We start from the raw sequence: 132,216 nt of genomic DNA on the forward strand, positions 1-132,216 counted from the left end.
GAGCACCCTCTTCCTCCAGGGTCAGAGGAGGGCAGCAGCTGAGCAGATACCATCTCCACACAGAGCTACCATCAGTTTGGGCTGATTCTTCTGGGTGCCTGGGGCACAGTAGCCACTGCAAGCCCGTTTCACCCACCTGAGTCCTCCAGTACCCCAGACTTACACCTTCTTGTCCCCAGAGGCAGGGAGGCAAAATATTTGTGCCTTCTCTGCCAGGAGATGCAGGTTATGTCTTCATCCATCCCATCTTTATCCAGAGGTGCCTTCCAGAGCATCCCCCCATGCTGTGCCTCAAAGCCTGAGGTCCATCTCAGGCAGCTCTGCTTCCTGCTTGGTCTCCATAGTGTCTGGCCATGCAGCTCCATTCCTCCATGACATTCCCTTGTCTGATCTCCCCCATGGTTGGTGGCTGCAGGTCTGTGCAGATGGAGGCACCCAACAGGAGCAGCACAGACACTGGGATAAGAGGCAATAAAGGCTGTGAATCGGCCTGGGGCTGTCAGCCAGGGCCTCTTCTGGCAACTGGCAAGATGCCTTCATCTCACAGATGGGTCCTACAGCACCAGCCTATTCACTGACTGGTACTACTAGCCTGGAAGAGGGATGGGGATGAAGCACAGCATGAGTGTTTTCCCTGATGGAGGATGCATGCTGGGATGGATGGAGAAGGAGCAGAGGAATGGGGAAGCAGAAGCAAGTGATGAGCATCCAAGGGGATCTCCTCTCCCTCGAAGATGTCTGCTCCTGAACTACTTCGAGCCAGGGGCTTAATTTGCAACCGATTTAGCAGTACAGAAGCATCTGCACTGATGGGGGGCCGGAGGCACTCAGCATCCCAGGCAGCTAGGAGAATTCCCAGTGCCTGGCAGGCAGGGAAACAATGGGGATGGAGCAGAAGAGCTTGGAGGGCCACCAGCTCCTGACCACTCTGTGCTTATGTGCTCCCACAGCAGCGGGGAAGAGGAGTCAGGAGGGAGGAAGGCTGGGAGGGGGGGAGGTGGAGCTGGAGGAGAGGGACTAGGGGAGAGTGGGAGAGGACGCGCCTGATGAAGAACACGGGAATGTGAGGCAGACAGCAAAACTAATCGAGGGTGATTGAGGGAGGGAAGAGGCTGGGTGAGAGATGGAGACAGAGTGATAAAGAATATGTCAGACGGACAGGAAAATTAATAAAGAATAATAACCGCCCCTGGCCGAATGCAGCACACGTGTGTGAGCACAGGCAGCATGTGCCCCCCTGCCCATGTGCAGGGCAGACACACAGGGATGTGCTCTGTGTATGGCACCCCCTTGGACACACGGAGCGTCTCTGCTTGCACAGAGCCCTGTTGGTACCCCATGGAATGGTCCCAGTGGTGTGAGGATGGGAATACCACCAGCAAAACCCAGCCAGCAGCCACTGCTCGCAAACAGTGCTAGGTACTGACCCTCCAGTGTGTGCTGTATGCCATGTACCCCCACAGTACCCATGCTGCTGTGGGCATCCCTTCAACCCAGGATGTGGAAGGATGAGGTGCTAGGAGCAAGGTTTGCCCTCATAGCTTTTGTCTTCCTTGGGTTAGTGGCAAGACCCATCTTCACGGGCCAGGACACCACAAAGCCTGTCCTACCCCCTTCAATCCTGTCTTTCCCTCAATGAACCCCTGTTCAGACCCCTTCCTGCCCCAGGGAGGCTATGGACAAGGGGAAGAGGGCAGCTCTGGCTACCCCTCCTTATGCACAGCGCCAGGGTACGGAAAGCTGTCCCCAAAAGGGCTGTATGCCACGTTTGCTGGTGGGGCAGGCTCAGCCTCCCACTCCTTTGCTATCTCTGCTGAGCCTTGCAGGCTGCTGGGTTAAACTAGAGCTGACAGGGTAAGCGGAGGATTGCTCCCAGAGCAATGTCTCGCCTGCATCACCCCCTCATTGCCATCACTGACCTCTGGCCCTGGGAAGAGAGTGTCCAGCTCCAGACGAGGCAGGAGCTGATTAAGTGAGTCCAGCTCCAGAGCACGTGGGAGCTCTGCTGTCTCTCATTTGGGCTCGGGGAGGTGAGATGCTGACTTCAGACTGGCTGAGGAAAGTCTGGTGCCACGGGAGAGGAATGGGGCAGGGCAGACCTTGGGCTCTGGCGGTGACTCATTCTGGGTCACCAGGATGGGGACATGGTGCCAAGGTGACCAGGACCGCTCTGCAGGCACAAGGCAGGGTCCTCAGGGGCTGGTGCTGATGGGAGGACAAACAGGGATGACGGAAGCCAGGAGGGAGCAAGCTGGACCAGACAGCCCTCAGTTTCAGCGTGAGAACTGTGGGATTTGGTGTTTCCTGGTAGCTCCCAGGCAGGGCGAGGATCTCACGGAGCGAGTGCTCGGCTTTGCCAGGAGTCGGGAAAACCGGCTCCCAGGAGGCTGAGCTGTGACCTGCTCTATTTCACGTATATGACCCATTTGGGCTGTCAGCATGCCCTGAAGGCTGTTTGACCAGCAGCAGCTGTGAGGGTCTGCACATTGCTTCCAGTGTGCTGCTGCTGGTGGCTGCGCTGTGGGAGCATTCGCCAGCACCGCATTGGGCTGAAGGCGGAGCCCTAGAACAGCGAGCAGGATTTTATCATCTCCCCATCTCCTGCAAATTTGAGTCATGAGCATAATTCAGCAGGTTTCAGGCTACAGAGAGCGACTCAAGGCAGGAGAAAACAGCCTCGCTTTCTGCTCCCTGGAACTGGCAGTTCCTTCCTCACACACCTTACTCCCAGCAAAACATTTTGGGGCGCAGCATCTCGAATGAGCTCCCTCCACGTGGTGAGGGAGCTGTGCCATTGCAGACCTACTTTGGCAGCTAGAAATGCCCTGGGAAAGATGCCATCCTTTCCAGCAGTCTTGGAAAAGGCTGGGACGAGCACAGCTTATCCCGGGAAAGGAATGCCGTGCTTGGAGGAGGCTGCTAGGTTGGGCTATAAATAACACAGGGGGGGGGATGATGCTGCTGGGCTTCCCACACGTGAGTGATGGGGCTGGGTGCAGTGAGCAAGCACTGCACGTGGGAGCTGCTCCATCCATGTGTGCGTGGAGGAGTCTGACCTGCCAGGGACGGAGGAGGAGGTTCCTGCAGGAACACTGGTCAGAACCAGGAGCAGGCAGTGAGTGGGATGAGAGAGCATGGGGCAGGGCTTTAGATCGAGGTAAGATAAGGTAGAGAAAGATCAGATCCATGTATTCACAGGGAAACTGAGGCCTGACCTGCTTCAGCACACTCTGGAGATGATGCCCAAAATGTGCCTACACAAAGCCCTGGGATAACCCTTCATCTGCTGGACCAGCAATGAAATAACGCCCTAGGTCTGTGTTGTCTTTGGAAAAACCATTTAAGTTGCTCACTTCTTGCTACCTTTCTGAGTCTGGGAAGCAGCCTGTGCAGCCTTTCCTCAGATCTGGAATGATTTCATAGGGCACGAGGAGAAGTGAAGGGACAAGTCTGGGAGGCAAAACACCCATGAATTCCCCTGCTGCCTGTGAAGAGGCTCAAAGCTCCTCTCTTGTGGGTGCAGAGATGCTGCTGCAGCTCACCCCAATGATCTTATCACACAGCTGCCGGCAGACACCTCCTGCATGGCGAGAGCCCCAGGGGCAGTTATCTCAGCAGCATCTCTCCATCCTTTCCAAGCTGGAGCAGCCAGGACAGGGTGGCTGGCACCAGGACACCATCCTATCCATGATGGCCTTGTGTGACATGATCAACTTTGCCTCATTACAGCTCCCCTCAGCTGACAGCCACCTTTGTGCTACCTCCAAGGGCTCCTCCAGGCTGCAGTTATAAGCTGTGGTGCCCAGGTTCAGTGTGCACTCAACAGGTATCTGAGCTTCCCAGGCAGGGTGGCTGGTGGGGAAGGTGTCTGTTGGGGTTGTGGTTCCATGGGTTGGTAATCTCCCCACACACCAACACAAACATGTTGTAAATCACATTGTGTGGCAACACCAGAGAAGCTGTGGCTGCCCCATCCCTGGCAGTGTTCAAGGCCAGGTTGGATGGGGTTTGGAGCAAGCTGCTCTAGTGGAAGGAGTCCCTGCCCGTGGCAGCGGTTGGAACTGGATGAGCTTTAAGGTCCCTTCCAAGCCAAACCAGTCTGGGTTCTGTGATTCTGTGGTTACACACTCAGTGCTATTGCAACACTAACTGATCAACACTCGGTGCTGGTCCTTCCCACACTGCCCAGAATGACAAGCAGAGCACTGTGGGACTCCGGTGCACCCTAGCTCCCTGCAGCACGGAGCTGTGACAAGGCTGCTGCAAAGAGAGCACTGAGGAAGGGTCTGGTGTCCACCCTGATGTCGCAAACCCCCAGTTTAAAGCCTTTTGAGAAGACTCTCCAGGGTCAGACCTGGTAACATCACAATTTAGGGCTGTTCCGCAAGTGAAAGTGGAACTCAGCTGGGTTCTGCAGCAGAAGCTGGCTGTCCATAATGAGATCAGGGTGGAAAGACAGGCTCAGGCAGCTCAGAGACCTGCTGCATCACATCTGTTAGTTTGGAGGATCCCGGGACAGGGGAGTTCAGAGCTGCATTTCCTGAGGAGCATGGTGCTGAGATAGCTGGTGATTGGCACCCTGCTCGCAGGTGATGGACAGGCGGGGAGGAAAAGGGATGCTGAGGGAGGGAGGACCGGCATACTGCTGGAACAGAGCGTGGCTCCCATTTGCACTAATCCCATTAGGTCTGTTTGCACTAAGCCCCCGTGAGAGCTCCCTTATCGAGAGAGGCTGCTTTTGTGCAGGCCAGGCTTAGCTCCATCACCACCACCGGGAGCAGATGGGGAAGAAGGGCACGGTCCAGCCAACTGTGCCTCCTTGTGTGATCAGAATGTGGTGCCAGGCCAACCTGGTGTGGTTACTTGGAGGTTCGTGGCAGGCTAAAGGGTGCTCTCAGCACTGAAGAGGGATTGGGGCTGCGATAAGCACAAGGAAGGGATGGGATAAGCAATGTGGGGTGAACGCTGTTGCAGGCTGGTCATCTGGCTGTGGAAGAGCCTCATAGATTCTCCCTGGGTTAGAAGATGCCATTTCCCTCCTAGCAGAGGCGGGGAAGCTCCTGCTCTTAGATTAGCTGCTGTTAGCAGCACCCCAGCCTTCTATCAGTCTGCCTATGGGAATTCACTGAGCTATGCATTCTGCTGGGGCTTCAGTTGGAGAGCCCCCCGGAGAGGGGCTGGACTTGCTCTAAATCTCCTAATCCCTTCATCATGCTGCCAGACAACCAAAGGCGTGGAAGCAAACTGCCTGGGGCTGGGCCCCCCTGCCTCCCCCGAGCTGCTGCAAATCCCAGTCATCCTGTGGGTGATTACAGGGGCTTCTCCTGTAGTACAATATCCAATCTCCCCCAGAGGCCACTGCAACATATGCAGGGCCAGTTGCCATGAGCAGAGGCAACCCTGATCATCCTATTAATGGTGATACAAGGGAGGGATAAGCAGGGCAGGGCAAGCTCCCTACAACCTAGATCCAGGCAGGGAGGGAGGGCTTTGCAGCTTCCCCCTACCATGGTCCCTCTCCTCCTGCATCGTGGGCTCTGTTCCTCACAGAATCTCCCTGTGGGGTTTGGTTATTGAAGTCCATCAGTGCCCTCTCCATGGCCAACCCTGCTCTCCACAGCTGTCCACAGCTGCCTGTGGGCATCGTGGCATAAAACACATCCCCTGCCAGAAGAGATGGTGTTGGCTCTTAAACTGTTTCCAGCTCTTTTTGAACCTCTATCCCAAGCATCAGGCTGGCACAGCAGTGGCCCAGAGCCCTGCTCCCATGTCAGGAGTACATCTGAGGCCACTGTCACAGCACAGGTAGGCAGCAAAGGCTGTGCTGAATGGGCAAGAAAGATGTCCTGGTTGGAATTCATTGCCTGGGCAGTTCAGCCAGCTCTGTGCGCAGCTCTGCTGGCTCACTTTGTCCTCCCATCACATCTGCTTGGCCCAGGAACCATTTCAGGATCATTTTGTTTCATTCAGTGAAATAGATCAGGCAGTTCTGATCCCTGTTCCCTGCATGCAGAAATGCCCATTGCTCTGCAAGTGGGGGACTGAGACCAGGAACCAAGTAAGCACAGATTTCTGCTGTTCCTGACAACTCTGCTTTGAACCTCACCGTGCTTTTTACTGAGCAAAGCCTCAGGAGAGGCAGCCTCCATGAGGAAGGTGGTGCCACTGCACCTGATCTCTCCTGGTTGAAGCCAGGAGATCCCAAACCTCATCCCACATCACTGTGCAAGCAAAGGAATCTGCCAGATCAGTGCAGGCAGCTGGAGCCACTTTTCCATCAAAATGAGTGCCCTGGCCTGGCACATTCCCAGTTGCTGCTGTAAGCCCAGGACCCTATTGAACCAGATGTGCTTCAGAAACCCAGGTCAGAACAAAGCTTATGCAGCAAGTTCACCCCAACACACATCACACACTGTACCCATCTGGCAGCCAGTCAGACCATCGCCCTCCTTGCAGATACCTCCACCACAGGGAAAGCCATCAAGGAGCAGGCAGTAGGAGCAGCTTCTCCACTTCAGATGATTCCTGTGGAGACCCAGGCTGTGCAAACTTCCAAGGACTTGACAGGCACACCAAGGCCAGCTCACTCAACTCCATTTCAGTTGTTGATGAGGCTCAGCCTGGTGGGACCATGCCAGGCAGGAGGATACCCCTTCCACCTCCATGTGCAGGGCTCACTGGGTACCAAAACCCATCCCATGAGCAGCACCGTGCCCATGCCCCGAGCCGTGCAGCTGCAGCATCCTCACCAGCAGCGTGCGCGAGGTCCCTTCCCACCCTGGCAATCGATGTGCGCTGCCATGGAAACCAAACAGTTTCCAGACCAGCACAGAGCCGGCTGGTTGTGATGCTCAGGGCATGGATGTGATGCTTAGGGCTGTGCTGGAGCACCCAAAGGCTTGCTGCATTGTGGTGGGGCAGAGAGGCAAGGAGAGAACAGAGGTGAGGGAGTGGGTGAGCAGGGACATGCTGGTGGGGTAGAGAAGGGTAGAGCAGAGGAGCAGAAGGAAGCACAAATGGGGGCACAGGGGGTCTGAACTGGGCTGTCTGGGGAAGAAGAGGGGTCATGAGGAAGAGCTATAGGGCATGGCACAAGGCCAGGCATGTTCAGGACGGGCAGGGAGGTCCTGGGACTGTGCCTCTCCTTAGGAAGACATGCTCTGGTGATCCCAGTTATCGTGGGGCAGCTGGGTGCTGGCAGCTCTATGTTTGGTGTCCCCTTGGTGCCAGATGTGGAAGTCTGGCACCATCTTCAGCAACTGGATCCTCTTTCCCTGGGATGGAGCATCAACAGGCAGCAAGGCCACTTGGTTCCCCAGGATCCCTGGAGACACATCTGTGCTGCCCAGGGCCACAGAGGGGCAGCTGAGATCCCCCGATCCCTCAACCATGAGGATATGATTCCTCAGGAGTGGAGGGCATTGCTCACAGGAGAGCCCAGTGGGAAGGGGATGGTAGCAAAGGAGTATCTACAGAACCCCGCTTAGGGGACAATGTTCTATAGCTTCACTTGGAAACTCTTCTTTCCTGGGAATACTTGCTGATGCCTTCCAGGCTGGGGATGAATCTTGCCTTTGCCTGGTTCTAAAACCATGTCAAGTCCAATGCAGCTCAGCAGAGAGGCACGATGCTGTGTGTGAGCCCAACACAGCCGAGACACATCGCACCCATATATAACCCCACTAATGAGGAAGCATCTCTACTCCAAGCTAAGAAACTACCTTGTGTGGTTATTGATCTTGCCTAGCGCAGTGCTGTGCAAAGGCAAGCAGGAGAACACAGCAGCCAGGGCTGAGCAAGCTCCCTGCAGCTGCAGCAGGAAGCAGCCACAACCATGCCCTGGTTTGAAGTGGCCCAGCTGTTTCTAAAGGGTCTGAACTACCTTAAAAACATCAACCAGGCTTGGGGAAGGAGATGGTGAAACGGTGGGAAATGGCACCAAGCCTCCAAGGAGCAGTGATGGAGGCGGGACTGTGGAGCTGGTTGGTGGGACTTGCCCTGGTCCCCACCTGAGCTGGTGACAGGCACAAGCATAGGAAGCCTTGTTTCATGTTTTCCCTGAAACCTTTTGGGTGTAAATAAAGGAGACTTTGTCTGTGGCAAACCGCTCTGTGGGCTTATCCTGCTCGTACCTGGACAGAAACATCCTTAATCCGGAGAACAGGAGCAAGGAGACAAGAGCAGCCCCACCAGGGCTCCTTGTACCCGAAGGAGGGCAGCAGGAGCAGGTATCTCCCCACAGCCACCTCTGCTCACTGCCTCCATGCGCCTTCTTCCCTGAGTATGCCCCAAGCCACCTCGAAGGATGTGACATGTGGTAAGAATCCATCAGGCACAAGCAGCCGGGTTTTCAACACTTTTATTGTAAAGCTTTAGGAAGGGCTAATTACAATGGAATTGGTCATCTGACAGCTCAGCAAACAAACAGAACAGGAGAACGGAAAGGGGATCACGACGGTGTCATGCTCACTGCTCTGAACAGAAAGAATTACAAGGGAATCAATTGTGCTCACAGCGCCCGGGGAAAACCAAGCCCAAGGCCCAAAGCCTTCCCCGCACAGGGAAATGCATCACACATTGAGAGCAATACAACCTTAGCAAGAGGCATTGCCTTAGACATAGGTCACCATCTGAAAAATAGTTGGGTACTTTACTCTGCCATAGGATTTCTCCTTTAGAAAAGCTACACCTGCATGTACATAAAACTGTACAAAAAACAAGGCATCACAAGCAAGGAAATGAAATCTCGTATAAATAGAACCAACACTGAAGAGCTACAAAGGGGTCGCTTAGATCCTTCCCACGCAGCCCGCCTGCTCCCTGGCTCCCACCTTTGGTTTTACCCCTGGCTTGTCCTAGTGCAGTGTGAGATGCAGTGAACCCCCCTGCAGAGGCGTCAACCCCCTTCCTCTTCCCTGTGCTTGTCTAGACTGGAGCCCGTGGGGAGCGTCATCCCCCCACGTGCACAGAGGCTTTATCCTTCTGGCTTATAATTGTGCAAATGAGCTTCTTTCCCACAGCACCTCTTCCGTGCCCTCCCCCAGTGACACTGACAGCTTCACCCCGGGACAAACCCCTAACACCCCTCTCCCAGCACCTCCATCATCCCAGGGACCCACCCCTGCTGCACCCCACAGAGCTTCCCAACCCCTTGAAACCCAATGAAGACCCATTCCCTGTTTTTTCCCACCCTCACCCCCTCCATGCTCCCCATAGAACCCATCCCCTCTCCACCCCTCAGATACCCACCACCCTGCTGATACCCACACCCTTTTCTCACTGTGCTCCCCACCAAAGACCCAAACCCAGCATCCCACTGTGCATCCCCCCTTCCCACCCTCCCCATGGCACAGACCCCCAGCACCCACCTCTCCTGCTCCTCGGGGACCCCCCTCTGCACTCACCCCCCCTTGCACTGAGAACATCGCCAGGCGCTCCAGGAGACAAGACAGCAACTCCAGCCATGGGGCTTGGAGCTTCAGAGTCCCTCTGTGACCCCGAGCAGAAGGCAGGGAGCCCACCCGCAGGTGAGGGGCTGGGGCAAAAGCTGGTCTTGCTCTCTCAGGGGGTCCCCAAGAGGGGCACTGGACACTGCTGCTGCCTGAGCCGAGGGGAAGCGTGAGCAGTCGAGTTGGCAGTGGAGTCAGAGATCCTGGCCAGCGCGGCCAAATTGCACATTCTGCCCAGTTTGGCCCTGAAACTACAGAGCTACAATAAAAACAAGTTCAGGAGCGTGACCTGCTCAGGCAGGCAGACCAGGGGAACACGGACCCTGCCGGCTGGCCACCGTGGGCAAGGGCACAGCAGGGATGCCTGGCCGGACATCACCGAAGCATCGCGCCCGCCTCGAGGGAGCAGCAGCAGGAGGCCGGGAGGAGGGTCCTGCCCCCTCCGGTGACACCCCGAGGTGCCAGGGCTGCGGGCGATGCGGTGCTGCCCGGAGATGGCAAGGAAGCAGGGCTGGGGCACAGGGGTGCGGGTGCGAGCAGGCGCCTTCTGCCGCCCTTCTCTTGTCACCCGCTGCATCCCCTCAGGCCAACCGGAGCCACACTGGGGAGCTGCCCCCATCTTGCCGCCGGGAGAGGAGCTGCTCAGAGACAGGGATGCTGGAGGGGAGGAGGCTGAGAAGAGGGGGCCCCCGGTGCTCTGCACCCCAACAGGCACTACGGCTATGGCAGGGCAGTCTCTGACCCGCAGCAGCCGGGTGCCAGCTCCCTGCAGTGTCCCCCGTGCCGGTCGAGCCCAGCAGAGCCCCACGGTGCTGGACTGCACGAACCGGAGATGAGCCACGGGGGCAACCGTCCTGCAGTTACCGCTGGCCTCGCTCCCTAAGGAAGATGCCAGAGATGAAGACGATCAATGTGAATACGGGAAGAACAACGGTGCAGCACAGCCCCTCCCCGCATCCTGGCAGGGGAGGACCAGGAAGGGCTACCCAGGAATGAGGTGTGAGGTCCCTGGACCCCTCCAGCCCATGGAGCCCCCCCAAAACAGGAAGCCCTTGCTCCCAAGGGAGCAGAGAGGCTCGGGAAAGTGCCCAGGCATCCCCCTCTGGAGAGTCCCTTGAGGGGCAAGGGGGTCCTCTCCATTGCCCCGGTTGGGTGCCCTGCGAGGGAGCCGAGGATGCCGGGGCAGTGGGGACCCGCCGGGGACACCGGTGGACCTTTGACAATGGAAGAGAAAGCTGGACCCCGTGAGAGTGGCCCTGTGGCCTAAGGGCAGCAGGAGTCCAGCGGGCAGGGGCTCGGCGGCCCCCGGAGTGACCCTGAGACAAAGCTCCTCCTCACAAAGGCAATGGTGGCTTACAGGCGGATGGGATGGAGGTCGAAGGCATGGCACAGCCGGCCCCATGGGCATCCCCTGCCCCGGAGGAGGCACAAGGTGATGGGCTGAGACGCCACAGCCGATGACGACCTCCCTGCCAGCAGAGCGGGACTGAGGGCTTCTCCGGACCCAGCCGGTCCCTTCACTGGGGGCTTCCCCATCCCTCCTCCACCCGCCGGGCGCAGGGCCACCACCAGGGAACCCCCCCAAAGCAGACCCCACCTATGGCACCGGGCAGTCCCTAGGGACCCTGCAGCTTGTGGGCACAGTGACAACGCTCAGGAAGAGGTCCAGGCTGAGAAACAGCAAAGTCCCTGCAGTCCGGCTAGGACGCTGCCCCTCTCCTCCAGCTCCCCAGCTGCTGTCTCAGGGACTGGTCACATCTCTATTTACAATATAGAACATGAGTGTGGGCCGGACGCTGCGCTCCCGCGGGCTTTTCCACACAGCAAACCATTCAAAGCTGGAACTTGCTCCCTGTTTGTTTCTGGTTTCTTTTTCTTTCTTTCTTTTTTTTTTTCCTTTTTTTTTCTGTATTTTTTGTTTTTGTTTAAATGTCTTTTGTTTCAAGGACAATAAAAAGTTTCGATCAGGCAGGACTTGAATGTCATTCCTAAGCTTCGTATTTACAGGAGTCTACAGCAAAGAGACAGGCAGCTCGCTCCCCGTGCGCAGGGACACCCCTCATCCTATGCCCCAGGAACTCACCAGCTCTGCGTGGACCTTTGGTACATAAGCCCTTCTCCCCAGCCATGCCCCCTGCACCAGGAGCCTGCCCAGCCCTCCCCGGTGACGCAGCAGTTCGGAGACATTCACCCACAAGTGCTCGGAAATGGGCTTTCGGATGCTTCCATCCTTCCCACCCACCCCTGGCCCCGGGAAAGGACAGGTTTAAAAGGCGCTGCTCCCATCCCTGCCTCGCCCTGCCCTGCTGTCCACGGAGCCCCCTGCCTGGAGAACCGGAGCGATAAAGCATTGAAGGTTAAAGTGTTCCTCGGGACACTGGCCTCAGAAGCACGTCTGCTCCCTGCCCCTCACGCCCAGCCTCACAGGTAGATCTCCCTCTTGGTGGTCTGGGAAGAGGGGGTGCTGGCTGGCTGGAAGTCCGAGGTCTGGGTGAGAGGAATTTCCTCCATGGGAGAGTCCTTGCAGGGCTCATGGCTACTATTGGAGAAGGCACTGTACGTGGGGAGCAGGCGGAGGTTGGCCATTTTGGTGCTGCGCTCTTCTGAGAGTCTGGGGCTGCCATTCCCGACTTGCTCTTGACTCCCTCTGTCTTGGTAAGGCACAAAAGTGGAGAGTTTGAGGGCGTTCTTGGGCCTGCGGCTGGGGGAGGACTGGCCGGGCATCCAGCAGGTATCGGAGTGGCCGAACTCTGTGCACTCCCGGGTACAGGTCCCAGTCATGGCTACATCGGGCAGAGGCCGGAGATCTGCGGAGAAGCAAGTGAGAGCATCGTTACACACACCTGGGTACCACCAGCTCGGGACGTGAGGATGCTACTGAATGTGTGTTACTGCAAGAGGGATGTGGATCTGCTTGAGTGAATCCAGAGGAGGCCACAGAGATGCTGCGAGGGCTGGAGCAGCTCTGCTCTGGAGCCAGGCTGAGAGAGCTGGGCTGGGTCAGCCTGGACAAGAGAAGGCTCCTGAAGGGGAGACCTCAGAGCAGCTCCAGTGCCTGAAGGGGCTGTAGGAAACCTGGAGAGGGGCTTTGGACAAGGGCCTGTAGGGCCAGGCCAAGGGGAATGGCTTTAACCTGCCAGAGGGGAGACTGAGATGAGCTCTCGGGCAGAAGCTCTTCCCTGTGAGGGTGCTGAGGCGCTGGCACAGGGTGCCCAGAGAAGCTGTGGCTGCCCCATCCCTGGCAGTGTTCAAGGCCAGGTTGGACACAGGGGCTTGGAGCAAGCTGCTCTAGTGGAAGGTGTCCCTGCCTATGGCAGGGGTTGGAGCTGGGTGAGCTTTAAGGTCACTTCCAAAACAAACACGGCTGGGGTTCTATGATGGAGCACAGGGATGAAACAGCAGAGCCTGGGAGGGGACCCCAAGGCTCCTAGCAGCCAGTGCCTCCAGTCCGAGCTTACAGCTACAGCTCCCTCTGGACAAGCACCCTCCCTGCAGCAGATGTGTGCAGAGAAATGGAGGCAGAGCACAGGGCAGAGCTCATCCCCTTTGCAGATGTGCATCGTACAGGAGGAGCTCCACAGGCTGGGCTTGCACAGCAGGAGACAGGCTGGCACCGGACTTGCCACCCCACAAGCTGTGGGCACCACCAGGCTCCAGGAACCCCTTTGGTCCAGCATCTTTGGGCACCACTGACCCAGAGACAGGGAACTGCCCTAAACACAGGCAGGCTCCTCACTGCCCTGAGGGGCATATTTCCTGAGCACAATCCTTGGCCAGCCCTGCCCTGCTCTCCATCAGGCTCTCCATCAGGCATGCCAGGCCACCTGCAAACATCCCAGGCACCCGTCAGCAGGAGCCCCAAGCCCAGCCAGAACTCCTCAGACATCGTCTGGTCTCCCACAGAGCCTGAAATCCCTGAGCACAGCGAAGCACACATGGGCAAACCCACATCTACCCCCAGAGAGGCTGCACATACCTGATACTCATGAGTCCTGGCCCAGGAGTGCCCAAGCACGTGCCCCTGAGAGAGCCAGGTATCTATCTGAGGGCATCAATAGCTCCCTGCTCCTGGCATACCAGAGAAACTGACCACCAAGGTCTGGTGTCCTCACATACCAGCCACTCTCTGCCCCAGACACTGCAAGACCTTGAGCCTTGGCCATGCATCTTTTATACAGGGAGTACCTGTCACAAGTCTTCAGGGGCTGAAACTTGGTGTTCCCATGCAGAGGTGAGCATCCCTCCAAGAGCCATTCCAGACACAAGCCATTCCTTGCCACCTACCCCAACCTGAGACACAACACAGCCCCCTGCCACTGCCTGGGACACATCACTGCCCATAAGCACCTACTGGCAGATCAAGGCTGGTGCTGATGAAAGGGTGAGCTGCTCATGAGCCTGAGCCTGCTCTGACTTGCAGACATCTCTTCTGGTTCACAGAAATCCTCTCCATCTCCACCCAGGAGCTCACTGCACTGTATTGCTGACAAACAAACAAGCAGCCCCACTGGCACCCCTCACCCCTGGGAAGAAGCAAACCAGAGCCATCCACTGCATGCTGGGGGCTCTGCCCTCATCAGCACATCCCTCCTGCACCAGTCTGGGGCTCATGGACACAGATGTCCTCCAATCACCCTGGCACAGCTTTCACACACAGGCAACCCTGGGGTGAGAGGAATGTCCCTGAAGGAGAAGGCTCAACACAATGCCAGGAACAGTTGTCAAGGGTCGTAAGTGAGAACTAAAGAGATGGACATGGGAGAAGGGGCAACGTTAGCAACAAACCAGTGCATGAGCATATCTTGCCCTAATACAGCCTCCAGTGACTGTATCCCCTGGTCTCAGCTCCTTAGGGGGCTGAGGCTCCCCAGTTTGTGCCCCTGGTTCCTGTGGAGGCTCTGGCACCCACAGTGCTCCTACTGCTGGGAGCCACCCCCTGTTTCCGTCCCCGGGCACACATGTAAGCTGTGATATCCTGGCAGCAGCCATAAGGACATACCTCAGCGCAGACCCCCTTCACAGCCTGCTCCGCTCAGGGGACTCTAATGAGGATCAGAAAAAGGACGAGAGGGTCACATCATTGCACAGCCCCAGCCTCCACACCCGCCCTCAGGATCCTCCTGCACCCTTCAGCCTCTGCCAGCCCTCCCCATAGCCCTGCACTGATCCCACAGCATCCCTCTGGTACCCACTGAGTCCTTTGGCCCTGCTCCAGCACCCCTGAGGCTGCTTGGCCACCACTGCTGACCCTTCACTACCTTCTCCAGTCTTAACACTATCCTCCCTGGAGCCCACCGGCCCTTGCAGGACTCACATGGGGACCTGAAGCAAAGCTTGAAGCCACCCGGCTTGTGGCACCTTAAGCAGAGGGGCTGTGCATCAAACAGCAACGTGCACACACACACACACACACACACAGATACAGCCCAGCTGGTGCCACCAACGCGCTCATGCAACACAAACGGGCACACTCAGATGAGCGCATGTGCAAGGGACAGCAAAAGCAGCATGAGCATCACAGGGGACAAGATGCCCACACAGGGCACTGTGAGAGCAGAGCTCGCCAGGGCATACCTTGGGGTCATTCTCAGGGCTGGCCACAGACCAACTGTCCTATTTCCTGTTAAAGTTGCCTCATTTCTTTCTCCTTGCTACAGATAGAAAGCAAGAGACAAACCCAGAGGAGAGACAGCTCAGTTTTCATCTCTGTGTGAATCAAAGCAGAGACCAGAGCTCACATCCCAGATGATCCACCAAGTCTTCCCCTTAGGACACCAGGATGCCTTGGTGGCCACTGATGTGGTCAGTTTGAGGTCGTTATGCTGTCTTTCATTTCTGTTAAAGAGGCAATACTGCTGTCTCTGTCTTATCTGCTTTCCTACCAGACAAATGACACGGCTCATCATCATTTCCACTTCCAGACATGCCTCGGTGCTGTGCACTCCCAGGGTGGGGAGCAGATGAGTGCTGTCACTTCTTGCTCTGACAGAAGGTGCTTTGCTGAGTCCATGGAGGGTAATTGCAGGATGGAAATAAAAGCTACCTCTCCAGGGAACAAAGCTATGGTGATTTCCTTGTGCCAACAGCCGCTTAGAAAGCACAGGATCAAGCAGAACGCTGTGTTCAGGGTCTTTTATTCTGGTTTTCCCATTGTCTGTTTCTGGCACTAATATCCTTTTCCAGTGCAGTCCCTTCGCTTGCAGTGAGATGCTGGCATCAGAGCTCTGCTGCTAAAGGAGCATATTATGTGCCATGAACACAACCAGCTCTGCTTCAAGAGCCCGGGAACAGGGCAGGGTGTCATTCCTGAATAGCTGTGATTTAGAGCAAGCAGCAAGCACGACCCTGTGGCCTAATTCTCAGCACACGCTGGTGGTGCTTCAGAGACTTGCTGTGCCCCTGCAGGCAAGCAGAAATCCTTTGGGGGTGGGAGTTTTGACCACAAAGTGCTGATCCTGGGTGCCCTGCAGTGTGGTGAGGAGGCAGACCCTAAACCTCCCTTGGGATCAAGGTGCCCACTTCACCTTACAAAGTGTACTTGGGATTCTGGATCCTTCCTCCACCCCAGGAATGCAGTTTTGTGACTCTGAACCCCAGGTGATGAAGAGGATGGCCATGGCCTCTCCAGCACCTCATTCCTCCACAGCATCCTGGCCATGCAAAATAAAAGCTATGTCTGTGCCCCCTCCTTCAGAGGGCTGGCCCATCCTGCTATTGCCATTTCCATGCCAGAAGGCTCTACTTCACAGTGGAGAGGGTTGTGTGGTTGTTTGGGCATTCACAGTCTTCTAGCTCCCCACTTCCTACAGCTTTGCATTCCTATGGTAGCCTCATTAGCCCCCTCCGGGCTGCTCTGCCTCAGCACATTGCATAGGAATGAATCTGGGGCAGTAAAAGTCGCCTCCTTTTGAGTTTTCCAGATGAAAGGGGGGCACAGTTTGGGGCTCACACCATGGGGCATTCAAAGATGCACCCTGTGCCCCCGTTCTGGCTGAAGGAGGGGAAGCTCTCTCAAGCCGTGGCTCTGTTCTCATCTCCAGACATCCAGGGAACCTCTGCAGTCTGCGAAGGAGACGGTGCCAGGCTGTCTCCTCCGGGAAGAGGCACAAATTGGTGCCACTGCTAATTATTTCTCTCTCTATCCCCACGCAGGGCAGGGACACATCCTGTTGCAGCCACTTTTAAGGGCTCCTCTAATAGTAGCAGCTCTTAGTGGGGGATTTCAACAGAGCACTGTGAGATAGGAGACAAAAGCAGGCAGCCTCATTCAGCAGGCACTTCCATCTCCTGCAGCGGATGTGCTGAGGTTCACTCACCCACTGCAAGCCAGGTAGCTTCAAACGGAGGCTGAGAGCCAACCTCAACTGCTTATTTTGCCACCATCTGCAGCACCCGCAGCCTGGTTTGGTCCTCACTGTCTTCCCTCTGTGTCAGACATCAGCACTGCATGTGTGGTGTGCAGGGATGATGCAGCACAGGAGGCCAGACCCTGCAGGTGAGGGGATGTGGTGGAGCAGCTCTGGGAGGGAAGACAGTGGGACTGCAAAGATGTGACACAGCAAAGCACGGCAGAGGGTGCAGGAAGTCCAGAAGGGAGGAAGAGGGAAGCAGAGCATGCTAGGAGCGACCGGAGAGGTTCAGTGGTACAGAGAAATGGGAAACATGACAGTGTAGGAGGCTAAGCAGGGTGCTTTCCTGAAGCATTAGATCAGAAAGAGTCATCTTCCCTACCTGGTGGCACTGAGAACATTGGCCACTGATTCCAACCCTGTCCAGAGCCCAAAAGCAGTGTAGCCCTGGTTGGGGGTAAAGGGGTGAGCATTGCCCCAGCTGCAAACTGAGGGCTGTGGTGCAAGGTACTTCCTTTAACATGGCTGTCTTTCAGCCAGGGAAGGATGCAATCTCCAGTACAGGCAGCTTTACCACCTCCATTGCCCTGGTGTGGACACCTGTAAACACCCCTCACCCAGACCACTCCTGGGACATCCCTTACCTGGTGAACTCCCATGACATCCCATCCCAGCAGCACTGCCCTCCCTGCCCGCCCCTACTGCCTCTATGCAACAGGAACAGCCTCTGAGATGCCGCTCTTTCCAAAGGTTACTCCCACCACACAGCTCTTGAAAGCAGGCACCGTTCCCCTACTCCACCATCACTTACTGGTGCCATTCTCCCGCACTATCACTCCCTCCAGGTACCACTGCCTACAGTGCTGTTCCCCACAGGCACCATTCCCCTACCGCGGTACTGCTGACAGGCACCATTCTCCCACGCGACTGTTCTCTATAGGTACCACTTCCCTACAGCGCGACTACCAACAGGTAGCATTCCCCTGCAGCGCTGTTCCCTGCACGCACTGTCCCCCATGGCGCGGTTACCGAAGGTGCCACTCTCCCATGGCGCTGCTCTCTACAGGTGCCATTCCCCGCAGCGCCATCCCCAGGAAGCACCATTGCCCCACGGCGCTGCTGCCTCCAGGTAGTGGTCCCCCACGGTGCCACGTCCTCCAGGTGCCATGTTCTGTGCTGCTGCTCCCTCCAGGTACTGCCTCCTCCCCGCTGCTGTCTTCCCTCCAGGCACTGCTGTTCTAATGGTGCCATTTCCTCCAGGTTCCATGTTTTACAGCGCTGTTCCCTCCAGATACCACCCTCCTGCAGTGCTGCTTCCTCCAGGCACCAGAGCTTTGTGGTCTGCTCCCTTTTCGCTACACCCCAGCACTACAGCAGTATGGATAGTGTGCTCCAACATCCCGGTTTCTTATCCCAGCAGCCCCACTGCTATTCTATTCCATTCTACCCTATCCTAGTCCATTCTATTATAACCTCTTCTCTTCTAGGCTATTCGATTCCATTCTAGTCTATCCTATCATATTGTTTCATCATACTCTGTTCTATTCTTCATGTCTTCACTTCCCAGTACTGCCTTGCACGATCCCACCTCTTGACTTATTCCTCTCCATGTTGTTCCCTCCCAGCAGCAGCATGCCTGACCTAATAGCCTGGAGAAGTCCCCCCATGTTGGCAGCAGGAGATGCTCAACAACCCATCCCCACTGGGCCAGCTCAGAGTGAGCTTCCCTTGGGGTACAGGAGCTTGGTGGCCCCTTCCCAACACGGCTTCCCCTTCAAGGCCTTTTGGGAGAGGGAAGCTGTGCTGTAGGTAGCTGCGGAGCTATGATCTCCTTGGGAAAGCCCAGACACAAGGTTTCCCCTTTCCCAGATGAAGTGGACACGGCCAGTGTGTTATCCCAGCAGGGAATGCCCACCCTCCGGACACAGGGGACTGGAGCAGCAAGCTGTACTGCAGCTCCTCAGTCTGTCTGCTTTCTGGCCCCTGATTCCCACATCCCATGTGGACGTGACCAGAGCTCTCTACCTCCGGAGCAGCACAAGCACAACACCAACTGCACTTTCCAGGCCTTGGGGAAGGCTGCTGGACTGCTGCCTGTTTCCACAGCAATGCTCCAGAGATCAATGAGTACAGCAATATCGGAAGCTGAAAGCACAAGCAGAGAGCTCCCTGCAGTCCACGTCAGTCCCTATTTTTCCTCGACTGAGCTAACACCATCCCTACAACACCCAGGCAGACGGTTTGCAGGACCATTCCTAGCACTACAACACCCAGACAGACGGCTTTGGGGACCAATTCTAGCACTACAACACCCAGACAGATGGCTTTCCAAACTTAACACCATCCACTACAGCATGCAGACAGATGGCTTCTGGTATCTGAAACCGACCCGACACTGCCCATAGAGGTGGTTACTGCAGTTCAATGCCACTCCTACAGCTCTAGGGGCAATAACAAGCAACACCCGCTCTTACAATAAATACTGAGAAAGATCCTCAGACTGATGCCAGCACACAGATGGGTTTCTCCTAGGCACCAAAGTCAAGAGATGCAGTGTGCACAGCTGTCTCCCTCAGACCCTACTGCACTGAGCATCTCTCCCCTCATGCTAAACAGCAGTATCCAAACACCAGTACCAATAGCTTGCTCCTAAGTTAATGGCCTGTCAGCCCCGAGATGCACACATGAATCAAACCATGGCCCCTGGAGTATGTTACAACAGCACACACTAACTGCAGCACCAGAGCAAACGACTTCCCACATCCTGCCAAAGGGATCACAGCAGAACCAGCGTGTAATGCATGTGGACAGATCACCCAACAGCCTCAGCGTCACCAGCACAGGTAGCACTAAGCCACTGTCAGAGAGAACCTGAGCCCTGGCTCCCAGAGGACATGTTCTTCCCTTGTCTGGCACAGCTGGAGCTGGAGGGACCACCTGTTGCTCCCATTATCTCTGCAACCTGCAGGCAGCTGGGTAGGATGCATATCCCACAGCCACATCACAACAGCAATAGGAGGTAATCCTAGCACCCAAACGGATGTTTCTGGACACTCACCGTGTTCCTGCAGGGACCAGGCAGGGCTCACAAGGCCAAGTGATAGGCTTCTCCTCAGCCTATGTGATACCCAGAGACAAATTCAATCCCCCTATAATAGACTTTGTGCTGTGTGGTGCCACTGACATGATCTCCTACCCTGGCACAGTGGGGATGCAACCTTTGCTGAGCTATAAAAAGCAGAATTACTACATTAAATGACTGAATAATTCTGTTCAGAACTACCTTAATAGGATTAGAGAGTTCAAAGGTTAGGAAATGCCAAAATTAGGATGGTCCATGCAGTCTTAATTCACTTCATGACGGTCTGCTGCGTGTTGTGGAACTGAATTGTGCTCCCCAGGGTCTTTCTGTGCCTCTGAGGGACAGAACAGAACCACCTGGGAGATATCCCAGGGTCTGGGGGAAGAAAAGGCTTTGCTCTACCCCCCAGGCTGCAGGAATTGGGGAAGGTACAATAAAAGGGTCAAAAGATCACAGAAAATTGCTTCTCTGAAGCACTGGGCTGGAGGATATGGGGATTGCTTTACTCTCGAGGAAAACCACAACCATTTCCTTCCCTACCTCCTTTGGAAATGAAATCTCTGGGCAGATTTCATTGCCACATTTCAAAATATTTGGTAAGTGGCACATGTCCACGGAGAAATTGTGGCCTTGCAGTTCAGGTTTGCCAGAACTTCAAGCAACTGAGAACCAAGTCAGGTAATGAGCATCACTGGGCAATGAAACCTGCCAGAGGGGAGACTGAGATGAGCTCTTAGGCAGAAGCTCTTCCCTGTGAGGGTGCTGAGGCGCTGGCACAGGGTGCCCAGAGAAGCTGTGGCTGCCCCATCCCTGGCAGTGTTCAAGGCCAGGTTGGACACAGGGGCTTGGGGCAAGCTGCTCTAGGGGAAGGTGTCCCTGCCCACAGAAGGGATTGAAACTGGGTGAGCTTTAAGGTCCCTTCCAACCCAATCCAGGCTGGGATTCTATGATTCTATGATCTTCTTCACCCACGTTGTATAAAACACAGTAACAAGCCTAGCTCCAAAATGAAATCCTGGTTCCTATAATATCCAAACACTGTCCTCTGGCCAAGGAAGAACTTCTCAAGACACCGACAGACAACAGCGGTTCAACAAATAACCACCAGGCAGGTCAAGGAGTCAGGCAATAACCAAACTCTCTTCCCAGTCTCATTACCTGCTCCTGCAATATCCAGCCCAGGCGAGTAACAACTCCTGTAGTAGCTTCAGGAGTGCACAAAGGTCTTGACAAGAAGCAGTGGTCAGCAGAGCAGCCTCCCTTCTTCCCCCCCTGCCCAAAGAGGAGGGGCAGGGGAGCACAGGGCTCCTCTGGCTTTTGAGTGCTCTCTGAAGGCTGATGATGGTTATGTAAATGGGCAGAGGAACACCAGCTGCCATCCCCTGGGGCTGTCAGCTCATGCATGCCTTGTATGCGCATTCCTGCTACCCAAATACCGACACAATTGCTCCTTCCACATTCCCACCTTGTCTCCTGTGCACAGGAATGCTCTCAGACCCTCCCAGTGGGGGTCCCAGACTGGGTCTGTGGGGCTGACCCATCCCCTTGTCCAGCCAGGCGCTCCCTGAGGACACAGGGGTGCATGGCCCAGAGGCTCCTGGTGCTGCTGGATGATGGAAGGGGGGAAACCACAAGGGGCCAGGCCACCAGGGCCAGGAGCAGTGATCCCCATGCCAGTGAGAGCTCTGCCTACTCACTGACCCATGGCTGTAGTGCCTTTGCCCAGCCCTCTGATGCAATGCACTCTCCAGCCAGGATCTGCTGTGTCTGGGTGAACAGCAGCAATATGGCCCTTGTGGCACCAGGTCCTGGGGAGCTCCTTGACCATATTATAATGGGTTGCTGAAATAGAGTGGTTCTCTTACCCCTCTTCCCCTCTCAGAGCATCACTGAGACATATAGTGGCTTCTGAAGGGGACTGGAGATCTGTCCATGGCTCCTGCAGGATTGTGCCTTGTGTTCCTGCCATGGTTCCAGAGGCTGGGGACACTCCAGATGTTGGGGACACTCTACCTGCTTGCACTGAAAGCTTTGGGGCAGCAACCTAACCACCCCAAGATGCCAGGCATAAGACATGTTATAGCAGCAAATGCTCTTACAGGAGGAACCAGTGCTAATCCTTGCTCTCTATCTTCTGCCTGTGTAAGGCAGGGGTCTCATCCTCTCTTTCTCAGCCCCTCTATGCAGGCATAGGGCTCTGGGGGAGCACATGAAGGGGTCCCCTCCAGCCCTCACCCCACAGTGTGAGTCACAGCCCCCACGTGTGGGGCTGGGCTCAGCACTGTGGCTCTGCTGCAGCCCATGGCTCCAGCCAGCCTCGCTCCAAGGGTTAATCTTGCTCTCCCGAGCTCCTCAAAGCTAATTAGAAAGAGGCTGGGTAAGTGTGGCAGCACACAGCCACCCTGCACTTATCTCCCCACTTCCGGGGCTCTGCCCTTATCATTTAATTAAAGCTGCAGTGCGCTTCCCTGCCTGGCAGCACCTCATCAGGGAGCTCACTGGAGCTTGAGGCGGTGCCTTTGCCAGTTTGCGGCGGAAGAAGCAGGACAAAGGCAGGGAACATACCCCAGGAAAGACAATAAAAGGGAGAAGAAGGTAAAGAGAGTCCCTTTGTGCTGGCAGCCAGGCGGGATGGGGCTTGGAGCAAGCTGCTCTAGGGGAAGGTGTCCCTGCCTGTGGAAGGGGGCTGGAACTGGATGAGCTTTAAGGTCCCTTCCAACACAAACCAGTCTGGGATTCTACGACAAGGTGTGCAGGGAGAGACCAAGCCCCATCCCCAGTGCCAGCCATGATGTTCTTAATGGGGATGCAGGGTCCTCTCGGCTCTGCATGGACCTCTGCGATGTCATCCTGGAGGTCTCACAGTGAGCTGCCTCCACCACAGGCAGGGTGGGGGACCCTACAGCCCAGCTCCATCGCCCAGCAGCAGCAGGACCCTGGATCCCCTACCCCAGCCCAAAGCAGCTCTCCCAGCACAGCACGCTTGAATGTACCCTGACACCAGAGCCCATGCATGCTGTGTGCCTCTGCAGCAGAGCAAGCCACGCTCAGCCCTCCCATTGGCAAGGAACAACCATGCAGCACCCAGCGCCCCAAAGAGAATTGGGGACCTCCAGTGTACTGGGGAAAGAGAGATGCCATCAAACAGCAGCAGCTGCAGCACCAGGTCTGTGAGGGAGGGCTGGGATGCATAAACCCTGAGAGCTGCTGCTGTTTGAAGGCCACACAGCAGTGCGTGGGAGCAGGTACCAGGGCTGCGTGCTGGGACTCAGGCATTTCGGGGCATGCAACCCCCAACTGATGCTGACAGCTTCTGTGCCAAATTCCACACGTCTCTTCCAAAGCATGGTTAAGCTAATGGGTCTTGAAAAGAACTTCTTATAATCAGTTTGTTAGCAGGGCTGAGCCAGCACGTCTTGTTCTCAAGAAACAGCTGGAACACCTCTGCTAAACCTCCAGAAAAGAAGAAAAAGGCATCGACCCAAGGGAAACCCAGCATGGAAAATTCAAGCCTTAGTGTTGGAAATCTGAAGTGATAAGCAATCAAACCCAAGGCTGTATAACACGAAATGCCAAGCAGCCCGAGGCTGTACAGTCTATATAATGATCCTCATTGCAGATTCCTAAAGCTGCTGGGAAGCTGCCGCCTGGTTGGGAGATGCATGCGTGTGCTTGGCGTGTTCCAAGCAGGAGGAATGGAGCGATTCAGCCTTATACCAACACCGTGCAGTCCTTCCACTGCTCCTGAAAGGGGTGGTCCTCTCCCACCATTGTTAGTTCCTCAATCCTAATCACGAGCAAGAATTAACGCATGATATTTTAATTTATTCTTTAAACTCATTTCCATCAAGCCCAGTTTTGTCGCCTCCAGGCTTGTGGCCACATGTGCAACCTTGGAGCACATTGCAAGGTGCCCCAGTTCATGTGCAAGGGGGACTTAGGAGCACTGCTCTGGTTTTACGAGCACTCTATGTTTGCTCCTTGGTGTCTGCCTCATTGTAAGCTTGTATTAAAGCTCTTGTGTCAGGGAGTACGCATGTCTGCCTTTGAACAAAACCATTGTTAACTCTCCATCAACAATTTAATAATCTTTCTGCAGCAGGACAATGAAGCAGGGGAAATTATTCTTGCAGGGGAGCCGGTAGCCACACAGCAAAGTGCTGCTCGAGGCCTTTGAAGTCACATAGGTGTTTAACTGACAAAAGAAATCACAACTTTATGAAAAGGGCTTGCCTCCAACAAGCAGAGCTGGAAACAAAGGAAACCAAGACCACTCCGAGGGAAGCAGAGCAGGGGAGAAGGAAGAGCCTTTGTAAGAGAGTCAAGCCAAACCCCAAGGAGAGAGGAAATGACAGCATGGATTTGCATGCATACGCTTTGTTTTCTTTCCACAGGTCTTTCCTGGGCTGCTTAAGAGTAAAGTGAGCACATTCACTTGTCGCTTCAGCTTTCTTGCAGCCTGTCCTGATTCTGGAAACACGCTGGCTGGCTCAGCCATGATGGAGAGCAGGAAGAGGCCAGATCCTTGCCAGGATTTGTGGTGGATATTTGAAGGAACAGGGAATGGGCATTAAATCCAGATCTGATGCTCTTGGGCTTGAGAAGGAAATGTGTGTGTTGATGGAGGGTGCACGCATAGACCTGGATACCACACCCAGCCATAGAGAACCAAACCCAGGTGAAATCCAACATACAGCAGCTTTGTGAGCATCAAACCAGGGGTATGGTCATGAAAATGACCCAACAGCAAATGAGGGTGTCTGACTGCGTAAAAAGCCCACACAGAAGAGCCTGAACCTCTGAACTACCCAGCCCATTTCTCTGCAGTGAGGAGACGTGCCATAAACCGAGCTGAACAGGCACATTACTGATGCCTCCAACACCCACAGCCTCAGAGGTTGAAAATCTGCAGTGGAAGCTAAATGGGGAGGGATTTGTGTCTGTGACGTGGCAGGAACAGCCTATGCACTGGTCACATCCTCCTGTGGTGCAGCCACAACATGTGCCAAGGATCAGCCCAGGTAGTCAAAGATTCTGAATTGGAGCACTTGCCATAATCCCCCACGGGGGCTTTGAAAGGATCTGCAGTGGTGATGGTCACAGCAGGGCAGAAGTCACCTCCTCATGTAAAAATAGGATGTATCAACGCCAATGCAGATTGCTAAAGGCGCAGCTCTGAGCAGGCAGGAGGATATCAGTGGTCTGATGCAAATGGGGAGGTTTAGGAATGAGGCAGACTGGTTAAGGTTTGTTTGGGAAAATCTAGGGAAAAAGCCCAGCTTCTGATGAATCCTGCTCTGCCCTATGTTTGTTATTAGGATGGCAGAAAGGTGCACTTGTGGGAGAGTGGGAAAAAGGAGGATAATCGCTTCCAATAGGGAATATCAACCTCCAGCTACTCCTGAGTGCTGCAGTTTACAGACTGCTAGAGGTGAGATGCAATAAAGTTTGCACCACTCGAGAGAGAGCTGCCAGAGGCAGTCCTAAAGGCGCAGGATGAATAAAACATGCTTTAAGGAATGAGCGAGGATCAAACCTGCTGCCTAGCATCCTGGCAGGACAAGGGGGATACATCATTGCCTTGCGTTGGGAAAGGGGATTCGCCAGCTCTGTCACCCCCAAAGCACAGCACAAAGGAACAGCAGGATGATCAAGAGAAGGTTCTGATTTCACGGTCCAGCAGAGATGTCTGAAAACTTCCACAATCAGTCCAAGGGCATAATTTTTATGGATTATTTGTCAAAAGGGAGAAGATGGTAATAGCAGGTTTGCTCCTTATGCACAGTCCACAGAAATAGATGTGTGTAGCACTGAGCAAAGCAGAGGTGTACCTGTTTGAAAAAGCAGCTCGGAACTGGACAGGTAGAGCGCTCAAAAGGATCTGTGATTTGAGAGGTCTAGGATCAGCAATTGACCCTTTGAAGGAAGCCATTAATCATCATTAAGGAGGTTTATGTCCCGAGGGCCCAAAGGCAAAGCAACATGAGTCTTGTGTCTTCTGATGTGAGTTAGCAAAGAGAAAACAGGGCTTGGAGATGAAAAATAGAATATGCGTGGCCAACGGGGTTTACCTGCAGCACGGAACTGCCTGAGCACAGGAAGGGTTCAGGATATGGCTGCTGATAGGGGGAACAATAGCATGAAAGCAGCACGGGTTTCAGGAAAGGCAAGATATTTGCCTTCTCTCCCTGATTTATCTGCATCCCAGTGGGTGCCCCTTCCTCTGTGGCTAATAAGCAGCAAGATGCTAGACACAGAATATACAATTCCTTTTGCTTTTATTCATTTTCTTTCGAGATATAATAAGTCTTGCTTTTGTCAAGATCCCTGTTGTCTGGGTAATTTCATCTAGAGATCCTCAAGGAACAGAGATCTCCATATCACTCCAAGTTTAATATCTTGGTTTTAGCTGGCATATTCTCAAGCAATAACTTACACAGCCAAAGAAGAAGAAAAAAGATTACTTATGTCTAATTGGCATTATACTAATTAGCAGCAAAATACATCAGGCAAATAGCACATCTATTCACTCCCTGTCATTTTGCATTCCCTACTCCATCTTCTCCTTCCTCTGCAGCTATAAACCAACACAACATGCTGTTCTGACACATCCCTGAACAAAGATCATATCCTAACCCTTTCCTCCTTTCTTTTGCTGCCTCCTTGGTTTTTCCCTTCCAAGCAAGGTTGATTGAAAACAGACACAGACATACAATGGATTGAGAACTGTTGGGTTTATGAATTTGTGCCCATCCTGCTTTTCTCTGCCAGATCCCCTCCCCAGCCTCTCCCAGTGTTTCATGTACAGATGGTTTATGGACATCCATGTAAAAATGTTTTTTTATACCTGAATGAGTATATGAAAACAGATAGACTAAACCAGAGGTACACATCCTCTCACACATGGGCCACCACAGCTGATTTATTCCTGACTCATGGCATTTTTGGCAGCTCACCCTAAATGCTTTTAAAAGTGAAACAAGTTAAACTTGATAATGCCAGTCTTCTGCTGGAGCAAGGGTCCTGAGTGTAAGTCTAAGCATCCCAAAAACCACCATGAGCACTGTCCTCATCATTCAGCTAATTTCAAGTTAGAGCAGCTCTCTACCAGACAAGAGCCCTGGTGCAGTTTGGAGATGAGCACTTTGTGTGGAGCAACCCTTCCCAATGGACAGGATGGATGAAGCAATACTGACTGAAAGAGTTTAGCCAGGCAGACATGAGATATGCTGGGGTGTTTGTCCTCAAACCCCTGGAATAAGATCTGCCTTGTTTTTAGTGATATGGCAGCGGAAGAAGCACCTATGTAGGACTCGGTATCCATCAGACTCTAGGCAGCCCTATTCTCCCATCAGGGAGGTGCAGCCCTCCTTTCCTTACGGATTGAGGCTGAAGCCCACTGCAGAGACTATCTGGGTCCAAACACAGTGCCCAGGGAAGAAGGAGCTCACCACCATGTGGCTTCCCTACACTGCTATTGTATCAGCACTGGCTCTGCATGATTGCATCAGCTCACAAGAAATGAGCCCTGGTTCCTGCAGGGGAACCTCAGCTCTCCGAAAGGCAAAGACAGGGGCTGATATGGTTAGATAAGCTCTGAGTCAAAGCAGCCTATCCTTGGTATCTCTCGCCAGATGCCATGACTAATGTTAGATTTATGGAGTGTCCTCTCCGCAAGTAAAGCGAAGAGCTAGCGTTACAACACTTACTGGAGGCGACTTCAAATCAGGATGGATGAGAGCTTGTGGGAAGGAGACGGAGGGAGAAATTCATTAATAGTGAGAGCACAAAGGATGAAATCCTGGGGAAGAGTGAACAACTGAGATTGACATTTGACCTCACATTGATTTTGCCGAGGACAGGAATGAATCCCTTATCCACTCTCTCATGCCTATGAGAGGGATTTTCCACCTGAGGGATCTACACCTGACCAATCCTTCAAACTCAGCCACATGCTATTTCTATGAGAAAGAAAATGCAGTGTGAAGTCTTCAAGAAGCTCAAATGGGTGACTTCATAAGCTTCTCTAGCATTAAGTTTAAATCCCACACTAATGCAGGTCCCTTTACATAGGAAGAGGTATTGCCAAGCAGGAAGGTTTATAGAGACATTCAGGAGCGCTCAGAAGCAGATAAAGGGGAAATAACTGACTTAGATCACACACGAGCTGGAAATGGCATGTCAAATTACTTCAAAAGGGGATTTCTAAGGAAGCAGGTCTTTGAAAACAACAAATAGTCTGGGGCTGCTGAGGGATCCTAGCTGTCTGTTGCTTTTACACTTAGTCACTGTCTCTGGTTTAGATGTATTCTAAACCTCACGTGGCTGTTCGGTGCTCTTCTGCCAAGGCCCTACGCTCTGCAAGTTCAGCTCTTTGTGGAGCCACAGAGTAGTCAGGTTAGGAAAATTGGTCTGACTTCAGAGTAATATGGCCAAAAAAAATAAGTGATCCAGCAAAACTTCAGCCTGATCAGCTCCCCAGTCCAGTTCGCCATGCAGCCAAACTGCTGTGCTGGCACAAGAGGGCACATGGCACAGGGACAGGGATGAGCAAACCAGGACACAGAGGAGGGGAGCTGCCTATTCTGGCACTCTTGCTAAGAAAATACACAGGGTGCTGGCTGTGGTTAACAGGTTCATCAACAGAAATGCTCATAACTCAGCTGCTGGCTCTCCCCCATGGATGTCCTGTTCCAGTGAGACACACCGGTTGCCCAAGGAAGCTGTGAATGCTCCATCCCTGGCAGTGTTCAAGGCCAGGTTGGACACAGGGGCTTGGAGCAAGCTGCTCTAGTGGAAGGTGTCCCTGTCCATGGCAGGGGGGTGGAACTGGATGAGCTTTAAGGTCCCTTCCAAGCAAACCATTCCATGATTCCATGATTCAAGGTCACACCTGCAGTTGCTCCAGAGAACCTGTCCAAGGGCAGAGCACTGGGTTCAAAGCCTTGTTCAAATGCAGATTTTAAAAAGATACAGAAAACATTTCTGTACAAAACCAAACACAACAGAAGTGTCTGAAGGAGCTTCATCCAACCCCTTGTTCTGATGAAACATCCTCCCTAGAGAGCAACATGGGACAAATGGAAAGGGGACCCACCCTCTTGTTCCTGGTGCAGACCCAATTCTGAATGCTTCTTCCTGTAACACAGTTTAGCAAACTTGTAGTTGAACCCATGAATAGTTTGAGGATGACATAAACCACTCTTTGGAAAATAGACTTTGTACCAAGGAAGGGGTGTTTAGATTTGGTCTGGATAAGAAGGAAGATTTGCATGGGCATTTGCAACCACTGCCAGGCAAAGAAGAAAACCCTCATCGTGTGGCACTAAAACTGTACCTCACCTTGCAGCCACCTTGTGAAGGTGAAGAGTTCCCTGTTTCAATGTCACCAGGGCTGCAGGAGTGCGTGTCCTGCCAGGTGAGAGTGAATAGGGAAGCGTGGTTCCAAAAAGCAAGGTGAGTTTTGGGCTGGCTTTCAGCACATTCACCAAGCCTCGGTTCTCTGCAGTATCATGCAGTAAATCAGCAAGTTTAGAGCAGGGTCATCTCACTGGGATGTGCACTCATGATAGCGCATGGAGAGGATCGTGGTGGGTAGTGCTTCCTAATGGAAGAAAGAGTAAAGATGTGGAATAATGACAGGATTGTCTCCATCCAGTAGGTTCACAGCAGGGAGAATGTGAAGGACATAAAAGAAGGGAGATGACATTCACTCATTTCCATCGTCTTGCCAAAGACAGCAAGAGGGAATGGAAGATGTCACAGCCCAGCCCAGGACCACAAGGAATAGCAGAAAACTCAAAAAATCCCATCTCAAATGCAGGAGGCACACATACAGCCATAGGGATCTACGTATTCTACAAGAGAAGGCACCTTCCTACTGAAATGTGAAGCTTTTTGTCCCTCAGGCACTGACTGAGAACTGTTGTCCTGCCCAGATTTTCCATAATCACATAATGCAGCTATAGTTCAGGGACAGAAAGGGTGAAAAACGTAATCAGAATTCAACAAGGAAACTTGGGTCCTTCAAAGAGCTCCTCTAGAGATGTCCAGGATCCGCCAATGCTCTTTGGAGAACCTGAGGACAATCTTACATGCACACTACCACATAATCCTATGAGACAAGAAAGACACTGTCAAATAAATTATGAAAGCTATTTTGGACAATGTCTGAAGCAAGTAGCATCCTTCTTAGAAGGTATTGAGAGGATTAAAGGCATTCTCTGTAGCTAGTAGCAATGGAGTTGTTACTCAGTCTGGGGAGGAGAAACCAGCTGTGCCCTGTTTACCCTGGGCTTGGTGCAAGTAAGGTGAGGAAGGTGACCTGGCTGACGTGGCATCCCAGAACTGCTCTGACTGAACGGCTCTGTCGTAACAGAGTTTACCCAGGCATGAATGCTGGAAAACACGGAGAAGAAAAACATGAGGGTGAGAACAAGTTTGCAGTTACAGCTCAGACAGAAACGGCGTGTTGAAATAGCGATGGTGTAATCCATGACCATTTGCAATCTGTCGGATGTTGCCTCTCCCAGAGAAAATCTTTCCCTACATCTCTCTCCAGCGGTGATTAGAAGAATCAGAAGCTGTCTTTGGGGATGAACCAACATTAACTGAAGAAAGACGACAAGCTCACGATTTCTTATGAAGAAATGCAGATGCCTGCAGAGCTGAAGATCACTGAGGAACCCAGATGTAATTTGTAGAAGTAGATGAGATGCAGAAGATGGTCCCAGACAGGATGTGTACCCTAAACAAGAGCAGGACTCAGAAGCTACTAGTAATGACAAAACATCTACAGTAAGTAAATCCAGCCCCGATGTCAATAACCAGTGTAAAGAAGGATCAGTTATAAAAAATCCCAAAGTTTCATCTAGAGAGGAATCCAAGCACTGGTCAGAGCCAAGCCAACAGCCCTTAGATGTGTGACCTGCTGGTTCTCAGTTGGAAAGGGGACACAGTGCCAGCCAGAGACCATCTTTCTTTATTCCACAGACAGCACCATTTATCTTACCCTCTGCCACACTCTCAGTGTTCTCTTAAAAGGTGTGAGATCTTTCAGTAAGTGCCGTGTACCAGACAACCTATGTGAGCTCACAGCATTTGACCAGGACATGGCATAGAGCTTGCTTGAATCCTACAGCCCAGACAGAAACCCAGTCAAAAGCATTCCTCAGTGCTCTGCAACAAAACAAAAGTGCTGCAGGGTATGTTTGAAAACAAATCTGCAGACTGAACATGTGCTTGGAACACTTTCTGCAAGACAAAAGGGACATTTACAGATAATGCAGAAAAAAGAATAGGCTTTAAGATCCAGAGACTTCACTCTGCCAGAGGAGGAGAGAGACAGTCATTTTTTTTTGGTCCCATCTGCTGGCTGTAAGGAACTGAACAAGAACAGCATCGAGAACCTTAAAAAGAAGCTCATGACTGGACTGACACGAAGCAGAAGACAGGAGGTAGTGGCTGCCCAGTGCTGCAAATCCAACCCATCACCATGAGCAGTAAGAAGAGATTGTTGTCTTGGGACTGCTCGCGTGGGCCAGCCGCCTTCCCAAGGTGCTGTGATATTGCAGGGGGCACACACAGCTCTGCCTGTTGTGAGGCTATGAAGATGAACACCAGCAGTCACATTATCTCTGTGCCTGGTGCCGCTATGGATGCCACTGAGTGCTGCTGAGAGCTGTGGGCTATCATCTGGACACATCCATGCCGCTAAAAGGTTGTTGGCAAATTGGCCATCACACAGAGAAAAAATGATATGAAGGAAGGGAAGATCTGAACTATAATCAGAAGCGTAGCAAAGGGGAGCAGGAGGAAAATATCTCCCCAGGCTGCCATTGCAAGGGTTGCCAAAAAGCAGCGCACACATCCAAGATGTGCCAGATGTTGCTGCTGCTGCCCAGGAATGGGGCTGCAGGTCTGTGGTGGCATTATGAGCAGATGGCAATGGCTGGGAGGAGTGCAGGGAAAGGTGGGAGGGAAGGAAGAGACCCAGCTGCCAAAATATCCTGCCTTGGCTCTGCTCACAGTGAGGGACTTGACTCAGTTTTTGAGCATATCAAAGGGAACTTTAAATGTTGACTTGCTCGCATGTGATCTACAAGTATGCATCAAGTGAGGTGTCTCCTACTGTTGTAAGATTCAATGGAATTAAATGGCAGCTAGCTCAGCTCAAGCAGAATTCAAGTTGCAGGCATGTGAAACCAGGGGCAGAGAGGATGTGGCACTGGAAGGGATCACCAGCACACTTGCCACCATTTGCCATCAAAACGGGACCTTTCCAAAGGAGTGCTCCGGCTCAGCCACGATGAGATGAAGAAATCACAGGGTGGAATTTTATCCTTTGTGTCATGCAGGGGTTAGACAAGCTGCTCCTTCTGGCTTACATCAACCTACCAGTCTTTCTTGAAACTAACAATAATCTGGACTGAAAGGGTTTAGTTAAGTCCAGCAGTCAAACCCTGGCAATGCTCTCTCAATTCCTACGCTCAACCTGTGCTGAGGCGCACAAAGGAGGTAGGAGACCATCAGAAAAAGACTGGTGTTGACAGAAAAGCCTATGGCTATGAACCAGGTGAGAGGGCTTTACATCTAGCTCTGCCACAGAGTCCCAAAGCCACGCTGCTCACACCTCGCATGCAGCCTTTGCTTTGCCATCCAAGTTGGAGACGTGCCCCATGGCTCGGAGCACTGGGGTGCTGCAGCAGCTCACTGGGGGGTCACCCAATGCTAACAGCCATCTCAGAATGCAGATCATGATTTTCTGTTTCATTCCCCATCTAGGGTGGAATCTCTTTCCTGGAAGGAGAGCTGCGAGGATAAACTCATTAACATCTGTGAAGTACAGACACTACTGCACTAAGTGCATTGCGAAAGCTCAGATGATTGTTAATTACATATTCAGTGCGGGGTTGTGATGGCACGCATTAAAAATGGCATGGGGTGCCCACTTTAAATAATGGGGATAAAGCAATTTAAACATTTGTCCCTGTTCTGTGGCTTGAATTCAGAACTACTTCATGCAATACATCATCAGGTACCTCTGTACCACACAGGGACAGAGCGAAACAGCCTTGATGTAACAGTTCCTAAATTGCACATACTTGGTCCTGTAATCTTACTAAATTGTCTCCATCGTCAATGGAGAGAGACTGGCACTTTCATCATCCAAGCTCTGCATGCATTATGGCAGGGCAGATCCTCTGCAGAGCAGAATCACTCCCAGGCTCCTTCCAACTAAAGCAAATCTGTGATGCAGGGGGAGCAGATGTCTTTAGCAAAAGCAACGGGTGGCCAAGTGGGAGACTAAGCTCAGTTCCCAGCTCAGTGTACCCCACAGAAGCGGATAACAGCATGGCAAAATGTTGGGGAGGAAACAGTGGGCAGCTAGGTAAAATACCAGGGATGACAAATGCCTGGGATGAGTGAGGAGCTGGCACATCAGCGCCAAGATACTGGAGAAGTCTTCATCAGAAGCATCATAATTCCTCCTGAAAAGGACCTGGCTCAGCCCCTGCAATACAGCATTTTACTGCAGTCTGCACAGCCAAAAGTGTCCAAAAAAGGAGGACACTGATATGTGTGTTAATCAAGTGAAGAACCATCTACAAAGAAAAGGCATGGATCTGTCTTCCAGTTGAAGAGCTATAAATAGCCTTGCATACTTGCTTATCAGATTGGTTCGGCAGCAGGGATAATCTCCTGGAGAAAGCAATGGAAGCCCTGTTATGTTGGATATTTATAACTAGATGAAAGCCTAGAAAATGCACAGTCGTGTCAGTCTTGCGCTCGTGCCGCGAGATAGGGTGTGTGGGATCCAACTCATCTCTTCAGTTTAATATAAGGTCAAGGATGGCTTAGTCTTCCCAGATTCACAAAGAACAATATCTGATCTCTTTGAGGAGCTGATGCTGCTTCAGAAGCTGAGACAAGGGCATGGTGAGACAGTCCCCTAAAAGGTCATGATGGTCCCATATCATTGAAGACTCTTTGCAGGAAGGAAGATACGACCCTTCTCTGGTCAAACAAGGCAGAGACATCTTGTTTGCACCAGGGAGGTGTCTGATGTGCCACATCTTGGGCAGGATAACCACAGGAAACCCTATTCTAATGAACAGATCTAACATGATCAGTATCTCCTAATCTCCAAATCGCCTGACCTGGTGCCTGCTTAATGGATCACGATGCTGACCCCAGCCCCTAAGGTTCATTGAACTGTCTTCGCCAGATTACCTGCAGAGCACCAGGACCAACTAGGGTTAATTCTGGTGGATTCCCCAGAGCATTGGCCTGCCACAGCCTCTGCACTGATCCTGGTTTATACAGGTCAGGACGGCTGCTGGAGGCACTGGAGCCTGACTTCCCAGCACTGCCATGTGAGGGGAGCCAAGACAGGACAGGCTGGGGGATGGAGAGCAGAACAGGGTTACAGTCATCCCCTGGGAGCCTCTGCACACACTGTATCATAAGTGGGTATTTGTGGATGTGTGCGTGGTGCTGTGAACACACACAGAGTGTCATGTGCAAAGTGAGCTGCCTAATTTATAGGGCAGGCTGGGTTTAGTGATGCTGTGGGCACCATGCCTGAATGCTCTGTCCCTGAGAGTCACTGCTCTAGGCAGTATTGCCTAGCCTTCCTTGGGTCTGCTTACCCCCATTGGGCAGACAATGAACATCTCAAGCAATACAGGCAGACTTTTCTGCCCTCCATCTCCTGCTGCAGATCATCCAGGTCCTGTTCTCTTTCACAGAATCATGGAACGGTTTGTGTTGGAAGGGACCTTAAAGCTCATCCAGTTCCAAACCCCTGCCACAGGCAGGGACCCCTTCCACCAGAGCAGGTTGCTCCGAGCCCCTTCCACCTGGCTTTTCCTCTTTCTGTTTTTAGCCCTGCTCCTCCCTCATCACCTCTGGGTTGTCTGTCACCTTCAGGGGCTCAAACTTTCCTCTTCCAGGCCCATCATCACCACTGCCCTTTTATATCCTTCAGCACAGCCATGTAGGATCTCCTTGCCCACATGCCCTTCAAGCCTCTCCTGTAGGTACAGGCTTATACTCAAAGGGAATTTAGGAATTCCAGTACTGTTGTCCTGTGCCAGGACTCCAGGAGCCTCTTCACACTTCCCAGTTGACTGGCTAGCACTTTTGGGAAGAAAGTGATCTGCATGACACTCCTAGACAGGAGGATACCTCATATTACAAGAGCAATATGGATTTAGGAACCCTGCCAGACCTGGCATCACCATGCCTTACTTCAATGGTTATGGCATACCAAACTCCAGTGTTACTCCAGGAACTAACCTGGGAAGAAGGAAGAGATGTTCCAAGAGACCTTCAAGACCAGAGGCTACCCTGGGCCCCATGTGTTCCTTGATAGGGAGACCCAGCAGGTTTGCAGCTCCCTGGACCAGCTGAACACACTCAGCCCTTTTCACACCACATACAGACCTGTCCCAGAGTCAAGGATGCTCCAGAAGTAGCAGACTTCAGCAGAACGCTCTGCACGTCCTCTTTGTCCCTCCCAGAGGTTTTTGTGAACTTGCCAGCCCCACTGCAACCTCCCCTCAGTACAAGAGCACAGAAGGCAGCAGGTACAGGAATGTTATGTGCACAGCCAGAGCCAAATCCAAGGAAGCAACTTAAGCTGGCCGGAGAAGATAGCTTGGGGAGTGGGCTTGTTGGGGGTAGTCAGGCAGGCAGCACAGAGGCAGCACAAGGAGCAGAACTGGGGTTGAAGCTGTGCCAGGGCAGGGGGAAGCCAGCTCTCCCGCGGTGAGACTGCAGACACCCCGGTGGGGATCTCAGGTAAAGGTGGCCCTGAGCAGGAGGTCGCGCTCGGGTTTGCCACGACCACGCTCCCTGATCCTCCACCTATCTCCTCACCCCAGCCTGTGCCACTGAGCTCTGCCCCTCTGCTCCCTGGGAAACTCCCACAGCTCCAACGCCCACCGCGGCACAGAGAGCTGCATCACACCCCGGCCACCCCTACATCCCTGCCCTGCCATGGGGCACCCGTGGGACCACTTGACTGTGGCACACAAGCTCACCATCGGCTGGGCTACAACCCCCTCCACTGCTGCTGTGCTGCCACCTCGGACCATCCTGTTGAGCCCCCTGTCTACATCATTCCAAACCCCTCTGCCTCTTGCCAAACCCATCTTCCTCCTTGACTCTTCCTATTCCCACATCCTGCTTCACCCAGACCTCCTCTCCCTCACCCACCTCTCCCGTCCCCACCATGTCCTTGTTGTTCTCTTGCTTTGAGCCTCACCTCTTCTCCAGCCTCCCAGCCCTACGTGGCAAGCCTGTCCCATCCGAGCTCCTCGGCCCATCCCACCCACACCAGGGGAGGTGCAGCACTGGGGATGGAGAGCCCTGGCACAGGGTCCCTGGGATGGGGCAGGCACACGTGCGGCGCGCACATACCGTTCTCGGGGTGCTCCATCTCCCCGATGCTGCCATCGGGCGTGGTGCGCTCATAGTGGTCCTCAGGCAGGGCCAGCGGCCCAATGCGGGGCCCTGACGATGATTTGCTGCTCGGGGTCTCTGACTCCTCCAGCCCGCTGTCGTAGTAGCTGTGCTGGGAGGGATCCTGCAGGTCCTGAGCCTGGCTGGCTGCAGAGAACGTCACTCGGCGATGAGGTAACTGGGAGAGAAGAGAAAGGCTGTTGCATCACCCACCCAGCAGATGAAGGCAAAGAGGGGGTCAGGCAGAGTGCTTCCAACACTATCAGTGTCCATCACCAGCCCCACACAGCCGCATCTGTGGGGCTCCACCCCAGGCAGGAACACCCCATCAGACACCAGCACATGCAGGGAGCACACCTTGCACCTCTGACCCAGCAGCTCCCTCCATGGCTTGTGCCCCAGCTTCCTCTTCCACTCAGAGACAAACCTGGGCAGATGTCCTCTTCCATCACAGGCAAGGTCCCCCATTAGCGCAGCATCCTGAATCACTGGCACTCACCCCATCCTACATCTTGGCACTCGGACTCTGCATGCACCCTGGGTGCTCTGAGAGACCCACCTGGCTGAGCCCACCCAAAAGCCTCTTTTACGGGTTCACTTCCCAGCACAGAGCCAGGTTTACTACAGTCTGCACCTTCCAGCCTCTGACCTGACACCATCTCTCATCCTAAGAGATTCAAGGGTCATCACCGCATCCTTTGTCTGCTTGTTAAACGTTTCAATGACCCTGCTTTACACTTTCTCTCCCCAGCATTGCCTCATGCTTGGGAGGAGCTCCCAGCAAGCAACCATTAAGCTACATCATTATCCTCCTCCAAACCCTTCCATAAAATCCTTCTTTGTGGTGATTACTGAGGAGTGGAAGGGGTAGCAGGAGTTCATAGGGCAAGAGCAGGATGAGGCGTGCAGAGAATGAAAAACAAACACCAAGAGAGAGAGAAAAGACACAAAATCACCCATAAACGTAGGAGGGAGCCCAAAACAGGAGCTATTCGATGGGGATCTGAAGGCGATCAGGATAGAGGCAAACCAACACACACACCATTTAGGCTGATGTCTTTACTACAACTGAGTGGCAATCAGGCATCCCGCACAGGTACCACCAACAAGGAAGGGGAAGGAATTGAGCCTAACAGAGGGAAGGAACACACAGGGAGCATTTAGATGAGCTAAGCTGCTTTTTAGGTTGGTTGGACCTGATTAAATTCACCCCAGATGCTTAGAGACCTGATTTAAGTCACTTCAGAGGTGTTATGGCTTTTTTTGGTGCTTCTTTTTTTTTTTTTTCCTTTCATACTTTTTAAAAAGAATTTGTAGAGAATCAGGGAGCTTCCAGAAGCCTGGAAGTGATCTAAAATAGCACCTGTCTTTAAAGAGAAGAAAAAAGAAGAGCTGGAGAATTATAAAGCAGTTAGCTTAATTTCAGTTCCTGGAAAAATACTGAAACAGATAAAAGAACTCTTTGTAAGTACCTACAAGATAACAAGAAAATGAGTAACAGCCACTGTAGGTTTGTCACAAACAAACATGTCAAGCCATTGAACTCCTTCCTTTGAAAAGACATCAGGCCTCGTGGATGGAGGAGGAGCAGTAAATGTTATGTCTTGACTTGAGGAAGTTTTTGACACTGTTTTAGACGATGTTCTCCCCAAATAATGCAGGAAAAACAGTGTAGGTGCAGCATAGTACTTCTGTGCTTGGGTAATATAGTGCAATTCACTGCAGGGTGGATGGGAGGCATTCAGAAAGTTGGAGTCAGAAGGTAATTACTGCAGACAGGCCTTTCAGCTGGGACGATGCATCAAATGAAACTCTTCGGGTTGTGTCCCGAGTCCCTCCAGCCTGTATTTCCATTAACTGCTTGGCTGGCAGATGTGGAATAGATCTGTCACATTTGCACACCGTGCAAGCAGCGGGCTGGCTGAGGGACTGGGGGTTACCACAGACCTTGGGCTGATGATCCGTCAATGTGTCAATCTCATACCAACAAATGCATCTATATCAGGATGTGCAAACAGGAGCTTAGTCCTGGAGTCATGCAGGGATGTGTTTGCTCTGCGGGGCTCAAGCAGGGCTGCAGAGGCAGAGCTGTGTCCAGGCTGGGCACTGCTTTTGAGAACATGTGCACCAGGCGAATAGGAACAAGTAATAAGTAATAGTAATAAGACTGAGGAACCTGGTCTGGGGAGGAGAGGGCTAAGGGTGGAAAAGACGCAGAACTCCTGAAGCTCATAAAAACCTTCTGCAAAGGCTTTGTCCGTGGCCAAAAGCAGCCATAAGACAGGAAGGAATGGCCTTCACTTGCAGCAGCAAAGACCAAGGTTAGCCACTACAGAAGAAAATGCAGTGGTAGGTTTAGCTTAGATTGCCAACAGATTGCCAAAGCAGAAGCGCAACCTTCATGAAGGGATAGGCAAGAACCTCCCAGGAGGTCCTGTGGAGCAGCTGAGGTCAGGGCAGTCCTGCCAACTGCACATTTGCGTGCAGATGACCCTCCAGAGGACATCCTTCCTCTGCAGGCTCTGCAGCTGTGTAGAGCCTTGCAAAAGCCTTCACTGCACAGACCTCACTGCCCAACATAGAACATAGAATGGTTTGGGTTGGAAGGGACCTTCAAAGCTCATCCAGTCCAACCCCCCTGCAACCAGCAGGGACATCTTCAACTAGATCAGGTTGCCCAGAACCACATCCAGCCTGGCCTGGAATGTCTCCAGGGATGGTGCATCCATCACCACAGGTAAAACCTGTGTTTTACCACACTTGTTGTAAAAAATTTGTTCGTCATGTCACCACACCAGGCAATGCTGTCCCACCACTGCTTCCTCCTGCACTCCGAGTGCCTGGCTGAGCCTGCTTCCTCCATCACTGGGGCTCATTGAATCACAGAATCATTTAGATTGGAAAAGACCTTTAAGATCCTCAAGTCCAACTCCAAACCCAACCCTGCCAAGTCCACCACTAAACCATGTCCTTGTAAATGCCACATCTACACATCTCAATGCTTTTGCTTTCTCTCTGTGCTTGTAAAACCCCAGACAAGCAGCCAGGGCTCCTTGGGGTGCCTGCAATAATACAAACAAACAGCCTCAGAAACCCAGCCTGTGACAGCTACTATCCCTCCCCTGAGGGGCCCACTTCCAAATAGCATCACTTTTACCTAAAAACCACCTCTTTTAAATGTCAGATCCTGCCTGGCAGCCCTCAGATGGGCTCTTCTCACTGCATGGCAAGGCAGTCCATACTCAACCCCACTCCCCTCCAACCCTGCATGGCATTGATGGGGGTTATTTCCACCCTTGTGCTCCGCACAGTCCTGGCAGCTTGTGCCTGGCTGAAGCTCCCCACCCAGAGAGCCTTGCTCTGGAGTCACAGAAAGACACTGAATCAATTTGTCTGGCACTGACTTACAGCAATTGGGTTTTGATTGACCTTTCCCTGCGAGGTTAAAGAGCCTTTCAGCACGCAGCATTTCCTACACAAGAAGTTGCTTGTACAGTGTGATCAAGGCACGCCTCAATCTTCTTTTTGAGGAGTTAAACAACCCAGGTTCCTTACGTCTCAACCTGCAAGCCAGCAAATCAGTTTTGTGGCCCTCATCTTTACTTGCCCCCAGTTCTTCCCCATTCCTCCTCAGTGGCAATCCCTGCAGAGCTGCTGGTGCCATCTCACCAGGGCTGTCTCCAGAGCCCTGCTTCTCCTTCCTCTCAGGGTTTTGCATCCTAGGACTGTAATAACCCTTTAGTGTGAGCACTCGCAGTGCTCACACTGAGCTACTCATGCAGTGTGACCCTTAAATCCATTTTAAAGTCAGTGCTTTCCAGGATATAAACCAGCATTGCCTATTTCACAACATCCAAGCTTTGCATTTGGCTGTGTTAAAATGCACTTTGTTTAAATGGGCCCAGTTTACCAAGCAATCTGGATTGCTCTGCATGACTGCTCTATCCTCATCATGATCTCCACTCCACCAATCTCCATGTCAGCTGCAAATTTTATCAGTGGTGATTTTATATTTACTTCCAGATCGTTGATTACAACATTGAATGGCAGCGGGCACAGTGCTGCTGCCGAAGAGCTCCTCCAGGAGAACCTCATTCCATGAGGATTCCCAACCAACAACTGCTTTTCTTCACTAAGCTGTTGATAAACCAGATCTTCATCTAGCTAACAACGCTTTGCTTCTAATGAGGAGCGCTGATGCAAAGTAATAATAATAATAACATAATGTAACATAATGCATTATCAACTCGGCATCTTCACCCAGCTCCAAGTTGATCAGCTGCACACTGTAATCTTCCACCGACATTAAACCAGATCTGCTGCTTCAGACCCACAGGTATGCCTAGAGCAGCTCCTGTTCCTCACTGTGGGCAGGAGCAGATGCCTAAGGAAACGTTTAAGAACTGGACCTGTCACATAACACCACTGCCCAATATCCCTTCCCATCAAACTGCGCTGACTGACGTCAATGCTATTTCCATCACTGAGTTTCCTGCCTCAGCTATTAGTCCAGTTGTTCCCTGGGGCTGGTGAGGACAGCATGCGCTGCACGCAGCGACCCATCACTGTTCCAGCTGGCCCATCCTGGGGTCCCTAGCTCCATTAACACCCCCAGATCAGACAGCTCCTACTCTAGACCTTTCAAAACTCTTTGGCACAAATTATTTGACCTATTTCAAAAAACCACTCTTCCAATGAGCTATGTTTAATGTTGAACCAAACCTGGTTCTCAGCGCACTGGCAGGTACTGCATCCTACATTGTTATGTCTCAGTCCAAATTACCACAACTATTTATTGAATGAGTTTGCATTTTTCCTACATAATTAACCATTTTGCAATCTCCGTTTGGGAATGACAGTTCCTGGATTCCACCTCTTGCTAGCACATTTTTTAAAGCACTCCTTACTGCGTTCAGCTTGTCAGAATTGATTTTCCCCCAATGTCTTTGGCTTTCCTTGTCAATTCTCTACACTCCATAACCACTCATTTCTACTAATTGCCATACACTCCCTCCCTTTTCCTCCCTCCTTTCCCTATCTATTGTTTTGCTGTTTCTAACTGCTGTCTCCACTTTGCCACGGCACGAGAACAGGGATTTGGGGCAAAGCTGCCTATTTGCTTAGCTGAGAAATTGTGGCTCAGAGAAAACCTCCTGTCAAGGGCTCCCCAGTGCCTGCTTTTATATCCCCAACAGGGAGACCTGCCTGCACCAGCCTCTACAAATGAGCCCCTATTGCCCCCACTTTCTGCAGGGAGCACCAGCACCAGTGGCTGCCTCCAGCAGCAGTGGATGCTCTGATGAAGACATTCATCACCTGCTAAATCCTGTGGGTTTTTGTTGTGCTGCAGCTCAGGGTTTTTCCCTGAGCAAGGCACTGTTTGCAGCTCATAGATTTAATGCCCCCCATTCTCTGTGAAGTGCATTCACCCCTTTTTGACTCCACGCCTGCTTTTGGCCTCGGCGGCACCCTGCAGCAGTGAACTGTGCCCTTGTGCTAAGCAAGAAAAGCACTTCCCTTCGGTTTTACATCTGCTGCCTGGTAATTTTTCCTTGAAATCCTCCTGCCTGCAGGGCTCCTCGCTCTACCCCTTTCCAATTTCACACATCCGCGCTGCATCCCGCTCCGCCGTGTCCTCTGCGAGCTGCAGCGCGCGGCTGCGTGCAGCCTTTCCTGCAGACACCAGCGAGGTCGGGCCACCCTTGCTGCCCTCCCCTGTGTGTGGCCTAGCTCTGCATCAGGCTTTCTGCAATGAGGAGGACAGGATCACATCCTCAGTTCCGGTTTTGAGGCTTATCTGACAGTAGCAGGGGCTTGTTTTGATAAGACATTTTCTCCCTAAAAGCACACCCCAGCCTGGTAGCACCCTCCACCCACCCCCATAGAATCATGGAACAGTTTGGGTTGGAAAGGACCTTAAGATCATCCAGTTCCAACCCCCTGCCGTGGGCAGGGACACCTCACACTAGACCAAGGCTCCTCTGTCCTGATGCTCTCCACCTTAAGGGTCCCCACCCATGGATGCTACAGGGCAACTAAGAGTCCCCATCCCTCCTCAGCCCCACTCTGCTCCCTCCTGCCTCATCCCTTCATTACAAACGTCTCATGGAGACCTGCACCAAGATGATTCTCCTTGCTAAACCCAGGGAAAACAAACAGCCTAAATGACAGCAGTGCTATGAAGTATCAGGGCTGCGGGTGTTGCACCAGCTCCCCACAAACACACGGCATCACCCCTTGTGCAGACAACATGGGTCGAGCAGCAGGAGATGCTGGTCCCCATCTGACAGGCCTGAAATTGTGCTGTTCACAAAGGAAACCTTAAAATCCACCCCAGGCACACTTTTCCTGCCATCAGGAATGGTGCAGAACAACAGACCCCATGGAGATGAGCTGCTCTGCTCCCCTCCTGAGCATCGATGAACGCGGGAGTGGTGGAAATATCAACATTGATAACTACAATGTTGATATTTCAATGCCATTAACTGCTGATCCAAAAGCAGGATCCACAGCTAATGGGCTCATCTGGCAGCTTCCAATTGCTCCTGCGCCTCCCCACATGCCAGAAGCCTCAACGGCCTTTCAGCCAGCTGCCAAAGGAGCTTGCTTCCCCAACAGCCGCCACAATGCAGCAACTCACAGGGCTGCAAGTGAAAGGCAATGTCGGACCAAATGCCCAGAATATAAAAATAAGTGACAAGGGAACCATTGTAGCCCATGAGTTAGTCAACTCCAGATTCATTCATGAGCCCCTCTCTTTTACAAACCAACCTGGAGCTACGCAACATCCCTGCTTACTGCAAAAGAACCCGAAAGATAAGCCCAGAGATCGTGCCCGCAGGCTACACTTCTCACGCAGGGAGGCTTTGCTGCATGTGGGAATGATTTTATTTGCTAGTGTCATGTCTGGAGAGGAGCACAGCTCCAGCGCAATGCAACACAGGCTTCAGAGCAGGAGGCGGACGGGAATATTATGCCCATGGAAACCAGGGCAAGCCGCAAGGAAAGCTGGACATGAATTGCCAAAAGCCATCCAGGGCAACGCTCTGGCTCTAGGAAACCGGACACAAGTTTGTGCCCATAGCAGTCGACCATTTTACAGCTCATCAGAGCAACAGCTTCTGCTGGTGTTTGGGGGTGAAGGACTCAGAGCAGATTGCTCTTCCAATGATTCCCTGTGCTACCCCAGCAGGACACCAACCAGCCATGCACTGACATTTGGAGAAGAAATCTCCCCAAAAACATCCCTCATTTCTCCTGCACTCACCCTCATACCTGGGGCTGCCAGACCAGCATCACCTGCACGTGATGTAAAGAGCTCACAGTGATACGTGGCACCAGGCAGAGCAGCGCGATGAGGGAGAGCAGTGAGCAGCAAAAGACAAATCCCACCCCGGCTTGGCATCATCCTCCTGGCACCTACTGTAACCCTCTGCTCCTTAAGGGCTGTGCTTCTCCCTCTGGTCCTCTTCATGGTCTGGGAATCCTGTCTGCCTCACAGGTACCTCCCTGCCTTTCCAGGTCCAGATGTTCAGAGGTGTAAGGGTTAACTATTCTTAAAGTGGACCAAACCACGGCAGAGCTGCAGCTCCCAGCAGTACTTGCTCCTTTTTAGCACAACATGAAGGAATTGAGGAAAGAGCTTATGTAGAGCAAGGGAATGGGTACCAGGGACTCTGCTTTGGACAAAGGAAGGATGGAGCAACCAGGCAGGACAACTCCCTTCCTGGAGCTCCAGCCAGCACTAACAATGGAGGGTGATAGAACCAGCCCTAAGCAAAGGTGTGCTCTATGCACCTCCTGCATTCAAAAGAACCATTCAGACGTTCCCAAAATTCCCTCACTGAAGGTGGTGTCTCCAAACAAGCACTGCCAGCTCTGGACATGACCAATAGCAGACCTAAAGGCCCAGCTTTCTGATCTGCCAGTCTGGTGATGTGCTGGGGTCACCTCCTGACAGCTCCTGTGGTTGCAGAAGGCACATTAGCAACAGGGATGACTGTTCCGGTCCATCTGATGTTTGAGTAACCTGGTCTAGTGAAAGGTGTCTCTGTTCACGGCAGGGGGTTGGAACTGGACGAGCATTAAGGTCCATCCCAACCCAAGTGATTCTATGTTAATGAGGGCTTCTTTAATGGCTGTTCTCTGCCCACGAATCCTTGTGTCCATCCCTATCCCAGTGTCTGAAGCGAGGGTTGCTCCCAACAACCCTTTAGATGTTTCACTGCTCACAAACGAAGCTACAAAAGGAATCCATAACTGGAGGAAAGACGCAGAGGACTCCATGGGAATCACACCTCCCAAGCCAGGTATTATGTGAAAAGCAATTGCTCACTCTTCTAAGTGGCCCTTTGCATGGCATCCAGCGCTGGCCATTAGCAAGTGCTGACCTTGCAGACAAGAAGAGAGGTGCTGCAAGTCCTGCTGAAATAATGATAGCAGAGCAGCCATCCTAAAATGGACAGCAGATCCCGAGGCACTATTTAATGAATAAATCTGGGTAAAATGTGGGCTGACTCCACATGGGTGCCCTGAAGCCTACTGAAATTTGCATGATGCTCAAAGAAGCCGCCAAAGCCCGGTGCCAACCTGCCTGGTCAGATCGAATTTATCTAACTCATAGCAGGATCTAACGCAATTAGAAACCCATTTAGACAGCCTGAGGACAGAGATTGCCTAACCTCTGTGCCTATCAGAGCTCTGAGCCCATCAAGGATGTGCAATTTGGCTTTTCTTTGGTTGAAATGAAGACTGGAAAGGAAAATACGAAAATAAATCATCTGAAGGATGAATCATAAAATCTAAAGGGGTTATAATCTTTATGGAATAATGTCTAAATTGGACTGACCGTGGTGTCCCAAAATGTCTATCACCTTCAAGCTGATAATAGAGCCATTTTGTAGATAGCTGGGATGGAATGGAAATTGCTCGGGACACAGAAGGTGGTCTCATAACCACATTAAAACCATCCGAAGATCCCAGGGAGAAAAAGGGTTCCAGTACTGGGAGTAACACTTGAATAAAGCCCTTGAGGAATCCAGCAGCTGGAGAGTGGGACAATAATGCTGGGAAAATAATGAGCTAATCTGGCTCCCAGTTGCACCCAGTGGAGCTGACAAATAGTATTGAAAGCTCCAGGGAGAGCAGGGGGTCCCAAGCCATAGACTCAGGACTCAAAGAACCAGGAATGCTTCAGTGGCAGACTTTGCATGGAAAAAAAATGTCAATTTGTTAAAATCAGATCATTTTTCAAGCAAGTTTCTTGTTTCTAAGTTGGGGCAGGGGGGATATCTTTGCTGACATGTAAGAACAAAAAAGTGATGCTCTTGCAAAGGTAATTTTCCCTTCAGCATTCAAGCCAAGTATTCATTATGAAGCTAAATTCAAAAGGTCAGTGAGAATCATGCCTTTAGAAATTATTAGGAAATAGATATTTAACATCTGTATCCATGGATTTCCTTGAGCCACAATAGAAAGAAAATTGCCAGTTCTTGCTGATTTGTTTTCAAATAGAAAATTTTCCTCTCAGGGCAAGCCTGTTTTCTACCCACCTCCATTTCCACTGGCAAAGGGCAAAGCTTTTCCTTCATGGACATGGAATTGTGTCTATTCCATGAGTCTGTGCACAAACATGCTCTAGAGCCTTCGCTTTAGTGGGCTGCAACCAACCTGCACATAATGATGAATGAGGATAGTGGGTAAGACAAGCCTTCATCTGGAGGGATCAAACAGGTAAGACAAGGAATACCATAAGGCTTTTTAAAGCCACTTGTCTGCCAGCACTGGGCTGGCATTACCACTCTTTCTGGCACAGGACCCCGGGTATGGATGAGTCAAGGACAGCTTTCTTTTAGCCTGTCCTCAAATCCTGGGTGAACTGTCAAGTCCTTGGGCCAGACATTGCAGATCATGGCTCAAGAAGGATTTCCTGAGCATTAGAGAATGTTTCTGCACTGTCTTCTCCAGGCAGTGCACATCCCAATAGTCCCTAACGAACTGTGATCTCCTTGAAATCCTTGGAAAAAAAAAACAGCCCAAGCTCCTCCAGGCACTCCCAGGGCCTTGAATCACAACACCCCGAAAGGTCTTGCCCAGCCTGAATAATAACGAAGAGCTCTTCAAACATCTGAAATACTGATTTGGCTTTCTTCTGGGCTGGAGTGCTTTTGATGAAGAAGCAGAAAGATTAACAGATTAGTGTAAGAGGAACATCAGACACCACATTAGCAAGACATTTAGAGCAGGATCTCAGTCCCGGGCTCAGACAAGGAGCTCCCCCCCCAGCAGGGATGGATGGATGGAGATATCTCAGTCTCCCAGCAGCAGCTTTGCAGCTGCTCAAGAGCATGAGGGAGCTTGGAGCATGTGAAAACCAGGCCACGTGGGAGCTAAATAGCTCCAGGCTTTCAGGTTGCTGGGGCCTTTGGAGGTGTCTCAGAGGAGCTAAATCAGGGCACTCTGACTACTTTGCTTCAGAACAGGATTATCTCCAGGGGAGAAGGGGGGATTTGCTGCCCACCCAAAGTGATGGCTTCTAAAGACAGTGTTGATGAAGCCCATCAAGACCAGCACTGCCCCATTTAGTTTAGATGCCACATTTAGATAGATGATCATGAAGCAGGTATTTTGCTAGTGGAGGTGCTCAGAAGGATGTTTACCTCCTGGGGCAAGGGCATCTTTGGGCAGGATCCACAGGGCACGGCTGTGAATGCCGGAATGGATGTAAATAACTTACGCCATAGCTTTCTCCTACCCTCCTAGCAGGTCACTGCCACAAACCTACTCTCCCACCCACTCTTCCTGTGAGCATCTGAGGGACCGAAGTAAACAGCTGACAGCACGCACGGGAAGACATTGATGCAAAACAACCAGGAGATGTTTTTAAGGGATCCTTGGGAGTTGTTTTCTTTCTGTTCACTTATCTGACCTCCTTTTCCTCTTGTGCTCACAACTGCTGGGTTGAGACAGGAACCCCACTAGGGAAAGAAACCTATGCTACTGGTGGGATAGGGAAAACGGGTCCTCAAGGGTACACACCGAGACCTCCAGAAAGGCAGACAGAAGAAGACAGTGTCAAGAGAGGACCTACTGGGGGAAGGCTGAGTGTGTCCAAGTCACAGGTGACCCTGGCTCCCAGAGGTGAAACCAAGACAGCTTCATCCAGGATGGATTGGTGGATGCTGCAGCCAGTGTCAGAAGTGACAAGAGGGGGACCAAGGTACCAGAGGTGGCCCATGCCCCTGCAGCCAGGCTCCTCCTCACCCATGCTCAACCCACCTCTGCCTCAACCAAACAGGCTGTGGGCTTCCTGGGCCATTGAAGGAAAAGGGGCCAGGGGGAGAGTTCCTCATGGAGCAATCTCCATCAACCATCTTGGTTTCTCCCAGGAGCAGAGCCTGGGTTGTGTAACTGCATCTTGGATGGACTGGCACGCAGGGAAGTGCGTAGGAGCACAACTCTCCCATGAAGATGGGTTGTGCCCAGGGTTTCATGCGTAGGTGCTCTCACCCAACAGGTATGCGTGGGGATGAAGGGTGGAGGGGGAGGAAGGAGCTTCGGGCTTGGCACAGGCCTCAGCTCCATGGGCAGCCTTCAAAAGAACATGCCAGCAAGAAACAGATTTGGCAGCGAACCACAGGGGCTGAACGTCCAGGACCCCAAGAACCATGAAGAGGAGCTCCTGCTCCTTGTGAGCCACCCCAGCCCCACATGAGTCAGCCCATGCACAGAGTCTCCAATGAGCTCTTGCACAGAGATCCTGGGTGGACATCAGCTCAGGGGACACAAGCACAGAGCACCCAGAAGCACAGAGCACCCAGAAGCACAGAGCATCCATCTCTTCACCGCTACCCCACACCCTCCCAGAGCTGCCATCCCCACCTTGAGCTGACACAGTTCCCATGGATAGAGCTGCTGTGTCCCCTCATGCTCCCCCACAGCACCCCACCCTGCCCTACATCATGCACCCCCTCATTACCCCAGCCTCCTCTCCATCCCATCCCAACACACCCCAGCTCTGTCCTCACCCGGGAACACCCCACCCGTCACCCCATCCACAGCCTTCTGCCTGCTCTCTGGGCAGAGGGACCACAAGGAGCGCAGGGAAACACCCTGCTGTGTTTTACCCTGGGTTTGGGTGACGGATTCAGCAGGCTGCAGGGCTGGGCACTGCTCCAGGCTGCTCTGTGCACTGCAGCTGAGAGCCCGGCCGAGCGGGCAGAGCAGTGCTGGGAATATCAATGAGCACAGCCTGGCCCGCACAGCCAGCGCTTTCATCCACAGGGATCCTCGGCCTCGGCCCGCACTCAGCATCTCTCTGCGGCGGGGACAGCGGTCAGAGAGGCTGGTGGGGAGGGGAAAGTGATGGGGAAAAGGGTGGTCACTGCCTGAGGAGGGAGGGATCAGGAGAGAGGGATGGAGGAGCAGACACAGCTGTGACAGAAAAGGGAGGGGGAAGAACTCCCCCAGATCTAAGCTGGGGAAGCCGGTGTTCAGCACAGACCAACACTGGCTCCAAGGGCATCAGGCAGGGGAGAGCCTGGGGGTCTGAGAAGCAAGAGGAAGAGGAGGGCAGGGAGGAATGAGCAGCATTTGGCACAGCAGGGTGGGAGGAGGGGAAGTGGCAAAAGCTACAGTTCACCCAGCAGCCCTGCCCAATGTGAGGAGCCCCAGGCAGGCAGCACAGGCTGGGTGAGGCTTCAAGGGAGCAAAGGATGAGGTCCCAAGTGCTGTAGGGCTAGGGACTGTGAGGCAGGAGAGCCCAGATGCTCTCCCCAGTGGTACAGGGACAGTAAACACCACTGCCTCCCTGCAGACACACTGCTTACGGGGGACTCATCACCTGCCCAATGTACACCCGCTGTCACCTCCCACTGCATACAGGCTGCATACACACTACTGCCACCACTCCACACACTACAGCTTGCACATCACCCCGTGCCCCTCCCGCTGTGCATCCCCCATGCCCCCTCCCACAGTACAGGCTGCACACACCCCGCTGCCACCTCCTCCTAGGACAGGTTGTGGTTCATCTCCCGTGGCTGAAGCTCTTCGATGCCCCACGGTGCTCCCACAGGCACAGGCACCCTCCCTGCCATAAAGCAAAGTTCCCCAACACAGACCTGCAGGAGCCACTGCACATTCCTGCCTTGCTTATGGGGTTCTCTGCATCCTCACCAACCCCCCAGAAGCCAGCACTGTATGACCCACTCCTCACTCTTCCTCACGCTCCCCCAGCTCCCTCAAGCACCCCACTGATGCTCACAAACACTCACAGCTGTTCTGCAGAGCCCGGCCACTTTCCAGCACAGAGAGAACTCAGCCCCTGGGACCTCACCTACACGCTCCCTCCTTTGGTCTCCACGCGCCAGAGCTACAGCTCTGTCCGCTTGATCCCAGGATCAGGAGCTGCCGTGCAGTGCCTGGGAGCTGCTCTCAGCACAGCATCTACCTGAAACTGGGGGAAACCAGGGCAGGTCCCCCATGAACCCTCAGCTCCATCTGCAGCTCGTTGCTGGATCCATTTATCAGCTCATTCCACGTGAACGACCTTGAGAAAATCCACTGACCCAGGACGGTGGGAGCCTTTCCCAGACATCTGCCAACACCTAAACCTGTAATTTATGGAGGCTCTAAGCTAAATTCTGAGACAAGACAATTTCAGTTCTGCCCATTACAGTTACAATATCCCTCTTATCCCCCCCCTGCAGAGAGTAATTAATACTGCACTGTGCTCCTGAGCCTACAGGCAGGTGCAGGCACCTCTGCTGAGCTCGCAGCAGCACGCTGGAGTTAACACCACTCCAGCAGCTTCTCGGATGGTGGGGGGCTCTGAGGACCCGGGGCAGGCTGGGTTTGTGCAGTTGGGAAAGGGTGCAGCAGATCCCTCCTCGGTATAAAACAGCCCCAAAGGACAGAGCCTGGGAGACGGGCAGAAGAAAGAGTCTCTCCCCACGCGTTCTTGCCCCAGGTTCACCAAAGAGCTGCTGAGGACAAGGAAGGAAGGGAAACGTCTCTCTGAAAGCTCCCAAAGGGAAGTAGATAGCAAGGCTGAGCCAAGCCCCCAGACTGCCCTGCCCAGCCCTGCAGGGACTAGTTATTTGGGTGGTTGCTGGTGTCTCCTTTCCTCCTCTGCAGCCATAGCATCTCCCCGCAGGTCCCAGCCCTGCCTGCCTAGGAGGCCCAGACACTTCCTGGATGGTTCAAGATAAAACCTTATGCTGTTAGCAAAACAAACTAGGAGGCTGTGAGAGCCAAGGCTGGCACAGGGCTGAAACCACCGAAGCCAGAACCACTGGTTTCCCCGGATGATCTAATCTCTCCCAGCGCCAGAGCTCCTCTTTCTCCAGCAGCCTGGTGCAGCCTTTTGGAGCCCCTGGGGAAGAGGTGAAGCTGGTGTGATGGGTGCAGGGGTGTCTGCCCCAGCTTGAGAGAAAAAACATGAGAAAGAGGAAGGGGTGTCTGGGGAATGGGGTCCATGAGTTGCGATACTTGGCTTCAGGGCCCGGGGAAGGCGTGATGTGCAGCTATGGGGATCCATCCTCCCTCCAGCCCACTGAAGATAAAAGCCTGACAAGCCCCAGGGCAGCAGCATCACCCCCAACCTGCCCGCAGAAGGGGCAGAGCCATCTTCATGGCGAGCGTGGCTCCATGGCCCTCCCACAGCCCCACCGCCGCCAGCAAGCTTGCCTGGGAGCAAGGGAGCACCTCTACTTTGTGCAAGGGTGCCCATGGCATTCCGGGGTGGGGGAGCACCCTGCTTTGGGTGCTCTCCCCCCCCCCCCGGCACTGCTGACGCACCCAGGCTCCATCTGCAACTGCGTGCGTCCTCATTCCAGCACTGCGGCGGGCGAGAGGCATCTTCCAACCCTCACAGCAGGATGTGGGTCATGCCAGCCAGGCAGGGATCTGCTCCTCCATGCGCTGGGACATGGGTGGGTCTCAAAAGGATGTGGGGATGAACCAGCAGATGCTGTGAAGGGGGATGTTGGGGTGGATGAAAGCTGGGTGGGATGGTCCATGGCTCAGACTGCCTCCATGTCCACACATGGGTGTATGTACATGCATGCATTGTGAACCATGTCCTGGAGGAAGCTGCCTCCTTAGGTGGCAAAGCAGTGACTGGAGATGAGAGACGTCAATCTGATGAAGGGGGTCAGCACCATGAGGCCTCTGGACTGGCCACACTGAGGCACAGTGGAGGGCTTGTGGAGATGACTGGCCCACATGAGCATCACCTCTGGGTGCTGCAGGGCCTGTGTACTTCAATGACTGAGGATGTGGGAAAATACGGCTGGGAGATTGCTGGGAGAAAAAGCATCTTCAGGGGCAGCAGGGAAAATAAGGCACAACCGGTCAAAAATAGAAAACTTTATTGAAGTCAATTCCAACAGGGCAGCTGAGCTCAGCCCCACGGCAGGAGCCCAGCCTGCCGCTCACCGGGATACAAAGAAGGGAGAAGGGGTCTCCATAGGGCACAAAGGATACAGCATGGTGGGGGAATGGAAGGGGTGGTCCTCACCCACAGGAACCCAGGAAGAAGGCAAAGCCACAGGCACTCATTCCCCCTCTCCATCCCTAGCTTAGTTAAGAATAGACCCGACAGGCGCCAAAGCAGAAACGCAGTGCAAGCTAACTGGCCAAACAGCCCAAGAGAAGAGGGCCCTGCAAGCTCTGGGCTCATCCCACGACCTCCTGGGACAGCTCCAAGCTCCAGTGCACACCAGCGAGCAGCCCTTCCCAGTCCGCAGCCCAGACCTACCTCTTCCCTGCCCCGCACGCAGCTGAGACCCTGGCTAGACCAAGAGCAGTGACCCGAGCGCAGCACGCAGCAGAGACCCCAGTGCCCCGCTCCTCCAGCCCCTAGCACAGACCCGGCCCCAGCACACGGCCAGACCTATCCCGCCTGGAGGAAGCATCCCGACCGCCCGGATCCGCACTCCCTCTCTGCAGCACGGCTCCCGCAGAGCCATAGCTCCGGGCCCAATGCTCGCTAAGGGAAGCCTGGTTTTCACCTCACTGGCTATGGCAGAGGGCCCAAGCCCTGGGGAAGCCAGAGCCGGAGCCTGGGAAAAAGGCAGAGCTTTGCTCCTCCACCCAGCCCCACCTGCCTGGGCAGCCGCAGCGGGTGCAGAACTCCCTTTTGGGCGGCTTTGTGCAGGGATGGTGAAAGGTTCGGCCACACCAGTGGAGCCGGGTTGGCAACAGCAAGGCTAGTGCCTTCCTCACCGCTCCCTGGATAGGGGCACGGCCGGAAACTGCCTGCCCAGAGCTGTGACGGGAGCAGGACCAGTCTGCCCTCCCCACAAGCCAGCCCAAGCAGATGGACAGACGGGAGGGTGGGCACTGCCCTCCTTGGTGCTCTTAGAACCGGTCCCCAAAGGGATTCAGGTGGGATTCCCTCCCCAGAGCCCCACATGCAGAGGCACACACATGCAGTGCCCTTCGCATCACCATCACCCAGGCAGCGCCACCAGGACCCAGCCCCGGGCGCTTTGACAAGGGCTCTGACAGATTTTGGCCTCCCCCTCACCATCCCCATCCCTTTCCCATCCCATGACCAGGCTCCGCGGCTCAGCTCCAGGGCAGTCCTCAGCCAGCCCCCCCCCGGGCCACGCATGCAGGGCTGGGGGCCAGTCCAGGCTCACTCCCACACCTCTGTCCAGATGGCTCCCCGGTGCAGCGGGGGGGCCGCTGCCGGCCGCAGGATGAGCTCTCCTACCTGCTTGTTGGTGTATTTCTGGGGGTTGGTGCGGTAGCTGTAGTCCGAGTACTGCTCGGAGCCCGTCGAGTTGTTGTCCCCAGTGCCAACAAAGGTGTTGGTGGCCGGCAGGTCCTGCACCACTTGGTGCTTCTTGGAGGCAGAGGGTGACTGAGGCTGCAGCTGGATGGAGGGCAGCGGCGAGTTGGAGCGGTAGTGGCGACCCAGGTCCGGGCTGCCTGGAGGGTAGTTGAGGGGCAGGTGGATTCGGGGGCTGTCACTGACAGAGTCGTTCATGAGGTTGAACTTGAGCGATTTCTGCAGCCCCGTCTCCTCCTCATCCTCTGTGGGCTTGGGTGGCTTTGGAGACTTGCTCTTCTTCACCTTGTTCTTGCTTTTACTGCTCTTGCTGGCCTGCTTGGGTGCATACAGGTCCTTGGTCTCCTTCTTGCCCGCCTGGTAGCCACTCTTGGCCTCCCGCTGCCGGCAGTAGCGCACCAGGACGACCAGCACAATGACCAGGGTGACAGCGACGATGCCGGCTATGACTCCGAAGAGGATGTTGCTTCGCTGCTTGCTGCGCTCATATTCGGGGTCTCCAGCAATGTCAATGTCGAGTGGGGTGTCCAGGCTGTGCCCCACCAGCGTGTCCAGCAGTGTGCGGTTGGCCAGCGTCTCATTGACATAGAAGTGCACCAGCGCCGTGCCGTGCCGCGAGGGCTTGCCCTTGTCATTGACGCGCACCACCAGGCGATGCAGGCCATGGTGCTTGCGCAGGATCTCCTTCTCCAGGGTGATGTCCCCACTGTGCGGGGAGATCTGGAAGAGCTCGAAGGGGTTGCCTCCTGTGATGCTGTAGATTAGCTCTGCATTGACACCAGAGTCAATGTCTTCTGCCTTCACCTTGCTCACCTGCTGGCCAGGGCTGGTGTGGGGCAGGATATGTTTGTAGGTGGCATTGGAGGGTGAGGTGATGAAGGGGGCATTATCATTCTCATCCAAGACGTTGATGGTCACCCCCACATAGGCAGACCTGGGAGGATCCCCACCATCTACTGCCTTGAGTCGGAAAGTGTACGTGCTCTGCTGTTCCCGGTCAAAAGAGATGCTGGAGAGAATGGTGCCAGTGCCATTCTGGATGACAAAATCCCCGTTGTCTTGCTCCACTGACAGCTGGATGCGGGCATTTTCTCCTTTGTCAGCATCGATCACCGTCACCATGCCCACAGGGCTGAGGGGTGGCATGTTCTCCATCACTGAGAAGTTGTAGCCGCTCAGCATGAACTTGGGGTCGTTGTCATTCCTGTCCATGACGTTGACGGCCACAGATGCTGTGCCCTTGAGGCTGGGGCTGCCCTTGTCTGCTGCCACCACCAAGAACTCGTAACGCTCCCGCTGCTCTCGGTCCAGCACCGCCTTCACCCGGATCTCCCCAGAGTCAGGGTCAATGGCAAAGGATCCCTTGGAGGAGGGGTCAGTCACCAAGGAGTACACTAGCTTGGCATTGGAGCCACTGTCAGCATCGCTGGCACTCACTTCCATCACCAGGTCGTCGGGCTCATTGTTCTCGGGGAAGGCCACCTCAGTGAAGCTCTGGCTGAAGACGGGTGCGTTGTCATTGACATCCATCACCTGCACCTTCAAAGAGTTGGTGCTGGAGAGGGGCGGGTTCCCCGAGTCCACCGCCACAATCTCAATGGTGTACTCCTTCACGGACTCATAGTCCAGTGGTGTGGTGGTCTGTAGAAAGTATTTCTTCTTGCTGTCGCTCCCTGTTTCACTAGCCTGCCGCAGCTGGAATGGCACATCACCCGCCACCACGCAGGTCACCACTGCGTTTTCACCCTCATCTCGGTCGGACACTTGTACCAGAGCTACTGCTGTCTCTACTGGCACGTCCTCCGAGATGTTGGCCATGCCATCCTGGTGGGTGACGAGCCCTATACCCCGAATCTCTATGGAGGGTGCGTTGTCATTCATGTCCTTGATGGTGACCACCACCTGCGTGCGGGCGCTTTTGGGGTTGGCCCCCTTGTCCTTGGCCATGACGGAGAACTTGAGGATGTTGACATCCTCGCGGTCGATGGGTCCCTGCACAGTGATGAGCCCTGTGGTGCGGTCCAGTCGCAGCAGACGCCGCACCATGTCTGAGGCTTGGTGGAAGGAGTAGTCAATCTCAGCATTGGCACCCTGGTCTGAGTCGTTGGCTTTCACCTGCAGGATGGAGGGAGAAATGATGAGCAGAGGGCATGGTGACGTGAGCCCCTCCACAAAACACCACGCTTCCCACCGCGGCTTCCTCTGGGGATGGCTGCGGGGATGGGGGGGGGAAACCAGGATTTCCTCTTCTGGGGCCAAGGACTATGGGGCAAAGAGCCTGGGACCGGCAGAGCAGCTGGGAGCGGCCCTCCGGCAAGGAGCCTTCTCCTTGCTCTTCCTGTGAAACCGGCTGGGCCGGTTGGCCATGCTCCCTTCCCAGCCAGCTCCGGCATGCAGGGAATCCTCCGGAACCCGTGCCGTGCGACCCAGGCAGCAGCAGGGAGGGACCACAAAACCGTCCCCAAAGAGGAGCTCAAGGAGCTGCCTGGTTGAGGTGAGGGAGGAGAGGATGTGCAGAGCTGCAACAGCTCCATCGCAGCATGCAGGGATGCAGCCAAGAAGGGACTGGGGCTGCCTGAGTGCTGCAAGGCACCAGCAGTTCCTGCCTGTCCATCAGAAGCTCGGCATTCGCATAAACCTGCCTTTACACCTATTATTTGCTTTCTAAAGAAGATGAGGTTTGTCTAACATTTGCCTCCTTAATCGGCTCTCCGAGCAGCCTCTTCTCTGCACCATTTGCTGCTCTGCCTTTATCTTGCTCAGCAGATTTGGATGGAAGAACGAAAAGTTGTTAAATGTAAATTCCACCTTTTACCTCCACTCACAAAAAAGGCGGAAGTCATTTTCCCCCTGAAAGATAAAAGCTGAGCAATGGCAGCAAGCGGCGGCTCAGCCCATTCTCCTCCTGGCCATGCAGCTCCCTTATCTGCTTCCAACTTCCATTCTCTTAACAGTGAAAAATGAATTCTTAAAACATTCGCATCAGAATTAGCAAGCAGATGAGAGCTGGCCGCGCTCCGCTTATTAAGATGGCAGCTGCAGATAAACACATGTCGGCTACTATCATCTCAGTGTCCCCTCCAAGCCAAATCCACCACGATCCATCCCTTTGGGTTCCCCGGGCCAGTTTGCACTGCTGCCTGACTCGGGGCAGGGACCCTGTCCCCTGCAGACAGCAAGGCACCCCCAGGATGCTGCCTGCCCCCCATCTCCTGTGCACGCCTCAGTCTCCATGGAGAGGCCAAGAGAATGCAACTTATGAAAGGGTCTATGTCTTGTCTGCAGGCAGCATTGAGATGGGTCTGGCATGAAGCCAGGCTCCCCGTGGACCTCAGGTCCCAGCCCTCTCTGTAACCCGGAGCCTTGCTCCTGCACACCCGCCACCCTGCTGCTGCCCCTCGGATGTGTCCTGCACCTTCCCATGCATCCCTTACACCCTCATTTTAGATGTGACATCCCAGGGACCCGCCTGCCCACCAGTGACACCGGGCTCCTATGACTTGCAGCCCTCCCTTGAGGAACCGTGGCAGCAAGCAGCTCTATAAATGCTCCCTGGGTTGTCCCTGCTGCAGCCAGGCAGGAGGGGAGCTGGGGAGAAGAAAGCCCCTGCACTCACCTGCAGGACCGAGTGCCCCACAGGGCTGTTTTCAGATAGCTCTGCCTCATACAGGGCCTTCTCGAACTTGGGCGCGTTGTCGTTCATGTCCAGGATGGTGATGCGAAGCAGGGCACTGCTCGCCCGCGGTGGGTTGCCTCCATCCTGCACCTTGATGGTCAGATCATAGGAGTCCCACTGCTCCCGGTCCAGGTTCCCCATGACGATCAGCTGTGGCTGCTTCTCATCCTGATCCTCTGCCACCTGCAGCCCGAAGAGCTCCTGCGCCTCTGGACCAGCCGTCAGCTCGTAGGAGGCAACACCATTGGGACCAGAGTCCCGGTCCATGGCCAGGGGGATGGGGAAGAGCGTCCCAATATTGGTGTTTTCAGGGATGGAGAGGGTGAGAACAGGTGAGGCAAAGTTGGGGGTGTTGTCATTGATATCGAGCACCTCTATCTGCCCCTCGAGCAGGCGTGGGCCGCTGTTCTGGATCAGGTCAGTGATGGACACTTCGAACTCCAGGAAGCAGGGCTCTCCAGGCAGAAGGTGCTGGCACTCACGCAAGCTCTCCCGGTCGATGGAGGTCTCTGTAGTGTAGATGTCCCCAGTCTTGCCATCCACACGTAGGTATGGAGCCCCCACTTCCAGCTTGTAGAGGTGCCCCACGTCTGGGAAGCCGTAGTCGGAGGCCAGGCTCCCTATGAGGGTGTTGGGGGGTTGTTCCTCCTGCACTCTGTAGACCACACGCGTCCCAGAGACCAGAGAAGGGAGCTGGAAGAGGAGCCACAGGCCCAGGCAGGATGCCAGCGGTTTCATCCTGCGCTGCAGGGGAGCTGCAAGGAGACACAGACACCAGACGTTAGGCAGACCCAGGACCACTCTGCCCCAGCCAGTTTCCCTGGCATCACTTTTTGGGTGCTTGGCCCCAGAGCAGCCCCCAGAGGGAAGGGGCTGGCAGAGCTGGCCCCAGCAGTGGTCCCCTGGCAGCCTCTGCACACAAGTGCCCTGGAGGACTGGTTCTGGCTTGCAAACTTTCTGCAACGCCCTGCTCGGGTGAGTAACCCCATCATTGAAACCCCAGCCTTGGCTTCCTGCAAGTGACAGGAAACCACTCCTGCCACTGTCCAGCCTCTTCATCACCACACAGGCTGTAATTAGACCCAACGAGGCACACTGACAGGGTGGACTGCACACAGCCCTGCCAGCAACCCGATGGGAGCCAGCCAGGCTCCGAGACAGCTTCTCACCACAGGAACACAGGAGCATTGTGTGCCACGCACTGCAGGGACACTGCCTGCCACGCACGGCGGGGACACAGAGGCACTGCACCCATCTGCCAGCCCTGTGGAAACAGGAGATCCCACAGGGGAGCAGGGGCTCTGCCGGTATGCTGCCTGGTTCTGCAGCTGGATGCTGCCCATCCAGCACTGCAGGGACATGGGACACTGCAGGGATGCCACCCATCCAGTACTGTAGGGACACTGGGCACTGCAGGGATGCAGGGCTGCCTCCCATCCATCACTGCAGGGACATGGAGTAATGCAGAGATGCAGGGCTACCTCCCGTCCATCACTGCAGTGATTCATGGCACTGCTTGCACTGCAGGAATACCACCCATCCATCACTGCAGGGGCACAGGGCACTGCCACGGCATGGAGAGAGCAGCACTGCCCTCCCTGCACTACCAATACAGCAGCACTGCCAGCCTCGCACTGCGAGATATGAAGCCACCACCCATTCAGCACTGCAGGGATGCAGGAGCCCCGAGATTCATCACTCCTGCACTGCATGCAGGGCACTGCCATCTGCCTGTGCTCCTCGCAGGAAGAGGAGCACTGCCCACCCCTGTATTAGAGGGGCACAGACTCACTGCCCACCCTGCAGTGCAGACCCCCCAGAGCAGACCCTGCGCCTCCCCGCTGAGCAGCGGCACTGCACAGCCCCAGCACGCTGCAACGGCAGGCACAGCATCTCCCCTCTGCTGCACAGTCACTAGGCAACCCCACACCCTGCGCCAGCAAACGCTGCTCCCTTCGCTCACTGCAGACACACTGTTCCTTCCCATTCCTCCCACTCCAGACTGGGACACTGCACACACACGCACTGGGTGCGCACCCCGCCGCTGCAGAGGCAGTGGCAGACGTTCTGCCCCCCTGCATTGCAGAGACACACACTGCACACGCTGCACCGCAGGCACCCAGCCACTGGAAACCTCCTCACAGTGTGCACACACTGCAGAGGCACTGCCAGCCCCTTCTGCGCCAAGCCACAGGCCCTGTCACCCAGCCCCTGTCTGCTGCCGTGCTTGGCCACCAGCTTTCCTGTCCCCTGCTTTCTGCTCTGGGAATGCACCTCCAGGGTCCAGGCGCTGAGCTGTGAGCGTGAAGGGTGCAGCCCAGCTCACCAGCACCCCAACATCACAGGGGTTGGGTGCCCCAAAATCAACAGCCAGAAGCATCTGCCATGGCCCCCCAGCACCACCACCCTCTCGCCACTCCCATCGCTTCCTCTCTCCATCCTCTGCACCAGGTCTGTGGGATGGGTGAGCGCTCCTCTGCCATCTCCCCTTCATGGTGCCACATAGCAAGTGCCTAATCCCTGGTGATGCGGGTGTTGTACAGATCCTCAACAAGTGGTGCATCCTGCACTGTCCACCCCAGTATTTCCTGCAAGCCAGCATCTCCCAGTCCCTCCACCCCTCCGCTTCCCCATGGACAAGTGCCCCATCCCTGGCAGTGTTCAAGGCCAGGTTGGACGCAGGGGCTTGGAGCAAGCTGCTCTAGGGGAAGGTGTCCCTGCCCGTGGCAAGCGATTGGAACTGGATGAGATTTAAAGTCCTTTCCAACCCAAACCAGTCCGGGATTATATGATTAGTGCCTCATCAGCGGCACAGAAGAGAGGAGATCTCCCTCCACAGGTGAAAACACATCTCTTTCTGGAGATGAAACTATGGTCCTGAAGCCTAGCTTGACTCTGCTCCCTTGCCCTACCCTTCATGCAGGGAAGAGGTATTCCCACCTCACTGAGAGCATGCACAGCTGTCCAAACCAGCACAGAGATGTACATCCACAGGAGGAAGGGAAGAGGAAATCAGGACTATTCCATTCCCACACAGGGCTGAGCACGGAGGAGGTAAGAAGTTGAGCAGAAATACAACGCCCCTCTTAGTACAGTCAAACCCCGGCAACGCATGTACATACACATGCGTGTGCACTGCCTGCATGTACCCGTGTGCACTATTGGGTGTCTGTAGGAAAAGGCACACATGTGCCCACATGTGCACTAGCAGGGCGTGCAAGCAAGCCACAGGTGTGCATGGAGCACATCCATGCCTGCACCAGGGCAGCGTGTGCACCAGACACAAGCTTGCACTCCTGCACGTGTGTGTGCACCGAGCAACGCGTGTGCCTGCGTGGGGGGACCATGTGCGCATGTCCCTGCTGCCACCGGGTGTGCATTCGGGTGATGTCACCCCACACAGGGGTACTTACACTGTGTGTGTGCCCCGTCTGGGTCACACGCGTGTCTGCAAGCAGCACACGTGTGTGCTCACACCAGACCCCTACAGTTGCCTTCACAGGGTGGCTAAACCCACACTGAGCTTCATCACGCCTGTGCTCCCTTTGGACATGGGGAGCAGTGAGCATGGGGAGATGGGGAAGACGGGCAGCCCCGGATGCTGGGAAGGGGGTCCCAAAGGACACCCCATCTGGGAGCAGCACCCGCGCCCATCTCCGACTGTTTGCACAAGCCTGTTTGCACTAGGCTGGGCCATGACTGTCGATGACGTTAGCGTTATCCTGACTAAGCCTTGGTGTGAGGTGGAAGATCGCAGGTAAACGTGAAAGTTCCCGACCCAGTGCAATGCCTCACAGAGCCCTGACTGAGAGCCGGAAACTGGGAACGCCTGTGCTGGCCTTGGAGAGGGAAGGGAGTCACACAAAGGTGCCCAGCACCTATGTTTTCTGCTCCAAAATGGGCTGGAGCCTGAACCTGAGCCTCATTCCCACAGGTGAAGGAAACCTTCAAGGGAGGAAGAGAGGGGCTGGGTACCAGAGCGGGACCATCACCCCACAAGGGGTGTGAGGGGCCCTGGTTCACTGGGTGAGGAATCCTGCTCAGCGCCTAAGGGTGCGAATGACACAGCGCAGACGTGAGAGCCCAGAGCTGGGCGTGAGGAGGAGGAGGAGGAGGAGGAAGGCTCCACCACCGGAGAAAAGCACGTCTGTGCAGGAGACAGAGGCTTCCCAGGGGCTGGTCCAAGGCATCGGGCTATTTTCCCATGGGATCTAAGGACCATCCCACACTTTCTTCTCTGGTGCCAGGCACCTTTTTTCCCGACTTGCTGGCAGAGCACGGAGCACAAAACTCAAAACCCCTCCCAAAACAACTATTCCTCCGCACACACAATTCTCCCTACGGGGAGAGTGTGAGAGAGACTGAACCACATGAGAGAGGCGTTAGTCACGCTGCTTAATGCATGACTGGGAAGCTCTCAGAGGACAGTGGCATGCAAAATCCGACAGAATTCAGCCATCCACCCCCCAAAACAACCCAAGTCCTAATGAGAGAGAGGTTATAAAGCGCCGAGAACTGAAGCAACTGCTTGAACAAGCTTGTGCTGCCTGCGATTCCCACAGCCCCTTGGCACCGTTCCACAGAAGGCAGCACCGCTCCGGGAACGGGCACCAAAGTCCACCCTCTTACTGCTCCCAACGGCTGATTGCGTGGCTCGGAGCCATGCTTACAAGTCCATCCAAACCCTGTACTGAGCACACAAGTCCTAATCCCCCAATCCCCACACACACACTCACACATACCACCCCCCCACCCCCCAAGCTCTGCTCTGACACTCGGAGCTGGATGTTAGAGCTGGAGCAACATCCGAGCAAGCAGCAAATGCAAATCACGGCTTCACTCCAGACACGGGGTTGGGATCAAGGGCCATATTGTCCAACAAACGGCCACCGATGCTCAGTCCTGCTTTGCAGGCACAGATAGACTGGATCTGTGCATTTCATGGCACGTCCCACGGTTTCCTTAGGCTCCGGCTGCCACTGCGGCTGCTCGGCATTTACACAGCCTGGGCCCAAGCGCCCCAAGCCGGAGCACCCGGTGATGGGGAACCCCACTCGCTTGTGGGCAGCTTTACCCCCCAAACCATCACTTAGAAGCCGCACAGGGATGAAAAGAGGGCGAAATCCGAGGCCCTCCCTTCCTCCTGCCCAACTCCGGCAGCCAGCGAGGCAGAGACCTGTCAGAGCCTCCCCGGGCTGGCAGCCTCCATCCTCCCACCCCGGGGGTCCCTCATAGCTCCTCCGGGCTCCTGTCCCCTCCTGCTGCCTTCCCAGAATGGACGGGGGTTCTGGGGGAAGGAAAAAATGCCGCGGGCCTGAAACACCCCGGCAGGGCCGCAGGGAGCGGCTGGGGAGGGGGCACAGAGGATGGAGGAAGGGATGCAGGGAGGCCGGGAACGGCTCCGCGGCCGCCCGGCGGAGCGGCCCGGGCTGAGGCTCCCGCGGATGGCAGCGCCCCGCTCCGCCGCTCCCCGCCGAGTCCGGGGGGATGAAACGGGGCTTCTCCCGCCAGCCCCGCACGGACACCGCGGGAAAACACCGCGGGAGCCGCTCTCCCGGCACCGGCTCCGCACCCAGCCCCGCGCACCGGCGGCGGAAACCGGGATTTCACTCGCACAGACACCCCGCTCCGGCAGCGCACCCCAACACACAACCGCAGCCTCGACACGCACCTCCCCTCTACCCCATCGCGCCCAGGGCACACGCAAACGGGCGTGCACAACAGCCAGACCCCTTCACCCCGCTCCTCCCGCACGGACACGCAGAGCCCCGCTCCCAGCTCGCCGCAACTTCTCCGGTTCCCACGCACAGCGCGCCCGAGCCGCGCTCACACCCGGGTGGCAGGAAGGGGGGAATACACAGCCGGGGGTGGCAGGAAGGGGGGAATACACAGCCGGGGGTGGCAGGAAGGGGGGGACACACAGCCGGGGGTGGCAGGAACGGGGATACAGAACGGGGATACCCCCCCAGAGCCACCCCCGACGGGCAAAAACCCACCCAAACCACGCTCTCGCTCCGCCACAGCCGCGCACGCACAGGCACCCCCCGCCGCCCGCCCTGCCCGCGCCGCACAACAAGTGGCAGAGCCGGGCGGGACCGGGAACCGGGAGCCGCCGCCCGCGCTGCCCGGCGCGGAGGAGCGCGGAGGGACGCGGGATGCTCCCAACGCCGCCCGGCTCCGCGCTCCCGCACAGCGGCGGGGTCCCGCCCGGGGCATCCCGTACAGCTCCGCAGGGTTCCGCAGCTCACCGCGGCCGCGGGCGGCAGCTCCCGGCCCTATCGCAGCTCTTACTTGGATGCGGACAGCGCTGCGCTCCGTGCCGGCCCCTTGCACGCTGATCCAGCGGCGTCTGCATCGCCTCCTCCCTGCCGGGACCGGGCTCCCCGCACACCCCACCCCCCCCCCCGGCTCCTCTCGATCGTTATCCACGGATGAAAATCAAATTAAAAAAAAAAATTAAAAAAAGGAAAAAAAGGGAACACAAAAATATAAATCTAAACGTCCCGTGGGAACCGCCCCCCTTTCCCGGGCCGGGGCTGCGGCTCCTCGGCGGAGCGGCGGCGGCAGGGCTGGAAGCAGCCCCGGTGGGCAGCTCCGTCCGTGCCCGCCTCCGTCCCTCGGTGTGTGTGAGGATGTGCAAGGGAAGCGCAGCGCAGGCACGGCCCCTTCCAGTCTCCCCGCCGCTGCCTCCGCCTCCCGCCACCACCGCGGGGAGGTGGAGCTCCGGCTCCTTATCAGATCCCGAGTCCAGGCGGACCGGGGCGAGCGGGCACCGGGGGCCGGGTAGAGCCGTTTCAGCGCCGGGGCTGCCGGCCTCGTGGTGGTGGAGAACGAGGGGTCTCGCAGCCCCCCGGACCTTTTCACCCCCCGGACTCCTCCATTCCTTACCCACTCGCGTGTGGGACGGGTCTCCCCGCTGCTCTTACCTATGTCTTCACTCGTTTTTCATCCCGCTGTGCTAAGGGGTGGGAGCAAGCCCATGGGGGGCCCTGCACACCCCTCTGCGCACCCCCCAAACCAAGCCGGGCTCCCAACCCAGCAATGGCTCCCACAGCCCTGCCCATGCATTTCCAGGCACTGTGGCCTGGAAAAGCGACTGTCCCCTCCCGTCACACCTTGGTGAATCACGCTTTTATTGCACTGTCGGGACTGGGGGAGCAGAGAGCACTTGTGAGCTCCCAAAAGCACCTGCGAGCTCCGGCTGCCCTTGCCGTGCCCTCGCAAGCTCTGCTACCTCGGCTGGCCCCATGGGACCTCCGGAGAGGCCTGGGGACCGCGTCCTCCAGGGATGTCGCTTCCCCCGGTGCCTCTCTTGTGTGCGAGGAGAGCCAACGCTCCCTGCCAGCTCGCTGGCTCTGCAGCCTGGCCCTGCCAAGGGCCTTAGCGCTCTCAGATGGAGATGCTGGGGTGGCCCTCGGCACCGTGAGGGCTCGTCCCCAAGCAGCACCCGCCGTCCCCGGCCGGTTGCAGAGCCCTTTTCTGGCCAGGACGAGCTGTGAAGCCCGTTCTGCTTGTCCGCAGCGTGCGGCCGGGAGCCCCGCTTCCCGCCGAGCCACGCCAACCTGTTGCGCAGCGCCCACCGCCGCACACATGCTCAGCTCGGCTGCGATCGCTGCACCATCTAGAGGCTGCGCAGCCCTGCTCCGAGCAGCCCTGGCTCCGGCTCAGCCCAAACCACACCGCTTCCCCCTCCCAAGAAGGCTGCTCAGCCCCTGGCAGGCCTTCTCTTTCCTGCTGGGCAGGAGGAAGGGGCTGGAAAGGAATTTCTCCGGGTGGGAATCCCTGCTTTCCGCCAAGACTTCCTGCTCCTGCAGAGATGTCGGCTTCTCCACATCCATGGCTTGGTGTTTTCTTCCCAAGTGACAATTTTCATGAAGCTGATTTAGCAGAAGATGTGGAGTGAGAACCCAGGGAAGGTCAAAGCCCACCATGGAAGGGCAAGGAAAGGAGCTGCAGGGTTTGCCAGGGTTTACCTTGCTGATAGAGCTGGGGACCCGCACAGAGAGGGGGAATAAACTCCCTGGAGACAATGTGAGGTTTAATTTACTAGTCAATGGCAGCCCTCTTTGGAGGGCCAGAAAGCTGCAGCAAAGGGAAGAACAAAAGGAAGTGACCCCACGGATCCGAGGCTGGCTCTGGGGCGGTGAAGGCAAACTGAAGAGCTCATTGGTGACTAAAGGTTTCTATTTCACAAGAGTCACCTGTAGTCAATAGTCATGGGTGCCAGGAGCACCCAGGAAACTGTCCATGAACCCAGTTATCCATTTGGTAGGGAGTGGTGTCTGCCATCTACAGCCTCTGCTTGAGCACGTTTTGGAGAGGCAGATACAGGCTTTATGGACGCAGGGGGGGACACAGCCCCCTGCAGTCCACAGGAGCTGCTTGGCAAAGCCCCTGCACTCCCTGCAGCACCTAATAGCCAAGGGAGCTGGTGGGACACCATGTCCAGGCTACCAGAGGCCTGGCATCCCAGGGGTGATTTGTCTGTCCTACCTTCCTCCTCTGCCCACTGCCTTTGAAATCAGACAGGCTCCTCCCAGAGCGCTCCTTGCCCTCTGACAGCGAGGACAACCTGATGATGGCATTGCCATTCCCTACCCTCTCTTCACTTGGGCGTTGTAGTATGAACCCTTAACATGTCTTTGCCATTTCCCAGGAAGCAGAGCCAGTCAGCAAAGGGAAACCATCAAACTGCAGCTTTGGCAGCAGAGTTCTTCCCTGAGACCCTCCAGATCCTTCCCACTGGCCTGCCCTGGTGATGTCAGTGCCACCAAGCCTGGGAATGCTGTCGGAGGTGCTGCCTTGCCCTGTGCGGCGGGTACCCCATGCGGGGATGCTCTGGCAGCACACAGAGAGCTGCTTCATGGTGCCAGTGGGGCCTTGTCAGAAGAACAAAGCCTGCGAGGGAAGAGCATGCAGCTAAATCTCTGGGAAAGCGAGAAGAAAGGGAAACACGGAGAGCAAATGAACCTTACAAGAGAATAAATACCCCCTCCCCAACACACACACGCAGCAACCTGGCTGCCGTCTGCTGCAAGGAGTTCAAAGGCTCTTCTGTTCTCTCTCATCAGCTCTGGGCTCCACAGGAGAAGCAGCAGCGCGGATTTGGGCAGCAAATGCTAATAACACAGATGTTCTGACAATTCGCTTGTTTCTACAATTAAAAACAAAAAGATCCTCAAACCCCAAATGCGAGGAAATGAGCACATTAAAGAACTTCTCCTCCGCATGCCTACCACGTAATGAAGGGCTGCAGGTTTGCGGGGGAAGGGGATGGGTGGTTTCAGCCCGATCCGGAGCGTAAGCAGGATGCAGCGGGAGAGGCGCATCCCTCGGACCACACCAGCTGGAGAGCATGGCCAGGAGATGCGCTGGACATGGGATACAAGTGGCCAACCCTACCCCGGGATGGATGGAGGGGCTGAACGGCTCGGATGGTCTCTGCCTGTCTTGCTTTGGGAGGTGCTTGCTGCCGAGTTCTTGGGAGGTTGTTTTTATTACTGTTTTAACTCTTTTTTTAACCTTGTTTTTCTCTTGGCTGCACTTTCACTCACTCATTAATTTTGGTATTTTTCTCACGGTATATAACCCCTGTCACGGCTGCCATGGCAACAGGAGGGAATGTGCTCAGCGCTAAAATACGCTCTCAAAAATAACAAAAATAAGACAACAGAGGCAGCTTCTGTGGGCTGCTGCAAATGCAGGTCTGGCCCGGCTTGGTGGTGACGGAGGATGAAAGATCCTGCAAGCCGGGGAAGCCCCTGAGCTCTTGGTCCTCCCACAGCGCTCAGCCCACCTCGCATCTCAGGGCTCCACCATTGCCATGCGGGAAGCTCCTCTGGGATGGACCCTTGGGGTTGAGCATCCCCGACCTCCTCGTCCAGCCCTAAAAGCTCATCCCCTTCCTCAGGGATCACCATCCCCAGGATATCACTGCAAATGAGGGGGAAGCATGGGTAAAAAGGCAGGAGAAGGGGGTGAGGGCACTGCTTAGAGAGGGGTTTGCTGGTCTCTGGTGGGTTTTCAATCCACACATGGATCCCTGGGTCAAGGAACAAATGGAGATGTGAGGTGCCCAGAATCAGGAGCCCCAGCCAGTGTGGCATGGGTGGTGGGGCTTGTCACACAGGTCTGTTGTCCTCTTTCTGACAGGATTCCCGGTGTGGATGAGAAAGGCAATTGTGTTGATATAGTAGGCTCAGATCTCTCCGAGGCATTTGACTTACTTCTACCTGACATTTTGATTAAAACTTGCATTATAAGGAATTAACAGGGCACATATTAGATGGATTAAAACTGCTTCCCTGGCAGATCTCAGAGGTAGTTGCTAATGGTTAGATATCAGTAAGTAGCACTATTTCTACCTACCTCCCCCGGGGACCTGTTCTTCGTCCACTTCTATTAAACATTTTTATCAGTGATGTAGTTGAAGATATGAAATCTTTGCTGGTAAAGCTCGAAAATGACACCAAGAGTGATGAGATAGAAAGGAATGAGGAATGGTTTCATGCTGAATCACCTGGTTAAATGGTCAGGGTGCATTTGAATACAGATAAACACAGGAATATATCTGGAAATGAAACTTGCATGTCAAGCCTCTAGGCTAGATCTTGGAAAGCAATGACTCTAGGCATGCTTATACAGGGTGGAGATATGAACACTGGCTTCCAACCAGCAACCAAGGGAGCTCATTGAAAGCTCTCACAGGAGTATTTGCCTCATCCAATGATGCAGTTTTGTCCAGAAAGGGGAATTAGTGGCACTAGGTCCCCCCAGATGAACTTGGTGGGCCCAGCTGAGGGTGTCTGAAAGGGAAGTTCACTGTCAGAGCACTGCATCTGTCACCCACACAGACAAAGGCAGGGACATACCCACAGACCTGACCACAGGCTGGAAAGCCAGACCTAATGATGTGATGCTTGTTAAAAATACAGTTAGGTGATCTAGGACCTCGCCTATGTCCTCCTGTGTGGAGAAGATAGTGAGGAACCATTAAATCCCACAGAAAGGTGTAACAAGTGCACAGCTGGAGCTGAAGAGGGTCAGATTGAGCCTTGAGTTGAAAGCCAAGTGTCCCAGAGGTGAAAGCATGTGAAGGTTGGAAGAGCTTTTCCGAGGGAGATGATGGGCTCAGCCTTAGTAAAGAGATTACATCACTCTGTAAAAAAGAAACCATTTAATCCAGCTGCTGGAGCAGCTCTGAGGGTGATGTGCAAATGGGCCAGGGTGAGTGACCTCCCCTGGACTGCAGGGACCCTTGTCCACCTTCTCCCTTCCCTTCTCAGGCCGTTGGGAACAGACTATCTGCAGTGCCCTGCAATTATTCAAGCAATGATTAATCAGTCTCTTGCTCCAGGGGTCAGGCGGACTCCTGCAGGGATCAGGAAGGTTCCTCCAATCTCCACCCATCCTCTGCGGCACCAGAGGTTCCTTCAAACAGAAACAGCAAGAGCACCCAACGTGAAACCCTGCTGCCAAGTGGAGCTTTGCTGCTTAATGCCCATGCTGATCATGGGATTCAGACTTGAGAAGAGCTTCTCAAAGACTGTCATAAGCCTGTGGGGATGCTCAGCTTCCCCAGGCAGTGAGCCAGCCCAAGGGGCAGCACCATGCCCATGCCAGGGACTTGGTGGCCTCCCTCCCATCCCTGCCTCCGGCACTCGGTTTGTTCCCCTACGGCCTCAAACTCTTGCTCCTGGGGCTTAGCACGGGGGCTCCTGGGTAGGAAGCAGCAAGCTGCGCTATGCATGAGGTCTGGGGGTCCTTTGGCACCCTTTGCTCCCTCCCCACCCCTGCACCCCTGGACCTGGCATGGTGCAGGTCTAGGAGCAGGCAGCCTCAGCCATGCCCTGGCCTCTTGGGTTTGTGCCCTGCTTGTGCAGGAACTGCTGAGGGTCTGGCAGAGCTGGCATAAAGGGAGGAGAAGCTGGAGAGGAGCAAGAAGAGGTAAGCGCTCGGGAAGCACAGGAGCCAGCTGAATCTGCCCATCTCTGCTGCTTTCTAAGCTGGCCTCACCTCCTTTGGGTGACCTCCTATTCATACATCCTTTGAGACGAGAATTATCCCCATTTCCTGCTTTTGTTAGGGCCCAATGGTCTCCTGCCTGCCAGCTTACTTCCATCCAGCCCCCTGCTGCTGCTGGGAGACGTCCAGCCCTGGAGACAGTCTCTGTGAGCAGTTGAAAGGAGGTTTCCACATCCTCAGAACGAGCTGTGGGCTGTCGGGGCCACTGTGATCTCCCTCCACAACATCCTACCTTTGAGCTGCAGTCTAAGGGAAGCAGGAGGAAACTCGGGGAGAGGAGACAAGCTCAGACCTGCCCTGCCCGGCGTGACTGACACAGGGACAGGACACAGCAGCAGAACTCTCCTCACGCTCTGACTTGCCCACAGAGACTGGGCTGGGCAGGAGAGGAGCTGCTCTGTGCGTGGAGGAAGGGAGAGGCTGGGCTCCCTCCTGCTGCTCCTGACAGGGCACACACCTTGGGGAGCCCTGGCCAGCCATGCTCCTGTAGGGCTCAGGGTTGCATCAGGGATGGGCATCATGGCAGGGAGGGTGCTGGGTACCGACCATGGTGCATGGACCATGGTGGGGTCACAGATACCATGAGCATGGACAGCAGGAGATGGAGAGCTCAGGGTCAGCATGGGCATGGCAGGAGATGGAAGGGACAGACTGAGGGAAGGTTGGTGGATGGAGACAGCAAAGGAGAAGGGAGGTAGAGGACAGGGATCCCATGAGCATCAGCAGGGTAGGAACAAGATCACTGTGGACATGGAGGGCAGGAACAGTCAGCCCTGACCCTGGGAGCTCATGGATGGGAAAGAGCAGGGCAGGACGGGCTGGGAGTGGAGAAGTGCTGAGGCCATGCGGGCAGTATCTGGTGGGAGGTCAGGCAGCAGCACAGGCAGAGGCTTGGGGCCAGCAAGGGGCAGGGGTGGAAGGTGATGGCAGTGGCAGACCTGCGTGGCCTTTGCAGTCATTTGGTTGCGGTTGGAGAGTTGTGTTTGCCCTGAGGGAATGGCACTGTCTGTCCCTTTATGTCTCCTCTTTGTTTGCTTTGCAATATCCCAAAGCCAACAGTGTTCCAGGGCAAAATCCAGAGGAGCGGATTGCAGTGCTGAGCAAGTGACAAACAAACAGCTCTGCTGAAAAGTCCAGCTGAGACCCTCTCACCAGGGGCACAGGTCCCAGCAGTGGGAGCCCTGAGCAGCAGGGCTGGCCACGGTGGTCCTGATCCAGCACCATGCAGAAATGGGGCATCCCTAGAGAGAGAATGAGCCTGATCTAGGAGGTCTGGAATGTGGGATCCTTGTAAAGGGATTTTCATGTGGGACTGGGTAATGTACCAGGGTGCCTGTGCTGGTGTGGGGATCAGCTGGACCTGGGATGCAGTGGGTGCCATAGTGGGGGTGGGATGCATGTGGTGAGCATCTCTGTGCTCTGTACGCTCCCAGTTTGTGCCAGGAGCCAGGATGATGGGCACATCAGTGACACAGAGCACACAGCAGCTCCTGTTTGCCTGAGCATCATTGCCCCAGGCTGGGATCCAGCACCCTGGGATCCTTCACACCTCCTGCTCCTTGACAAAGTCCTTCCGTCCCCAAAGCGCAGGAGGTCCCCTGGTCCATGCAGCAGTGTGTCAGCTTGGTGCCACATTGCGCTCTCCCCACAAGCAGCAAGGCCAGGGAGGCAGAGGAGAGGTGGCAGGGCTGTGTGATGAGACAGCTTCAGAGCAGGTTCGTGAGGAGCAAGATGTGTCCAGGGAGACCAGACTTTGCCCATCCTGGTAAACAGAGAGCATCGATTGCTCTAAAGCAATAACTGACTCAGTCTTCCGTTCCTCTCGCTAACAGACACAGCTTGCAGGGCTCTGAACTTGTGTGTATTTATTTTAGGACAAAAGCATTAAAGAGAAAACATCAACAAATAATCTACATGCGTCCTGGCTTCCCAGGCACTCTCTGCTCCCAGGGCATGCTGGCTGGTACAGCCCGTGCTGGTGAGGCCCACAACACACAAGCATGTCTGCCTGTCCCCAAGCCCACAGCGAGATTGTGTCCAGTCCCTCCACATCTCCATTCATCCAGCCTCTCAGAGCAGAACAACCCATTCTGGGGTGGGGGGGATCCTCCAGCTTTCTTCAGGCTTATTTGCTGCATTGGCCTTGCATTTATATTCCCCCTGCAGATGGGTCCTGGGGACTCAAGGATTTGCTCATCACCGACTGGAGCAGGGTGCCCTTTGAACATCTATAGCATCTCCACGTAATCCTCTAACACGTTCCTTTGTTGGCTGCCTTTCCAGCCACACAATTGCCAGCGTGCAGCCAGTGGGAAGTGAAGGAGAAAAGCCCTGTGTTAGAGGGCTTTGTCCGAAGTGTCAGCCTGGAGGACGGCTCCTTTGGTCCCAAGCCTGCTGCGGCCACCAAAGTGCCCAGCTTGAGGTAGCCCCAGGACCACTGACCTGGTCCAGTACTCGCCAGTCACTGTCCCACCAGGAGCTGCAGCTTCAGCAGCGATGGCTCACGCCTGTGAACAGCCTTATTTCATCTCCAGAGGAAACTCTTCAAAGCCACGCACGCACTTTGATTTCGGGAAGGTTTTCATCCCTGTGAAGATAAGAAAAGCTCCCTTGGCATGGTGCAAGGGCCCCAAGAGGCACCGCAGCCCACATGCCTGTGAGCCTGGCAAGAGAGGGGCTGAGCAGAGGCAGGCAAACGAGTCCATGGCCACTTGCGTCACTGCTGGCCTGGCACAGGACAGGAGCTGGAGCTGCACTGCTGGAGCCAGAGCTCTGCCAGGGCCAGTGGTGGTGTGGGGTGACCCGGGGGTAGGCTCAGCCCCTGGGAAATGGGGTGGCCACCTCCAGGCACTCAGGACAGGGCTTGCAATAGGGTCAGGAGGTTGGTGAGCATCGTGCCTGGTGTGACCTCTTGCAGGGATGAATGTGGTACCCAGGGGCTGTGCTCAGCTCTGGACTCTGATGCCCAGGGGCTTGTTTTGGAAATGGGTGGAGTGCATCTGGATTTGAGAGTTGTGAGATAGGAAAGCACAAGAGGGACCGGTGATGGGTGGCACATCAGTCCTGCAGAGACATCCTCCACCACATCAGTCCTGCAGAGACATCCTCCACGTCCTGCAGAGACATCAGGTCCACCAGTGATGTACATGGTGCTCACCACCTCCTTGTCCATCTTGGGGATGCCAGAGAGTGCCAGTACCTCATAGAGCTGCCTGCAGTGTCAGTTTTAGCTAGAGCAAAGGGGCCGTTCCCAGGCAGGGCAATGTGTTCTTCTTCCTTGCCCTTCTGTTTCTCTTTATGACTCCATGCCTGCAGTTTTAGTGTCCTGTGAGGCACCAGACAGGCCCAGCTCAAAGGGGATCATTACTGTGCTCGAGCGTTGCATTGATGGAGCAAGAGTGGGCAGGGTTAGGCAGGAGTGAACTGGAGAGCTGCTGGGAGCGACGGAGCACAGGAGAGCCTGGGAGACCTGTCCTACTTTCTCAACAGTTAAGAGCCAGGGCGGGGGTCCCTCCTGATTTCATGTCCTCAGGCCCCTGGCATATGCTATGGGAAGCTGCAGTGGGGAATTCCAGGCCAGCATCCCCCCGGAGCATCCTGCAGTCTCTACGGTGCCCTGTGCTAATGCTCTAGAGGAAGGTGCACAAACGCCCGGGGCACAAGGCAGCAGGGGAGGCCCTTGTGGGAGGTGTTTGCTCTTCTCTCTGCCAAGGAAAGCCTGGGGCAGAAACATTCATCTGTGCCAGCTGCCTGCCTGTACCCCCATCCTGTGACAACGGGGGCTCAGAGGGGCTGCTTTGAGGGCACAGTGAGCTCCAAAGGACTGGAGCAGGCAAAGAGGTGCCCTCTGAGCATCAGGCCCTCTGCTGATGGGCCTGAGCTTCCTTGCAGGGGTTTTGTCACAAAATACATTATACAAACGTCTTTCTCAGCTGGTTTTGGGGTGTTTTTTATTCGGAGTCAGGTATTTAAAACCCTGCGGACCTTTCCGTGCCTCTCCCTCTATTTAGGAAAGTGGGAGGGGAGGAAGTGATACAACAGATGCCATCATACGTTCTTGTTTTGCAATCCTATTGTTAGCATTGAAAACATAACCCAGACCAGCATCAGTGCAAGGCAGCACGCCCAGTCCCTGCTGGGACAGCAGCCCATGGGGACACCCTGCCTGGCTGCAGGAGACTGATGGCTGTTTGGTTATTGTGGTGTTTGGTTTATGGTCTTTATATGTCAGCCAGGTTTTCTAAGGAAATGAGGTGATTTTAGCTCTTGGCTGATTGCGGCAATGGAGTGAGCTCTGCAGGATTGAGGTGTCCCCACAATCAGTGGCTGGATATGGGGAGGTGCAAAAGGTACCCTGAGTGAGGAAAAGACAGAGCATGAGCACATGGCAACCTCTTGAAGGCTGCTTCCCTCCCTGCAGTACCCCTGCACCACGGTGCTGGTGCCAGCAGCCAATTCTCAACCAGGGGCCAGATCCTGATGTGCAGAAACACCAGGGATGGAGCTGCTCAGTGCTCCCACAGCATCCTCCTTGTCTGTGCATGAGCAGCAGGTTCCCTTCTGGGCCTGAATGTGCTCCTTCCTCCTTGTTTGTACAGGGCATCCATGCTGGGTGCAGCATCTTGGGGGAATAAAGAGGGAAGTGAGGGGCAAAGCCTCATGCCCTGGGCTGGTCTGGGTCTGTCCTGCTGCTGTTGGCACGGATGACAGAGTCTAAACCCTTTTATAAGGGTCCTGCTGGCCCTGAACCCTTGGGGTCTGCTCACAGCTCCGGAGGCAGCTGTGCTCCATCCCGGCTCTGATCTGTGCCTCCTGTTGCACAGACACAACTCGTGTGTCCATGGGGTACCAGACCTATGAATAACGTGGCCTAGAAAGGAGGAGGTGCTCGGGGGACGTGCACTTGCCTGGAGTGGTTGCATACGGCAGCTCAGGAACCCCAGCTCGATGAGGTTTCTAATTACGTTCCTGCATAATTGTTTCCAGCCTTTCCTTGCGCTGAAGCAAAGCTTATTGGTTTGTAATCCCTAGCACACCCCGGGGCCTTCTTTAAAATGTAGGCCCAGCATTTACTGCCCCCGGTCCAACAGTTGGAGGATGTGAACTGGTGTGTTATTGCTGAGAGTTTAGGCACTTCGTTTCCAGCTCTTTGAGGACTCCAGATGTGTCATCCGGGCTTGGGGATTTGCTACCTTTTGTGTGTTCCAGCTTCCAATCCTCCATCTCTGCCTTTTGCTTTCCCGCCTGAGGAGGATGAGTTTGGGAACAGGGCTCCTGCATGAGGATTTCCCTTCGGGATGCCTCCCTGTTTGGCCATGTGGTCCCCCAGCTCCATCACATCTCTCCATGCCACCATCCCCAGCAGGCTCCCCCGCGCATGCCCTGTGTTGTTGTGTGTGCTCTCCGCCATCCCTGCCTCCCCATTTCCATCCCACGTTTTACCCGCTGCTTTCTCTCTCTTTCTGTTAGCTCTCTGGAGGTTAATATCTATTTTCTCAACAGCATTTGGCTCACATAATCTCATGCATCTGCCATAAGAGCGATATGAACCTTCCCTGTTTCTCTACCCAGTTGTTCCCAAAGCACTGCTAAGCAGGCTTGAGCCCGAGTCCCATCACATTGCACGCGGCCACATTTGGGTCTCTGCCTTTCCCGCAGCTCTGCAGGGCCAGGCTTGAGCTTCCTCCATCTCCATCCATCACTCCTACATGTGTCACAGTGAGAGCCGCCCTTCTTTCGATCCCAGCCATGGCAGCTTTAACCGCCCTGTCCCTGGAATTGCTTTGTGGGACTCACAACATCACCAAGGAGCAGGATCAGAGGCAAAGTCATGAGCAGGGACTGAGATTAAACCCAGCTCTGGCTGGTACCAGACACAGCCTGAATGGGAGCCTCCATGGGAAGGCTTTCCACCCTGCTCAGGGAGGGGGCTTGGGCTCATGATGTGCCTTCAGCTGAGGAGGCAAAGTGAGGCTGGGCATTGGGTGCACAGGGGTGCACAGGAGGGGAAGAAGGTGTCACCCATCCTCAGGCAGAGGAGAGGCACACTGAGGACCATCAGTGCCTTGCCATGGTATCTGCTGATGAGGACCTGATCCCATCAGCGCAGCCCAGGTGAGCAATGAGTTGGGGAAACATCTGCCAACAGGAACAGTTGCTTCATCTGCTTGGTCTGGGGGTCCAGCTACCGGGGATGGATGCTCCCAGTGCTCTCCTCCATGGACAAAGCCTCTTTAGCTGCAAAGCTGCTCCCAGAGGAGCCCTGAGCACCTTGCCCAGGACACAGCTTTCCTTTCACTGCGCAGGTAGCATCTCCAGACAGGGATCTCTTCCAAGACACAGGGTGTCTGCAGAGCTCCCAGGGCAGGATGCACACATGGTTATGCCATGATGCTGCCCAGGCAGAGACCAATAGCAGCATCAGGCCTGCGCAGTTCTGCAGTAATATCCAAATCTGCTTACTGTCTGCCGCTGTGATTGAAGGAGTTTCTGTAATAATGTATTAGCTAAAGCCTCCAGATTATCCCAAAAACATCAGCTTTAACAAAGGGGTAATGCCTCTTTAATCCCCCCATGATCCCAGTTCCCAGTCTCTGCAGGACATTAATTCACGGCTAATACACAGACTCCAGGCAGGCTGCTGATGTGGGCTGCATCCGAGGCCAGGCTTTGCCTGGACAGCTTTGTCCCCCTTCTCCCTGGGAGCAGCCCAGATCTCCAGCCTGGCCCTGGTTCCTGAGCAGGCTCCTGGCTTTGCCCAGCTGCGTTGGGTCTCAGGGTGATGCAGGATGCTCCTCTCTTCCCTGCTCCATGACGTGGCTGAGCACTGGCCGTTTGTTCCTCAGCCCATATCCCTGGAGGAAAACAAGCCGGTGGTTTTGTGGAACTTGTGAAACAGCTTCCGTGAGGCTTGAAAAATGCCATGGCCCGGGGGTGCTGGGCAAGGGTGGGAAAGTGCATCCCTTGTGAGCACCATGACTTCAGGAGGACTTCACCCTAGCCCCATCCAGTGTGACAGAGAAGCTATCCTGGGAGCTGGTATTTGGAATAGGACAGTGCTGGCTGTCAGCAGCCTCCTGAGAGCCCGGCAAAGACAGGTCCAAAACAGCGTGTGTGGAGCCCAGCCAGGATACCAGGGAGGACAGCAGCTGGAGGGACAATGTATTAGCAGATGGGGACCACACGGTGCTCGTCCCCTTCAGCAGGACCCCAGGAGCCAGCCTGCCCCACTGACAAGCTGGAAAGCACCATGGAAATAGCTGTTGTCACCCTGAAGTGCTGCAGCCAGAGCCACTGAGCCTGCAGCTGAGCCTCTGCTCTCACCAAGCACCAGCTCAGCCATGGACAGGATGAAGATGGTCCAAGAAGAGAGCCTTTTCCTTCTGTGCCCTGTTCTTATTCTCCTTCAGGCCCAGCTCCGTGAGCAGGAGGAGCTGTAACTGAAATGGATGATGATGATATTTTGGCCTGAAAAACTGGTGGCAAATTCTAGGGGGCTCCATCCAACCCTCCAGAAGGCTTCTCTTCATGGCTCTGAAACCAGCCCTATCCATCTGTCCTGGTCTGCTCGGGGTGTGCACATGGAGCCACCTCTGTTGAAACAGGAGGGCAAGAGAGGAACTGGGGGATTTTATAGCTATGATCCCTGCATGGGGAATGCCCACTGTACTGCCCATCCTTCCAAGGAGCCTGGGACAAGGCCACAGTGCACAGCACTAGAGAGAAGGCTCAGGAAAACAACCCTTAGCACAGCAGCAAAGGCATCAGACACAGTGGCTGTCCAGCCCCACACATGTGGGATCCCTGCCCATGGAAGCTCTGCAGTAGTGCCTTCCATCCCACTGGTCATTCCCTCTCATAGCCAAGGCCGAGGATCTGGGTCCACAGCTGCTCCAGAAGCATCCAGAGCCTTGTCCTGGAGATACCTGAGAATGTCACAAGTTGTCTTCCAGAGGTGTCTGTCTCCATCGCAGCCTGTAAAGGGACAACAGGGAGGCAGTTTGAGCTGGGAGGAGCACGTCCTACCCATCTGCAGAGGCCAGTAGCTATCTGGGCAAGGACCTGAGTACAGTTCAGCTGCAACCTTTGAGCTGGCTTTTCTCAGCTCCCTCTTTTGATGTGTAAATCAGCCGCTACCTCAAAGAGCTTCGGGATGGCTGAATTCAGCAGCAGGTGCCTTTTGCAGGTTTCTTCCTTTCTCACCAATTACCTTGCTGGTATCCATGGTTACTGCAGCATCCTGCATCCAGAAGGTTTCTCTGCCTGCTCGTCCGGCACCCGTGGGGTATTGCTGCAGACCTAGTGCCGCAGACCCAATTCTACAAGGGCAGGAGGCTTGAGGGTCCCTCAGAATGATGATCTTCCCTGGTTGCTGAGGATGCTACCCTGAGATGCAGCCTGGCTTGCTGGGGACATGCAGGCCCCCACCCTGATCATGCCTGTGTGCATGCACACACTGGTGGTGGTGAGGCACCAGCACTGGCTGAGCTTCTGAGGAAGCACATGCATGAATCCATACGAAGGTGTGAGCTCCCACCCATAGGAGGGTATCATTTGGACATGCAGAGGCCAAATGCACTGCTGTTTGGCTGGAATTCTGCCTTCAGTTCTTCCTAGGCTCTCAGGTGTATCCACACAAGTGATGCTGCTATAAAACACCACCTTTGAACCTGGGTTCCTGCCTCCGCTCGTGGTATAGGCACAACCTGGGGCCTGTCACTGGTCATACTGGAGCCTGGACCTGAAACCAGCCCTCCCACAGTGTCTGGACCTGCAGTGAGTCAGCCAGCTCCTGTCTGCTCTCTGCCATGCAGGCACTGGACAGGCTGCAGCAACAGGTCCTTTCCAAGGTGCTTGCCCATGCCTGGGTGCTCCCTAGAGCTGTGTCACTGCAGAGGAGACACCCATGAGCTTGCACACACGGACACATCTGTGTGCACCATGGTGGGGGTGACAGAGGGTCCAAGGCAGAGCATCCAGCGCTGGGGGATGTCCCCAAGGTTTATTTTGGCACCTGCGTCCCCAGCCTCTGTGTTCCCCCCTACGCTCCATTCCCATGCAGTTCCCGCAGCCAGGAACGCCGGTGGATGCTCCCCCTGCCTCTGATCTGGGTTTCTAATGCCAGCGCAAGGAGCTGCAGCAGCAAACCTGGGCTGGTGCCAGGCTCTGAAGGTCTGGCCCTGACACAAACACACCTCAGCACGCTCCCAGCATCAGCCCCTGCAGGCTGGTGTGGGGACAGGGGTGGAGGGGGAGTGGCGTGGTCCATGGAGCCCGAGGTGTGTGTGACACCCTGCATGGAGGAGCCGAGGCTGAGCTCACCCTCCCTGCTGTGCTGCAGCCCCGCAGCCTGGCCATGCAGCAGCCGCATGCACTGAGCCCTGCTTGGGCTCCCAGCCAGCGTGATGCTGCTGCTGGCCCCGTGCCGCGGCGCTGCCTCCAGCAGGGCTCTGCCCCATGCCAGGGAACGCAGTGAGTGGCAGGGAGGCTCCAGCAGCCTGCGGAGGTTTAGGAGAGGCGCGGGGCTCCCTTGCAGAGCTATCCAACAGGTTGGGCGGTGTTTTCCTGCAGGGCACTATTTCACAGGCACAAGGTGTTTCCTCCCCGGAGACACGTGTGCAGGAGGTGCACGGGCAGGCAGCGAGCTTGGATGCAGGCACGGGAATACCAGGAGCTGAGCCAAGGGGCTGGCATGAGGAAAAGTGGGTCCAACCTGGGCACGGAGGCTGGAAAGAGGAGGCATCTCCCTGATTAGAGGCAGCATCTCCCAGGCATGCCGGGAGGCAGGACACCCAAATGCTTTCACACAGAGCCTGAGCCGGTGGTGCCTGTGTAAACACAGATGGATTGGTGACCTGGGAAGTTCAGCTGTGCTTATACCTACAGCGCAGGACCTGCGTCCCTGGCATTTCTAATCCAGCTTCCCTCTGACATGGGGAGGGTCAGCCGGACCTTTGGGCAATGGAAGCAGGGGGAGTCTGCGGGACCACTGCCCCAGCGCCTTGGGGGGTTAGCGCTGGTACCTTCATCACGTTTCAGCTCGGTGCCGTGGCTCCTGCTGTGCAAGCAGCCTGCCACCCTAATTACAACTACTTTAACAACAAATAAAATGCCACATACCGCCCACAGCAAGAGGGAGGGGGGAGCTAAAAATACCCTCCCCTGCCTGCTGCCAGCAAACCCCAGTGGGCCACCTGCTAGTGGAGAGCCAGAACCACCCGGAGCAGAGACAAGCACCCACCGCACGCTGTGATAGGGGATATAAATGATTCCCGCAGCGTGACCCGGTGCTGCCGGCGTGGGCTTTGTGGCACAGCCCTCGCAGTGGAGATGGGTGCCCAGGCAGCTCAGGAACACTGGCAGCTCCCCACGCTGCCTGCAGACACGGTGGGAGGTGCAGCTCCTAGGGAGACAGGCTGGGAAAATACTCGGGGGGGTTGGATCCATCCCTGCCTCCTCCCCAGGGTGGCTGCGGAACCACAGGGGCAGCAGGAAATGCATCAGCAAGGACAAGGGGGTGATGGCAGAGGGGATGGGGGGACACTGGTGTAGTGGGAGGGCATCCCTAGCATCCCAGCATCCTGCTCTAGGGGAAGGTGTCCCTGCCCAAGGCAGGGGGTTGGAACGGGATGAGCTTTAAGGTCCTTACCAACCCAAACCAGTCTGAGATTCTATGATTGATGACATTGCTGGTGGGACCAGGGTGCTGCAGTGGGGGCTACAGCAGAGGCATTGCCGTGGGGCTGGGGTAGGAAAGTTTGCTCTGTCAGTGCAGCCTGTTCTGCACTGGAGGTGGATGATACAGCACCAGCAGTGATAGAGGTGTAGGGATAACAGGATAAGGATGGTGGGGAGATGCCCCTGAGCCTGCAACACCCTGGTTACTATGACCCTTGGTTCTAGATGGTGGAGGTGGCACCTTCCCACCAGCAGCTGTAGGAAGGGCAGCAGTGGCCTGCAGAGACTTCTGAAGCAAGGAGGCACGAGCAGCGCTACAGAAAGACCCTTCAAACTCAATCCCTCCTTGACTGGCCCTCATCAAAGTGCCCATAAAGAGCAGGGATGGCTGGTACAGGCTGAGTCCTCTGATCTCTGGATAGGCAGCACCTCAAGAGCTGTGGGAAGCACAAGAGCTGGGCGTGCTGGAGCTGCTCCCTTCAGCTCCCCTTGCTCAAGTAACCACTTGAGACCTCAGGGAATGGATCTGAAGGGGAGAAATGGGCCACACACTGCCTCTCATCCAACAAAATGGAAACAAGAGGTCCTGGAGGACACATCACAGCGTAAAGAGCATGAAACTAGAAAGCAGCTCGCAGCTGCCTGCCTGCCTTGCTCTGGAGAGATCTGCCCACTCAGCCCTAGTCATGAGAGATGAAAAAGGAGCAAACCAGAAGAGCGTTGTCTGCTCCAACCCATGGGAGATCTGAAACCTGACAACAATGCAGGAGAGACTCTCACCCTATTGTTAGTTTATCAGTGCATGACAATGTTCTTTGCACCAGACCCACTGAGCAAACCTGCTCTGAGTGCCCACTGTGAGGAAATGCAAGCAAGCCCCATGTCCCACCAGCACCAGGCATCCGTGGGTTCCTGCAGCAGCACCAGAGCACCAGTGGCAGGACTCAGAGCCCCTCTTGCTCAGCATGGCTCTGTTTGGGCTGTACTGCACTCCCCAAACGTGACCCCTCTTGCCCCATGCATCCTCCTTGGATTCAGGCTTCCATGTCCCGCTGCCTGTGTTTGCGAGACCTGGGGCCCACACAAGCTCCCCCCATTGCTCCAGCAGCACAGGCGGTTTGCCCGGGGGAAGCAAGGCTGGAGGAGCCCGTGTTCCCCACAGAAGAGGAATTCAGCTAGAAAGGCAAAACGGACGCAGGGACAGTCAGGGGGTTGTAGTGCTCAAGACACAGGAAGCCATGGAGGAGCTGCATTGCAAAGAACTGAGTCATAGTCTTTAATGCTGTCCCGTGTCAAACGGACCGGGCATGAAAGAAAAGGCAAGAAAGGCAAGGACCAGTTTTATCCCTCCCTTCCCGCAGTGATGCTGGTGCTGGAGGGTGTGCTGGTGGCATGGTGGGGACCGGCCTGACTCCTTCTGCGACGAGGCTCAACCCTGCAGAGCCTGGAAGTCTCTCACCTTGTTTTCTCACCTGCCCGACGTTTCCTTGCCAAGTACAGAGCAGGCAAGATGCTTTCTGCCGGTATCTGCTGCAGGATCAGAGCACCCGCGCTTAATGGGTGCCACATTACAGGTTATGAGCTGTTATTATGGCATGTTTATTCAATCAAGGGTTGGAACAGGCTGTGATTCACCCCCCGGGTGGGCTAATGTGAGGGCAGCATTTCCTGTCCCTGCTCCCCGCTCCACCCTCTGCCTGCGCTGCCACAAGGGTTGTGCTGCTGCTGAAGCAGCCATTGAACCTCCATGGCAGGAGACATCCGCTGCAATCACACACACAGCATCACTGCAATCACACACACAGCATCACTGCAATCACACACACAGCATCACTGCAGTCACACACACAGCATCACTGCAATCACACACACAGCATCACTGCAATCACACACACAGCATCACTGCAATCACACACACAGCATCACTGCAATCACACACACAGCATCACTGCAATCACACACAGCATCACTGCAATCACACACAGCATCACTGCAATCACACACAGCATCACTGCAATCACACACACAGAATCACTGCAATCACACACACAGCATCACTGCAATCACACACACAGCATCACTGCAATCACACACACAGCATCACTGCAATCACACACACAGCATCACTGCAGTCACACACACAGCATCACTGCAATCACACAGCATCACTGCAATCACACACACAGCATCACTGCAATCACACACACAGCATCACTGCAATCACACACACAGCATCACTGCAATCACACACACAGCATCACTGCAATCACACACACAGCATCACTGCAATCACACACAGCATCACTGCAGTCACACACACAGAATCACTGCAATCACACACAGCATCACTGCAATCACACACACAGCATCACTGCAATCACACACACAGCATCACTGCAATCACGCACACAGCGTCACTGCAATCACACACAGCATCACTGCAATCACACACAGCATCACTGCAATCACACACAGCATCACTGCAATCACACACAGCATCACTGCAATCACACACAGCATCACTGCAATCACACACAGCATCACTGCAATCTCACACACAGCATCACTGCAATCACGCACACAGCATCACTGCAATCACACACATCATCACTGCAATCACACACACAGCATCACTGCAATCACGCACACAGCATCACTGCAATCACACACACAGCATCACTGCAATCACACACAGCATCACTGCAATCACACACACAGCATCACTGCAATCACACACACAACATTACTGCAATCACACACAGCATCACTGCAATCACACACATCATCACTGCAATCACACACAGCACCATTGCACACACACAGACTGGGGCACACTGTGTGTGTCTGGATGGAGCAGCCCCGAGGAGAAGGATTTGGGGTGCTGGGTGAGGAGAAGCTCCCCATTACCCAGCTTCAATGTGTGCTTGAGCCCAGAACCCCCCCATGTGCTGGGCTGCACCCCCAGAGGATGAACAGCAGTCAAGGGAGGGGATCTTGCCCTTCTGCTGCATTCTGGGGAGACCCCCCTGCAGTCCTGATCCAGCTCTGGGGCAGCAGCACAAGAGGGATGTGGAGGTGTTGGAGAGAGTCCAGAGCAGGCCACGGAGATGCTGCAAGGGCTGGAGCAGCTCTGCTCTGGAACCAGGCTGAGAGAGCTGGGCTGGGTCAACCTGGAGAAGAGAAGGCTCCTGAAGGGGAGACCTCAGAGCAGCTCCAGTGCCTAAAGGGGCTGCAAGAAACCTGGAGAGGGGCTTTGGACAAGGGCCTGTAGGGACAGGACAAGGGGAATGGCTTTAACCTGCCAGAGGGGAGACTGAGATGAGCTCTTGGGCAGAAGCTCTTCCCTGTGAGGGTGCTGAGGTGCTGGCACAGGGTGCCCAGGGAAGCTGTGGCTGCCCCATCCCTGGCAGTGTTCAAGGCCAGGTTGGACAGAGGGGCTTGGAGCAAGCTGCTCTAGTGGAAGGTGTCCCTGCCTGTGGCAGGGGTTGGAGCTGGAGGAGCTTTAAGATCCCTTCCAACCCAAACCAGGCTGGGATTCTGGGATTCTATGATTCTAACCCATCTTGGGTCTCTTCCATGTACCAGGTGGTGATTTACAGCCCCCCAGTATCTCTACAGAGGCAGTGGGGTCACCCCTGGGACCAGGCAGGGTGGTTGTGGCAGGGGCTGGTCCCTCCCCAGCAGCCCGATGTGGTCCCTGCACTCATGAATCCACCTCGAGATGCTCACACTGGGAGTTTCCCAGGCGTGTGCAGACCAGCACGAGAGCTGTTCCTTGCTGTGCCACATTTTCATCATAGGCTGGCTGTAAATCCAAGATCTTGCTGCTAATATTTGCAGCTGACACATGAGCCTGGCAGAGCAGTAAATAGTGATGAAGAGATGGCGGTCTTCAGACCAGCACAGGCCAATCCAACCATCCTATTTAATACAACCAGCTGAGAGTTATAACTAGGAACAAGCAGTGCAGGCTGTTCCTGCCAAGCTGAGACTGGGGGTTTGGGAAGAAATATGCAGGAGACATAGCAGGTGAGCATTAGCATCCCTGCAAGCACGGAGGAGATGAGCTGTGGTTCTGAGCTGAGGAGGGGATTGCTGCTGCCAGTGCTCATGCTTGCGCTAAGAAGTGTTGAGCCTTAGCCCCTGCCGGAGGTGGCATGTGATGTTTGCAGCATTAGCTCTTGGCATTCCCAAAGGTGCACCCAGCTCCATGCCAATGAGCCCTCCAGCCTCCCAGGGGATAGCCAAGCACAGGGAAACAAGGTAGATATGCTTGCAGGAGCATCTGCCCTGACAGCACAGCCCTGGCCAAGGGACATCCACAACCTCTGATGAGCCAGGCATGGCACAGACGGTGCCGTGCAGTTGAGGTGAGATAAGATGCCCCCAGATGCACCATGGATTTCTGAGGCTGGAGCACTGGCCAGGCCCTGGCTGTTGGGTTGAAATTCCCAGGAAAGCCAGATCAGTGTGTCCTGAAGAGCAAGAAAGCAATGGGAGCAGTGAAGTGGGTGTTGCTACTGGATATAGCCCTACAGACAAAGCTGCAGGCAATGCCCATCTCACTCCCTCCTTATGCTGGCACTGTTCAGGGCAGGCTGTGGAGCAGACAGCTCAGCAAGCTCTCCATCTAGGAAGAGATGCAGCAAAGGAAAACAGAGAAAAGGAGTGTTTTGTCACCATGCACTGACTCATGTCTGCGTTGTCATGAGTCAGGGTGGCTGGACCATGCAGCTGGGGACGGGGTGGTAATCTCTGCCCCTTCAGTGCTCTGGCTGGCTGCAGCCTGGTGTAAACACCTCTGAGAGGTGACCCTGTGTCCTGGTGCGTGTCCTGCCTGCATTGGCACTGATGCCAGGTCAGGGTATCCCATCCCACATCCCTTACCCCAGTGCTGCCCAGCACTTCTGGCACAGCCAAGGGGTCAGAGCCAGATCCAGGAGTTAATTCAAGGTAAAAATGGCTCTTTCTTTCACCGTGCATACACGTGTTTCAACCAGGCTCAGTTCTGCGGGGTAGTTCCCTCTTCAAGCCCCAGTCAGGTGGGTTGACATGCTCTAGGAGCACACAACCAAGAGCCCAATGCTGTCCCACCACTGTCCCAGTGGTCCCCAGTGCCCAGTTTGCCACCCCTGACAGTGGGGTGTGCAGTGGGGAGGGACCCCTCCAGTGCTGGGCACCCACCACACACAAAGCTGCTGTAGCCAAAACAGAACCCCCTTGGAGTCATTGCTCTGCGATGGAGGTGAGCCCAGCAGCACTTCCCCACACTCCCTTGCACACAGATTTCAAGAGGGTGACAAACAGCTTCTGCTTTGTCACATTTGCCTTTGGGAGAGCAGGCGTGTGCACAGAGCCATGCAGGAGAGCTAAGCAGAGCGGGTGAGCAGGGCTGGAGCAATTTGCATCTGCTAACGCGCCTGAGCTCCGCACAGGCTCCTTCCTGCCTGGAACCCTTCCTTGCTTTCCCACCCTGGCTTTCTGCCCTCTCCCACTCCCAGGGCTGCATCCCTGCAAATGCATCCTTCCTCCTCTCAAGCCCCAGCCCCTGGCTGGGCTCCCACCGTGCCGTGGCAGCTCCTACCCTGCTACCAGTAAAGCAGAGAGTGCTGGGATCCCTGCCAGAGCCCCGTCTCCTGCATTTCAGCTTCCAGCTAAATGCCAGAAACGTGATCCCTGGAGCTTGCCAGGTTATGGGGAGGGACATTTTCTCCCACCACCTGCAGCTATGGTGGTGGGGTGCCTGGTGGGAAGCATCACCAGTGGGTCCTGCATCCCTCACTGTGGGGAACATCACCAGTGGTCCTGCATCCCTCGCTGTGGGGAGCATCACCAGTGGTCCTGCATCCCTCGCTGTGGGGAGCATCACCAGTGGTCCTGTGGCCCTGAGCACCTGTGTCTCCCATCTCCCCCTGCCTGGGGACTTTATGGTGAGCCAAAACCCACCAGAGCCTGCTGAGGTTCAGAGCTGGCTGCAAGAAAACCCCTTGATGGATGCCTGCAGGTTGGGGATGCAGATTACACTTCAGAGGCATTGGAGGGAATGAGACAGGACCCTAAGGAGTCTGAAAAGACCTGAGATCACAGCCAAGCCAGGAGTGTCCTGCTCCTCGTCTAACCCTTGTCTGGGCAAATTGATGGTGGTCATCCCCCTGCTTGGAAGATCACCAGCGGGACAAGTAACACCCAGTATGTGGGTCACTTGGCTGGGTGTGTGGGGCACGGGCACCATGGGGTGCTCATACCACATCCCCACATCCTCTCTGTAGCCTCCCAAGCTATGGGCAGAGAACCTAATGAGATTCAGATGCTGCATGGACCCTGGGATGGAGACAGCATCACTGTGACTTCCACTGCAGTACCCGTATACCTGAGGGTGCCATGGTGACACTGGTGGCAGCTCTTCTGCTCAGCATCCTCTTCCTCAGCCAGCACGGGAGAGGCACAGCATGAAGCAGAGAACCGATCACCACCAGCCATGCTGTGGCAGGGAGCTCCATCAGGCTTTGTCATGGAAACCTGCACCCGAAAGGGCATCTCTTCCTCTTGCCAACCTGCTGTGCCAAGGGCTTTTCTTTCTTCTTACCCATTTTCCTCTTGTTTTCACCATTCCTTGTGTGCCCTCTACAAGCTAGCACTGATTTCTGTCCACTAAGGGGTTGCGGGTCATGGTGCAGGTCCTGGGGGTGCTTCTCTGCCCATTCCCCAGCGCACAGACCTGCACAAACCACCCCACAGGCAAAGCTCTCCTGGGTACCACTGCCTGGGCAGTGCCATGCTCTGCAGCTCAGCAGGGCTGGACCAGCCTCCAGACACACTTGGGTGATGCCTGCCACTGACACAACCTGGCAGCAGGCTCTGCAAGGGCAGGACAACTGTCATCCAGGGACAAAGCAACAGGAGGGACTGGCATGGATGAGCCCAGAGTGTCACAGCAGCACGTGCATTCACCTGCATGGGAGTCTTTCATCATGAAGCATTCAAAAAGCAATATCAAGCATGCAAAAACATTGCAAAATGTCCCATGAAGGATAAGAAATGTAAAGTTAAGACTCTGCATTCAAACCCCCTTCCTCCTATTCCTGGGAATAAGAAAGCACGGGTTAGCACAAGCTGCTGCTGGGTACACCTTGCTGACACTGCCCAAAAGGGCTGTGTTACCCCTCCAGAGGCCAGAGGGGACAGTATCTCGGCCCTGTGGCCACCCCTCGGATGCAGCATTGCAACTAGGCTCTGTCTGTGCATGCTGCTGGTCTCCCAATGTGCTCTATCACCCGGCTCGGTGCTCACACAGCAGCAGGGTCCTGGATCATTGCCAATATCTTATCTTCTTCTGCTCAATGAAGGACACAAGCCCTGGTCAGGTCCCCAAAGCACAGGGCCCTTGGTCTGCTTCATTCAAGCCAGCAGAGCCAGGGTGAGGGCAGGGTTACCTGAGCATCACCAAGGCAGCATCAGCAGTGCTCACCGGGTCACCACAGCACCCGGTCCCCAGCTCTCCTCACAGGAAGGTGTCACCTCCAGCATCACCCCCCTCTGCATGGCCACGCCACGCAAGTCCAGGCTGTGGGATGCATGGGGCCTGAGTATTTTTATCCTCTGCATATGTGCATGAGTCACTCATTTGTCTCTCTTCAATATTAAACTATTCCAGCACAACGCAAGCACAGGGAGGGGCGGGAGCAGCGGAAAGGGATTTAAAATAAAGCTATCCTCACAGGCTGGAGGAAGGGAAAGGAGGAAAACCATGGCTGCGTACCCCAGCCATCCTGCCCCGGCCCAGCCAGCCCTCTGCACATCCTCCACGGCTCAACCCAGAGCTGCAAATCGCCTTTCTCCAGGCATGGCCAGTCCCTGTCCAGGGAAACCCCTTGGCACAGCAGGTTGGCAAGAGGAGGAGATCCCTTTGAGTGAAGGTTTCCAACTGCAAAGCCTGATGGAGCTCCCTGCCACAGCGTGGTGACCGGTTTGCTGCTGCCTCTCCCATGTTGGCCGAGGAAGAGGATGGAGCCAGAGGAGCTGTCTCTCCCCATGGCACCTTCACACATGTGAACGCTGCAGTGGGAGTCGCAGCAATGCTGTGCTCCATGAAGCATCCGAGTGGCTGGGAATGGGCTGGCCCTTGGCAGGGCGACCTGAAGCCCCAGGTTGCTGGGTTTGCCCCTGGGGTCCCAGTGTGGCAGTGCCCAGAGCAGCATTTACACATTTCCTTTGCAAAGGAGGAAATTTCCCTGAGTGGGATTTATCCCTCTGCACAATGCTGGTGGCTGGGAGACTTCAATCGCATGTGTGTGCATCCCAGTGTGTGTGCTGGTGTGTGCTCTCCCTTGGTGTGCGCAGTCATGTCCGTGTACATGTGAATTGCACACGTGTGCTGGGGCTGTGTTGCCCATGTGGCTTCGTGCACTGTCACCAGTACGAGGCAAGGTCAGCCCTGGCTCTGCAGGGCCAGACTTCCCCAGAGGCAGATCCTCCCTCCCTCTGACAGCCTGTGCCAGGGGAAGGGTTCTTCCCCACATCCAGCACAACCTCTGGGATTCCATCTGCCTCAAGAGGTGTTCACTTCCAACAGCTTTGACACATCTCCAGGTAGTTTCATTCTGGTGTTAACTGCCTCTGCACAGCTAAACCAGCCCAAGCCCCTCAGCTACATGGGCTGTGGGCCAGCAGACCCCTTGCAAGGCAGGGAAACAAGAAGGTGGTGGGACCTGAGCAGAGCTTTGTGTCTGATGGTAAGGACAGATGTGACTGTAGGATCTTGGCTGCTGGCAAGGAGCAGCGGTCCAGGAGCTGCTCCAGTCTCTGCTGCTGGCCCAGGAGCATCATCCATCAGGAGCTGCAGGTTGGGGTCCCCTGTACCCCACTGCTGGCTGCAGCCTCTCTCCTGCCCTCAGCCATGGGGCTTTGCCAGGAATGGAACCAAGTCCTGTGCAGCTGGATCAATCCAGGGATTTCGGCTGCAGCATAGGCAGAAAGCAGATACATTGGCAGAGGAGGAGGGCTGAGATGTGGGAGCCTAGAAACCATCCCTGGCACTGCCACTACAGCAAAGGGCTGCCTGCCATTGCACCCAGTAACACAGGGCATCGTACCCAGCCGGACATCCAGGGCCAAAGCCTCCAGCTGCCGTTCCTTGGCTTTTCCAGCTTCTGACCTTGGGTGGGTTTTGCACTGATAGACCAGGGGAGAGCTGTTCCTCTGGTCCTGCTCCCAGCCCCACTGACCTCCCTGTGCTGGGCTCCAGAATGGTGTTTCAGATGGAGAGCTGGGGACCCTTGGAGAACAATGGACTCACAGGAGCACCTCACCTCACTGGGAAAGCAGGCAGAGAGAGCACCTCCTGTGCCCAGCATCCTCAAGGGGCAGGAGGTGAGCATGGGGTGCTGATGCCAGCTCTGCCCACTGCAGCATCCTCACCATGGAGGGCTGCATGTACCCCAGCTCCTCTGGTCTGTGGTGGCACAGAGGGTCCCAGGGCCAGAAGCCACCTGCCAATGTGTCAAGGAAGAGAGGTCTCTGCTGGACATGGACCTGGGGACAGCTCATAAAGTTGTTTTTCCAGATATCCTTGCTCTCCAAGGGCTCTCTGCCTGCTGCATGGCCCACGGCTGTGCAGGAATGGGATTACAGACAGTTGAGCTGTGTGGAAGGGGAAGATGGGATCACCATGGGGCTCAGTTGGTGCAGTGCAGGGTGGGTTTGTATCTAGGCAGAGTGTGTCTTCTGCAGCTCTGAGCATGGCCCTGGTGCCCTGGGCATGGACCCAAGTGGGACCAGCAGCCCTCAGAGATGGGACCATGAGTTTGGGGCATCTCTGAAGCCCTCCCAGCCATCTGAGGGGCCAAGTCCTTTGAACTCAGTGCTTGTTTGCTGTGGCACCAGTAAACAGCCCTGCATCCTGCAGCACCCCCCACAACACTCAATCTCCCTAATCCCTTGAAACAAAGCATTAATCCCGCAGAGCTCAGTAGAGGAGAGCGGGGCTCCTGCACTGTGCTGTGGCTAAACCGTGCTCTAATCCCAGAGCAAACTGCTCTAATCCTGGCGCAAGGCTCCCTGCCCCCAGATCTGTAACCGATCTGCAACGTGGGGCAGGGATGCAGTCAGGGGCACTGATAGCCCATAGCCACCCTTGGCTGTCCCCCTGGAGATGCTGTGGTGTTGAGGGAGGGCTGGGGATGATGGGATGTCCCCATGCAGCTCTGTGGGTGCACTGGCTGAGGAGAATGGGGCTGGGGACATCTGAGGTGATGCTGCTGGGGCAGCTGGGTACCCGGACCCTCTCCCCCCAACGCTGGACAAGGGCCCACGCTTGGCAAGGCCCACGCTGGGCTCCTGCCCACCCCATCGATTGGCTTCAGCAATATTTAACTCTCCCATTTAATTTCCAAATGGAGAGGAGTGGTTTCCACTCATCTGGCTGCCTGTGAGCACTTCCAGGTCTGCTGGGCTCCAGCACGCATGCCTGCACCAGCACCGATGGGGAGGCAGCAGGGATGGGGCACAGGATGCCTGGTGACAGGGGTGTCAGGGTGCCCAAAGCAAGGTCCCTGCTTTCCCAGTGTATCCGGCTGTGCCTTGCTGGGATGAGGCAGCTCAGAGAAGTGCAGGGTGAGTGATGCTGAGAGCTGCAGAGCCCGAGCTGGCCAAGCCACGTGTGCCTGGCACCCTGCCCATGGAGCCATCTCAGTGTATGGGCAACAGGGAGGGCTCTGCAGGCAGGAGCTGCCTCCCTCTCCCCACCAGGCAGGAGGAAGATGAAGCCCTGGGCTTTGTGCCCTCCTCTGCTGCTGCCCAGCTCATTTCTGCAGCACCAGGGAGCACCCAAAGGGCAGGGGGTCCTCCTCCTCCCAGTGCCTCAGCCCCACAGCAGCACCCAGGTCTCCTCATCACCTGGCAGCAGGTCCCAAAGCAGCCTGCGGAGACATTGGTGTCATTACTATTTTGGGCAACCTGCTGCAGTGGAAGGTGTCCCTGCCCACGGCAGGGGGGTGGAACTGGATGAGCTTTAAGGTCTCTTCAACTCAAACCATTCCATGGTTCTAGGAGCTTTCCCAGATCCAGGCAGGACCAGGTCTTGAACCCCAATATTGCAAATCCCCAGCTCAGCATCCTCCCCAGTGAGTGGTGTCCATTTCAGAGATGCAAGTCCCAGGTCCTATCCATCCCAGTTTGCAGGGGAAGAGCCTTTATCCAAACTGGGCAGCATCAAGCACAGCTTCCCCAGGGAGCAGTCTTCATACCTCGGACCGTAATGTGCTCTGGCCAGTGTGATTCAGTGCCTGTTTGTATAAATCTCTTCCCCTAATAGCCTCCGAAGCCCGCGCACGCACTTGAAATACTGACTGAAATATTTATTGAGTCAATTTTCAACTAACATAAACTGTGCTTGCTAAGGAAGAGCAAAAAAATCACTCTCCTTTGCCGTGAATCCCAGAAATGCAAATACCACAGTCAGTGCCGGGCAGATGGGAGATGCTCTGCACTTCTGCTGTGCCTCTTCCAGCTCCTGCTGCCCACCGGTACCCACGGCCTTGATGTGTTGTGCGTGTTCTCCTCATCCCTGCTTTCTACCTGGTACTCCTTGCACACGGGAGCTTTGTTTCCTGCTCAGTGCTGGTTCTGCAGCTCTTTGGACCTTCCCTTTGGAAACATCCAGGCCCCTGCCAGCACTGATGGTCCCTGGAGCACAGAGCCAGCGGCTCTGCTGGGACTCTGCAGTGAGGAGCCTTTGTCTTCCTCGCGGGGGAGCAGGGAGGGGGGAGAAGATTTGCAATGAAAATGGAGTGGTTGCATTTGAATATCCCCAGCAAAAGAGCCATTAGCGCTAATAACAGCTTTCAGCACAGTGCAGAGGGCACTTCCCATCCGCAGCCTCAGAGCACTTTGCACCGAGCCGTTTCCCCATCACATGAGATAGGAGCGCAGCAGCACCTCACCGGCGAGCTGGCTGGTGCGGGGATGCCAAGCCTGCTCCTTCCACTGCCCTTCCAGCGCTGCCAGGGGCTCAAAGGGGAGGGCAAAGGGCTGGGACCCGACTCCGTGCCCCACAGCCCCGGCTCTGGGGCTGACAAGTGCTCCAGCATAGCTGCTGCTTCACTTGTCCTCTCCACTGTCACCCCAAACAGGTCTCTCAGGGACTCTGTTTTGCACAGTTCATCCCACAAGTTCTTCCTTAGCTTCTAAAGGTGACCTGACCTGTGGACAGAGAGGGTGCAAAGGGACATCTGCAGCTCAAAGGGTCAGGACCTCATCACAGCCAGTGACAAGGGATCCAAGAAGTGGGAGAGGGACAGGCGTGGTGTGATCTTCCCTCACCACACCGCGAGTCGGGCCAGGGGCTTGTAGGGAGATTTTCCAGGCAAAACCTGCAGGTCTAAAGCTGAAATCTTCCTGTAAGGGAGCTGAGCTGAGAGCAGAGCACTGAGAGGGGCTGGGGAGACAAGCTCCGACAGGCTCCAGCGATAAGCAGGAATTAGAAATGCATTAGAAGCCGCTTCAAAGCCTTCCAGATCGGAGCAGCACATCTGATGCCGCAAATGCTCTCAGCTGAAAGGCAGGCAAAGCAGGCTGTCACATGGGCTCTCCCAGCTTTGTGTCCCCAGGGTGACATGGGCTCACCAGCCACCACGCTGGCTGGTACCAGGACTGCACACCCACCCTGGTCCTTGGGTGCACTGGCACCCATGGGCGCTCTGAGGGTGATCACCCACTGAGTGCACTCACTGCTGGGCTCAGCTCCCTGCAGGTCCCAGCCCTTGGCATGTTTGCTTGGGTGCAGGTCTGTATGGATGCTCCTGGTAAGTCACCCCTGGGTGCTGGGGCAGAGCAGATCTGGGGGTGCACACAGGGCCTGGGACCTGAGGCTGCAGCTCTGGTCTGTCTTCAGAGGGATGCTGCTGTCAGGGCAGTGCGACCTCGATGGCAGGTGGATGATGCTCCCATCCTGACCTGCGTGGCTGGTGCTGTCCCCTCACCATGCACAGCCGGGCTTGCTCATAGGGTTGGGTTTCTCTCTGGCTTTCCACCATGCAGAGCACACAAAGCTCAGCTTTGCAGTGCTCGTCCCTCCAGCCAGATGCTGAGTGGACATTCAGCAATGCTCCCTGCTGCATCAGCCCTGGGAGAGGCCGTGTCCAGCTGGCATGTGCCCCTGCTCCAGAGCTCTGTTTGGGAGCCAGCCTCCCCTCACTCCCCAGAGCTGGATGTTTACCCCTATAAACCCTGCCAGGGAAGCAGATATGCCAGCTTTGAGTCCCATGGGGCAATGCAGAGGCCCAGGCACAGCAGTGGGATCCCAGCCAAGGACTTACCCATCGAGAACCTCATAGAGGGGAGATACCAGAGATACCAGCCCTCGGGCCCTATCCTGCACAGGGCAGATCCCTCCTGTGTGTAGTGGGACTGAGGATGCTCAGCACTGAGGGTGAAGGGAGGGTGCTGTGCTGGGTGCAGAGGTTAACACCAGGGTCCTGCTGCTCCCTCCAGCCCCGGGGCCCATTTCCATGCTGTTTATTTTTGTCCTGCGCTTGATGGCTTGGTGCACGGCTTCAATGTTTTTCCACCAGTTCCATCACACGGCAATTTAAGGTTAGTCCTGACTGCCAGAATGAGTCAAAAGCTTTTAAAAAGCCTATAAACCAGGCATCTATCCTGCCCTGGTTGTATTCCACTTCTTTGTTTATTGCTGAGGTCACCGGCTCGTGTCTCAGGGAGGAATCCAGGTCACCGGTGGCGGTGATGTGGGGTGATGGGAGACCTGCTTTGCCTGGCTCTTGGTGGAGCCGGGACACCTCCGCTTCTGTGCACGAGCCCACATGCCTCTCAATGCATGCAGCATCTGTGTGGGATGGGCTGGCTCCAAGGGGTCTGTGTTTTCCCATGCTGAAAGGCTGTGAGCATCAGGAACCTGCAAGAAAGAGGCCTATAAATACCTCCCCATTGAGGAGTTTTCTCCTTGCAGCAGTGAGACCCAAGCGGTGTCTGGGAGAGATTATCCCCATCAGGGCAGGGGCTAACCCGGGGCACCGGCCAGAGGATGCTGCAGATGTCCTGCTGTTGGGTTTTGGAAGGTGCTGGGTGTTTTATACCCCAAACCATCCCTATTCTGCTGTCAGGTCTGATGGAGGTGGCCAAGCCCCTCTGGAGTACTATGCACACAGATGCACAGGGACACCCACTGCACTTCACAGACGTTCAGGCGATAGCTTAGGATCAGCATGGCCAAACCCCATCTCTTAATCTTCCTCCCAGCCCTCCCTCTTCCAGGTCCAGCAGTTGCCATGGAGAGCACCACAGAGCACTTCTTGTCACCCCCTAACCCTGGGTAAAACCCTCCTCCCAGCCCTCTGCCTCAATTTTCCCATTCCGGATGTAAATCCAGCTGGATTTCCTAGTACATCATCTCCATGAAAGCCCTCAGACTTTTCCCACCTGGCTTTTCTCATCCACTTCCCTTTCTCTTGGCTTGGATACTCCTCATCTGGCCATGCCCCTCCCTTACCCTGCCACAGCCATCCTCACCCTCAGCCAGACACCCACCCCACTGCCCCCAGATCCCACCTCCTGCCTGCCTAGTTCATGTCCTTGCTGCATCCCTCCTGCCTTTCCCATGGGATGGGGACCGTGCTCCCTTGGGAGAGGTGTCACCGGGCACTGATGTGGCTACATGGCTGCAGTGCCAGCACTGTGGGGAAGAACTGGCAGCTCCAAGCCCTAGTGCAGAGATCCCAGGCTATATATAAGTGCATAGTTACACAGTCGAGTGCACACACCCATCCGGGCAGCCAAGAGGGCTCCCAGGCTCCCTCTTGCCAAGCTGCATCCCAGCTCCTCCTGCTCATTCCCAGCCTCGGGCAGTGCATGTGCCAAGCCAGGCTGGGGTTCTCAGCTATTTTTAAGGGAGTTGAGTTTGGGATGTGGCTAGTAGTGACGATCCGCAGGGCCAGGGCGATGTAAGGGACAGCAGCCTGCACCTTGCACAGGGGAAGGAGCAGGTGGATGGGCAGGATCCTGGTCTCTGGTGTTTCCAGGGGATCCCAGCTCACTCTGCAGTCAGGGAAGGGCACAGGGAATGGAAGCACCCAGGCTGCGTCAGGAGGAGACAGAGACATGTCCACACATCAGCTCTCTGCTCACCTCCAATGACCCCCGGGATGCAGAGCGGCTCTGCCTGCGCTTGGCTTGGCAGCCCCTGGGGAGGATGCACAGAGTGGTGCCAGCAGCACATGGCCCTGCTTGGCCTCTCCAAGGAAAATGGGACGGCGCAGCTCCATGCAGCATGGAGATGCACAAACTACATGTGAAAGAGCTGGCTCTTCCTTGCAGCACTGCACGGATCCCAGCGCCCCGCATCCCAGACAGCATTAGCTGTCAGGATGTCCTGGGATGGGAAGGCTGGTGCCAGAGTGAGCAGGGCATAGAATCACAGAGTGGTTTGTATTGGAAGGGACCTTAAAGCTCATCCAGTTCTGACCCCTGCCACAGGCAGGGACACCTTCCACTAGAGCAGCTTGCTCCAAGCCCCTGTGTCCAACCTGGCCTTGAACACTGCCAGGGATGGGGCAGCCACAGCTTCCTTGGACAACCTGTTCCAGTGGTCTGTATAGCCCCAGCTTTCTCAGGCTGTCTTCATATGGGAGATGCTCCAGACCCTTATCATCCTCTTTAGCATCCTTTCAACAACATGAAAGGCTTCTGGTTGTTGCCTGATGCCCACCTCAGGAGGGGCATCTCATGGCTGGGATGACCGTAGATAACTCCAGCAGCCAGCAAACAGCTTCTGATAAAAGCTTTGCAGGAAGAGACATTAGAACCTGCTACTGCCCAGCAGCCAATGCAGGGAAGTGCCTGGCACAGCTGACTGCAGCCTCCAAACCACCCACAGTTGGGTGTAAAGTGCCTGCATGCCCCTCTGTACCCCCCTCGAGCATACACGTGGCCCCAAAGGAAAGCAAGAGAGAAATCATCCTCCCCTAGTGAGTTGCAAAAGCAAACCTGCACGAGAGGGTCCTCACACAGCACTGCTCCAGAGCAGGCAGATCCTGCCCAAGCAGGGCTGGAGTGTGGCCCATGGCCCAGAGCTCAGAGGTGGCCCCGGGAGGACAATAGCTGCTTTCTAACCAGCCCAGCATCAGAGGGCAGGCCCGCAGCTCAGACAGTTTCCTTGTGTGATAGAAAGAAGGATCAACACATCTGCCTGTGCCCCAGGCCAAGTGCTGCCCTGGCCATGCTCTTGACACCAGGACCAAAGAAGGGGGGGCCTGTGCTGGCTCCAGCAGTGCCAGAGCAAAGCTGGGATGTGCAGGATGGGTCCCCACATGGCTGGTCCCATCTCCTCCCTCCACTGACGCCTGGCTGCAGGCTGTGGGTCAGCCTTGGTGGGTGTTTGCTTCCACACTGCTCCCTCTGAGGATGTGGGTTTCATACCCAGACCCTTTCCCCTCCCCAGCTCCAATCTGCAGGACCTGGCTGCTCACCCCACCACAGATGGGCAGCTCCAGGCTCTGGAAATGCACCGGCGCTGGGAATCTGGAGTGCCTGCTTTGGGCCAACACCTCTGATTTCGGGAAAAGATGGATGAGCAGCGGCCATCTGTCTGCACACTGACCTGCAAGCACACACAGCTGCTGCTCTGTTGGCACACTGGGAAGAACAGGGACCATTCCAGGATCCATTGGTTTGACCCCAGCAAAGGGCTGAGTGTTTCCTTGTCTCCTTGTCATCATGAGCCACAGGGCCCTAAGGAGCGGTAAATGGGGGTCAGTGATGGCTGCGGTCCATGGCTGTGCTCCAGCAAGCAATTATAGAGGACATGGAGGCTTGAACACCTCGAAGCAGAGGCTGGGAGGCTCCAGAGGAAGAAGGGGGGGCCTCCATCCTTGTCACCTCATGTACCCACCCTGGCAAGACCCCAGCCTTGAAAGCGGGGATGGGGCTCCTCCTGTACCTGGCTCCATGCTGCAGCAAAGCAGGGCTGCACCTCTGCTGCTGGGAAGTCCCATTGCCCACCACCCCCAGCATCCCCATTGTCCCCACTGCCCCAGGACCGCCCCCAGCCCCCGGTTCCTGTGGAGGTGAGGCAGAGCTGCAGTGGCAGGAAGCACGGGGAGCTGGCAGTGACAACGTGTCCACCCATTTGTCTGTAATTAAAAGTTGTGTGTAGAGATTTCCTGTGACACGTCCCGTGAGTCCAGCTGCAGACACGGTGCCGCTGCAACCAGGAGATGCTAATGAGTGCTTCTGCATATTAAATACCTTGTTTACACTAAGACAACAGCCGGTGGAGCTGGGGGAGGGAGGTGGCTGGAACCTTCACTGATGCTTTCTGCCTGCCAGTCCCTCAGGAGCCTGCTGAACCCGGCTTTGGGCAGAGCCTGGCTGCAGGGATGGTTCAGGGCTCTCAGCAGTGATGCTACCGCCCTCGCTCAAAGCACTGTGTGTTGGCTCCATCATCCCATCTCTGCCATGGTCTTCCTCTCTGCTGTGGGCCGGTGAGGACAGGATGCTCTGCCCCTGCATGGTGTTGAGTCTAGGAGTCTCTGGGCACAAGGGGCACAGATGCCCGCCCTGCCTGTGTCCATTCTGCAGAAGAGCTGGTCTTGGCTGCTCCTGGGCATGGGGTCCTGGAGGGAAGCAGTAAAGGGGACTCTCTGCCCAGAAGGATGCAGGATGAGGGCCACAGCAGTACTCACTGTAGAATCACAGAACTAACCAGGTTGGAAAAGACCTTTAAGACCATCAAGTCCAACCTTCCCCCAACACTGCCAAGGTCACCCATGGCACGCTGTGTGAACACTTGCAGGGATGGTGCCTGCAGCCCTGCCCTGGGCAGCCTGTTCCAATGCCTGAGCACCCTCTGGGGAAGGAATTGTTCCTGAGCTCCATCTAAACCTCCCCTGGCACAGCTTGAGGCTGTTTCCTCTTGTCCTGTCACTTATTCCTTGCCCCAGGCCTGCCTCAATGCCATTCACCACTGCCCAGCATCTCCCACTTACAAGAGATGCAGGGAAGGTGCACAGTCCATGTCCCAGGGCCAGAGACCCCCGCACCCTGGGCACAGGCCGGGCAGGGTGTCACCATGCCAAGGGGGAGAGCTGGGATGCAGCTGGGGTGTGGGACCTGCTGAACACAACCGGCCCTTCCCCACCAGCACAGGGGCTGGGAGGTGCTGCAGGGTCTATCCTGGGTGATGGTGGCTTTGTGCTGCTGGGGAGACACAGCCCCTGTCCCCTTCCCACCCAGGTGCTGGTCCTTGCACCGCTGCGACAACAGGCACCCCAATCTGCCCCATGGCCTCAGGAGGGCCCCTCGTGTCCCTGCACTACAGCTGGTAGGGGGGCACAAGGGAAGCAGCTCCAGCCCTGGTGACCACAGGTTGCCAGGTTGAGGGGAAGCTCTCAGCAGGGCAGCTCCATCAGCATGCAAAGAGGTGGACAAGCCTGGAGAGAAACGGCTCCAAGGACATCAAACAGCATCAGGACTGCAGTCCTGTCCCCAGTCTGGCCCCAAGGTCCCAGCCCAGGCTGTGGGGCACCCTTCCCTCTCTACATCCCTTGCCAGCACCCTGCAAGCTCCTGCACCCCATGTCTTGGCCTGGAGAAGCCCTGCCTGCTCCCCCATCGCTGGAGCATCCCTGGGGGGCTGCTGCATGCCTGTTGCCTGAGCCTGCAGCTTCAGCTCTGCTGCTCATTCCTGCTGTCTTCAGCAAGCATCCTCCTGCCCTGCCGCTGGGTGCCACGCACGCGGGCCCACATGTGCCGCTCAACAGCCTTGCCCAGCATCATTGCAGCTCCTCCTGCTGAACACATCCCGTGAGGCCCGGCCTGGCTGAATGATTGATGTGATTGCTGACAGGTTGCCTGAGCTGGGCACTGTGGAAGAGTTTCTTCCTCCAGAGACAAGCGAGCATCAGCACAGGGAGCTGCAGGAGCAGCCTGAGGAGGTCTCTGCTTTGTGAAGGCAGATCTGGCATCAAGGGAAAGCTGAGCCCAGGGTCCATGGGGACATGCAGCCCCATCCCAGAGGCAGCAGCTGGACCACAGCATCAGTGGCATCATCTTTTCCCCTTGTTGCCTGTAGTGCCTGGAGCAACTTCTTGCAGCGTGGTCCCCTGCTGCACATGCCTGAGCAAGCCAAGCAAGGGTAAAGCTCAGAATGGGGCCACAGATGCCACCAGCAAGGGACAGACACAGGCAGAGGCAGGAGCAGTGGGAACACGGGGCTGTGTGAGCTTGTGCCAGGCTGCAGAGGAGTCAGGGCGAGCAGACAGACGAAAGGGTGAGGGCTGTGGGGCCCCAGCGTGTGCAGGGTGACAGCAGCAGGGCTCTTCTGCAGCTGCATTTAACCCTGCTCTGCTGCCTGCACCTCCAGAGCACCAGACCTCTGCTGCTCACCCTCCAGATGCTGCAGGAGCCTGCCCAGAGCCCTCATTCCCCTTATCCTGCTGGCTGTGGCTGGTGACAAGTGCCCTTGGGGATAGGAGATGCACCATTGGGTGAGCATTCTTCATGTCTGCCCGTATGGACGATCTTCACGCAGCCTGCAGCAGCCAGAGCCTCTCAACCCCACTCTGTGCTCCAGGCACTGTCTCTTCCCACCCATAAACCTTCCCCTTTATCTTCCGCCAGGGCACCATCACTTCTTCCCCAGTCTCACAGCTTACCTGAGAGAGGAGCCTGCTTCCATCCTTACCTGGTCCCTGCAAAGCCTTCCGCATCTTTGCGGGGCTGCTTGGGCACAGCTGTGCCGGGGCGGGAGAGGTTTACCTGAGAGGACTACTGTGGGTCACATTGTGGGGTGTAGGACTGAGATGGGCTTGACCCCAATGCTCATGATCTTCAGATGCTGTGGGGCAGTGGGAAGTCTGTAGCAAAGCTTGCTGGGGAAGCAGAGGGTTCAAGACAGCCTTGGGGAGGTGGGGTAAGCCCAAGCCCCTTCTCTTCGTGCCCTGTGTGTACCCAGGACCCCCCCCCATTAGTGGGTTCCATATCCCACCTGCACCCTTGAGCCTTGCCCGCCCCTCCCACAGCTCCCTCCAGCTCACCCAGGTCCTGCCGGCGCTGGAGTTGCCAATCGCGAGCGTTTTAAATGTTAATGACGCCGTTTCAGATTTGTAGTGGAAACTAATTAAAATTGTTATTGTTAGCGGGTGTGAATTGCCCAGGTGTGAATCATTATCCTCATTAAAATAATCAGGGAGACGGGGATGTGACAGGAGAGCAGATGGATGAGAAACTGCCTGAGCCAGCGACCCAAGCGGTTGCACAGCCCTGATGCCCATTGGGAGCCCTGGTGCCCATAAGGAGCAGGGGCACTCCTGCCAGGGTGGCCCAGACCCCCAGCTCCAGCCGCACATGCTGAAAATGGGGTGCTGGGATTTGTCGGAGCAGGAATGGAGATGCTGCAGGGCAGGATGGGGCCCACGACTGCATCAGGGCCCCCTCAGCATCCACCTGAGCCGGCCCGCTCTGCTTCTCGATGTGCTGCTCGGCGTCCCCCCAGCGTGGTACACACCAGGGCACGGTGAGGGTCCCCGGGCTGCCTGGGTTCAATGGGCACAGCCGCAGCGGGGTCCGGTCCCTGCCCAGCATACGGGGACGGGACGGTGCGTCCCAGCACAGCCTGCCCGGAGGCTGTGGAGCCCTGCCCGCAGCGGGGAACATGGGAAGCACGGCGCAGCGCCTGGTGCAGCCCCGCTGGAGCCAGCCCGGCTGCGAAGCCTCGGGGCTGGAGCTGCCCCGGGTGGACCCGCGCCGCCGCAGCCCGTCTGCAAGGAACAAGGGTCCCTTTCTGGCGGATGAATGGGCTCAGTGTGCGCGGCCCCCCGAGGCCCCCCGCAGCCCCAGAGCCGGCCTCGGGTCAGGGGTACCCCGCGGGCACGGCGCGGAGGGGCGGCTATTCAGGGAAAGGGCATTGACCTCCCGGAGCTCAAGGTCGCCTTTGTGACATGCATCCCAGAGCTGGGGCTCCCACAGGGACAGCCGGGACACCAAAGGGAGGAATGATGGCACATGGCCAGCGCTGGGGACTCTTTACCTCCAGCTTCTACCCTCTGTGTCCCGCTCTTTGTCCCCTGTGGGCCCAGCTGTGGGGAGTGATGCTGGAGATCCCCGTCACCAGGACTCCAGCGCAACACGTCGTCGGTGGGAGCAGGTTGGAGCACATCCCTCAGGCAGTGGCTGTGTGTGGCTGACTGTAGGGATGTGCTGGTCAGGTGGCACTCAAGGCTAGCTTATCTGATGATGTTTTCATCTATTGACAAATCTATTATTGATGATACACTTCCCTGGACTTGGCAGAGCTCCGTGCGTGCTCCAATCGTATCCATCACATAAATCGCAGCCGGGTTTTGCCATCGCTGTGGAATTAATTATCCCCAGATTGTTTTTTCATAAATATTTGACAAGCACTAACAATACAAGGCGCAAAGCCCCCTGGTAATTCTGTGCCTCCAAATTACCCTTAAAAGGGAGCTGTCACCTCCTGGGCTGTGGGGCTCGGGCTGCTTTGGGGGAGATGTAAAGGCTGGGGCAGGACCTCCATTGAGGACGGGCTGCTCCCTCCCCCTGGGCTTTGGGGATTTCACAGGATGAGTTCTAAATGGGGCACAGCACTGAGACCCATCTAATTCACTTATCAAAGGCAGCCTGAGGCAACAAGAGCAGTAAACTGGTCCCAAATGGATGGGTAAGCATTGTACAATGCAAGGATTCTTCCTGCAAGGGTGCAGTGCTCCTGTGGCTCTGCACAGAGGTGATGCTCAGCGGCTGCTGAGCAGTGGGGCACATGCCTGGACATTTGGATGTTACTCAGCAGAAAGTCTTGGCACATTTGCTTGGTGCCTTTGAGCTGTGATTAGGCTTGGAGCAGAGCACCTGAAATGGGGACCCCACTATGGGATTGTCTATGGGGCATGTGAGATTCTGCCCCTATAAAGCCTCCCCACACTGATGCCTTCAAACTGTCCCTGCCCTCTTTTCATGGCATGGAGACACAAGCTCCACGCCAGGCCACTGGCAAAGCCGAGGAGCTCAGCCGCGGGGATGGGCTGCAGGCATCCGTCCTGAATTAGGGGCATTAGAGGCAGGATGCAGTCCTGTGCCAGGAGGCTGAAGGAGGTCCAGGGCTGAATGGCTCAGGACCATGCACCCCTGCACATGCACCCCATGCACATCCACTCTTCAGCCGTGCTGGGAGGGAGCAGGCAACCGAATGCAGTCGCACACGTTGCCAGTGGCCAGAAGGTTGGCAGAAGTGAAACAAACCCAAAGCAATAACTGGAGGCGTTACAAGTCCAGCTAAAGTGAATCGAGGAGAAGAACTGGAAGCTTCCCAGGAAAGCTTGCGAGGCAGCCTACAGTCAGGAGGGAAATCATTGCTGGAGCAGAACCCACCACGAGCAGCCGGTCTGCAGCTCTCTGTGCCAGGCCAGACTGAGGATGCAACCAGCAGCCAGGATGCTGTTGGCTCAGCGGCACAGGACAGCAGGTACCAAAAGAGTCATCAGGGACTTCTGAGGAGCTCACAGAAATGAGCAATCACGAGGACTTCAGAGCTGAAGTGGGAAGGATCTAAAGTTGGATGAGGCTTGGAGCAAGCTGCTCTAGTGGAAGGTGTCCCTGCCCGTGGCAGGGGGTTGGAACTGGATGAGCTTTAAGGTCCCTTCAACTCAAACCATTCTCTGATTCTCTGAAAAGCTGTCTCACTGTGTTGGCACCCTGATCCAAGAGCAGTTGTAAGCCCCAGAGCACAGGCTGGACCACTCTTCTGGAAGGACTGGGCTGTCCCAACACAACAGCATCCTTCCTCCCCTCTCTCACAGCCCAAATTCAGGCAGATACCTGGTGCCATGGACCTACCCCTATGCCTGTGCTTCTGCTTTGGGACAGGCACAGCATGAGAAGGGCAGAGCTCAGAGCAAACATCTGTAGGGCAACGCTGCCTTTTGCTGGCAGGAGGACGGCTCTGGTTGGACCCACATGCACCAAAAGGACTCCCAGAATGAATCGACAATGGACTAAGGAATGGATGCTGAGCTAGGCTGGGCCAGGCAAATTAAAATGAGAGAAAGGAGGCCAAAAGCACCCATGAGATGCTGAGGCTGGCTCTGAGGCCGGCATCTTCTTTGCAGATAAGTGCTGGGAGGCAGCTAAGACATGCTGGGGACGGGAGCACGAAGCCTGCACGTAGGGAACAGGGCCAGAGGAGGGATGGGTGACTTGAAGCTGGTTCTAGGAATTATCAAACAATTAAAGATGCGATAAATTTAGTCTGTGCAGCAGGAAATTGGCAATAATGCAGAAATGAAAGGAAGCAGTTGAGCTGACTGCTGGGCACTCTGCAAAACTGGCTATAAAAAAGAAGGACTGCCATAAATATAAGGGCAGCCAGGAGAGGACATTGCTGGTAATGAAACCCCTGCTCTCCATGCCGGAAATGAGGAGACACAGAGCTGGAAATAGGAAGATATCAACCTCAGCGGTGCCCATCAAGGATGCACAGCAATAACGGAAGGCCAGAAGCAAAATGAGTGCTGGGTTTGCTCACCCCTGCTCTGAACTGATGGTGTTACACCGAGAGGCTTCAAAACCTAACAAAAACCCACCCCAGCGCACTAAGGATGCTGAGCAGAGTGTTGGCCCGAGCTCCTATGGAAAGAATCCCTACAGAATGCTGCACGAGCTGGGAAGTGCCACCGTAATGGGTGAGCTAATTGCTTTGGATTGTGTTGCATCAATCAGGCACATAATAAATGCCAGGAGTGGGGTCAGGGAAGTGGAAACTGCCTCTGAAGCCAAAGCCCCAGCAAACAGCAGTCTTTAGGGAAGCTCTGGGCATCAAACACAGTGCTCTGTCACCACCAGAGCCATTCTCCTCCTGCACAAGCACCAGCAACAAGAGTTTCAGGACAAAACCCAGCTAATGAATTGTTAACATTGACTGGAGCTATTTTCAGCTGATCCAGGACAAAGCATTCAGCAAAATCCCAGCTACAGGATGGCAAAAACAAAAAACCCAGCTGCTTTGTGCTCAAGAGGCAGGAAACAGGCTCTCATGGGGTGCTCGCACGTGAAGGGCCCCTTGGGCTGGTGCCCACGACCCCTGCTTCCCCTCTGCCTTTGTATGGAGCTGGTTGAGGGGATTTGCTTGGCTCTGCTGCCAAGCACTGAGCCTGGAGGGGTTTGGCTTGCCTGGGCCACCAACAGACGGCTCCTCTGGGCTGGTGGCTGCTCCCCATGGGGCATGGATGAGCATCCTCTGCAGCCGATGGCTGGGAGCTTGAGGCTGGCCAAGCTCTGGGCCATGGAGGACATGGCAGTGGTCACCACGGGTGTCCTTGTGCCAGAGAAGCTGTGTCACTAAAGGCATGGTGACCCCGAGGATGTGGCCCAAGCGTCAAGTTTGGTGTGGGGAAGTGCTTTGCAATGTCCACCAAAGGGGGTGGCTCTGTCCCCACAGTCACCTGGAGCTGCTGGGCCGTCCTACAGCCCCACAACCCCTAAACAGGGGTGTGGGGAGCTAAAAGGGGCAGGTACATGGCAGATGAGGGTTCTGGGGTGTCTCTGAGAAGCCATGGGGAGCTTAAGGGTCCACACACACATCAGATCTAAGAGGCTCCTGTAGCTCAAGACCCTCTGAGCCTGCTTTCATCCCCTGGACAACAGAATGGACGCCAGCCTGCACCTACAGCCTGGCCATCCTGCTGCCTGCAGCCACCCTTCAGCCTTTCCCTGCCCTGCAGCACCCAGGCAATGGGTCTCACCACCAAGAGAGCATCTAAACTTCCACACCAGGCTTCATTCCAGCAGGAATGAGATTGGCTTCAGGCACAGAGACCTCAGGGAGAGGCAGAACAGAGGAAATGCTGTTTTGTAAAGCTCCCCACATTTATCTGCTGTAGCCTTGTACCTGGATCTCAACAAATGTCACTTCCCCTGCCCCAAGGCAGCCCCCCCTCATCTCCCTGCTGTCTCCCTGCCTCTCCAAGCAGCTCCCAACCCCACTCTGCCGCAGGTTCCCCCAGGCTGACAGATCATGCCCCATCCCTTCCCTATGTCAGTTCTTAGCTGAGACCATGGGCTGCTGCAGGCTGGGTGATCACAGAGGGGTTGATGTGAGCCTGGCAATGCCCAGACCTCCCCCAGCATCTCCGCAGCCACCTGAGCCCCTTTAAACACCATGGTGGGGATATGGACTTGGGGGCAAAGCCCTCAGCAGCATCTCAGACTCATGCAGGGGCTCACAGGGGGTGTTGCTTTGGGGACTGGTGCATTCCTGAACACCCCAACACAGCCAGAGGAGAGCTCCAACCATAGGGGAGTGACCTGGTGCTCCAGGAGCCCCCAGCACAGGGGGTGCCTTTGAGGGAGGCTAAAAACCCTCTCACCTTTCAGGCAGCAAAGCAAGAGGCTCATCATGGGGCAGGAGAAGGGGGTTTCCGTGAGGCACTCACCATAGCATGGTCTGCAGGGTGGGCACACGCGAGCTGCTCTGCGGAGGTTCCGGGGTGCAGGGGGTGGCTGAAGCTGAGCTACAGCAGAGGCTCTGCAGTGATGGAGGGGGATGGATGAGTCACCTCGTCTGCGGAGAGCTGGAGCTCACACTCACCCGTCTCCCACCACTAATTAATGCCAATGCTAAATACAAACACATCCACGTTCCTCAGCAGCTCGACGTGGACAGGCTGAAAGGCAGAGCCTTCAGCAGCACTTGCTTTAAAAATGAAGCAAACTCCCACGTGGAAGCCTCCAGCTCTGCTTGAAGCTGCTAATTTATTCCCCTTCCTGCTGCTCAGCCTGCAAACATGCCCCAGTATGTGTGAGAAGCCCCAGCAGCCAGCTCCTGAGCTGCCCGTGCCCACCCTTAGCTCCACTATGCACTGTGAAAAGAGCAGCCCTGATGCCAGGAGAGTGTGACAAGAAGGGACAGGGAAAAATGGGAGAGCACGGAAAGAGCTGAAGGCCTGTGGAGAGGTGCAGGGCAGGATGCAGCTCTGAGATACCATGGAATCCCAGACTGGTTTGGGTTGGAAGGGACCTTAAAGCTCATCCAGTTCCAACCCCTGCCCCGGGCAGGAACACCTTCCACTAGAGCAGCTTGCTCCAAGCCCCCGTGTCCAACCTGGCCTTGAACACTGCCAGGGATGGGGCAGCCACAGCTTCTCTGGGCACCCTGTGCCAGCGCCTCAGCACCCTCCCAGGGGAGAGCTTCTGCCTAAGAGCTCATCCCAATCCACTGCCTTTCAGCTCTGTGGGAGACACAGGGTTACCTGATGGAGGCTGCCCAGAGAAGACCTGCAGAGGACTAGTCCCTGGCTCAAGCACACACCACTGTAGCCCCAGCTTTTCCTGGATCACAGACCCAACCACGGCACCCACAGGAGTCTTTATGGAGCCCAGCTCTCTGCTCTCACAGCCAGCAGCCACGTTAATCCACAGTGCCTAAAGCAGCTGGTCACCATGACCCCCTCTGTCTGCAGGCAATGGAAATCATTACCTTCTCACAAGGCACTGCATACTCTGTGTGGTTGCATGTGCACTGCTGACCTGCTGCCAGGCCATCCTGCTCTGCCACTGTCACCTGGGATGGGGCAGCACAAACTTTGCCCCTGCTGCTCTCAAGGGGCTGGGCAACAGCATCAGCTGGTGGAATGTCATCATTTTCGGGGAGCATCCACTCTAGTTTATATAGTGATGGTGAATCCTCACTTTGAATTCAAATGGGCTCAGTGAAGCCCCTAGAGCAGCATCCTGGGATGAGTGGAGGTGCTCGGCCACTGAGTACCACCTTGCTGCCCTGGTGCACCCAGGTTTGCAAGCAATGCCTGTGCACTGCTGCTCCTGCTCCCACAGGGGCTCTTCCTGCCATCTCCAGGCCAAACTCTGCCTTGTGCTAAGCAAAGAAGGAAAACCTGCACTGCAGCACTGTCCCAGCTGCCCCAAACAGCACCACACTCATGCCATGGGGCAATGAAGCCCAGCAAACCCCCACACCATGGCTCCCAGCATCTCGCTGCCTGCTCATTCAAGCACCAGGAGAGATGCTGGTCCCAGCAAGAGAGATGCTGGTCCCAGCATCAGTGCCGCAGGCTGCTGCACTGGGTGCATGTGTCAGGACAGGGTGCCCCAGCATCCCCCTTTGTCCCTGGTGTTCACTGAAGCCCCTGCAGGGCTGAGGGACAGCAGGGAGCAGCGGGTGATGTGTGAGCCTCGCTGGCAGCCCCCACACACCCCTCTGTCAGCAGGGCCCTCCTGCCTGGGCACCTCTGGGTAATCCATCTGCTGAACACGCTACAGGCCATTAGCTTTAACTAGAGGGAGTTGTGGGGAGAATCATTAAAGGAATAGTTCACAATGCAATTAATAAAGCACCTCATTAGGTCTCCTTTCTATGCAAGCGTGCAGCTCCCGCTACCGGCTCATGCAGGTCCGGTGCTCTTGCTCCCCATGAGGAGACATTGATTTTCTTCTCCAGAGGCAGGTGATGGCTGGAGGTGGCACCAAGATGTTCCCACTCGCTGTGCAGGAGCCAGCAGCATCTTCAGGGCTTCTGGCACTTTGATCTTGCACTCCTGGGGCTTCATTATAACTAAAACTGGACTCTTTACCCCCTCTGGCTCTCTTTGCTCTGTAACAGGCTCATGAGTGCAAGGTGCCTCTACCTATGGCAGGGGGTTGGAACTGGATGAGCTTTAAGGTCCCTTCCAACCCAAGCTATTCTATGATTCTATGACAGCCCTGGTGCCAGGCGGTGTTGCACCAGGGCAAAGGGGTTCCCCACATTCCATAGGGAATCCAAAAGGAGGCCAAGAGCTGCACTTGGGGATTTGCCACCCAGTCTCCTATAGCCTTTGCCAGGCAGACCCCTTTTCCTGGGGTCTCCTGTGTTGGTGCCTGCCTCTCCAGAGGGTTTGCAAGGGTCCTGGTTGCCTCCTGGCAGCGCTTGACTGGCAGTGGCCATGTGCAGGTCTGCATCGCCACCCTTGGCCAGCACCAGGCACAGGGACCACTTTCGGGGGCGGATTTTGTCTCCTTTCCAGGCTGCCTCTCCCAGCCACACAAGGTGCCTTTTGCTTTCCTCTCCCAGCACCCATTGGAAGTTACTGCAAGCTCCTGGCACTGGGACCCACTCCCAGAAGTGTCTGTGCAGCAGCTGGGGGGGACACTGCTTGGAAGCACCATGGAAGGACAGTGCCAGGAGGTGCTGTCATTGCTGACTGCTCTTTTTGCTTCCAGCGGCTGCTTCACATCAGTGGCTCCTTTTAGGCTGCCTTCATCCTTGACAACCATCAATGTCTTGCAGCCATTGGCATGGAGGGCACTCTCTGTCTCTGTAAACAGCAGGGTGCTGATGCCAAGGAGCAGCGGTGTGTGCAGCAGCACCCAGGTCCCAGCAGACCTCCCACAAGGCCAGTGCTATGGGGCTGAGTGGTCCCAAAACAATGGCTGCGCAGCCAGGAGACAGGAGACCAGAGGTCCTGGAAAACAGTGACAATCCTGGACAGAAGAGCATCCATGTGGGGCCCAGGGCTCCAAGCTGGATTCAGTGCTGCCCATCCTTGTGGAACAGGCAGTATTTCAAGGTAATAAATGGACCCCACTGGAGCAAGGAAACATTCTGGGCAAGAAGGAAGCAGGCACGGATGGGGCTGGAGGCATGAAAGCTGTGATAGTACAGGTGATGGATCCCTGTGGGAAAAGGAAGCAGCAAATGCCAGTTATTTGCATCTCTCTCCATCTGCAGGCCTAGCAAAGGGGTTATCCAGAGGGGAGAGAGGCAGTGCAGAGGCAGGTCTCAATGATCAGGCATCAAGAGTGATGCTGCATCGAAGAAGGGATCACTGAGGATGGCAGCACAGGCAGGGAACACCCCTAACCTCCCACAGGAGCCCTAGAGAGGGAAAAGGAGAGCCTCCAGGCTGCCCTTTGAGCTATGTTGTTTGGGGACAAGCTGCCACCCTTCTGCACTGCGAGATGCGGGAGTGCATGGGCAGGGCACAGAGGAAGTGGCAGCAGATTTCACATCTGAATCAGACTCTTTGCCTAATCTCAGCCAGTACAAGTGGCTTAACCCATCGGACCAGCTCTAAATCCCCTCTCCTCCTCCTGATCCCACCTAAGCCCTGTGTTTCCCCCCCCTTGATAATCTCTGATTCACTGGGATCATGGAATTGCTCTGCCAACTGCACAAATCCAGATGCTTTGCTGATGCGTGGGGACCCGAACAGCAATGAATGCAGATGGTGAATGTTAGAAACCTCTTCTTGCCCTCCACCACTGCCCAGTCTGCCACTCCCCTACTGTGGAGCCTGGATCCCAGGAAACAGCCCAGGAGAGCTAAGCCATGACACTACAGGGGCAGAGATGCCCATATCCCATGAAATCCCCAAGCTCCTGTTGCAGAGCACAGGGCACAGACATCCCTCTGGAGAGCAAGATGGGACGCAAGGCCTCGTGGCCAGAGCTGGTCCACACTGACATATGCATAGGGGGTGGGTGATTTGGACACAGGCTGTGTGTGGGCTCCAGAGCAGCCCCAGCCATGGGATGGAAAACAGGGCTGGGTAGCTCCACTGATCCCCAGATCCCAACACCAAGGTCAGGGGGTGCTTTGTTCTGCCAGCCAGGACCTTCAGGGTCTGTGCAACACCCTCTGGATGACATCTTGCTTCTGAGATGGTTTCATCTATGCAGCTGTGGGGCCAGACGGGTAAGCAAGGAGCTGGAAGCATCTCCAGGCTGCTGGAAGCTGCACCCTATGGCACATGGGTACCCTGACCCCAACAAACACACTAGTCCCACTTCATCCCTTTCTCTGTTCCTGCCCCAGTGCTTACAGGATGGGACAGGCTGCGAAGACTCTGCCCAGCTCATAGCATGTGTGAGTCACACCTTCCCTCTCTGGACACTTTGTCCAAGGGGAAAATCCTGACATCAGGGGTCAGGCTGCCTCCTTCAGCCTCCATGTGGGGAGCAGCAGTGCCCACATCCCCACACCACCCTTCCTGTAGAGAAACATCCTTGTTGTTGTCACTCTCCCAAATTTTTGTCTATAAAATCTCCTCTAAGCTGTGAAAGCCCTGCTGCCAGGAATCATCCTCAGCATTGATGTCTTGCAGCCATTTTGAAGGCATTTCCTTCTATTTCTTCTATTTGCTTTCTTTTTCCTTTAGCCTGCATTTCCTATACTGTTTTTCACTCCCTGGAGTGGGCTGCATGCTTTTTTTCTTTGGAAATGTGAGCAAAGTGCCCCATAGCATCCCATTTAAGGAGGGATGGAGGGATAAACAGTTGGTGTTGGAGCACAGTGGGCTTGGCTGTGATTTCACATGGGGTTTTCCTTCATCTCTCCTACAATAGCCTTATGCCTAATGATATTTGTCTAATTAGAAACAGGCCCAATTGTTTTACACAGTAGGAAAACGGGCTGTTTGCAATGCTGATGTATATCGCAGTGAAGAGGGGTATGCAGAGCCCTGAAATAGATGAGATCTAGATGAGGGAAAGATTATATTCAGGTGCTCTGTTCCGTCAGGGAGCCTTTGATTTGGTGGATTGTGTAGCATGAAAGGCCAGGCTTGTTACAGCCTTTGTGTGACTAAGAGTAAGATATTAAAGTTTGATGCACTGCTCTGGGAGATGCTACGTGATGGATAGAGAAGACTTGCCAGGCATTGTAGGAGCTGTGTAGGGCCTTTAGGATCTTTGGGGGCTGTTTGCTATATATTTCCTTGCTTAATGGTTTGCACATGAGCTGAGTGCTAAGGTTGGAGTCCGGATTGCTTATGTGACCTTGGCATATGATTTTCATACGCAGGAACATTTGGTTCTGCACAGTGAGCAGCTCCTCATGAATTGCAGGCAGTGACCCTGGGTGTCAGCGAGCAACCTCAGCTTTTTCACTTCTTACACTTTAAAGAGTTATGGCTCGTATTACTGGGATGTTTTCTCTGCACAGGATGCTGCAGTGGCAGCTGGGAAGGTTCCTTGGAGGTCCCTGGTTCTCTTGGGACTACACCCAGTGGTAGCTCAGGCACTGGTCCCTATGGAGAAGCCAACAAGCCTGTGATGCCAAAGCCACCTGGGGCTTCTGAAATGATAGATTCTGGGCAACTGCAAGTCAAACATAGCCAGACAGGCTCCTTCAGGCAAACCCTGGTGGCTCAGAGCCTACTGGACAGTGTGTCCTTCCCAGAGCTGTCTGGGCCTTATCCCTGGAGCATCCCAGGGGTACTGTTGCATGTACGTGCTTGCATTTGGCCGCTAATCGATGGGGCCAAGCCTTTTCCCCAACCCCTCAGCAATGCAGGGCAGAGGGTGTTATGCGGATGCTTTTACTCACACCTGCACAGAGTTTTTCCAACACCAAGCACTGTGGCAGGTCCACTCCAAGGACTGCAGGCTCCAAACCTAAAGCCAGCCTGGGTGCAGGGAGGAAGCAATCAATCCCAAGGACAGCTCGGCTGTGACATGTTTCCTAGGAGTAAGTCTTCCATTCTTGCTTTAACCTTTTCTGGTGACTTGTGGTGGCTATGTTAAACCATGATATGCCTGCAACATGACAGTGATTTGTTTAAAGAGCCCACACTTGTCCTTGTTAGCGCTCACTCGGTGCTCTGACAGTCCTGTCAAAAGCTTCTGCACATTTTTCAGTTCTCTCCCTCATTTGCTCCTGTCACCATGGGGAAACATACAGATAACAACAGTCCTGGTGGCATTTGAGCAGCTCAGGGGGCTTGGCTTGGCTACATCATCCCTGCCTGGCATCCTGAGCGGTCACTGCTGAGCCTGGAGATGCACGGCTGCATCCTGAGCCCAGCACTGACCATCCATCTGCCCTGTACAGCAGCACCACCAGTGAGCCTGTGGGTACCAAAGTGCTGCCCCGTGCTTGAGGCCAGAACTCAACACTGAAGGTGCCACTTCATATCCTGGACTTTGCAAGGCAGGACCCTGGGGATGGGCTGGACAAGGAAGAGACACTGGTTCCTATCCGGGTCTATGCATGTGGTGGAGCTGGTCGTTTGGGTGTTCAACTGCTGTCCCCAAAAGAGGGTTTTCCGGCTAAAAAAGAAGGAAAAGGAGCTCAGGTCCCTGCTGCCCTCTCACCAGTGGATGACTGTGCAGAAAGGGGGTGTTGCTGTTGCCAGATCTGGCTGCCAGGCTTCAGATTGAAAGTAACCAGTAGGCAGAGCATTAGGCATGCAGAAACCAGTCCTCTCTGGGGACGTGGCTGGGAGCGAGGTGCCTTTCAGAGCATTTAAGAGCTAATGCTTCAGTGTCCAGGGAACTCCCACATGGATGAACTTCGGGGCTGAGCACGACATCAGGGAGAGTAGATAGATTTATGCTGAGGTTTGGGTAAATTGGAGTGAGTGTGAAGGATGTTTGACAGGGCTGGGAGCACTGAGCAGCACACTCAGTATGCAAACAGAGCAGCCTGCTCCGAGAGCTCAGCCCTGCCTGGACCAGTTAACGTTGGGCAATTCAAGTGGTTCCTCTGCTGTAAAGTCTGCAGATACCTGGGAGGAGGAAGCAATGGAAATTAAACTTGAAGACAAATGCCTGTAACTATCTGCAACCCTGCACTGGGCTGAGCAGCCCTTCCCAACCCATGCCATCGCCTTCCATCGGGCACGAGCAACACACCGCTTCTCCATCAACGTCACACGCAGACACAGGGTGTCCTGGCTTGTCTGCTCTCCCTGTGCACCAATAAGGGTGCATGGGTGCCATCTCCAACACCACCACCTCACCTGGGACCCAGCCATCCCATGCTGCGCGTTCCATCATGCTCACTCACTGGGGACTGGCCTGGATCCACCGAGCTGTAGAGAGATGACGAGCCCAGAGAAACCCATTTCCCAGAGATAATGTTATATTTTCAGAGTGCATGTAGACAAATACGGCCAAATGTTCCCCTCCCTGAAGCCATCAAAGCACCACTGACTCCATAATATTTAATGGCTTGTTTTGCTCCCTAAATGATACAATGAAAAGGATTATTAATGTTAATAGCGTTCTTATCATATTTTAATAGCATCATGTATAACCGAAATGTCATCTCAGCACATATTTCTCTTGTTCTCACCCAGGGTGCGGAGTAATCATACTCCAGGGATGCAGCGAAGGAAGAGACATTGGGCAGCAGGGTGGAACGGGGGGCTGAGGCCCGAGACTGAGCTGGACTCATGCAGAGCCCCAGCACAATAAGGATTCCTACAGGCTGAGAGAGCTGGGCTGGGTCAGCCTGGAGAAGAGAAGGCTCCTGAAGGGGAGACCTTAGAGCAGCTCCAGTGCCTGAAGGGGCTGCAGGAAACCTGGAGAGGGGCTTTGGACAAGGGCCTGTAGGGACAGGCCAAGGGGAATGGCTTTAACCTGCCAGAGGGGAGACTGAGATGAGCTCTTAGGCAGAAGCTCTTCCCTGTGAGGGTGCTGAGGCGCTGGCACAGGGTGCCCAGAGAAGCTGTGGCTGCCCCATCCCTGGCAGTGTTCAAGGCCAGGTTGGACACAGGGGCCTGGAGCAAGCTGCTCTAGTGGAAGGTGTCCCTGCCCGTGGCAGGGGTTGGAACTGGATGAGCTTTAAGGTCCCTTCCAACCCAAACCAGGCTGGGATTCTAAACATTGCCTACAGCCTGACCTCTGCACTTGTACCCCCTGTGCTTCACTGACAGTTCTGCACCCACACTTACTCCTCATCCTCTCCCACAGACATGCGGGCACTCCTTGTGTACAGCCACACATGCGTCTGCCCTCAGGACCAGGGATCCTCCTCCATGCTGTGAGCACACACACACTCAGTGTGCAGACCCCTTCCCGAAGCCAGCCTGCTTTTGTGCTGCCAAATGAAAGGGGGCAGCTCCACTCTGACCTCCTCATATTTCACTAAAATGTTATTTTAACACTTAAAAGGGTAGCAAATACCATCGGCAGCTCTTCATTTATCAGATCGATATGCGGGGAGCAGCATCTCCACCTTAATGAGCCCAGGAGCTGGCTCGCAGCTTCCCAACACTCAGCCTGCAGGGGTGAGGGGAAGCAGGGATGGGTGCTGGCACCCCAGGGCACACATCACCCTTCTTGCCTCTAGAGAAGGCCATGGGTGCTCAGTGTCTCCCGTGGTGGCTTTGGGACCTGAGCTGGGAAAGGAGGGCAAACCCAGCAGGAGGACCTCAGCGGTGGAGACCCCAGCCTTCAGCCCACAGCACCAGGAATGTGGAACAAGCACGTCCTGGATTTCCCCTCCAGCTCCCAAGGTCACAGCTGATGAAGCCAGGGACTCACTCGGAGCTGCTGCCTGGGCTGGGAAGGTGCTGGTTCTCCTTCCCACCTAGGAAGAGCCCTACCAGCCAGCCTGGACAGGGACTGCAACATGGGACTGCTGCTGACTTTGTCTCCCAGGTGTGTGGTGCATCCTTGCAGCTGCTTGGCTTCTCTCAGTGCCAGGGGACATCAAGCTTGGTCTTGCTCTGCCCTAGAGCTGCTGTAGAGAGATGCTTTCAACATCTTTCATTCCTCCTTGCCTCCTTCCCCACTTCGTGTAGCACTACTTCCTCATGACCTGCACCCATGCATGTGGAGGAAGGGGAGCTGTACGGCTTTTCTTCCCATAAGACATAGCACTGCAAGATCCAGATCAGCAGAGAGATCCTGATAGGTGCCGTATGGACACCATCCTACAGACAACAGGTCTATAGGTGCAAGGCAGTGCTCTCCAGACAGCCCCAGGGATGGAGACACTGGTATGGGGATGGTCATTACAGTCACCACAGGAACTTCATCCTCACTGTAGCAGTAAAATCTGCATCTCCACTGGGAAGTCTTTGCTTGTGAACTTACTCGGATTATGTTGGAAAAGTGTTGCAGCCACCCTCAAAGCTGAGGACAAAGGACAGTGATAAAGATGAGGCAGTGCTGGGGGAACTACAGGGACCAGCGCTAGATTTGCTTGTTTAACACTTTTGTTAATAATGCTGGCAGAGAGTGAACAGGGAAACCAACTGTGAGGGATTCACAGGTGCTTTCCAGTGTGAAAGCAGTGTTTTGCTGGGGTGGAACATTTCCCAGTCCTCAGGATACCTGCAAAGATGGCTTCGAGTCCTGAAGGTCTGTTTTAGGACTGATTTTACTCATTGCTTTTTCTTATCTGACTTAGAAGACATCACCAGAAGGTTCCTGAAGGGCCCTGGAGGCCACGGACATGTGCAAAGGTCCAGCCTCCTGTGCACATGGGAACAGCCCCCATTGCTGGCAGTCCTTGCACAAAGAGCTGCTCTGCAGGCGCCTGGATGGACACATCTGCACCGAGCCCAACCTGCCTGAAACCAGACCTGCAGCAGGGATGGGATTATGGATTATCCCTGTGAGGGTGCTGAGGCGCTGGCACAGGGTGCCCAGAGAAGCTGTGGCTGCCCCATCCCTGGCAGTGTTCAAGGCCAGGTTGGACACAGGGGCTTGGAGCAAGCTGCTCTAGTGGAAGGTGTCCCTGCCCGTGGCAGGGGTTGGAGCTGGATGAGCTTTAAGGTCCCTTCCAACACAAACCAGGCTGGGATTCTGTGATATAATAAAGGAAAACCTTTTTACATGTGGTTTCCCACAATGCTTTAAGTGGTTGTTGAATCTCTGGGGCATCCCATATTGTGTCTTGAAGCATCCCATGATGGAGCAAAGCACTCCCTGTTCCCCTGTTCATAACTCTTGGCATATGAAATGACAACTCTCCCAATTTAGCTGTAAAAAAATAACCAGAAAAACATGAGTTTTGCATAAAATGATTTAAAACCAGAATCCAGAGCAGTATTTGGAAGCGGTATTCACTGAAATGCGGCAGCTCTCCCAGATAACACAACCCTGAGATGTGGGGATAAAACTGAATTGAAGAGATCAAAATCCTAAGGAGGATAGAGGCAGAGGGAGTGGGTCCCGCTGAGGCGGCAGGCAGTCAGAGGCAGAATGTGATCCACTTGGAAAAACACAGCCACGCCATTGAGGAGAAAATGATCTGAATCGCAGTCTGAGTCACTGAGGGGGGAGCCCCGTGGCGCAGTGGGGCTCAAGCAAGACTGATCGCTGCTATTGAGGAGGGTGTCGCCACACCACTGCTTCCTTTCCTCACCATCCATCCCATGTTTTCAGAGGATCAGAGTCTGGCTGGAAAATCCTTCTGCTGTTCGTAGGGTATTTTAAGCCAGGCTGGCTGCCCACGAGCCCTGGGGATGCTGCCGCCCCAGGGGAGGGTGCCAACTGCTTGCAGGAAGATAAGCTAGGATGAATGCCTAACCAGGAGCTTTACTGTGCGTGCACAGCCTAAAATACAGACTCTACCCCAGTGCCCCGAGATCCCAGCACCGTGCCAGAGCTCTGGGTGCACATCAGGAGCCTCATTGCGTGCCCAGCTGGGATGCACACACCACATGAATCCTCACCATGCTGATCCCGGTCTCAGAACCATGTACCCCACTGCTGGACCATCTACCCACAGACTGCTGCTTGGTCTTGGTCTGCCTCAAGAGTCTCTGGATGTCTCTTCTGCCTGCTTGGGCAGGGCTTTCCTGCAGCGAACCACCACACCAGGCAGCAACAGGGGCTCAACACAGTGGAGACCTGGAGCAGCAACAGGAGCGCTTCCCATATAGCAGCTCTGACATGATCCATGTTGTAGCTGTACCTCACTCAGTGGGCATATGGCAAGCCATTCACTAAATAAAAAAACTAAATTACCCAAGACTATAAAACAGTCAATTTCGAGCCGTATCCTGGCTGTAATAGGGCAATAGCATTTCATTTACTGCTACAACAGCAATCTTGCAAAAGAACAGAGGTTTTTCAGGGGGTGGTGGCATGAGGCATGCCAATGCATGGGTGTTTACGAGGGGGATGAGGCTGCCACAACCGGGTTTGCCCCTGGGCCCCCAGCTCCCATCCCTGAGTGAGGGCTGCTGTGCATGTCCCTCCTTTCAGCCCTGCTGCTCCCAGGTTGCATGCTCACCGTGGGCACTCCAGTCTCCACAACATGGAGCATTAATGTCACATTAGCCTAATGAGCAGTTTCCTCATCTCCAGGTTGCACATCCTCATTTTCCAGGCACAGATAAGCTGTTTGTGCCACGGACGGCATTGCCTATCAGCATGACATGCTGTTGCTCTTCCCTCTCCTTGTCAGAGTGTGGGGAATGGAAGAATAGTTTGTAATCTGTATACCCTGCACATCTTACACCTCCCACTCATTCTGTAGCAGCTGTTTCTACTCATGGAAATGGGTTGAAGCCTGGCCGGGATTGAAGGGATGGGAGACACAGAGTGTTTCACAACTCCTTGTTTCTCCAGAAGCATCGCTCCTCCGGGGTCCCAACACAGCATCCTTGCATCACCCTTCTGGTGAGGTGGAGGCAGCAAATACCAAGCTTGAGCATTTAGCCATGAACTACTTGGAGTGATGGACCAAAAGCTGTTTAAAAACAGATATGGAGTGGGCTGTGATCACCCCTGAGGTACCAAAACAAACCGGGCAGGGCAGCAGAGGAGCTTAGGCCACCCTTTGATGCTGCAAAGCACTCAACAGCATTAACCACTCCTCTTCAGCCCTTTCTCCTTTCAAACCAGCTCAGCTCAGCAGTTCAGCTTGCATCCCCAGTGCACAGCTGCAGGAGCCATGGGTTGCCTGGGGAAGCTGTGTTAGTTCACAGCAGGCAGGAGAGCGTCCCTTGGGCAGCTCTCTGTGCTGCCTGGACCTGCTGGACTTGCCTGGCTCCATAAACCTGGCAGAGCAGGGCTGATTTTTCATTGCACATCCCCTTCTTTTCCCTTTGGGATGCTTGTCTGCCTTCACAGCCACTGGACATGAGCCTTGCCAGGTGCTGGCAGAGCTCCTCTCCTCCTGTATGGCGGAGTGCAGACAGGAGTCACAGGCAGAGCAAGGGCAGCCTGTCTAACAACTAGTTTATACGGCAGAGGACAAAGGTGCCTGCAGCACCCCTGAATGCAGGTGTAACCTAGGACCGTGCCAGAAGGTCCGTCCCCATCAGCATCCTGCAATTCCGGCTCTTTCTGCCCTATGTGTGCTGGTGTTTGTGGAGGGGACAGGAGACGTGCTGGTTCTGCCGTGCTCCCGGGAGTGGGTAACCTCGGGGTAAGTGATTTGGAAACCGGCTGGCCTGGTCACACCGAATTTCTGTGAAGGAATGGGAACGCTAAAACAGCAACTGAAGAAGCCACTTGTCCCCCCTACCAATTTCCCAGAGGGATGGCAGGCTTGGACAAAGCTGGTGAAAAGCCCCTGTGTCCAACCTGGCCTTGAACACTGCCCGTGCCCACCCTTAACTCCACTACGCACTGTGAAAAGAGCAGCCCTGATGCCAGGAGAGTGTGACAAGGACAGGGAAAAGACGGGAGAGCACGGAAAGAGCTGAAGGCCTGTGGAGAGGTGCAGGGCAGGATGCAGCTCTGAGATACCATGGAATCCCAGACTGGTTTGGGTTGGAAGCGACCTTAAAGTTCACCCAGCTTCAACCCCTGCCACGGGCAGGGACACCTTCCACTAGAGCAGCTTGCTCCAAGCCCCTGTGTCCAACCTGGCCTTGAACACTGCCAGGGATGGGGCAGCCACAGCTTCTCTGGGCACCCTGTGCCAGCGCCTCAGCACCCTCCCAGGGAAGAGCTTCTGCCTAAGAGCTCATCTCAGTCTCCCCTCTGGCAGGTTAAAGCCATTCCCCTTGGCCTGTCCCTACACGCCCTTATCCAAAGCCCCTCTCAAGCTTCTTCTCCAGTCCTGACTTGCTTTACCCATCCTGCAGCTTCTCTTTATGTGAACACAACTGATATTTCAATGCTAACACCAGAGTGCTCATAATGCCTCTTCCCATACACCCCCCTGCTTATGTTGGGCTGTGAAAATCCTCATGGAAGACATTTAGGAATTGCTGTAACTCTCTTTCAAGCTGCCAGCATCTTCCCATGGAATAGACTGGGGTAGACTTTGCATGCAAGTATTTTCTTGTCAACTGACAACACTAGCTGCCAACTGAGATATCTTGCTGTCTCCTTCTGTAGGCAAGGACTGGAAGATGCTGTTAATATTCCCTCTGCAGTGCATCCCTGTGATTTTGCCCTATTGAAGAACACTTTAGAGCACCTATCTCTGCATTAGATTTCCCCGAACACTACTTAACTGGGACATTATACCCAGCTAAGCCTGAGACCCATCAGCGCGACATGCTGCGGCACTCAGCTTTGCAGGGGTGAAGACGCAGGTCAGCGGGCTGTTATTGCTGGAGACCATGAAGGATCGCATGCAGCAGAAGAAGTCACAACATTTATCAGTTATGCTCTGCTCCAGAGTGAGAAACCCCAGCTTCTGCAACACCAGCCTTTATTCTTCACAACCCCTGCTAGTGCTGCTGACCCACAGCCAATAACTCTTAGATTAGCTTCCTATCTCTTTTATCCTCCAGCCAGCATCCAAGTGGAGCTCCCATTAACAGCTGCACCCGGAGAGGAGCTGGTTTAACACTTCAGAGCCAGAGAGATCCCTTATTTCCACCTTGTCCCAAGATGCATATCCTTGTCCTATGGATCCTCACCAGCACCACAATGTGCAGGTTGTCCTGGCAGGCACCTGTCCTGCACTTCCCTGGATGCTCCCTCCCTAAACCTGCTCCCTTGTTTGGCAGGACACAACCAGAGCTCATCCGTGGCAGTGCTGTAGCGTGGCAAATCCCAGGGGGGTCCTATCCACCTTCTTCGTGAGCCCTACCCTTCTCCAAGAAGGGGCTGGAGGGGTCTGAGGGGCTGCAGTTGTGTCCCACACACAGCCTTCATCCTCTGCCTCCTGGCTGTGGGCTTGTTCCCTGGGGACCCTGCCATTGCTGGTGGGACACAGGGACATGCCCCATATCAGGAACGCACCCTGGCAGCTGTCATTGTGTATGGACACGTGTCCATCCCACATCCTGGGATGTCTGCAGTAGCGTTGCCTTCACAAACTCTTCCAGGTGGCAGTCTGGGGCACTTCCGACTGCAGCCAAGCCCTGAGATGAAAGCCTTTGGACCTGAATCATCACACCAGTTACCTAAACTGTGGATTCCCAATGCACCCATCCTCTGGAGAAAGCTTTGGGTCAATTTGGGAGCAACCCCAGGGCTTTGCGTGTTCCTTTGCATGGCAGATGAAGGGCTGGGGTTCCCTGCAGAGCCAGGCAGATCTTTATCCTCATCCTCCTGGGGACGAGTTGTCTCAGGACTTGACACGCAGTCACCCCGTGCTCCTGAAACACTGATGCCACCTGCAGCAGTTTTATCTGCCAAATATCCCTGGAATTTCAGGTTTAATCTGCTGTAAACTCCTTGGTGTGATTTGTCCCTTCCAAATAATGCCATGTTTCGATGGGTTAGTGACAAGGACATTTAATCCTGCAGGATGATCCTTCTGTTCGTTTGACTGGTGTCCTTTTCATGTCAGAATCTCCCAGCCACTGAGTAAGACCTCAAACACTGCTGTTAAATTGTCACTCGATACCCGCCCAGACAGGCCCAACGTGTTGCACTGGCGTTTCCCCCCAGGGGCCCATCACATCCCTTTCTCCCTTGCTTTCACATGCACAAGGGGTTGGGATTGTTCTTGCTGAGGAACTTCAAGGAGCCTCTCACCAGAGAAATAACATTTCTGTTGGTTTATTTATTTATCGATCTGCTCCCTTACAAAGTAAAGGGAGGAAAGCAGACAGAAGAGATGGAGATGAAGAAGTAGGAGGGGGTGGGAGGCTGGGGAGATGAGCTCCAGCTCGATCCTGCTGCCATGCTTCGATCAAAGGTATCTACAAAGGGAAACCAGATCGTTTTAAATGTGTCCTTAGCCCTCTCCTCGGAAGCTCTACCTCCATTTGCCAGGGGCCGGCTGAGCCACAGCATCTGCCCCCGGGGGCCAGGTACCCTTCTGCCTACTGAGGAAAAGCAGCTTTGCAGTTACAAGCCCTGCGACAGAGAAGATTCCTGGGAGTGGAAGTGGAAGTGTCCTCGCTCCTGGAGCCGGGTCTGACAGCACCCTGGTGTGCAAGGCCTGGCCAAGGCGGGAGGAAATGCATCCGCACTGCCTTTGCTAATTGCAAATGGATTTTAATCTGCCCTCTGCAAAGGATCTGATTTCTGGCAGCCTTCAGACCAAGCCATCTTCTGTTCCAGTAATACCGCATGCTTTCCAAAGCACAGGTCCCTCGGAGATCCCAGAACCTGCGGGGCTGATGGGCTGCCCTCACTAGCCCTCTCCTCCAAGCTCCTGGATTTCCGCCAACTCTTTCATTTGCTACCAAAGCCCTTGATGGCAAACAGGGTCACCCCTTGGATGCAGATTCAGAGCTCACAACTCTCATTGCTCTGCATGATGCCTCCATTGACCTCAGGATGCTGAAGCTGTGCCAGTTGTGCTAGCCTGTGCCTTGGGCACCTCCAGCAGATCTCGCATGACAGCGGGATGCTCCATAGAATCATAGGATGGTTAGGGTTGGAAAGGACTTTAAGACCATCTAGTTCCAACCCCTTGCCTTGGCCATGCTCATGGTCCCATCATCCCCAGCCACACAGTGTCCACACAACTCTTCCACATCAAGGGCTGGAGCAGTCTCCAAGGCATGTGTGTGTCCCCGTTCCCCTGTCCCAGGTTCCCTCAAGACTTGTGCCCTTCCCATGAGGCAAACCCCTCCCCATTGACAAGAGTAATCAGCCCCACTTCCCATGCACATAAAGGCTGGCGGCAGCAGCAGGCTTAGCAGCTCTGCATCCAGTTCCCTGCAAGCTACCAGGGTGCCTACCCTTTATCTTCAGCGAGCATCTATTGCTTCACTCCATAGACCAAGTGCCTTCAAGTGGAAGAGCTCTGATGTTTATTCATCCAGGACAGACCCTAGATACCAACACACTGATAACAGCCACAATGGGCTACTTGAAAAAGCAGATAGGATCTCAAAGATTGCTGCACTCACAAGGCATTAGCCACTGTGTAATGCAATTCATGAATATGCAGCTCCATTGTGCAGCGTTGGCGAGGACAACGGCACATATTTTCATGCTGATCTCAACCCAGCCCTTGTCCAGAAAAACCCAGCCTGGAGGATAACCGCAGGGACATGTGCATCCATCCCACAGAAGAACTAACCCTGAGACCCATGTTCCCATTGCTGCAGAACATGCGCCACATCTGTTGCTGCTCATCTGGGAGTGATGCTCGGGGGTGCCACAGGCTTTGGGGGTCCTAAAGTGGCACCTGGGGAGGTAGGGGGTGGCCACTATACTGGGATCCAGCAGGGAAGGAGTCACAGAATCATGGAATCAACCAAGTTGGAAAAGACCTTTAAGATCATCAAGTCCAACCATTACCCCAGGACTGCCAAGTCCACCACTAAACCATGTCACTGATGGGGCAAACTGTCACAAAACCAGTCCTTTGCAGCAACACTTCATCACTTCCCTGTGCATGGGCTGAATTTCTCCATGCCTGGGCACTGAGTCAGGAGGAGCTTGTAGGGGAGGGGAAAGATTAGAGCATGGAGGTGCTGGAAGGTGGAATTAGTCCCTGCAGTGTGAGCAGCCCCATAGGCAGCTATGGCAGATGATGTACTTCCTGCCTTGCCACGTTGGATGCACCCACACCAGCATCAGTGCCCGGGGAGATCTCACCCTGCAGCCCATCTCTGTGGCTCGGTGCCACTGGGGACATGGCTGGATGATGCCTCTGCCATGAAACCAGGCTGCAGCAGCAGGGTCAGCCCTGCTCCGAAGGCTGGCACGCCACAGGCGCCCGCCTCGCCACTGTGTGATCTGCACCACCGAGCCTGCTGGCTGGGAGCTGGGAATGGAGCATTTGTGAAATTAATTAAGACAACAGAGGCCCAAAGAAAGGGAAAGTTAATTAGTCACGGCAATCAGTTAGATTTGATCCAAAAGAACAAACAAAGAGTTAGAAGCGTGTCACTGGCGGGCTGCTTCTCTGGAAAAGGGATTACGCGGAGATTGCCACCAAAGGGAATGGCTTTGTGCTGCTGCTCCTTATGTAATTGGGGATTTAGAAGCGGCACAAAGAGTCATTACCACCAAATTTCTTTGTCAGAGAAAAAAAGTTGACATTTATGAAGCACAGGAGGGAGCAGCAAAACAAGACGAATCAATAGGCGCGCACTTGGAGAGGGGCTTCCTTGTGAGACGGGGCCAGGCGCTGGGAGGGCTGCGGGGGGAAGAGGAGGAGGAAGGGTGATGCAGGAGTATGTGCAGATGGGGCAAGCTGCAGCAGCACCAGAAGGAAACCGCGGTGTGAAAGCCAGCAGCCAATGTGTGAAAGCAAGTGGGAGATGGCAAAGCCATGCTCAGGGGAGGATTAAGGGGTCACGCAGGGATGGCTGTCAGGGAGGCTGGGCAGAGGGGAGCAGGGCCATGGGGTGACCATGCCCAGGAGAGCTGGTGGCATGGAGAGCGAATCCCGTGTTTTCTGCCTTAGCTCCTCCGTTCTCTCTGCTTTCTCCTCCACAGTTAACTTGAATTATTTACTCTGACTCTGGCAGCTTCATCCCTCTGAATGGGCACAAAGTTGCCTGCTTGTTGCTAAGGACCCCCCCCCCAGCACCAGAGTCATAGAATCCCAGCCTGGTTTGTGTTGGAAAGGACCTTAAAGATCATCCCGTTCCAACCCCTGCCATGGGCAGGGACACCTTCCACTAGAGCAGCTTGCTCCAAGCCCTGTCCAACCTGGCCATGGGTCCTCAGCCACTGCACCCCCCAGAACCTCCCACTTGTCCCCAAAACCCCCACCAACCTCCCCAGCCCAGCAGAGCCCTGAAAGCCTTTCTGCATGAGGAACACTGCACTGGGGACAGAGAGATTGTCCCCTGGTGAGGAGGTGACAGCAGCGTAGTCCCAAATTTAGCAGCATTCCAGCTTTTTGGGGAAGGCTGGCTCATTGGCTGCACATTCCCAAAGCTTTCTGACCCAGCTGTGCCTCAGTGCTGCCCTGGGATGAAGACAAGGCTCCCAAGGCTGGGGGTGTCCATGGGGGTACCCATGGGGGTGCACCCAGGAGCTGCTGTCAGCTGGGGCTGTGCTGGCTGTCACATCCAGGCCTGGATCCAGCACCAGGGCTTAAGCCATCCCCATGGCAGGCAGGGAGCCATTGCCCACCTGCCAGCATTGATTTTACATCAGGAAGGCTCTGCCTGGAAATAAATAAATAACTCAAATCCCACACCCAAGCTTAGCTGTGCTCTTTCCACTCTAAGTGGGTCAGGTGCTGACAGGAGATCTGGTGAGCGCACTGCAGCACCCAAGACTCTGTGGGGATGAGCCTGGTCTCCCCACAGTGATGATAGTGATGCAGGACACAGAACGGGTACCCCTGGTCCCCCACAGGCTGGGTGGGAGAAGATCAATCCCATGGCTCCCAGGCTGGTTTTACGGAGCAGGCTCTTCTCCTGGGACATATGATGGGCACACATGGGGCTGGCACCAGGCAGAGGAGGGGTGGGACCTGTAACTCACTGCTTGCTCTATGGCCCTGCTACCTATTTATCATTAAAGCACTGATCCACAAGTCACCTTCAATGATGGGGAGGAACAAAGTCACCCCCCATTCTCCCATGACCCCTCTGGATAAGCTGCGAAGCCAGATCACAGCTAAGTCCCTGTTTAAACACCACCAGCACCATGCCCTGTCCCAGAGACAGCCAGTCCCATTCACCCAGGAGAACATCTCCATTATGTCCATGGAGACCTATACTCAAGCCCTCTCTTCTGCAAGAACAAGTCTGTTGGCAGGTCCCTTCCCAGGCTTCCAGCGCTTCTCTTTGGGCTCTGGCAGCATTTCCAGAAGTCGTTAGGGAACCTGCTCATTAGTTTCTGAGTCAGAAGCCTTTTGACGCTGGCTCTGGAAGAGCAGGGGGTGTGCTGCATGCTCTCTTCGGGTCCCTCTTGCAAATGCACTCAGCTTCTGTGCTTTGATACGTGCTCCCGTCTAGACGGCACCAAAATCAAAGGCCTGGAGCATTGTGAACACGGTGCTTGCTCACAGCTGCTGCCCTCGCTGCGCCGTGCTCAGCCACCACTGTGCCACCACCCGCTTCACAGGGATGGTCCTCGGCGCTGGGAGCAAGCATGGAGACTCCTGCAAAGCTCTGCTTGATCCAGACAGACCCAGCCTGGGCTGGGGGCAGCCCTGGGACCCGGCTGCATCCTGCACTAGGAAGATGCTGTCAGGGTCCATCTGTGCCTTGGCCAGTGATGCCCACCCCAGAGGTATGTGCTGCAGCCCTTCCACCGGCATGATGAAACACAGAGGATCATCCCCACTGCCTGGCAGCCCAGCTGCTCCCAGGTTTATGCTTTTCCACGATGTCTTTTGGGAAATGATTGCTGGTTTTTAATTAATTGTGTTAAAAATACAGACATGGAAAAAAAAAAAGCAACAAGTAACGCAGCTCTTCCCATGGGACAGCCCAGCCTGGGCTGGAGCTGACTGGGGGGAGATGAGGAGGAAGTCAAGCAGAGGCTGCTCACGTGTGTACTGGTGTCAGTGGCCCCACGGCATCCTCTGGGGATGCTGCTGGTGTGAAAAGCTGGCTGGAGGCTGGGGAGCAAGGACGGATCCTGTCAGTGGATCACAGGAACATGATGGCCTGTCAAACCCACTCCTCACTCATTTGCTTAGTGACCGTGACCGGCAGCGGCAGCCAAACGCAGCCCCAGCTATCCCCCTGCTTGGAAAAGACTTGTTTTGTTTGCAGTCATCTGGCTCATGAAAAATGCAGCCACCCATTGCCTTGTACATGGAATTGGTTTTAGCTCTGTATTCTCAGGTTTGATGCCAGGGGAGGGACAGATCCATCCTCAGCTGGCTCTGCGCGAAGGCACAGGGGGGTGAGGTCCTCCAGCTGAGCCCCCTGCCCCATCACCCATCCTCACACCGTGCCAGGGCTGCGGAGGGGGACATGGGGGGTGAGACTTGCGCCTCATCCCATTCCCAGCCACTTCCCACATCAGAAAAGGGCCGGGAAGCACCTTCTGGAGCCGCACCAGCCCTGTCACAGGGACACATGTGCACACACTGTGCCATCCCGCTGCCTGTCACTCTGCTCCCTGCACCCTGGGGTCTTGGGAGAGGGATGGCAGCATCCAGCCATGGCTCCTGGCAGGACACTGGGTCCCCAGCATGGTTTTCAGGCAGGTTTTGGGGTGATCCTACTTGCCAGACACTTTCCCATAGCAACACAGCAGACAGGGTTGGTCAGGCCTCTCACCATTGACCTTCACAGGGGGAAGCACTGTTCCTTCAGCACGGGACACCCCATGGGACTGCAGTCAGCTGGTGCTCCATCCCAGCTTGGTGATGCACCGTTCTCCCCCCCCTGCTTTTGGCCAGCGGGCCTGCATGGAGTGCACTGGATACCCTGGGAGATGAACAACCAGCTCCTTAAATACTTCTTGCACCATAGGAGAAGGGAAGCGTGAGAATACTTAAAATCTAGTGACCTGCAAGCATCTCGCACTCGCTGGTATCCAAAGGGGCCATGGATTCCTAAATCAATACCCTCAATAAAGCAAAGTTTCACGCAGCACAGGGAAGCCTGTACCAGACCCATCTTGGCACATAAAGAGGAATTGATCTCCAAGCTAAAAAGCAGTGGTTGCTTAGGTGTGAACGACCAAGAGATGGCTGGAATCGAGCCCCCCCCCATGCCGAACATGCCTGCGGCATCGAGCGGGCCAGTTCCACAGAGCTGAAAACAATGATGAGCTGAATCAGCTGGAAGAGCACATTTAAACTGAAACATTTGAATCATAATTCCAAGCTGTGAAGAATACTTTACCAGCTCCCGAAGAGACAATCCCTCAATCAGGAGAGCAGAGGCCTGTTAAGGAAAGCGGGCAGCATTAGACAAAAGTGAAACCAGCTGTAGAGAATGAAAGCAGCAACACACAGCAAGCGGGGGAACGGGAAGCTGATCATTTCCAACCTTGCAAAATGACAAAACAACTGTGGGAGACAATGGGAAGCGGCGTTTGGACACCTGCAGCATAAAGCACATCCAGCAGCAGCCGTGGGGAAGGGGGGGGGTCGGCCACAGTGGCTCAGGACCTGTTGTGCCTTCCCATTGGGAAGAGCTGGGGGTAATGAGGAGGTGATTTCTGCTGGTGTCGGTGGGAGAGAGGTGTGGATGCAGGGCAGGGAGGTTGGGAAGAGCGGGATGCGGAGCTCTGTGTCCTGCTGTGTGCGGGTGAGGACGCAGGTGAGCGGAGGCAGGCTGGTGTCAGGCTGGGGTTTGAAAAGGTCGGCATGACATCCATCCCTGGCAGTGCCACGGAGCGGCTTGTACAAGACTGGATGATGGAGGAGCCAGAGGAAGGTGGTGTAAGCAGCGCCAGGCAACACGGGTTGTGAGGGAAGCACGGTGTCAGCTTGACAGGATCGTCTGGGGGTGTGAGAGGTTTGGTGACAGCCAAAGTGCAGACCTCTGGGGTTACATCTCCTTGCTTATGAGCCAGAGAACCACCACCCATCCTTCCTCCACCCTCCATGACCAGGGAACAAGCCCAGCTCCTTGCTCCTCAGAAGGGACACAGGGGATGTGGGGAGAGCACAACACCACTGCAGCCACCCCAGGAGGTGCTGAAATTCCTGAAGAGCTGATCCTGCCTGCAGCCTGCTCTCACACAGGGATGGGTACTGCTGCTCCTGCCAGCTTGGCACAGAGACCCATGGATAAAACCCTGCACTGAGGGCTGGAAGTGGGGGGAATAGCAATGGACTTCAGTGCAGGTTGCCTGGGAAGAGAGGTCAGATTGTAGAATCATAGACTCACAGACTGGGCTGGGCTGGAAGGGACCTTAAGGCTCATCCAGTTCCAACCCCTGCCACAGGCTGGGACACCTTCCACTAGAGCAGCTTGCTCCAAGCCCCTGTGTCCAACCTGGCCTTGAACACTGCCAGGGATGGGGCAGCCACAGCTTCTCTGGGCACCCTGTGCCAGCGCCTCAGCACCCTCCCAGGGAAGAGCTTCTGCCTCAGAGCTCATCTCAGTCTCCCCTCGGGCAGGTTAAAGCCATTCCCCTTGTCCACCCAGATGTCCGGAGGGAATAAAGCTGAAGTCCCAAGCTCAGTGGCCACGCAGGGTGGCAGCACACCCTGCTCAGCCCCATCCCTTGCAGCACCCCGTCGCAGCCAGGCTGTCCCCAAGTCCAAAGCAGCTCCTAACTGCTCACCTAACACTGATTTATCACTGCCCGGAGCCGCAGCACATCCTGCCCAACGCAGCATCGCTGAGGCAGCCCCAGCTCGGCCCCTGGCCGCTGCGGGGACGGGCTTCCCCCCGGTGTCCCGCCTGCCTCCTCCTCCCGAGGCAGCTGGAGCTTGTCCTTGCAAATGGCACTAACACGTGTGGGGGGCTGCAGCCGGGCTGTGTCTCAAGGTCTGTCTCCTCTCGCAGGCATGGGCAGCACGCACACCTTCTGGACAGAGCTGCTCAGGCCTCATTAAGCAGACGGATGGAGCGAGGGGGGGGCAGGAGGACGCGATGTGTGAATCAGAGCTCTGAGACCTCGAAGAAGCCTCGTTCTATTCAGGGAGAAGCCAGGGCTGCGGGGCCGTGGCCTTGGGTGGATGTTACAGATGCAGGCACAGCGCCAGCGCATGGAGCTGGTTGGTGACAGCTCCTCCAGGAGCACGGTTGGGGACCTGCTCCTGGTGCCGGGCCCCCTGGCACAGCACCGGGAAGACGATGGCATCCGAGAGCTTACAGGGACTAAAACACAGACGACAGCCTCTAATCCCTAAACCCCCCTGGCAGAGGAGCGTTTGGCACGGGGAACGCCCGCATTCCCGCATGCCGGAGCACCGCATCCATCTTCTGCCCAAGGATGTGCCAACAGCTCCGTGCAGAGCACGTGCGCCGGGAGAGGCACCGGTGGGAGCACAGGGGGGGCAGGCTCCATGTGCATCCACAAAGCCAGCGGCTCCATGGCACATCCCAGAGTGCACATCCCAGAGCTCCGGTCCCTGGTGTGTTTTCTCTCTCTTCCCCTCATTTCTGTTCATAAAGGGTCTGAGCTTAAGTAATGAGGCTTTTTTTTCACTTCTCTTCTTCTGCAGGAAGATACACAAGTGTGCCAATGTAAATTGCTCCATTTGGAGGGCTAATTGCACTAAAAGGCAGCCTGATCTGTGGTTTTTCTCTATTTTACATTAGCAGCTGAGCTGTCAGATCTGAAATGGAAACTCATTTTTAAGGCTTTGCATTTACAGTGGCTTCAACAATGAAAAATGTTCCCTGACAGTAATAGAAGGCAAACCTCATTAGAGAAACTTAAACCAAAGCGGCACAGTGCTAAAGCCCTCAGGCTGCTTCCAAGCATCTTAAGAGGGAACAAGAGCATTTTTCACATGACTCTCTCTGCCCGTGGAGTGCTCTGGCTCTTCTCGACTATTGCCGTGCCCGCAGGAGCTGTATATCTGACATGCACAGCGCTGCAGCAGAGATGGCAAATGGCTTTTTCTCAGGGGCATTCCAGGGGTGGAGAACCCAAACCCAGCTTGCTCTAAAGAGCTGCTTTGTGCCCTCCTGGGCTGGCATTTCTGGGGTGCTCAAATCACCCCGGAGGCCGTGATGGTGGCAGCTGCAACGTGCAGCGTGGCACGTGTGATGTGGCACCAAGCAGCACATCAGGCTCTTCTATTTACTTGTCAGGCATGCCAGCCACCAGCACCAACAGGAACTGATGCTGGGAAGGATGGTCAGCCTTCCCTAGACCCACCTCCTTCCCTTTGCCCATGGGAGCTTCCATTGTGGCTGCCCCATCCCTGGCAGTGTTCAAGGCCAGGTTGGACACACGGGCTTGGAGCAAGCTGCTCTAGTGGAAGGTGTCCCTGCCCGTGGCAGGGGTTGGAACTGGATGAGCTTTAAGGTCACTTCCAACCCAAACCATTCCATGATTCTATGATTCCCCAGCCACCAGCTAAGCCCAAGGCATGGACTCACAGGGGATCTGCAGCCCCTCACTTTCCCTTCACTACACGCCAGAGTTTCCCTAGTCTCTGTCACCCAGCCTAACAAATGACTCCCAGCAGCAGATGTTAAAAGCCTGTATGCTGCAGATTCAAGGTAGGAATAGCTGGGCAGGGCATCTCTGCCAGCTTTGCCAGGGCCTATTTGCATCCACATTAATATCCAGACGGTGATTTGCATGGTCATGAGCTATTTTTAACCTGGGAGCTCAGCTCATTCAGCACAGAGCTCAGCCTGCTCTGGGGTCAGGGATCAGCCTGTACTGTGCCACACCACAGGAGATGCTCAGGGTTTAAAGAGGAGGCTCCTGGTGGCCACATTGCTGCTGGGACAGCACCAGCAGTGATGGGAGATGCAGCACGGACACAGAGGTCCCAAACCACAGCCCACAGAGGGCTCGGCAAGGCTGCAAACTGCAGCAGTGACCACGCTGGGATCCAGGAGCAGAGTTCTCTGGCTTTCTTTGTAAAAGGCCACCGTTTTGCAGGAGACCCATTTGCAGCCCCAGGGATTCCCTGACAGGGCTCCTGCCTGGAGAAGGTGCTGCCCTCTCCCTTTTCAGGGCACAAATCCATCAGTGGATCCTGGCAGCTAGAGAAAGGGGTCCAGCTTCTGAGCCAGAGGGGAAAGAGAGGGTGTGAGCATGGATTCCTTGCTGGCATCCTTCCCTGCCAGTGTCCTTCCCTGCTGGCATCCTTTCTTTGCCCATGCCTTCTCTCAGACTTTCTTAGGACATTATTACAGGGATCCTTTCAGCATCCCAGCTTCTGTAAATCCCCTTCCTAAAGCATCACTTGAGCTCTCCTTACAGCATCAGCAGTGGGTGTCCTCTCCACGTCCCCTCTGCCCACTCCCCTGCCAGCCCCCATGCACAGGAGACCACGCCAGCCGGATACAGACCCTCAGCCCACATCGTCCTCCCTTCTCTGTGGCCTAAAGGTGACATTTTGGGGACAATGAGGGTGAAATCTGTGAAGCTATTTCCCAGTTGAGAGCAAAAGCAAGCCCTGGGCTGGTGCTGTGCTCCAAGGGGCCAGCACCCATGGGGCACCTGCTCCCCCCGGGTGCTCTCACAGGGCGATGCCTTCACCACAGAGCATCCTTCCAGCTAAGGAACCTATATTCGCTGTAGCTGCTTTCCCTTAGAAAACCACATTTTAATCTGTGCTGCAGATTTCCTACAATGGTTTCTGGGGATTTTTTTTTTTGTACTGGAAACAATTTTGACCAGCCAAAATATTTCACTTATTTGGTTTCCAAAAATCTCCGGCTCTTTCAATTGCTTGATAAAAACCCTGACGAATGTAATCAGTCATAGTCATTCCCTGCAGAAATGTTTGCATTTGACCAGAAAAAAAGAGAGAAGAGAAAAGAACAAATAGTCATAGCAAAAGGCACTTGGCTTCTGCATCAGGCTTCTGCATCCCAGACTGTGTTTGGATATGGGCATCCCACTCAGGGCATCTCAGTGTGTTGAACACATCACAAGGCAGCATCAGGGCTCTGGTGGGGTCCCAGAGGCAGCAAGGAGGTGGTTGGAGGGCAGTGCCCCAAACCTAGCAATGCTGATGGAGGGGCCCTGACATCCCAAAGGGGAAGGAAGCATCTCGCTCCTCCTCCCAGGTGCCTGTGCTGCTGGGCCCTGGCACGGCTGCTGCGTGATTGCTGCACCCAGGGGAAGCTTGGCTTTCTGTCAGCCCTTAAAATAAACTCGTTTGGCACCTTGGGGAGAAAGGAGGTGATTTCAGTGACAGCACTGCCTGAGCATCTCTCCCCGCTCTGGCTGCTCATGGCCTTTATGGGGGTGCTTCTGCTTGTGATTTCACACTATAGGAAGTGTTCGCTGCGGGCAGCTGCGATGCTTTATACCTCCATTGTCCCCAGATGTGGCTTGAGCTAAAGAGCACCCACAGAGCCACATCCCTGCCATGGACATGGGAGGTCACTGCAGCTGGAGGACCCTGCACTGTCCTGTGGCCATCGCTGTGGCCTCTCCTGGAGTGCCCGCGGTGGGGAGGTCTCCTTCCTGACCTCATGGATAAGAGACAGGAGGTGAAGGCTGAGCTCTGGCCACCACAGACCCCTCTCCCCTGCCCATCCTGGCCACGGCAGGGTTAAACACACCCCTCGCATCGTGCTGTGCCACCGCATCTGCGCTCCCAGGATAGTCTGTTCTCTCCTCCACGCTGCCGGCAAGAGCAGGGAGACGTCTGCCTTCCCTCCCACTCCCTCATTACTCACCGGAGCCGATCTGGACTCCAGATGGGCCGGAACCGGTTTTCCTCACAGGAGGTTTGGGGGAAGGGGAAGGGGGGGGAGACAAGAGCCTGGTCCAGCCCCCCATGGGATCAATGGGAACTCCCAGACCAGCTCCCATGGCTCCATCCTCAGTTACCAGGAGCTGGGGTGCTCCCCAGTGCTCAGGGTTTGTGGAGGGCAGAAGCAGAGGGTAGAGGAGGAGCAGCAGTGGGGCGCAGGGCTGTGTACCCCACACTGCACCCACACACTGGGGGCCAGGAGCAAGGTGGGTGCAGCCACCTCTCACCTTTCTGGCTTTATTTAAACAGAGCATTTATCCAGGCAGGCATGTCCTATGGGTGCCAGCTCTCTCTGCTCCTATAGAGAACACTCTGCTTATGGTCCAGCATCCCAGAGAGGTCTTCGA

General features: G+C 55.1%; 1 protein-coding gene across 3 annotated transcripts; it reads right to left on the reverse strand.

Moving 5' to 3' along the window:
* Positions 1 to 11,304: 11,304 nt before the first annotated feature.
* On the reverse strand, positions 11,305 to 63,505 carry PCDH1 (protocadherin 1). Of its 3 annotated transcripts, XM_062629257.1 has the most exons (6): positions 63,113 to 63,505; positions 56,762 to 57,576; positions 53,068 to 55,260; positions 36,306 to 36,525; positions 14,449 to 14,491; positions 12,126 to 12,256 (listed from the first exon to the last, which is right to left on the reverse strand). In XM_062629257.1, the coding sequence occupies exons 1-5, from the start codon at positions 63,174 to 63,176 to the stop codon at positions 14,466 to 14,468; spliced, it is 3,318 nt and encodes a 1,105-aa protein (XP_062485241.1). In that variant the 5' UTR covers positions 63,177 to 63,505; the 3' UTR covers positions 12,126 to 12,256; positions 14,449 to 14,465. The 3 variants fall into 3 exon arrangements, with proteins under 3 accessions (XP_062485240.1, XP_062485241.1, XP_062485242.1); XM_062629256.1 differs by lacking the exon at positions 14,449 to 14,491 and having other exon boundaries at positions 11,305 to 12,256; positions 63,113 to 63,504; XM_062629258.1 differs by lacking the exons at positions 12,126 to 12,256; positions 14,449 to 14,491 and adding an exon at positions 23,639 to 23,667.
* Positions 63,506 to 132,216: the final 68,711 nt, after the last annotated feature.

The sequence above is a fragment of the Pezoporus occidentalis genome, unplaced genomic scaffold, assembly GCF_034315485.1.
Source record: "Pezoporus occidentalis ecotype Australia unplaced genomic scaffold, CSIRO_AGI_Poc_V1 ctg33, whole genome shotgun sequence".
In the NCBI taxonomy this organism is placed as follows: Eukaryota; Metazoa; Chordata; class Aves; order Psittaciformes; family Psittacidae; genus Pezoporus; species Pezoporus occidentalis.

Bases quoted from the DNA above. Each gene is read 5' to 3' on its own strand.
- PCDH1 (XM_062629256.1), bottom strand. From the start codon at position 63,176: ATGCAGACGCCGCTGGATCAGCGTGCAAGGGGCCGGCACGGAGCGCAG. The intron at 57,577-63,112 runs GTAAGAGCTGCG...GTCTCCTTGCAG, and splicing joins GCAGCGCTGTCCGCATCCAA to CTCCCCTGCAGCGCAGGATG. The intron at 12,257-36,305 runs GTATGTGCGCGC...GCTTCTCCGCAG, and splicing joins GATGGAGCACCCCGAGAACG to ATCTCCGGCCTCTGCCCGAT.